Raw genomic sequence first — 144,179 nt, 5'->3', positions numbered from 1 at the left:
TAGAGAGCTCCTTTGACTGCATGTTGTCTGTACACAGCAAAATCTTCCACATGCAAGCACCACACCTCAAATCAACTCCAAGCCTTTTATCTGCTTAATTGATAATGACATAACGACGGACTTGCCCACACCTGCCCATGAAATAGCCTTTGAGTCAATTGTCCAATTACTTTTGAGCCCCTGAAATGAAGGGAATGTGTTAAAAAAATGCTTTAGTTGCCTCACATTTTTATGCAATCTTTTTGTTCAACCCACTGAATTAAAGCTGAAAGTCTGCACTTCAACTGCATCTGAGTTGTTTCATTTAAAATTCATTGTGGTAATGTACAGAACCAAAATGAGAAAAAAGTTTTCTCTGTCCAAATATTTATGGACATACAGTGCATCCGGAAAGTATTCACAGCGCATCACTTTTTCCACATTTTGTTATGTTACAGCCTTATTCCATAATGCATTAAATTCATTTTTTCCTCAGAATTCTACACACAACACCCCATAATGACAACATGAAAAAAGTTTACTTCAGGTTTTTGCAAATTTATTAAAAATAAAAAAAACTGAAAAATCACATGTACATAAGTACATGTATTGTACAAAGTACAAAGTATTTGCTCAATAATATAAAGTATTTGCTCAGTACTTTGTCGATGCACCTTTTTCAGCAATTACAGCCTCAAGTCTTTTTGCATATGATGTTACAAGCTTGGCACACCTATCCTTTGCCAGTTTCGTCCATTCCTCTTTCCAGCACCTCTCAAGCTCCATCAGGTTGGATGAGAAGCGTCAGTGCACAGCCATTTTAAGATCTCTCCAGAGATGTTCAATCGGATTCAAGTCTGTTCTCTGGCTGGGCTACTCAAGGACATTCACAGAGTTGTCCTGAAGCCACTCCTTTGATATCTTGGCTCTGTGCTTAAGGTCGTTGTCCTGCTGACAGATGAACTGTCAGCCCAGTCTGAGGTCAAGAGAGGTCTGGAGCAGGTTTTCATCCAGGATGTCTCTGTACATTGCTGCAGTATTCTTTCCCTTTATCCTGAATAGTCTCCCAGTTCCTGCCACTGAAAAACATCCCCACAGCATGATGCTGCCACCAACATGCTTCACTGTAGGGATAGTATTGGCCTGGTGATGAGCGGTGCCTGGTTTCCTCCAAACATGATGCCTGGCATTCACACAAGGAGTTCAATCTTTGTCTCATCAGACCAGAGAATTTTGTTTCTCATGGTCTGAGAGTCCTTCAGGTGCCTTTTGGCAAACTCCATACGGGCTGCCATGTGCCTTTTGCTAAGGACTGGCTTCCGTCTGGCCACTCTACCATATAGACCTGATTGGTGGATTGCTGCAGAGATGGTTGTCCTTCTGGAAGGTTCTCCTCTCTCCACAGAGGACCTTTGGAGCTCTGACGGAGTGACCATCGGGTTCTTGGTCACCTCCCTAACTAAGGCCCTTCTCCCCCAGTCGCTCAGTTTAGATGGCCAGCCAGCTCTAGGAAGAGTCCTGGTGGTTTCAAACTTCTTCCACTTACGGATGATGGAGGCCACTGTGCTCATTGGGACCTTCAAAGCAGCAGAAATTTTTCTGTAACCTTCGCCAGATTTGTGCCTCGAGACAATCCTGTCTCGGAGGTCTACAGACAATTCCTTTGACTTCATGCTTGGTTTGTGCTCTGACATGAACTGTCAACTGTGGGACCTTATATAGACAGGTGTGTGCCTTTCCAAATCCTGTCCAATCAGCTGAATTTACCACAGATGGACTCCAGTTAAGCTGCAGAAACATCTCAAGGATGATCAGGGGAAACAGGATGCACCTGAGCTCAATTTTGAACTTCATGCCAAAGGCTGTGAATACTTATGTACATGTGCTTTCTTAAATTTTAAATTTTTAATAAATTTCCAAAAACCTCAAGTAAACTTTTTTCACATTGTCATTATGACAATTCTCAGTTCAGAATTCCTGTAGAATTCTCAGGAAAAAAATGAATTTAATCCATTTTGGAATAAGGCTGTAACATAACAAAATGTGGAAAAAGTGATGCGCTGTGAATACTTTCCGGATGCACTGTAACTGTACTAATTAATGCTGGTTTATAGATGTTATTTTCATAATTTTTTAATTTATACAAGTATCATGGTTTATGTTTAAAAGAGCTACATTTGCTGCACAAATTTGTATCATTTACTTATGGAAGTTTAACTGATTCATTCCAACATACAAACTACTTTTAAGCATTTAGATTATTTTTTGTAAAGTATTTTGGCATTCAAAATTTCATCTATGCATGTGAATTTGGCTTTTCAAATAAATATTGGAAATATTTTGTATTTTGATTGACTTTCAGATGAAAATGTCATCATTTTTTACAGTCTAAACTTGATTCTTAATTAATTTCCATAAACAGTCAATTTTTTGTCACTTGTAAAAACTGAAATGTATTAAATGTTACCAATTTGTATATGTGAACATCATAGACACTAACTTGTTTTTTGTTTGTCATTCTTGTCTAGGGACACATTAAAGGGTACATTTCTCACCAGCATCAGAAACTGGTTGTCAGCAAGCAAAATCCTTTCCCTCCATTATCCTCTGTTTCCTAATGTAAGACATTGCTGCTGCAATTCAGTAGGATGTTGTATATTTAATTTCTCAATTTTTTGTAAATCTCATATAAATTGTATAATTTGTACAAAAATAAACGTCAGAATTTTTTGTAATATTAACAATTGTTTTGTTTTTTGTCTACTGTTTACACATACTCTAACATACTCTCACATACTCTTAAGTTAAAATGGGAAAAGTCCTTAGTTATATACTGTAAGCTATAATGCATTTTTGTTGTTCAAGATTTTTCTGTGTTAGATAACACAACCGAAATTCAATGAACAAAGCATTAGTGTATAAGCAGTTAAATGACTTTTTGAATATTATATAGTTTCTTAAGCTTCTCCACTTACCCACTTATCTCTGTCTTTTTTTCCATTTTTACTTGTTGTGAAAATGTGTCCAAAGGCATGCAAACATACCTTTATATGACAATGACATAAAAAAAATATTTATATGTGAATATTGATCAAAATGTGTGCTATAAGACAAGTTATGGGAGTCGAAGAAACAGGTACTGTCTTTGACTGTCTTCACACTTTTTCCGTCTTTCATCCCCCTTTCTAGTAGCAGCTTTTGCAGCATAATACGCATGAGTCAGTTAAAATGATTGTTATTGGGCATTGAGAATGGTACTTATTTGCTTATTGAGTTTCTGAGGTTTCATTTTGTTGTGAACATCTTTAAGTACAACTTACTAAGCATTTTAAATTTTCTTGGACAAAGGCCTACTGATGCAAGAATATCAAATATTCAATTTAACTCACGAACCAAAAAAAATGAATAAATCCAGAAATTGCTGACATTTTGTTTAATAATTATTCAATTATTACATGTCAGTTTTGAAATTAACAAATTTTATGTGCTAGAAACATGTCTTCAGGGAAAACATTCATCATCTATTAATATTTGAGGTAAAACATCATATTACAGTATGTTGGTGCATAGTATTTATGAAAAATGTAATTTCATAAAATGTTATCTATTAATTGGAATATTTTGTGTGTATTCCTTTTTCTAAACACAATTCTTTAAAATATGTTTGTCCTCATGTGGTGGTGCGGCAACGCACTATCGGCACATGCCAGCAACCTCTCTTTTCTGTCTCTTTCAAATCAGTATATGAGGTTATCATTTTAGACTATTTTAAGATCAATGATTATGAATAGATGTTGCTTTTGATTTTTGATCCTTTACTAGGGATCTAGCCTGCTGTGGACCTCTGTCAGAGGGTGTAAGGTGACAATTTTGTTACTATCAAGAATGTTTAGATTTTAAACATTTAAATTGAAGCATACATTTAAATTTTTTTTTTTATTAATTTTATTACAATCCACGCAAAGCAATCAAGTTTTTACAAAAAGAAGAATTGAGTTAAGAACAGATCGATCCCCACCCCTGAGAGAGAGAGCAAGCCAAACGGCGTAAAATTTAAGGCTTGTAAACATACCTAAATTAATAAATTCTCTGTGCTTTATAAACTTATTTTAAAATATTACTGATTAGATCCTGCCATGTTTTGAAAAAGTCTGTACAGATCCTCTAACTGAGTATTTGATTTTTCCAATTTCAAATAATATAACACATGGTTTCCCACTGACTTAAAGAGGAGAGTTTGGGTTCTTCCAGTTTATCAGAATAAGTCTGCGTGCCAACAGTGTAGTGAATGCAATCACAATTTGTTTGTCTTCTCCACTTTAAGCCCTCTGGAAGGACCCCAAACACAGCTGTTAATGGGTTAGGATGGATTGTGAGTCCAAGGCTGTCTGAAAGGTAATTAAAAATTTTTGTCCAGAATAATGTTAATTTGGTGCAGGCCCAGAACATGTGACCCAGTGAGGCTGGGGCTTGGTTGCAACGTTGCAGGTTGGATCATGCCCTGGAAACATTTTGGAGAGTTTTCGAGACAGATGTGCTCGATGTATAATTTTGAGTTGTATAATTGTATGCTTTGCACATATGGAGCTCGAGTGAATTCTCTGCATTGCTACTTTCCACTCCTTTTCTGATATATTAATTGAGAGATCTTTTCCCAGTGTCCTCTTGGATCTTTGAAAGGAAGGGATTGTAAAATGATTTTATATATTGTAGAGATGGAGTCTAATCCTTGAGATTGAGCAATATTTTTCCAGCGTGGATGAGGGTGCAAGATGAGGAAAATCTGGAAGGTTCTGTTTAACAAAGTTCCTGATTTGAAGATAGTGAAAGAAATGTGTAGCTGGAATGTTAAATTTGGAATGTAATTGTTCATAGGATGCAAAGACGTTGTCTATATAAAGATCTCTAAGCAAGTTAATTCCAAATTTTTCCAGATATTAAAACTGCATATGTTTGTGAAGGTTGAAAGAGGTGGTTCTCTTGCAGGGTGCCACAGATAGAAGCTTCTCTGTCTTAAAATGCTTTCTACATTGGTTCCAGATTTTAAGTGAGTGGAGCACAATTGGGTTATTAATGTATTGCCGATAACGTGTGTTTATTGGAGCGCAAACACAAAGAAGTACTGCAGGATTTTACTTCTATTGCGGTCCAAGCCTGTGTATGTTCTTCTATTTGTGTCCAGGTTCTTATCGCCTGTATATTTGCTGCCCAGTAATAAAACTGGAAGTTAGGTAGAGCCATGCCACCTTCTGCCTTTTGTCTTTGTAGGGTGCTCTTTTGATGCGTGGATGTTTTGAATTCCAAATAAATGAGGTTATTGTTGAATCTAATTGCTTAAAGAATGATTTATTAATGTATATTGGGATGTTTTGAAATAAAAAGGAGCTTAGGAAGAATATTCATCTTAACAGTGTTAATTCTTCCAGCTAGTGTGAGATGAAGGGTTGACCATCTATGCAAGTCTTGTTTAATTTTTTCCATGCAGACGCAAATTTTGTTGATATAGAGCTTTATGTTTACTTGTGATGTTTACCCCTAGGTATTTAAACTGTTCTGCAATGATAAAAGGTAGGGTGTCTAATCTAATATTATATGCTTGAGAATTCACTGGAAAGAGTACACTTTTATTCAGATTAATTCTGAGACCAGAGATCTTTTGAAATTCTGTGAGTGCATGCTAAGACTGCAGGCACACAATTTTCTGGGTCCCAAATATACAGTACCATATCATCTGCATATAATGAGATTTTCTGTTCCAGTCCTTCTCTGCTAATCCCCTTTATCTGATCCGTATTTCGACAATGTATTGCCAGTGGTTCAATGGCAATGCAAACAGCAGCAGTGACAAGGGCATCCTTGTCTAGTGCCACGCTCTAGTTTAAAGTAGTCTGAGCAAATGTTATTGATGCAAACTGAAGCTTCTGGGTTAGTATACAGTAATTTAATCCATGCACAAATGTTGGGCCAAACCCAAACTTCTCCAATATAGTAAAAGGTATTTCCATTCAATCATGTTGAATGCTTTTTCTGCATCCAATGATAATAATATTTCTGGGGTGTTTGATTTAGTTGGTGAGTATATTACATTAAACAGGCGTCGAAGATTTGAAGATAAGTGTCGGCCCCTAATAAATCCAGTTTGGTCTTGTGATATTACCAAGGGGAGCACTTTCTCCATCCTTCTGGCTATGATTTTAGAGAGTATTTTAACGTCGTTATTCAGAAGTGAAATTGGTCTGTATGATGCACATTGTAATAAGTCCTTATTTTGTTTTGGAAAGACAGTGATTAATGCTTGGCGAAAGGTTTGTGGAAGAAATTTGTTATCTCTGGCTTCTGTAAATGTTGCTAATAGGAGGGGAGCTAGCTGAGCAGAGAATTTCTTGTAAAACTCTGCAGGGTAGCCGTCAGGGCCTGCTGCTTTTCCACCTTGGAGTGGCTTTATAGCATCTAGTAATTCTGATAATGCCAGAGGTTTATCAAGTTCCTCCACACTAAAAGCGTCTATTTGTGGTATCTGTAATGTATCCAGAAATGCATTAGATCAGTGTTTCCCAACGTCAGTCCTGGGGACCCCCTGTGGCTGCAGGTTTTTGTTCCAACCAGACTCCTAATCAGTGACAACACCTGATAGCACTGAGCTCATTTAATTAGCTGGTATTTTTTTTTCTTTTATTCGACATTCAGAAAAGCATAGCAGCATGATTTTTACATGTATAAGATATTTAGTAATATTTGTACTTTTGCTATAGATTTAAATGCTTAACTCTCTTTTGTTGATTTCATTATATTTTGCCCTTTCTCTGTGCAGTTTTTCCCCTTCGTTGTATCTTATTAATGACAATTTAAAACGAGCAGATCAGACACCCAGGCAAACACTGAATAGTCAAAGGCTGCAGCTACTTTAGAGTCAGACCCACTAATTAGTAAATAATTGATTAAACAATTAGAACACCTTGAAAAGTAGAATGAAAATCAAGATGGAAATACTGTTAAAATGAAAACAAATTACATTATTCCTATATAACTGCTTGGTACAGTTTAATATTTTTTTTTTTTAGCAAACTTAGTTTTCTAATTTCTATATTGTTCCCTAAACACAGAACTTGGGAAATATCAGTTCACTTAATTAGCTCAGGAGTTCAATTAAAAACAGAAGCTGGTTGGAACAAAAACCTGCAGCCACAGGGGGTCCCCAGGACCGAGTTTGGGAAACACTGCATTAGATTGTATATTGTCTTCTTTAAACTCAGTAGTATATAGGGGTTGATAGTAGTCTCTGAAAGTGTGCATTATATTTTTGTGTTCGATGATTTTATCTCCGTTCGTGTTAGTGATTACCGAGATTGTGTTGCGTACTTCTTGCTTGTGAATTTGTTGAGCTAAAAGCTTATTAGCCTTCTCTCCATGTTCATAGTAATGATGTCTGGATTTGTAAATTAGTTGTTCAGTTTCTTTAGTTGTCAAGAGGTTTAATTCTGAATGTAGAGCCTGCCTCCTCCTATGTAGAGTCTCGCTTGGTAGTCTGGCGTGTTCTTCATCTATTTTAGTAATTTCGCTTTTTATCTCTGCTACTTTCTTCGCTCGGATTTATTTCTGTGGGAAAGATATGAGATAATCTGCCCTCTTAAGAAGGCCTTAAGAGTTTCCCAGAGTATTCCTGCAGAGATCTCGGGGGATGTATTTGTCTCTAGAAAGAATTTGATTTGTTTGGATATAAATTCAGTACAATTCTCGTCAGCTAATAGAAGCGGATTGAGGCGCCATCTGCGGGGTGAGTGTATGGGGCTTAGTAATTTCAGCTCCAAGATCATAGGTGCATAGTCCGAAATAACAATAGCATCATATTTACAAGATTTAATCTTGGGCAAGAAGTTATTGTCTATAAAGAAGTAATCAATCCTTGAGTAGCAATGATGTACTGGTGAGTAGAAAGAATATGTTCTTGAATTTGGGTTTAAAAACCTCCAGGGATCTGATAAGTTTTGATCAGTTATAAACTTTGTAATTATCTTTGCAGTGTTAGTTGCCATTCCCCCTGTGGAGGAAGTCCTATCTAGAAATGGATTTAAAACACAATTAAAGTCCCCAGCCATTATAACTTTATGAGTGTTCAGATTGGGAATGGATGCAAATAAATTTTGTGTAAATTCCTTATCACCAACATTAGGTGCATAAACATTTATCAAAATCATTTTACAGTTAAATAAGTCTCCCATGACCATTACATATCTCCCTTCAGGATCCAATACTACATCTGATGCTACAAATGGTACTGTTCTATGTATGAGAATTCCCACACCTCTAGTTTTCTTCATAAAACTAGAATGGAACATTTGACCAGTCCAGTCTTTTTGCAGCCGGAACTGATCCTTGCTTAGTAAGTGGGTTTCCTGTAAAAATACTATCTTAGCATTTAGACCTGTTAGGTGAGAAAGTACTTTTGTAATGGAAGGATTTTTCTCTGTAAAAAGCAAAGGTAAAATAAATAGAGAAAGGGATTCAGGAGAGCAGATGGGCGTTGGTCACTCCAGTGCAAAGCCAGCTGCAAAGACACTAATGTTTTGGGAAAAACAGCCGGGAATGTTCTAAAGATACAGCCAAGGCTATGTAAGGAGTTGTTTTTCACTTCGAGAGGCTTTTTTCACATGTAAGCATATTACTGTGTCTTCTAGTACTAGGCACTGCCTCAGTCAGGGCCAAGTAGAAAAAAAACAATACCGTGTCTCGTAGGAAAGGGTGTGTGCTGAAACTGATCACTTCTGCATACACTGCTTCCACGTAGGCCGCTTTTGAGCAAGGACACCTAATTAGTATATAAGGGAAGGTTCCGCCCTCAGTTTCTTTGGAAGCTCAACCGTGGGGAAAGTGCACACCGCCCGGTATTTGGGACTAGGCACACGAGTTGATCCTCTGACGAGACTGACATGCGGGCTCCCTCGGTCTACTGGTCTAGGATGATGGCTCTGGGTCTTTTGATAAGCATAAGTTTGTGTCTTTTGATATTACTGTAAGCATAAGTTTGTGTCTTTTGATATTACTGTAAGCATAAGTTTGTTTCTTTTAATATATTACTGTAAGCATATATTTGTTTCTATAATCTATTGTTACTGCATTATACTATTCATATGTATTTATATGTTATCATTGAATAAGTAAATTTTACTGAAGTATCGGACCTCTTCTCTCTGATTTTTGCCCACTTACTCTAAAGAACCCCTTGAACCATTTTCCCAAATTAAAACATTTTGGCATAGTCGCTGCAGGATTTTGGGGAATCTGGTAAAATATTGAACTATTAAGTGAGGCAAAGGAAATCAGAGATGTTTAAGAAAAAGGATAAAAACCCTGGCACAGCTCCTTTACCTCTCTCAGGCTGGGAGGAAACGGTATGGGAAGACTGCGCTAGAGAATTGAGATGGGGGAGGGGGGGATTAGCACAATATTGGCAAAGTTTGGGCCCCCCAACACCAGTGAATGTACTAGCCGCACTTAAGAAATGTCAGGTATCTGTAAAAGAACCCATAACGGGCTTGCAGACGCTAGGGTGGGTTTTGCTAACTGCGGCTAAGAGTCTGGTAGACGAAAAAGAAAGGGAGATTAAGAAAATGCAAATGGACGTGGCGGATGCGTTAGGTGCCGACCTCAATGGCTGAATCCCAGGTCACTGTATTATTGCCGCGGGTACAGAGAGCCGAGGGGATAGCGGAGAAGGCAGCCGTATGCATAGCCAAAGTGAATGAGAAAATGCAAACGGACTTGGCGGGTGCATTAGGGCGGGCCTCAATGGCCGAATCCCAGGTAGCTGTATTATTTCCGTGGGTACATAGAGCCGAGGGGATGGCGGAGAAGGCAGCCTTTTGCATAGCCAAGGTGAATATGAAAAAGAAGCGTAGACCGGATATTGCGAAGGTTAAAGCGTTTGTAGCTGCAGCGAACGTCCATGAGTGGGATCCCGAGACATGGGATGGTAACATTTGGGACGATGATTATGATGTAGATGATCAGCCAGACCTTAATCCCCCGAGTTTACAAGCTAAACCCGTGGTACGTCGTAGACTTTATGGTGATGCCTATGGTAATGTCAGGAGAGGAGATGTTTGTGAAGATTATACTGCACAAGAAAGGGAAGGATTTAGATCATGTTACGCCCAAGGGCGAAATGAGCCAGTAGATACATGGCTGGTACGCATGCATAATGCAGGAGCAGGACATATGAAACTGGATGGGAGGATGGTGTGGAATTTACGGATTACGCTATTGATCCTCGCTTTAAACAGGCAATGAGGCAAGAATTGACTAAGTTGGATGGTAGGGACAGTACACTGTTAGCGCTGGCAGCAAGTGCCGCATTTGAAATATACCCACACCCACAGAATTGGCCTGAAGTAAAGCCATGGACAACTTTGCAGCAGGCAGTTCGAGTAGTCAGAGAATTGGCAATGAGAGATGATGTGGTAGCAGGCCAGGCAGATCAGTTAGATGTTTCCATTTACATCTATGGCCAGAACCATTTTGATAAGAACAGCCCCTGCTAACTTGAAAGGAATAGTAATGACTCTCCTGCTAAATGAGGTAGGGACAGACACGGGGGATGTCGTGGCCAAATTACGGGATTTAGGTGATCTGGGAGATTGGGGAGGAGCCCCGCTAGGGATGGCAATAACACAGCCTACAGGGGCTCCACTAAGGGACAAGGTTAATAGAACAGGGGGAGTAAATAGAAAGGAATTATGGGGAGCACTAATTAACGCTAAAGTCCCTAAGGGAGAAATAGATGGACAACCCACAGGGGTACTCCTAGACATGGCCAAAAAGAAGGGACTTGTGGATAAGTCCGGAGGGATAAAGAAGCAAGTGGCAAAGGCAGAAGTTCATTCGCTTGGGAAAAATGGGAAAAATTGAATAAAAAAAACGGTATGAAGTTGGCTCAACTAGCTCATCTTCATCTTCGGAGAGCTCCGAGGAGGAGGAAGGAGAGGAGCAAACCAAAAAGAAAAGCCGGAGCAACAAGAAGCATAAGAAAGGAGAAAAGAAAGTGAAGGGCAAAGGGAAAGTATTACGGGGTAATAGATTTGGCAAATGCCTTTTTCACAATCCCCATCCCTGAGGATAAGCAGGATCAGTTTGCATTTACATGGCTGGGGAGACAATACACTTTCGCACGTCTGCCACAGGGGTATTTACGTTCCCCAACCATCTGTCACCGGCTGGTGGCAGAGCATTTAGATGAATAGAAAAGGTTGGCGGACCTTACAATTACCCATTATATCGATGACATCATGGTACAGGGGGAGACAGAAAGGCAGGTGGGAGAGGCGATAGCCTCACTAGTAAAACACATGCAGAGTAAGGGGTGGGCAATTAATCCACAAAAAAATACAAGGACCTTCCCACACGGTTAATGATTATAAAGAAGTTAGATGAGGAGGCAAGAGAGATAAATACCTGGCTAAAAACTCGCGAGCAGCTAGCAGTACACGTAGCAATGCATAAAGAGAATGCCATACAGATTAAGCAACGATCATTCAGTGTTAAAAGTGTGTGCTTTGATTTCGGGGTCTTTTGACCATGAGAAACAGGAGATAAATGCAGGAGAACTTAGTTTGTCGCAGATCGCTGCACTCTCATATCTGCTTGCTGAAAAGAGAGCCGCTTTTGTTTTGAAAGGCAAGGACACGCAGCTCTTACGCTGCACACCGGAGCGCAGTTTATAGCAGAGCAGATTGTAGCTGAGACAGGAGGCAGTCACTCAAGTATGCTGGTTGTTGTGCAGGAAAAACAGGCAGAGGTGTTTTATGATAGCGAGGCGAGCGGCTTGCAGCAACAGAGATCAGCGGGGGAGGAGCAGTTTTCAGGTCTCCGTGAGGGATGGAAAGAAAACCCCTGAGGCCAGCGTTTTAAAAATGGTCCCCTGCAACTGAGATAAGCGGAGTGATAGTGTAGACCTGCAGAAACTGACCGTTGTTTTAAGAAAAAAGCACGTTTTTTATTTTGATTTACATTTAACACTGAAGTAGCATTGATCCTGATAAATTTAAAGGAGAACAGCTGTTACAGGCTATAGGACAGTAATAATATTTGGGATACATGTATAGAAACCTTAAGCTTTTTATAAGGGGTTAGAGATGAAGTCCAAGATTATTTTTTGCTGCTAAATAGTGGGAAGGGATAAAATATTTTACTTCACTGACCTTGTTAATCTTAGATATGGTCCAAATATATTCAAATGTGAACACCTTGTGTAAAAAGAAAAATGTTTTTAGGACTTTATAAGTATTTTTAATTTGGTTTAAATTTTACATTTTGAAACCAGTTTAAATTTTGGAACAAATTTTTACTTATTATGGAATAAATGCAGATAATTTGAATATTATGTCAATGTTATTGGGACCAATTTTTGTAATGATCTATTATTGAGTACATTTCCCTTTGTAATACATTGATTGACTTTATTTTAATAATGACTTGGGACCTGTTTTTTAATTGAGTGGAAATTGCAACTGCAGCCAAACTGGAAACAGCTATAAAGGAGGACTTGAACATCGTGCTTATCAATTTAAAATTTTTACTCTGACTGTAGAAAAAAGTTATCTTGCCTGAAGAAGGGGCCTGAGTTGCCTCGAAAGCTTGCATATTGTAATCTTTGTAGTTAGCCAATAAAAGGTGTCATTTTGCTTGGCTTTTCTCTAAATTCGTAATGGCTAACACGGTACAACAACCTAGTACTACTCTGACTGTTTAAAGACAAATTGATTTAGACAAGCACAGACTGGATTAAAATGACTGTTTGTTTTACTGTTAGCAATATTTTTAATAGGGGTACCCCCAACGAAACAGATCTGACATCTTATGACATATATATATATTTTTTTTGATCCATTAGTAGCTACCAATGAAGAATTAATATGCTGACTATTTAATTGAGCGTTTTTAAGTCTTTACGTCTGCAGGTGAAAGCTGTTTTTTCCTAGTGCATCGTAGATGACAGCATTTGAATTTGAACTAGAGATTGGGCTGTGATAAAGGTCTGCAGATAAACTAATTATCTGACTCCAAGGAGAACCCAGCCATACCAAAGAGAGAATCAAGTCATGAATCAGGCTATCGATCAGCTGACTACTGGACAACACACCTTGATTCCAGTTCCAGGCATCATGGATACCTGCTGCCAAGAGCTCAACTATGCTGGTGATGTTTGAGCCCAAAAGATCATCGTGGATTCTGAATCATAGATGACATCTGCCTACTTGGGTCCTTTTTACCTGGGATATTGGACCCCAACACCTGCTTTAATCCTTATCAGAGAAGAAAATCTGTCACACTTTTACTTTGCAGGGCTCAATGTTCTTGCTGGAGCCTGCTTTGACTGTCCACTTGTTTGACAAATGGCAACATCTTTGAAATTAAAAGTATTTGAACTGTGAAGTATGAAAGGTATAGAAGGGAAAGCTAATTATTTGTAAACAAAGCAGAATATAGGGATTCCTAAATCATATGTATTTAATGAATGTTTGTATTAATGGGAATACTACATAATTATTATGAATTCATAGTGGTTAAGAATAGATATTTTTAGATAAATGTTTTGATATGCCTTCTGATATTTTGTATGAGATAATAAGTCACCTTTAAGGACCAATGATTTTGTTATTTGTAAAGTTAATCAGAATCAAATCTAATCTAACATAGGGGATCTATTAGAGATTGTTAAGTGATTGTCATTGCAGTGGCATTCCACTATTACTAGTTAGGGTCAGTCCAGTTTAGATATTCTAGGTTATTGATTGTAGTGTTATAGCAAATAATGTAGAGCTTTACATTTAGGTACATTTAATTAATTGAAAAGAATAATAGTTAGAATATGGGATGACACACATAACTAGTATTTTGGGGATAAGGGACACATACTATAGGTCAGGAAATCCATAACTTCTAGATTAGGATAAAACAGTTTAGGCTAGCATGTTGATGGTGATACAGGTCAAATGATTAACATCATGGCTTGATAAGTATATATGTTATGGAAATCAGTGAAATGAAGTAATAATTTGGCCCATAGGAGATGGAGTGTCTTATACATACAGAGTGTGAGATCCGTGAATTAAAAAGCCCAAATGAAGTCTGAAGATCTCTGAAGACATGAATTCTTAATAAGAAGCTTAGGTATAACCCTTGAAATTGAAATGAATGTGACCTCAAAAATGACCCAGTGATTTGCATTTTGGAAGGTAGTGCTGACATCTTCCGAAGGGAGGATTGACACCTACTGTCCACAAAATGGCTGCATTAATGTGATAAAGGTGGCTTAAGATTGAGACCACAGCTGGGTGTATATTTGGGCAATTTTATGAATGAGTCTGTTAAGATGTGAGCATGGTGAGGTGTGTAAGGACTTTATCTCTGATTATCATTGTGCACAGCGGTGGCAACCTAAAACTGAGAACTTTTGAGTTATTTAAGATAAATATTTATGCCATCTGTATCATCACCAACAATATTATTTATAGGTCTGATTGTAGATGAACACAAAGAACTAGGTGCATTAAATAGTTATTTCACCATATTTAGGAATTAGGACATACATTATGTGCTTAGTGTAAATCCATCTTAGAAAGGAAAGGTAAAGCCAATATAATTAGTATTAGCTTTATTTGAACCTGGGAATCATGGGGGTTCATGTTAGTGAAGCAGAAATTACTCTCTTAATGGTATTGTTATATATTTGAATGGTATTTTGTTGCTTATTACCAGTTTCCTAATTAGTTATTACTAGAGTTGCTGTCAAACAGGTGTGCATCCAATTTCTTGAACCTTGGACATCTTCAGTTAAAGATTTTTATTCTTTTCTTGATGACAATGTGGATGATGAAATACCAAATCAGAAGAAACTCCTTGGGTGAAGTGCTAGTAACCGCTCCCCAGGGAGGTGACCCTCTACGGTGCGCAAAGTACCTGGGTTGAAGAAAAAATGTAATTTCACTTTAAAAAATTTTTCTCCAAGCGAAGAAAAAGCACTTATTATGGACAATTGTTTTATTATTATTATTATTATTATTATTATTGCTTTAATGACTATATTCAACTGTTATGTATTTTGTGCTTTACGAAAAATTGCAGTCAGAACAAGAAGGGCAAGAGCACTGGTTTTGCGCTGAGCGAGGGACCGAATGTAATGGAAGGATTTTTCTCTGTAAAAAGCAAAGTAAAATAAAGAGAGGAAGGGAATCAGGAGAGCAGATGGGTGTTGGTCGCTCCAGCGCAAAGCCAGCTGCAAAGACTAATGTTTTGGGAAAAACAGCCGGGAATGTTCTAAAGATACAGCCAAGGCTATGTAAGGAGTTGTTTTTCACTTCGAGAGGCTTTTTTCACATGTAAGCATATTACTGTGTCTTCTAGTACTAGGCACTGCCTCAGTCAGGGCCAAGTAGAAGAAAAACAATGTCTCATAGTAAAGGGTGTGTGCTGAAACTGATCAATTCTGCATACACTGCTTCCACGTAGGCTGCTTTTGGGCAAGGACACTTAATTACTATATAAGGGAAGGTTCCGCCCTCAGTTTCTTTGGAAGCTCAACCGTGGGGAAAGTGCACACCACCTGGTATTTGGGACTAGGCACACGAGTTGATCCTCTGACGAGACTGACATGCGGGCTCCCTCAGTCTACTGGTCTAGGATGATGGCTCTGGGTCTTTTGATAAGCATAAGTTTGTGTCTTTTGATATTACTGTAAGCATAAGTTTGTTTCTTTTAATATATTACTGTAAGCATATATTTGTTTCTATAATCTATTGTTACTGCATTATACTATTCATATGTATTTATATGTTATAATTGAATAAGTAAATTTTACTGAAGTATCGGACCTCTTCTCTCTGATTTTTGCCCACTTACTCTAAAGAACACCTTGAACCATTTTCCAAAATTAAAACAACTTTCTTTCTCTTTAATTCGTGATTCAGGCCTTTAACATTCCAGCTTATGAAGTTAACTGTCCCATCATGGAGACACTGATTCTGAGTTTTTGATGTCATTTTATAGTCTTAACTGGAAGTGAGATAGTTTAGGTCTTAATTTCCTATTTCCCCAAGAGTTGTTGCCATGCAGCTTATTATTACGTTGATAGTTATAAAAATTGAGAGGATAGATTAGGTATAGATCAAGCTTGCTCTCTTTCTCTCCCCCCCTTAACCCCCCACCCTCCCTTTTTGCCTCCCCAAGTGAGGCTAGAACCCACTTCACGCAGTCCCAGTCCTCTGACATACCCAGAGACAGAGCACGTCCAAAGCACAACAAGCCCCCATGCAGTGGCGCTTTAGGGTTAAAAGATAGAGATATCTGTTACCAATATAGTCTTTAAAAGAAAAAAAAAAAAATTTTGCACTTAAAATATATATATATAGTCTTCAGCAATTTTAGTGCATTAAGATGATACACCCAGATAATAAACCCAGGTGATGGTGTTAAAGATGTGTCCAAAATAAGCATAACAAGTCTTAATGCAGTAATAGCAATAACAGTAAACCAAGGGTATGATATTGAACAGTCTCGTTTAGGGTAGAGATGAAATAATTAGAAAAGAAAAGAAAAAAAAAAGGAGGAAAAAGTAATTAAGCACAATAAAACATAAACAGATAGCGCCCTAGTAATACTAAGTAATAATAACAATATATGAGAATATATGCTGATAAAAAACCTGTATTTTAAAACGAATAGATCAGACAGTAGATTATTAATCCTAGTTTTATCATTTATCATTTACCGCCATGACTCACTATTATGTATCAGAATAGTCCCGGGATTCAGCTTTCTTAATTCATTTTCTGCTTCTTCCTTGCTAGCGAAGACATAGAAATGACCTTGCCATTCCACTTTCAGTTTTGCCAGATACAGGAGGCTGTATTTGACACTGGCTTGCCGTAGCTGCTGTTTAATATTATAGAAGGCTGAGCGTTTAATAGCTGTTGCTGGAGAGAAGTCAGGGAAGATACGAATGTGGTTATTTTCATATATAATATCTTCCTTGTTTCTGAGGAGTGCCATCACCTCTAGCTTAAATGATAATCGTTCAAAACGAACTATAAAAGATCTTGGTCGGGGTCTGAAGGTGTTTGATCCGCGTACGTGGTAAGCCGCTGCTATCTCAGATTCTGCTTTAAAGTCCTTCAATTCTGACATTATACCTTCTACTCCCATCTTCTAAAGCAGCCAGTCTGTCTCCAAGTTTTTCTCCGAGTGTTTTGCATTCGGAACTGACATTTACTGCTCTTTCCTCGGCACTGGCAGCTAAATGTTTGGCAATTCCAATCCGATTTGTGAATGTCTCCTTGAAATCCTCCAATTGATCAGTAAGCGAGCTCAGTTTAACCGAGTTTTCCTGAATGCGCTCTTCAATTTTACCCAGCACCTGTCGAAGCTCAAGTTGCACCTCTTGACGCAGCCTTTCATTTGCCTGTTGGAATTCCTGTCGCAGCCTTTCATTTGCTTGTTGGAATTCCTGTCGCAGCCATTCATTGGCCTGTTTCATCTCCTGTTTCAATTCCTGTTTCAGTCTCTCAAGTGCCTTTTATCGTTGCTTTCTCATTAGCCTTCTCGCTTTTCTTTATATCTTGCGTGAGTACCGTAGATGAAGCAGCAGACTTTGCTGAAGGCTCGCGTAATTGAAGCCGCGGACTTCCCGGCCTTTTCCAGTTTCAGGTAATCTTCTCCAGTCGGCGAGCTATCCACCTCTGCACTTACGATCGCACCTTCGCTACCCTTTTCGTTCTCAGCCGGCGATGATGTAGCGGACTGTGGTCCCGAGGAGTCTGTGCTTTCGCCCATCTGATCCAGGTCTGTCTCTGATAGGCCGTATCTTGAACTGGGGCTTGCTGATCGCAGCTTGGATGTAGCTTTAGTTTTCGATTCTTTCGAACCCCCTTCTTGTTGGCCATGTTTATATGTGCTTACATATACTGTAGCAGTACCTCTCAGGTTTAATAAATACAGGATATCTCAGAATAATAAGCAAATAATATGAAAAATAGCACCACTGCTAGCGGAGCTCCACTTCAGACGTCCATCTCTCCCATCGGACGAGTCCAAAAATGAAAACATACATTTTAATATTTCAAATAGTTGATGCAACTATTCTTATTATGTACTTTTACCTAATGAATAAATCATTACATTTCTTTTGAACACTCCGAATTAGTGAAGCTTTTGCAAATTCAGAATTTGGCAGTCTGAATTTCTGTCCCGTTTGGCAGAAACAACCTCAAGTAGGTGTTTCCTGTGACTGTCTACAAGTTTCCGACATTGACCGGGAAAAAGTTTTTCCCACTCCTCCATGCAGAATTCTTTCAGCTATGCAATATTTGATGCATGTCTTGCATGTTCAGCCTGTTTCAAACCCACCCTCATCATCTCAATGAGATTCAGATCCAGGCTTTGATTTGGCCATTCTTTCTTTCCAGCCATTCCTTGATGGATTTACTGGTGCATTTAGAGTCTTTGTCATGTTGCAAGGTACTTTTTCAGCTGAGCTTCAATTTTTCAGTGGATAGTCTTGGTTAGCTGGTATCAGCTTCTTCTGATCAAATGCTGTCTTTGGTTTTTGTGAAACACACTTTCTGATACTGTGGTCAAATAACTCTACTTTTGCATCTTCTCATCAGAGCACATTGTTCCAGGAGTCCTGTTCTTTGCCTAGATGTTCATGGACAACTTTAGTCTTGCTCTGATGCTCTTTTTGGAAAGTAAACTTTTTCTCCTGGAATACTTGCCATGCAGATCTAATTTGTGCAGCCTCTTTCTATGTGTAGACTCATGCACTATGACATCATCAATGGCAAGATAGCAGTGGTTATCTCTTGTATTTAATGTGATGAAATTCCAAGGTTCTTAAAGACTTCTTTCAGCATCTTGCGTTCAGCTCTCAGGCTGAACTCGCTATGGTGGACTGTTTGAAATAATCTTCAGCTCTTTTTATGACTTTCCAATCAAAGAAATTCTTTGGAGATATTTTAAATCCCTTCCCAGAATCATAGACATCTATAACCTTCTGTATGTAGGCCTCAGGGAGCTCTTTCAGTCTAGGCATAGTGATAACACACACTTCAAAATCAAAGAACAAACCGAACTAGATTTTAACAAGACAGTTTCCTCCATGATCATATTTAAAGATGTTTGCTCTGGCTGAGTGATTTCCTGGAGCTGGAGGGCTAGCGGTAGTAGTGAGTTGCTGCGAGGCAGCGGGAGTTGAAGGTTCAGATGGGGGCTCCAGGGAGGACCTGAACCTGAGTCTGACATCGGGTTCCCTACTGTGGAGCCATGGACCAGTAAGGACCTGGACTCGTAGTAGACACTTGGCTACACTTGTAAGAATGACATCTCTGTTTCGAGGTCCCATTCAGGATAAACAGTGGAGGCGTCAGTTTAAGAAGAGGCACCAGGCGAGTAACAGAAGACAGTTGCCTGCCAGTTGTTTCAACCTAGTTTTTATGGATTGTTTAATTATTTGATCATTTTTTCATATCTCACCACTTTTGTACACTATTGTTTTGATTTATTTTAATAAAAACACCAAGCACCTTTTCACTATACCCTTGCTTTGTGTGTTTTTTGTCCTCATCTGGTTACAGTGTGTCAATTTCAAGAGGCTCCCAGACAAGAGTGGGAGCATGGCGCCTACCCGCACCATTACAACTTCCTGTTACACTTTAGATTGTATTATTTGACTGTAAATGTTAGAGTTGCTTGCTTGTTTTTTCTTTGTGTCTTCAATTAACAAACAGGCAACAAGATCAAGGAGTTGGCTTTGACCCTGTTGCCCCTAGTTGCTCATGTCTTGTCCTCTGACTTTCATGCCAGTAACATCTCACTCACTTGAGAAACAGCAGCAATTTCAGCAGTAAGTCACTGGAGCTCCTACCCAGTATGCCCCAAAGTCACACTTCTTCTAGCCATGGTCACAAACATAAAAAGCATTACTATACAAGACAATGAGGAACATGGAATGCTACATGCTTAGTTTTCTCCATGACTATACCTGTGCAGAAGTACCCGATTTCAATATTGTCTGTATCCATCACTTCCTATTTTTGTTTCTTTTTTGATTTTTGTTACTCCTTCAAATAGAATCATTTTAACAAAAACAGGCCATTCAGCTCAACAACTCACCTGCGTTCCCCAAAACAACACTGAGTCAAGTATTGTATGTCCATGGGGGAAAAGACCAGCCTATCAAGAATCAAATTCTATACTTCAAAGAAGTTAAGAGTGAGAATGGTTATGCAGTTACTCATGGAGCCCGCTTTCTTGGTTTGAATTCTGGACCTGAGTGCTGTCTGAGCGTATTGTGCATGTTCTTCCTGTGTTTGGCAGGTGGGAGGAAATTTCAGCAGGTTTCACTCCCTCAGCCCAAAGAAATCTCACTTTGGTGCTTCATTCAACAATGGTGCAATCCCACAGTGAAGTATTCATGTTCATTTGACCTTGGTTTCAACTAGACTAATGGTAGAGATCTCTGCTGTGCGTGTTCGAACTACCATAAGCCATCCCATACATGTTGAATTGCGTCCACATCTATCCGTTACGCTTATTTTCAAATGGCATTTTCTTTTTGATTTACCCCCATATTTTTATTTTTGCTTTACTTTTTGTCCACCAAACTATTCCCTTGTCTTACAGTATATGTTGCCTATCTGTGTTTATCTCGGCTATTATACATCCATCCATCATCCAACCCTCAATATCCTAACTACAGGGTCACGGGGATCTGCTGGAGCCAATTCCAGCCAACACATGGCGCAAGACAGGAAACAAACCCCGGGCAGGGCGCCATTTCTTGTTTCATCTTATTTTTCCAGTTCAATGTAACATTTTCGTCTGTGATATTTAAAGGTAAGTTAAACGTTTTGTGAGCTGTTTTACCGTATGGAAGAAGAATTGCTGCTATACCTGTCCATGCTATCGATGTGATGTTTTTGAATAGCTATAGGGTGCAGCAGGAATAACTCCCACATTTCGAAAAATCACTGTGGGGTCCCCAAAGCAGGTAGAGGGGTGCGGTCCGTTCCGTTAGGTACGGTACATAATAAACTTTTCAGTTGTCACCATGCCGTGGTCAGGTGAGCATCGAGGTTTTGTAGTGGGGGCTTTTTTTCAAAAATGGCGAATCTGTAGCTGCAACGCAGAGGGTGTTTCGCACGCGGTTCGGCTCTACGTGCTAATGAAAGTGTTCCAGACCGGAAAATGATTTTGCTGTGGTTTCAAAGAGTAAGGGCAACAGGAGGTTTTCAAACATCGTCCTCGGTCCTTGGACCAACTAAAGGAGGCTATTCAAGAAGAAATTGAAGGAATTTCGCCCGACATGCTAGTGAGAGTGATGGAAAACTTCCAAGAACGGCTCCAAATGTGTATCAGCCGTCAAGGCCACCATTTTGACGATATAATTTTTAAAACTTAAAGTAAAAAAACTTTTTTATACATTTGGGAAAAATTAAAACTTTGGTGATACCTCGTAGCATTTTTTTTCAATCCCCCTTTGAAATCTGAGAGTTATTTCTGCCGCACCTTGTATTTGCAATAATGGAGTAAACATTTATACAGAAATGTTTTCCCTGTTCCGCCTGGTCCATCTGTGAAGAATAATCGCTGTTTAATTTCTCCGAGGACACTTTTTTGAATTGTGTCAAAAATGGATCTTTGATCATCGTTTAATTGTGAGTACATTTTCTGATATATTTTTCTATGGTCTTACACTGTTACATATTCGTCTGCTATTATCGCTTTCTTTACCTCTGATTCATTAATCTCTTGTGGAAGGCCAAATTGTTGCATTGTTAAATCTTCTGCTTCTAACAATTCTTTAATGATTGAAAGAGCCGTTTGCTCATTTGACTTTTCGGATAATGGTGCTTTGAACGCTTCCCATAAGCATCAACTTGTCGTCATAATTATGTATACGAAGAAGTGTCTTAATTTGTCAGGCATCATTACAGAAGTGGCACCAGACATCATTTCATACATATAGTCGTTCGATTTACATAATCCAGCTGCTCGAGCCGCTTCTTGAAAGGCACCGTACGTATTTCCATCTATAGTTAGAACATCTCTATACAACGTTGCTCCTTTCGATTCTCGTAACAACAATTTTAAATGTAAGCGTTCGCTATCTTATCTGGTACAATATTTAATCGTGCAACACTTTTTCAATTAATTTTTCTTGTTTGCCATTCCTTTTTGTTGCTGCCACGTGTAATGCTGAGGAATTTGCGCATATGTATATGCCTTTGCATTTACTTCTTTTTTATTTATTTCGAAATAAGCCAATTATTATTATTTTTTTGTTCTTGCTACTTGTAAAGCATCTGCTTCTTCGCCTTCTTTAAATTGAACCATATTCTATACTGGTAAATTAATCGGTAATAATTCTACAGAATGACTCCGACCGCGCATTGGTAATTCCATTAAATGCCACCCGCACTAACGTATCGAGTATCACAATATCCTTGAACCTCGTCCTGTGCTTGTTCTTTCGATAACGTTACGCGTACTGTATTGTGCCCTTTTATGAATGTACTTAATACTCATCACTAATGCACAATACTCAACATTAATATGACAATCAAATCTTTTGAGCAAATACGGGTTATATGGTACAATCATTAAATTATCGATCATCACAATTTTTCAATCTTTGTTTCTGTGAGAAGTTGTTCGTGACGATTATCTCTTCAACGATAATCTGGAAAACCAGCCTTAGTCTTATCTGTTGTTTGAACGAAAGCTTTTGGAAACTTTTTTAAACACTTTTTTTTCTTTCGAGTCCCAACATGCTAAATCTTTTAAATGAGGTCCGTGAGACATGTGTTTGATGACTTTGTACCATAATTCAGGATTGATTTCTCTGTGTGGAATTTCAGCACAGACAAAACGATCTACATCATCAGCATTTTTTTTGTAAAGTAACCAATAAATGCATGTGAGGTAAACCCCGTTTTTGAAATTCGATCGTGTAAATCTATGCACCGTTTTGAGTTCTTTTAATAAAATTAAGACTTTCTGATAAAACAATCTACTTACGAAAGTCGAAATATCTAGAGCCGATGTAGCTGGTGGCATTGTTTTCAAGAATCTCCGGATTTCTGGTCATTGTGGATTGCACGTCATTGTAATAAATAACCTTTGGCTGGCCGATAGTTGGATATTGCCATTGCACCATGATATAACTGTTACAATGCTCTTGGACTACTTTAATATGATGATGGTAATATTACTGCTTTACCTATTTTGAATTTGTCTGAACTATTTATTTGAATTTTGAACTTGATCAATGAGTCCTTGCATATGTTTTCTTCTAAGTTTTGCTTTGTTCGATTTAGTAAAGAAAAGACGATTAGCTTCGACTTTTAGATACACATTAATAATGTAATGTTGCGTTAGACGTTGAAATGAAAGAAGTGGGTTAAATTCATTGGAACGTGTCGCTAATTTTGCCCCGAAATATTGTGTTGGTGTTATTAGTTTTTCTGAATTCGTGTGTTTCACGACCATCCTGTTTCTCCATCTGGGAAAAGCAAAGAGTAATGGATCGGAATGAGGCGAATTATTAGACCGAAATGTCGATTCATGTTCTGCTTTCGGATAAACACGAATATCTACTCTGTTTTTGATACTTCCGTCTTTCGAAACTATTATCGCTGATAACTCTCGTCACATGCTAGTTTAATATATATGCGTGATCTTTCCGATTCATATAGAAATCCAAGAAAACTTCTTTGTCCGTGTTTTGCAGATAGATTTCGTGTAAAGTACGATACTTTTGGACGTATGGATTTGTATCCATTATTGGTTGTATAATTTCTAATACGTCCGATTATTTAACTCTTTTGACTCTATGTACCATCGCTTCTCCATGATCATACATATACACCTGCCCGAATTGTGGTTTCTTCGAAATTCAACTTGTTGTTGATTTAATTGTTGCTGGACCAAAGATTCTCCTAGCGTATGGTCCATTCTTGTGTAAATCTACGTTTTGCGCATTGAATGATGCAAATGCGAAAAGATTATTGTAGACTCGAATATTTTGCCTGTAGTGTTTGTGGATTCCACTTTCCCCAAACATAAAATCTTTTAATTCTCTTGTATACGCCTCCTCATAGTATATAAACACAACTTTTCCCTGATGGCAACACGAATTAGACGATCTACAAGTCTCAGACTTGAACTTCAAAGCCTTACAATATTTACAATACTGTAGCGTTCTGTTCTTTATTGTAGAGTTCTGTTTTGCAGTTTGTGTTCTGTGATTTGCATCCCTCAGTTATTTATTCTGTTGTCCCTGTTATTTCTCATGTAATAGAGTGGAAGGTAAAGGAGGTTCCGGAGGGATGGGGGGGTGGAGCCGAGGAGGAGGGCGGGAGCGCTGGGGTTGTAACGAGGAGGGTGGAGACAGGAGAGAAGTTCGGTCATGTCGCTCTCGCTGTGAGATTGTTTTTTTTAAGTTCTGTCTGTTCGGCGTGGTTGCGGCCAACAGCAACCGTTTTTTATTTATTAAAGAAAGGACTAACCAAGTGACCGTCTCGGATCGTCATTACGTCTGGGAAGACGCTACACTGGTGTCAGAAGTAAACACCGGCGGATTGTGCTCGGCTTTCGTGTGAGCTATCTAGCAGCTTCCAGCTAACCCTGCTATCACCGTGAGCAGCATGGCGCTGGCGGACAACGCAGGCGCTCGACCAAAAGTCAAGGAGGAGGTGGAGTACGGTGATAACGCTGATTATCCGGGACGTAGGATAGACGCTCTCTGGGATACGGAGCACGTAGCTCGCCTGAGGCAGACGGCCAGGAAGCTAGCTGCTGACGCCGGATTCAGCGCGGGGTTGGCGGGGGACGGCGCTGGCGCGCAAATACTCACCAGGAAGGAGGGGAAGCGAACGGAAACAGAAATGGCGGCCCCTATGTGTCCAGCCGCAGATGAAAACGCCGAAATATTCTGGTAAGACTGACTGGGAGGCCTTTTATGCCCAATTTGAACTGCTGGCGAAGGCTGCGGGATGGTCCGAAGACATCAAAGCACTTCAGCTGGCTCTGTGCCTCACGGATGATGCCTCGCGCTGTCTGCTGTTACTTAGCCCAGAAGAACGGGGTGACTATGAGGCCTTAGTTGGGGCCTTGCAGCGGCGGTTTGGACAATTTAATCAGCCCGCTGTCCTGCGCTCTGAACTAGCTAATAGACAGAGACTGACAGGGAGCGCTCAGCGCTTTAGCTGCAGAGATTGAAACACTGACGAGGAGGGCTTACTCGCACATGCCAGCCGTGGTGCAGAGCGAGCTTGCAAGGGACCAATTCATCCGGGCTCTGTCCCGAGGGATCTGCGGTACAGACGCAGCTGGCCCACCCTCGCGCTGCAGAACGCTTTAGAGATAGCGCTGGAGAGGGAGCTAGTGGGAGCTACGGTTGAGACTGATGCCTTCACCTGTAGCCCTGTTGCAAGGGCCGTGGGTAGCGAAATTCAAGGACCAGAGAGGCGGCGTGGGTCAGCGAGCTGACAGAGATGATTCGAGCTGTGTCACTCCAGCCCCGCAGAGCAGCCGACCTCGCCGGGAGATCTTGTCTGCTGGGTGTGCGGCCAGGGCGGCCACATCAGCGTACAGTGCCCAAAGCGTGCTGACCGACAGGGAAACGGCCCAGGGTCTGCGTAGAAGGGACGGCGCAGACCCCTACTCATCCGTCCCACTCCGTGGGTCCGTCGGGGGGTAGAGCCCACTTGCAAAGCCGGGAAAGTATGGCTCAGCTTTCCCCAGAAGCAGACGACGCGCTGAATGGATCAGGGTCGTCGGCTGGACTCATGTTGGGGACTTCTGCCATGTCCCTATCACCCTGAAGGGGGCGCTCTGTGTAGCTCTAATAGATACGGGCTCCACTGCCACGCTCCTCAGACCCGACATGGTTCCAGCAGGGACGCAGTTGGAAGCCACATCTGTCAAGCTTCGAACTGTGACGGGGGAGTTAACTCCCATGCTGGGGCGGGGGCTGGTGAACATCCGGGTAGGTGGCCTAGTAGTGGACTTTAAGGTGTGGGTTGCAGCTGTACAGGATGAGTGCATATTAGGCCTAGACTTTCTAAGGGCAGCTCGGTGTGTACTGGACTTGGGGAAAAACACACTACAGTTCCCGGGCGTTCCCATGGTGCAGATGGTCCGACCTGCGCAGTCCCAAAGCTCACCTCCAGCGGCATCGAAAGCAGCGGGGACCCATCAGATGGAGGACTTACCCCTGCAGGTGGACCCGCCTGTCCCGTGCACCCTGTCATCCACACCAGGGGAGATGTACAGCCACAGTCCTTGGTCCAACAGCCGGTGTCGGGGGAGGCTGACAGGTTGACGGCAGTGAAAGAGATCTGGAGGCGCAGCTGTGATGGCCTGCAACCCGAGCAACAAGAGCAGCTGTGGCAGGTGTTGTGGGAATTCAAGGACATCTTCGCTCTCAGAAGAGACCGGCCTGACACACCTGGTCCACCATGAGATCGACACAGGGGCGCGCCGATCAAGACACGCCCGCCGCCTCCCCCTGGCACATCAGGAGGCCGCTGACACGGCGATTGAGGAAATGCTCAACGCAGGGATCATTGAGCCGTCCAATAGCCCGTGGGCTTCGGGGGTTGTGATGGTCCACAAAAAGAAGAGTCAGAAAATGAGGTTCTGCGTAGACTACAGGCCTCTGAACAGTGTGACTAAAAAAGACTCGTACCCGCTACCCCGCATAGATGAGTCCTTGGATCTGGTGTCGGGTCATCGTGGTTCTCCTCATTAGACCTACGCAGCGGTTATTGGCAGGTCCCACTCAGCCCAGAGGCCCGTCCGAGACCGCTTTCTGCACCGGGCGGGGTTGTGGCAGTTCAAGGTCCTCAGCTTTGGCCTTTGTAACGCCCAGCCACATTTGAGCGGCTAATGGAAAGGGTCCTGGATGCCATTCCCGCCAAGAATGCTTGGTTTATTTGGACGATATTCTTGTGCATGGGGGCTCCTTCGAGGCGGCACTGAGTTCGCTGAGGAGAGTCCTACAGAGGATAGCAGCAGCAGGACTGAAGCTGCACCCAGAAAAGTGCTGCTTCATGAGGAAGGAACTGGAATTTTGGGACACAGGATCGGGGTGAGGGATCAGCACTTTGGAGGACAAGGTCCGATCGGTAAGGACTGGTCGACGCCTACCAGCATCAAGGACTTGAAGAGCTTCCTTGGGCTGGCCTCCTATTACAGGCGGTTCGTCCGGGGGTTCTCCTGTATAGCTGCACCCCTGTTCCGCTTGCAGGAAAGGGCTGTGACTTTGTGTGGACACCAGAGTGCGAGCAGGCCTTCAGCTCCTTGAAGATGGCACTGACAACGCTCCGATCCTCACCCCCGACCCCAGTCGGCCGTTCATCCTTGACACGGATGCCAGTGGTGTTGGGATGGGGGCGGTGCTGAGCCAAGTAGGGGAAGAAGGGGAAAAAGTAGTGGCCTATTTTAGCAGGACTTTCAACAAAGCTGAGCGGCGCTATTGCGTGACCGCAGGGAGCTCCTTGCAGTTGTTAAGGCCATAGGACATTTCAGGTACTACCTGTGCGGCCTCCCTTTCACCGTCCGTTCCGACCACTCTGCCCTACAGTGGCTGATGTCCTTTAAAGAACCAGAGGGCCAGATAGCCCGCTGGCTTGAGGAGCTGGCATCGTATTCCTTCACAGTGGAGCACAGGGCGGGAACCCGGCACACTAATGCTGACGCCATGTCCCGACGCCTTGTGTGCATGCGGGCTGCAAGTACTGTGAGAAGAGAGAGGCCAGGGAGGCCGAGATCAAGGGGAGGAGGAGCAAGATGCTACATGTGAGGGGTGGACCGGTTTGCAGATTGACTCAAATGTTGGACCAAACAGAGTGGAGAGCTCAACAAGGGCTAGACGCTGATCTACAGCCGGTGCTACGCTGGGTGGAGGCAGGCCGCAAACCACAGTGGGAGGAGGTGGCAGGGTGTTCTCCTGCCTCCAAAGGACTATTTGAGAAATTTGATGCCCTTAGGGTAGAGAACGGGTACTGCAGAGGGCCTGGAAGGAGCCGGCCACTGGAGAGGAGAGGTGGCAGGTGGTGGTTCCCGGTCCCTGAGGGACTATATCCTCCAGGCATGCCATGGTGCCACAGGGACTGGTCACTTTGGGGTGGCAAAGACTCTCCGTCGCATCAGGCAAGGGTTTTACTGGGGTCAGGTCAGGAGGGACGTGGAAGACTTCTGCCGTCGCTGTGACCTCTGCACAGCGCACAAGGGTCCCCTCATCAGTCCCATGCGAACTTCAGCAGATGGCAGTGGGAGCCTCGATGGAGAGAGTCGCGGTGGACATAGTGGGCCCGTTCCCTGTACAGATAAGGGGAACCGTTATATCCTTGTTGCAATGGACTACTTTACCAAGTGGCCAGAGGCGTATGCCATTCCAGACCAGGAGGCAGAGACCGTGGCTGATGCCCTGGTGGAGGGCATGTTTGCAAGGTTTGGAGCCGCAGAGACCATCCACAGTGACCAGGGAAGGAACTTTGAGTCGGCTGGGTTTCAGCCATGTCGCGCCTGGGCATGCGGAAGACCCGGACCACACCATTGCACCCCAGAGCGACGGCTTGGTTGAACGCTTCAATCGAACCCTGGTGAAACAGTTAGCCATCCTCACGGCAGAGCACCAGCGGGACTGGGACACTCACCTTCCCTCGTCTTATTGGCCTACAGGTCTGCGGTACAGGACTCCACCCTATGCACACCAGCCCTGCTCATGTTGGGACGAGAACTGCGCACACCACCGGAGATGACCTTTGGGAGACCCCTGGCGTGCCGCTGTTCCGCCAGGGCCGGAATATGCTAGCAAGCTCCAGCACAGAATGGATTCAGCTCATGCCTTTGCCCGTGACCAGCTACAAAAAGCAGGCATAAGACAGAAGAGGTGTTATGACATGCGGGCTAAAGGTCATGACTTCCAGGCCGGGGATCTGGTCTGGGTCTATAGCCCGAAAAAAGAAGGGTCTCTGTCCTAAGTTGGACTGCCACTGGGTGGGCCCTTGTAGAGTGCTTGAAAGACTGGGAGAGGTGGTTTATAGAGTTCAGCTCCCTCCTAGGGGAAGGCGGGTGGCCCTCCACAGGGACAGGTTGGCACCCTACAGGGGCACTGGTCAGCCTCAACAGAGCCCTAGGCGGCCCATGCCCTCTCAAAGGGACCGGGTGGCCACCACCCCCTTCCCAGCTGCTATTCCATCTGCTGACCCTTTGACTTCCCCCCCTGCGCTGCACCCTCCTGCTGCGGGACCACAGGCACAGCCACCTGCGTTCCCACCCGCAGGCCTCGGAGACTGAGAAGACCCCGGGCACCTCAGGGACTTTTTGTGGGACCCTCGGGACGAGGGTCTTAGTGGGGAGGGAGCAGTGTAGCGTTCTGTTCTTTATTGTAGAGTTCTGTTTTGCAGTTTGTGTTCTGTGATTTGCATCCCTCAGTTATTTATTCTGTTGTCCCTGTTATTTCTCATGTAATAGAGTGGAAGGTAAAGGAGGTTCCGGAGGGATGGGGGTGGAGCCGAGGAGGAGGGCGGGAGCGCTGGGGTTGTAACGAGGAGGGTGGAGACAGGAGAGAAGTTCGGTCATGTCGCTCTCGCTGTGAGATTGTTTTTTTTAAGTTCTGTCTGTTCGGCGTGGTTGCGGCCAACAGCAACCGTTTTTTATTTATTAAAGAAAGGACTAACCAAGTGACCGTCTCGGATCGTCATTACGTCTGGGAAGACGCTACAATACTTTTGACATATCGCCCATGTCCATATATTCAGTCTCTATTCGCCTTTCCGTTATTTCTCTGAGTAATAATTACTCTTTGTTTGCGCTAATGCGATCTTTACTTTCTTTGTTGTGACACTTTCGTTTTTTTGTTTTCATATTCTGTATCTTGCTCTGCATGTGTTCCGTGCCTACATTTTTTTGCGTCTTTTGAATTCCCCTGTTTTCATGACCTCTAACCTGTTCTGCATGTGTTTGGCCCCCTTGTTCTTTAGCCTCTCTGTGACGTTTTACTTTTTTTGTACTTTGTCTTTTATTTCTGACCTCACTTTGTCCTGCTTTTTTTCAATGACACCTTGTCGGTGGTGATTATTTTCCCATAATAATTTCCATTTGTTTGCGCAACTGCGCTCTTTACTTCCTTTTTTTTGATACTTTCTAATTTTCCTGCTTTCATATTCTTTTAACTTTCTCTGAATTTGTATTGCGACTTTTTTTTTTTTTGAGCCTTTCGAAATCCACTGCTTTCATAATCTCTAACCTGCTCTGCATGTGTATAGCGCCAACGTTTTTGAACGTCTTTATGAAGTTCTACTTTGTCTTTTACTCTTTGTCCTTAGTTTCTCTAGTCTTTGACTTTTAATTCTGAGCCCGATTGGACGTGCTTTTTTCAATTCCACTTGTTCCGGGCTGATCATTACTTTCCTTATTGTCTGCATTTGCACATAGATTATTCTTTTTCTTTTTTGCATTTTTTCTTCTCCAATGCTTTTGGGTCTATTTTCTCCGTGCTGCTCTTTCTTCTTGGTTTAGTCGTCGACATTTCATTTATAACGTATTGTCCTTCTACGCTTTATAAGTGCAGAGAGCCCTGGATCTGTGTTTGCTCAAAGCATTTAAATGACTGATGATTTTTCTCTTCGTGGTCTTATTTGATATTGATTGTAAGTAGGGCGTGTCTTGCAAGAATCTCATGTTCTACATCCCCGCAAGACGCTCCTGGGTCAATCTCTTGGCACAAAGTCTCATGTTTACGGTCCACGTGAGACACTCCCGTGGCCATTCCCTTTCATCTCATGGGTCTTTTAAGTGTCTTACGTATCGTCTCCTAGTCATTCCCTCCCACAGGAATTTTTTTTATAAGTAAAGAGATATATTGTAATGTGTGAATATGACAAATAAAATTTGTTTAATGGCAGATTCTCAAATCTTAAAGTTAACATAAAAAGTTTAATCCAAGATTAGGTAACCAGAAGCAAGCACTATTTTATTTCAACACCATTTTAAATTGTCCTCTTGTGGGCACAAAAGACTTAGATGTACTTTATTCAGTAATGTCCAGTCTTGATAATTCATCTTTTGGCCAATCCTTGCAGTTTTGGAGTGATAATGTCTTAAAAAGAGGGTATTTGGTGGGACATGACACCTTCACGATTATGATTCAAGCATGCTCTCATCTCAGAAAAATGACATTATTTTTGGCAGGCCATTTTTAAGACACATTTTCCCAGAGGTGCCAAAAAAGGTCAAAGAAGAATGAATTTTTGTGTCTTTGCTTATTGTACAACTATCATTGCAAACATAGTACTTAATTTCCTAGGATTCTTTATTGCAGATGTATGTGAAAATAAGATGTATTTCAGCAGAAATGATCTTAGTAATACTTGCAGAGTTTTGATTGTTTTATTTTCAAAAATTAATTTTTATAACAATGAAATGTGATGTAGACAAAGTGAATATAAAAATAAATGGAGGGATACATATATAATATTCAAACATACAAATGTTATGTTGGGGAAGCATTTGAAAACATTGTCTAGACATTTTTAATAGAGGTGCAGCAAGTAAAGGCATTCTTATATTAGTGTGGCAGCAACTTTCACTATTTGTAAATGTTCCTCTTTTTAATTTGATATGAATAACTAAGAGAGGTTACTTTCCGAAATATGGCGTGACGATTTTTTGGTTTAGTTAAACAAATTTTAAAGAGATGGCCACAATGTCATTGAGATATCCCTGTAAGTGAACAATTACTGGGCATGTGAGTCTCACTTTGTGTGTTTGTGCTTGTCTGCCATTATGTCTTAATCAGTATTTCCTTACTTAATTGGTATAATGCAACTTTTGGATCAGGTTACAAGTTTTAGGATTTTGCTGCCTTATGTTACTTCAGGTTTATATGAGTCTGAGCAACAACCACCTTTGACAAGACAAAAAAGAAATTAATATGTGATCTTCTTTCAATTTATTTCAAGGTGTTCTGCTGAAGTTGATCTGCTGGCGTCCTTTCTGACAAGTGTTCCTGTATATATCATTATACAGTTGCATTGACAGGTATAAATCCTGTAAAGTCTTCATGTTTTTATTGTAAATATCTTATTTTTTTATTTATAACAGTTTGAGCAATGAATTTAGCCATGTGACGTATCTTGATATCTTCATAAAAACATAGTGCCTGTTGCAGTCATAATCACCCGGGCCAGTAGTCAGAATGCCAGTTAGAAACCTTGTGCCTTGATAATCTGTGTAAATCGGACTTCCGTTAGAGGACATACAAGTGGTATCCAAGTTTTCCCCTGTGCAAAACATTTTATTGGTGATGGTGATGTTGTGAAACCCCTGACAGGTCTCTAAATCCAAGTATGGGACCCTTGTTGACATCAATGATTCTTTGTTCTCCTTACTGATGACCCAGCTGCTAAACACACCAACATTTCCCAGCATCAGAACATTTTCAGCAAAATCTTTTTCTGGAATGCATATGGGGATAGCATTCTTTGTGAAATGCACAGGGGTCTTGAGTCTGATCACGGCTAGATCGTTGTCTTCTCTGTTATTTGAATGTTTAGGGTGCACAAAAATGTTATCAGTGAGCAATGTTTGTCTCTTGGTTCCGTTGGTTTCATGTTTCCCTGTAAAAGATAAGGCAGACAAAGAGAAGAAAATCATTTTTTAGTGGACTATGCTAGATTTATACAGAAACAAACAGGCCCTATATACCTCATTCTAGGATCTTGAGAATTTGAATGGATGGGCAGTATTAGCTTCAATGCCATTCCTTTTCTTTTAAAGAAAACATTTCCACAGGGAAACCTTGTTCAATTAATCTTATTTCTCTACACAGTTAATGTTCTTAATTAATATTAATTCAATTACTTTTATTTCTGTAGCTGTATGGTTGTGGCAATCCTAAATTGTCCTTAGTGTGTGTGGCGTGTGTGTGTGTGTGTGTGTGTGTGAGTGTGTGTGTGTGTGTGTGTCCTGTGGTGGCCTGGCGCCCTGCCTGGGGTTTGTTTCCTGCCTTGCGCCCTGTGTTGGCTGAGATTGGCTCCAACAGACCCCCGTGACCCTGTAGATAGGATATAGCAGGTTGGATAATGGATGGACAGATGGATGTATGGTTGTGTTATAGCTTGTTTAAGTGTGTCATATGAAATGGGGTAAATTCTTACAGCATCTTTTTTTTTATTCTATTCATACTTAAGTTAGATTCCACGATAGAATTGTTATTCACTATGACATTGCAAATGGTTGTTTTTAATCAGTGGCAATTTCTAATTAAAGTGGGTGTCTACCCTTTTGGACTTAAAGGACTTTCCTGATACATCCATCCATCCATTATCCAACATGCTATATCCTAACTACAGGGTCATGGGGGTCTGCTGGAGCCAATCCCAGCCAACACAGGGCACAAAGCAGGAAACAAACCCCAGGCAGGGCACACACACCCACACACCAAGCACACACTAGGGACAATTTTGGATTGCCAATGCACCTAACCTGCATATCTTCGGACTGTGGGGGGAAACCGGAGTACCCGGGGGAAACCCACGCAGACATGAGGAGAACATGCAAACTCCACGCAGGGAGAACCCGGGAAGCGAACCTGGGTCTCCGAACTGCGAGGCAGCAGCGCCACCATGCCGCCTGTCCTGATACATTAAGCTTTAAATCTATTGCTTGTAAAAAAAACGTAACCCCATTTGAAAAACCCATTCAATGTCAAAATGCATTTGCAATATTGTATGCTATAATTTTTTCAACAGTCCTTGTAATTCACACGTTGGTATATATTATTCATAAATTATTTCATTTTTTAAAATTTCTGATGTTTACATTCTGAAATCAATATATATCTTCCAGCATGGGTGAGTCTCATGGAAATTGTTTTCCTCTTGGGTAGCAAACAGCTCAAGAGACTGCGCTCTTCTTCTTATTTCATGTTTTGAATTTTTCAATACTCATTCCAGAAAAGATTATAATCACATTACATGACTTTACCAGCAATTTTCATTTGTAGACCTCATTTACATAATCTTAACAAGTCATAGACAGTTGTAGCCAGTGACTTGTTGAATTTGTCTTAAGTCACAGGGGCGGGCTCTGTCTGAACCAATCAGTGCTCACCTGCCGGAAGTACAATGCATATAATGCAGTGACAAGGTTTGAAGAACGCAAACATTTTGGACATCATAGACAGAAGAGATGTGTTTCTGTTTGATGTTTCGTGTTTTATGTATGACAACGGAATGGAAAAAACAAACAAAAATAAATAAATAAACAGTAGAGTTTGTAGCAGAACTCGCTATACCAGTAAATCCTTCTCACAGGTACCAGCTCCATACTGGCTATCAGAATAAGAGGTGAGCTTGCAATTTTTTGGAAGAGTGAAATTATGCTGGAGAGGCTGTTAATTGACATACTCTTTTGACAACATCAGCAGCTGCAGTCATCATGTTTGACATCCCTTCCAACTACAAAGTTTGTAGAAGTTGTGTAATGTAACATCAGCTTAAGCTTAGAAAAAATAATAGCTAATACAAATTTGATCGACTGGTTGCTTAAATGATTTTTTTTATTTTCTCAAGCATTAACTATATTAAACAGAGATTTTGTTTTATCCTCCCTGTGTGTAGTTTGCATGTTCTTCCAATGTCTATGTGAGTTTCCTCTGTGTGCTCCGGTTTCCTCCCACAGTCAGGTTAGGGAAATTGGAAGTGCTAAATTGGATCTAATGTGTGTTTGTTGTGTTGGTGTGTGTTCGCCCAGCGATGGACTGGCACAGTGTCCAGGATTTCCTCCTGGCTTAGGCTCTGGCACCCCCTGTAATCCTGGCCTGGATTAAATGGGTTCGAAGTGACATGACAATATTTCATAGTCTGTTAAAAGCATAAAAAAATCAGTTACATTTTTCTGGCATTTTTAGATCACTTGAAAAAGTAGCTGTCACTGGTAAGAAATCATTCTGGCTGGCTGTTAATCTGGAGTCAGTAAACCAGAGCTTATCCAGATGATCAACAGGAGAACCCCTTTGGCAAAGCCATAAAGCAAGCTGTTGCGTTATGTAAAGAGACTGAGTCCACATCCCAGGATGGAAAGTTGAAAGGAGAAGGGGTAAGTGAAACGGAAGGGCAAGTGCTACAGGGGCTGACAATATAGAAGAATCTCCTTGTACTATTATTTACTTATTTGGCTGATGCCATTTGCGAAACAATTAGGCACGTTACTTTTATTTTTCCAAATAGGGGACAGGCAGGTGAAGTGACTTCCTTATTGTCACATAGTGTCATTTTCAGAATTTGAAACAACAATCTTAACTATTATGCCACACTGCTCCTTGCAGTAAGAATCCTGATTGACCTTTGGGTTGATGGAGTTCTATTACTTAACTGGATAAACTTTTACCTCTGACTCAGAGGCCCTGAGTTTGGGAGACCCTGAGTGATATGTCAATGGTGTCAATAGCAAAATTCAAAATAATAAAAATCCAAACAACAAGGCTTGGCATTTTGACAAAAGTGCTAGTAATTGTTGCACATTATGCTGAGCTCATATGCCAAAAACTTTAAACTCTGTAAGGTTTGATATTATAAAACACTGTGAGTAAAGTTGTTGATCAGCTGTGCCAATTGTTGTGAGATGTCATACACTCTCGGAATGCACCAGAAATTGTCCTTGGGAATGCTCTCATAAGCTTTCTCAATGTCATCCAACTTATGGCATGGCTGACTTTTACATTCCATGTATTGTTTCATGATGTTACATGAGGTGAACATTTCATTTGATCATTCCAGTCCTCCATGAAATTCTGCACACTCTTGTCTCATGTTTCCATCTACTGCCTTGGATATTCACTGCATGATGAGCTTTCCAGGAATAGATAGGAGCAGTTTGACCGCTCAACCAAAAGGTCCAGAGCGGGTGAATATTTACATTTGTTACATTAATTTTAATAGTGCTTTACCCACAACCCTGAACTGGAGTAAGTAAGCTCGATAATAGATTGTTAGATGGATTTAATGTTTTAGTTAATGTTTGCATCTACTATGCAATGAAACACTAAGATCTGTGTGTCTAGTCCCTCAGAGCAATCTGATCGATCAGTTTGGTTTTAGTGACACTTGAAAGTGTAATCTCTAAGATGCTTGAGGAGGAGTAAAGGTGCACACTGGGAGAGTCACCTTCAAAGACGGAAAGTATAATCTCAAACAAAAGGCGAGAAAAGACGCCTTAAAAACAATGAGAGAGTCAGAGAAGCAGGCATTACAGGAATGTGCTTAAGAGAGGGAGCGCCAGTTAAAAGATATTCAGATACACAAGACTACAGAGAAAGATAGCAAATTTTTAAAATGATTCTATTATATGTCTTCGGCAGGTCCTGTGGCTAGTATTTTATAATGTTCAAGTGATTAGTACTCAAGTAAGAACATTTTAATCAGTTTTATTTTCAAGGTTGGAAATTTCCACATACTTGGAATGAAAAAGAATAATAAACTTAAAAATAAACTTAGTTCTCTGGGGTCTAATGAATACAGGACAGCCTATTGTTGATATTATGAACAACACCAGAGTAACCTGAATCTTTCTTTTCAGAATTCTCTTATTGTCTCTATTCTGCCTCACAAGTTGCCTCTTGTCCTATTCTGCTCCCAGCTCCAAATTGAGCAATGCCATATGATTCCATAAATCTTGGGACACTTTATTGCAGTGGGTTTCAAACTCAGTCCTGGGGACTCTATATGGCTGCATGTTTTTGTTTAATTCAATGTCTTTTTTTAATTTTGAATTGTACTCTTAGCCTAATTAAGCAAGCTGTTATGGTCCAGCATATTTGTTTTGGGGTCAATTAAGAAGTTACAATGGTAAGTTTGTCAAGTCTTTAATGGAATGTACCAAGCATTTATGTATGCTACATGAATGTATCATTGCATTTTTTAATTGTTTTTTAAGTTTTTCCATTTTGCTTTTCCGATTGTTCTGGTTATTTATGCCTTTGTTTAGTAATAAGCATGTTAGTGTGTCTGACGGGGAGGAAGTTGTAACCTTTCAGCATTCATTGTTGTTTGTCAGAGCATCTGCTTTACTTTTGTAAAATTGCTATTATTAGGATACAATTAAGGGTGAAAACTACACAGGAAAACAGAGCATCAGGAAAACAACAAAAGAGAATTAAAGTCATTTAAAGTTATAGCAAAAACACAAACATTTCTAAATGTCTTGCAAATGTCAAAATCATACTACTGAGTTTCTCTGAATGCAGGATAATCTGCACATCAAGTTGAGCTCTTGAGGATTTGAAATTTAGTGACTTTTAATAATTAACTATACTTGAAGCTTTCTAGCATAAGTTTAAATTAGATGCCAAGCAAAGTGACACTTTTATTGGATGTATTATCATGATATTTCCCTCTACTTTCTCTTTACCTAGGGGTAAGTGTACTCATCAGATTCGTTACCAGGTTGGTCTACTGTTGCACCTTAAGATTAACACACGCATACATAGCTGTAGGCATAAACACAGAAACTCAACAGTGCCCTGTGAATGACAAACACACAGCTGGTTAATCACTAGCACTTTAAACCACACAAGTGCCTTATGAATAACACAACTTGTCACTCTCTCAACACTTCAAGAGACTTACTTATTGTTGGCATGAACGACATACAATTTTTTAAAGATATCTCAGACCTAAATATTACTTTTGGTCTACAAGAATACATTTAAACATAAAAAGGCTCAGCATCCTCGACTAGAGGTCATTTATCTGCCAAGAATACCTTACTTTACGTAGTGTTCCCTACTTTTGGGTGGAGCTCTCACTCGCAGCCTTAATAAACCTTGCAGCACAGAAGTAATGGCAAACCTCCGGATGCACCAGGTGCTCAAAGAAATCTAACTTATTACTTCAGTTACTCTATAGACATTAAGACAAAGCATAGAAAGTTAAAAGCAGCATGGTATTTATTACAGGATTAGTAATACCAGTGGAACAAAGAATAATAGAAAATAGGACTGATAGAAAAGTCAGGATATATATAGTCTTTAGAAAAAACTTAGGAAAAAGTAGAGATGACAAAGATGAATGTCACAGGCGGCTTGTGATCTAGCACTCATAACTGTTCATGAGAGGCTTTTCTGACAATCAGATGGAAACAGCCACACATTGCTGGCACCCTCTTCTGATGTCGTTCTATTCCCTTCTCCTAACGTCTTCGTCCCTTCTTCTTCCTCCCTCCTTCCGATGTCACTCTTCAGGCGAGGCATATTTATTATAAACTTCTACTGGGGGGTTTTACAAGATGTGATTGTTAGATATTCTGATTGGCTGGCTGTCAATATGATGAATAAATTCACTGTCCATTTTCCCAAACAATAAAACTTTTTTTGATGTTGCCTGAGGTATTAGCATTTCTTCCTTTTCCAGGCTGTAAAATAATTTTGCTACTTTTGTCCCAGATGCCCAGGTTATAAACTAATTGATAGGCGTAGGCACTAGCATGTCTTCCTTTCTTTGTTGTAACAGCTGTTTTAAAAAGTGAGGTACAACTAGGAAGAGGATATGCTTTGATGTGTCCTGAATTTTGTTCATTTTTTGTTTTTGTCTTGAACAAAATATAATGAAAATACAGGACAAAATATACAGATTTTGTACCCCACAACATTGGCTAACTGAACAAATTGCAATATGAGGGCTTTCGAGGCAGCTAAGCCCCTTCTTCAGGCAGTAATTATATCTTGCCTGCAGAAGGGGCTTTAGCTGACTCAGAAGCTTGCAAATTGTTATCTGTTCAGTTAGTCAATAAAAGGTGTCACTTTGCTTGACTTCTCAATGCATCCATAATGGCTGGCAAGGTACAACAGACTACTACTACTACTACCATAAGTTCAGAATGCAAACTGGCAAATATTTATTTGAAGGATTTGCGAAAAAGTTGTAAAAACAAGCAAGGGGTTAGCAACTTTTTACAATGGAACATGAAAGGAAATACCACAAAATTATATCACTTGAAACAAAGTTCATATCAAAGCAGTGTCCAGGGTCCATGTGTTTACTTTCATACTATGCTTGAGAAAGACAGAGGGTTGTTACCAAGTTATCGAACTCTGAACAAGGCCAGAGTATGAAAATGGTACGGCCACCTAAATTCACAATTCATTTTGTCAGAAATGTGCTCTTATTGTTGTTTTTGGTAGGCTGTTAATCTGTACTTCAGATTTATACTTTTATTTCGTTGATGTCCTTATTTGTTATGGGCACAGGTATTTTGAAACCTACAGACATAGTACATCAAGTGGTGTGTGAAGAACGTGCTGTGCGATGCCTGATGTTGATGTGGCTATGTTATAAGATTTTGCCTCACAGACTGTGTGAACTCAGAGATTAAAAGCAATTCAGAAAAAGTACTGAAACACACAAATTATTTAGGAAAATATTCTGTTTACGACTTTTGTTACTGTTCGACTTCAACCGTTGCCTTGTCCTTGAACCTGTAATAGACCAAACATCTTTTCAGTTTAGAGCATTGTTAACATCCCTGACTTTCTTTTTTGAAGCGAAACCCAAAAGGAAAGACTTTTACTGCCCTGAGCTATTCATGTCTAGCAGTCTGTCCGTTGTGATACAACATGTTACCTATATGCAATATTGTTAAATTCAAAGAAAAGCTTTGAATTTGAGCCTGGAACATGAACGATTATGATGACTGCTATGTTAAACAATTTACAGTTCTTACTTCGGGAGTTTGGCACACTGCACCTTTTTTATTTTTTGCTGCTAACAGACTCTCAAAAGTTCTTAGTATTTAATTAATTCATATTTCTTAAACAATGCCTAATCAATTGTGTTTAATAGCAAAAGCTTATTTTATTATTAAACTACTTGTGTAAACACCAGTTATTTCTTTTTGCAGTAAGAGATTAATGTAACGTCACAGACCATGAAAAAGCATGTGAAGAAAATATAAACTTGTGTGCATTCTGCTTTGGTCAATGTACAAAAAAATATTACCTTGCGTATTTTCATAAAGATGTTCAGTTTTCAAACTTACCAACAATAATGTGAAATGTGTCATACATGAGAACACACTTGGCAGTAGTCAGTATATAATACTGTCCGATGATGACACCATTACAGAAGGTTTCATTCGTTTCATTAACTAACAAGGCCTGTCAAAGACAGAAAGCATTGGTGAAATGTGACTGACTTGTACAACAGATAATGCAACGCATACAAATAATTCACTTTATTTGCCCTATATATTTTCTTGCATTAGGTACAGGTCTCTCATCACATTTGTTTTGAGCTGTATTGTGTGTTAACATGGCTATGCCCCAGAGTGAACTTAAATGGTTGTCTATGGCATATGCCAGCAAGCTAAACCTTCACACCTCCTGCTTCTTCTGAAATCGCAGTCTCTGTCGACTACTCTTAATGCAGGCCTTTTCTTATGATGCCACATTGGGCTAATGCTATGTACTTGTTACACATACATAAATGTAAATTATTCTCCTTCGCAGAAGATATTCTTGCATCTAGAAACTGAAAACAAATCAAATAATAATAAATTCAAAATTAACATTAACAAATTTTGAAAAAGCAGGAATGTTTTAAGCCAAGCGTGCACTGCAGTGCTGTGCTTAACTTACACAAGTGCTCATCACAATCTTTCCTCTCTGTATTATTATTTTCAATGGGATCATATAAAATAAACATTATGTTTATGTAAAATGAAAGAAATTAAATCATTTTGCAGACATAAAATAAAGCAGTGCTTTAAAGAATGAAGCATGTCCGACCAAGTAGAAACTTAATGTTTCTCAGTTGCTTGCAATGCATGATCCCTGTGATCCCAAGGCCCATGCTAACACTGAGTATTTTTCGCCTGCAAGATCTCCTGCAAAACCCGTTAACTCTTTTCCTAAACATAAAGTTATGTGGCATGATTGTGACATTTGCAATAACCTACTGTTTCGTGATTAATTCTAGAAGTGACCACCAGCATCCATAGACCAATCACACTGTCACTGTAGGGAAGAATATCTAAGTGTCAGCTGCCATCCCTTTTTCCTAGAAGAAAATGGTTGCACACAATCCAGCCGCTTCACAATTTTAAATTGGGTTTGAAAAATTAATGAATGAATTAAATTAATCAGTCGATCAATTATAATTATTGTTTAGACTGATTTTTAAAGCTACTGCCTGAACCAATAACTTTCAAATGGAATAATAGATTTGGATAATGCGTGAATTACTTCTATTATAAATTAAATAAAATGATTGCTTAGACAAATAATTTTATTACACTGATAATAGTGAGTGAATTCCATCTTGAATTATTGTGGCCATTTAATCAATATACATTACAATAGAGACAAATAATTAGTAAAGTCATACCTGCCAGGGGCATTCACCTTCCTCACATTCCTTGCTTTTTGGTTTGGTGCCCGAATATCCAGGGGACTTCAGTTTTCCACATGGGTACTCAACTGCAATTAATGGGCACAGGACCAAATTAGGTAAGTGGCTATTCTTTCATGGAGTATAAAATACTAACAGAATCGGTTTACCTTGTGGAACACAGGACTTTTCATTGGAATTTAATACATAGCCATTTGCACAGGAACAGACATAAATATTGTACATGTTGAGACTGCAAAAGTGCTCACAGCCTGAGTAGGAGGCATGGCATTCCGCTATATCTGAAAAAGACACACATATAAATAAAATATGAGTTAGTATGCATGGCAGCTATTGCTAATTCATGTTAGCATGAAGTTACCACAGGACTGAAAAATATATAACAAGATAAGATATTAAAGGGAGGGAAAGAAATGGATAAAGTGCAGAAGCATGGAAGAAATGATAATCACTTCCCTGTTTCATTCTTGCCTGTCCTTCGGCATATCTTTCATCACTTTTTGTTATTCTCTGTTCTTTTGCTGTCATCTGAGGATAAGGTTAGATCCAAACAAATCAATGATTCAGGGAGTATTACCTCCTAGTGGGTTGTGCATGTACTGCATGCATGATCAGCAGCAGTTTGGTTTGATATGGAGATATGAAGGACAGCTGTCCTCCTCCCTACTTTATAAAGTTCAACTCCTTTTACCTGAAACTGTGTAAGTAGGGAATGGAGGCATTTTCGTGAAGAAGGCAGATGTTCTCTCCAGACTTAAACGCACCAGGGGATGTATTTGCATAAACCTCTCTGTTTTGTGGGCAAACATGAGGGATCCCTGCCCAATGTTTACTCTTACTCTTGTTTATGGTACAGGATGCTGGTTGACAAAACTTTTGTACAAGAAGATTCAGCTATTGCCCATCCAGCCATTCTATGAATGTATTTTTATCTTTACATAGTCATGGGGAGTTAAAGACCATACTAATAGCACTCGGTGCAGGGCTGGTGCAATCCCTAGATGACCTGGGGTGGTTCTGCAGGACCAAGTCCCACAAATGTTTAGACGTAATTGTTTACTTTACTCATAGGGCTTTCAAATGTGAGGCAATATTGGAGCATCAGGACAAAGCCTTTGTAGCAAAAAGAGGATGTACAGTATACAGTTCCAATAAAAAGTATTTACACCTTTTGGAGGTTTTCACATTTTATTGTTATACAACATTGAATTACAGTGGATTTAATTTGGATTTTTGTCAGTGGTCAACAAAAAATGACTTTTTTTTGTGATCAAATTTTTATTGACAACAAGAAAAGGAAATACACCCAAAACTACCAAAAATAACTGATTTTAAATCATATAAGAACAAACAACATAACACCCCCACTACAGGCGTACACTGAACCCACCCCATGTGAGAGTGTTATTTAAACAAAAACACAAAAAAGGATGAAAAGAGTCGGCGAGTAAACCAGCATACATACCACGCAGAAATGCAGAACAATGTTAACAAAAAGAAAAACACAACGAAAGCTGTACACAGTAAAACCTACAGGGCGATTCACTCGAAAGAGACCCCAAATATTCTGTAGTAACTCTCGCTAGGACGAAGCAATCTGAATGAAACAACATGCAATGTGCTCCTCAGTATATGGATTTTCGAACATGCTGGGATGCCCCTGCGTCGGAGCAATGAGGTAGTTGACAGATAGCAGTCGCAACATTTAACCTCCTTTTCCAATTTCTGGCTGCATATCACCTGTACCCCTTCACTCAGTCACTCGACTTCTCATCAGCATGGTGGTGTACAGTATTGAGCAATGTGTTTTCATGGTGTGAATCTATTGGGTCACCAACTCGTTTCAGCAATGTCAGAATCAATTGGATGATTGTGGGATAACGGAAGGTTACTTCCAGCAAGATGGAGCAATGTGTCACACATTGGTAAGGAACATGGCAGAAATTGAGTCCTTCTTCAGCAACATGGTCATTTCAAAGGGGCTTTGGCCACCACGGTCGCTGGATCTGACACCACCAGACTTCTTCCTTTGGGGTATGCTCAAAGGAAACGTCTATTGGAACAAGCCATGCACTGTGGAAGATTTAAAGGAAAACATCCAATGTGAAATTGCTACAATTCCTCCTGAAATGCTTGCCGATACATTCGCTGTGTCGAAATGTGACTGGCAGAAAACGGAAACCACTTCCAGCATCGCATGTAATGCAATCGATTACACATACATCAAGGTATATAGCCTTTTTTTTTTTTGGTTCAGATTGCTTCATCCTAACGGGAGTTACAACAAAATATTTGGGGTCTTTTGAGTGAACCTCCCTATAGATCACAGAGTAACCCCCCCCTAACCAGCTCTTTACTAAATGAATAGCGTGAAGCCAGTTTTGGATAGTAGACCCAGAAGAGTTGTTGTTCCAAGATGGAGAAGGTTCAAGGAGGGCAATGTTGTAAAAGAAAGACTTCCAGATAGTAGGAGAGACAGGAGAGGAATTTAGCTGCAATGGTCGCAGTCATTATCAGTTTCTACTGATGGGGTGAGGGGAGAGAAAAAAGGTCTAGGAGGAGAAGAACTTAAGGGGGCAAAGGAATGGGGAAAGAAAAAATTGTTGAGAGGGATTCTACTGTGGATAAACATGCCAGGGACTTTTAAGAGGACAAAAGTGACATAGGGAATCTAATTCTAGTACTATTAAATGGTGTCTCCGGGGAGTAGGGTATAGTTTGTGAACAATTTTAAATTGCATGTGGTGGCGATTAGGATTTTTAGAACAATATTTCATAGTTTTCCAGAACAACGAGGATGGGGAAAGGTCTGTTAGCCAATTAGACATGATTGTGAGAGTTTTGAGGGAAGGTTTTTGTAGAAGGGAATAGAAATCAGATACTGGTTTGGAATTATGAGAAAGAGATGAAACAAATGAGTACAGGTGATGCTTGGAAAAGAGGAAGAAAGGGGTACTCCACATGACAGAACTCAGCTGCAAATAGAAAAAATAGGAGGTGGAAGAGATGGGATATCTGGATTGAAGAGAAAGGAATATATCCAGCCCCGACTCATTAAATATATCTCCTAGCACAGATATACCAGACTGGGACTAAGGGGAAAAGGAAATTGGACGTCCTCCCAATATTTAGGGTATAATTATGAAATAAAGGAGTGTGGAGGTGTCATCTTGGCAGCGGACCCATCAATTTTTCAACTTTTCTCCATGTATAAAGTGCATAAAAGACAATGGGGCCAACAGTAGGAAAAAGGGACTTTATTTTATTAGAAACAACTGGAAATGAAGTTGCACAATATGGAGGAATACAAGGTGAGTCAAAATTATGTAAACACTAATGAATTATTTTTATCTCAACCACACCTTTCCAGGTCGATGGATAGGTTGTGGTGGACCATTGCCATGGCCTCCACACTCCCCTGATTTGACACCCTGTGATTTCTAGTTGTGGGGTATGGTGAAGGAGCACATGTATATCAGGAAAGTTTGTGTTATCAATGACCTAAAGGACAGAATACGGACTGTGCTATCATCAATTCCCCACGAAATGTGTGTCCGGGCTTAAAATGGTACTGTTGCTCGTTGGTTTTTGCATGTTGAATATGATGGTGAACAGGTTGAGACATTCCTGTAAATCATCACGGCACATTCAAGTTGCAAGGTTTCATATTTATGAGGGGTTTTTTGCAGCCTCAAATTCCAGGTGTATTCCTCACAATTACAAGATCTGATCTGGCAAATTTTGTGTATTGGATGCAACATGGCATCATTCTTGTCTGAACTTATATGTGCAGTACAGAATACAACTCTCATTTGGACACTGATACAGCACAACGTTATTCTTATTTGGAAACTACACATGACCTCTGTCATCCCCCCCATTGCGACAGATGCAGAAGACACAGATAACCCAGAGATGACCTTCAAAGCATCTGCAATTCTTCATTTTCTTCATCTTTTGTTTTTTTTGTCGCCCTGTCACTCACCACTGCTATTACTAACCACCCCAAAGCAATGATGCCACCGGCACCACCACTCTGTCTCTTCATACACAATTTGTTTGATAAGTGTAGCTCGAAATCAAGCAAAATGACACCTTTTATTGGCTAACTAGAAAGATTACAATATGCAAGCTTTCGAGGCTGCTCAGGCCCCTTCTGCAGACAAGAGTTAATCTTTCTAGTTAACCAATAAAAGGTGTCATTTTACTTGACTTCTCACTACATTCATAATGGCTAACACGGTACAACACCCTAGTATTTTGATAAGTGTGATATTGATGTCATTTTTCTGTTATCTATACTGTCTTTACGTGCCTAGGTTCTGCTGATTTTTTTTATTTAAAGGACAAATACTATGAACATAATAGATGAGCATCATATTGTAATGGTGTTGTCAGTAATAATAGCAGTGACAGTAGCTTTAACACAGCGCAGATATCAGGTGGGCATACTGGTTTGAAATGGGCAGACCATTCTGTAAATTAGCCGTCTGCCCCTAGTGCCTACCACCAAAGTGTCTGCATAGACTATACTCACACTCCACAGCTATGGTTAATCACCAGTGGTGATTGAGCCAGTGGGCCTTTATGGGATAGTGAGTAAAAATCCACAGGAGAGGAGCTAATGTCCAATCTGGTCACCCTATCATGGTTTTGTGCTTCACCACATTTTGTGTTTACATGGTAGCTCTGAATGAGCTTAGTGTTGGTATAACGGAGGGAAATATGCAGTGTCGGTTTTGATAACTGCTATTAACTGAAGTGACTATTTTCATTTTAATGGAATTTGGTGTTTTTTAGGAAAACACAGGTGACCATTTATTTAGTAATCCATTCATTCCATTCTTATTAAAATGCTTGGTGATAATGTTTTTGAATTGCAAGAATTCATTGTACGAGGCATTTTACAGGAACACATTATGCCCATAGAGGGGGGAAGAATATATCCTTACCAACTTCGCAGACTCGTCCCTGAAAGCCTTCTTTGCATTTACACACAAATTCCCCAGTTTTGTCAATACATGTGCCTCCATTCTGACAAGGATTAGATTTGCACTGGTCAATATCTGGGGAAATAAAACATTAACAGGGTACCAACATGTAATGATAGTTCAAAAGAAATGATCACCTGCACTTATTCAAACTTTAAACAATGTATGACCTCTGTAAATGAATTTACATGGCCAGCCTCTTCATCACTTTCATGACAGTAGTTTTATAAACAGTGCTTGGGTGGCTTAGTGAATGGAATTCTAATGGCTTTTCTGGAGTATCCCTTCCATTGGACAAAATATTTAAGCACTCATTTTACATTCAAGCCATCACTAACTAGTAAGTGGACTGTGTGTGGCAATATGTGTTAGTTACTAATGTTTTCATTTCATTTGTAGAAAGCAGAAGATTAGAACATTGGACCTAAGTGTTTATATAAAACATAGGATTTTTTATTAGGGAATTGAGAACTAACAGGAAAACATTTTAATTTCTTAAAAGACATCTCAGTCTTTATAAACTAACACTTTCTGCACCATAAAAAAATATGAAAGTTGACTTTAGGAATCAGAAGGAACGTGACCAGATTCATTTTCAAACTGGGATACTGTTGTAAATTTTAGCAGTTGTTTACTTTACTTACTTATATAAAGTTTTAACAGTTCTGTTTCCATTAGTGCTAGAGAAATAATCATAAATGCTTACCTTTATATGCTAACCAAAATTTTTTCTAAAAGACAAAATAGTAAAACAGAAAGGTAAGCTGCCACATAGTAAGTAAAGTGCATTTTAAGACATTGAAAATAGAAATTAGAAATGAGCATACAAGTACTGTCAGTCCATTGCTTATCTCTCAGATTCACACGAATATATCGCTCCTGTAAGTGAACTATGATACTTAGCATAAGGAGAGAATTCACGAAATCAACCAGAATGTTCAAGCAAATTAAAGAAAAAAACAATCTAAATCTGTTAAGTATTTCTCTCGTGAAAAGCAGATAGATGGTAGATTTTATATGTATAGAGATGTATCATCATCATTGTAAGATGACTATACTTCTTAAAATAATCTCTGCCATTAAAATCAAAAATCTATTGGAAAAAACATGCTTGACCATAATATTTGCAATTGTTATAACAGTTACCAAAGTAATAAGCAAAAATGTTTTTTACATCTTAATTGAAACTAGCAAAATATCCGCGCTTCGCAGCGGAGAAGTAGTGTGTTAAAGAAGCAATGAAAAAGAAAAGGAAACATTTTGAAAATAACGTAACATGATTGTCAATGTAATTGTTTTGTCACTGTTGTGAGTGATGAGTGTTGCTGTCATATATGTATATATATATATTTACACACACACACATAAACATATATATATATACTGTATCTACATATATACACATACATATACATACACACATACATACATACACACACATATATACACACAAATACATATATATATACATACACACACACATATATAAACATATATATACATATACATACATATCTACATATATACACACACAGCTATTTTGTATCAGTGCAATACGCTGCTTGTTAAAATGGATAACTCCCGCTCTTACGTGCAAGTCTTCGTGGATAATATGAACTATCGTATTTGTTCAAGTTCTATTTAAATTTTAAATAGAAGGAATTTTTATTTAGTCGACAGAAATATCTTTGGTAGGAATGGTAAAAACAGACAGGAATATTATTCCTGAATAAATCAACTCAAACCTTAAACAACTTATAATATTTTGCTCTCCATAAAAATATATCCTGTCTAAATTATACAAGTTAGAAATAAAGTAAACGTTAAAAGAACAAACATTCAAATTTCTTTACTCTTATGTAATTTTATATAAAAATAAACTTAGATTTTAAATATCCCAAAAGATTTTGCTCTCCATAAAAATATATCCTGTCAAAATTATACAAATTCAAATATGAACATGCTGCATAACAAAACCTGGAAATATAAATAAAATGTGTTCCTTTCAGCAATAACAAATCAAATCATTCAGTTGTCTTTGCTCATATGTCATTTTATCAGAGCTGGACGCCTGGCATCTTTTTTTGGCCACAGGTTCGTTTCTGTTTGGTGTGAGGTTCTGTGTTGTGGAGATTCTCAGGATGGATTGCAGGTGCTCATCAGTGAGGCGACTCCTGTGTGCTGTTTTGTTAGTCTTTATCACTGAGAAGAGCTTCTCACACAGATATGTGCTACCAAACATGCACAAGGTTCGAGCCGCATGTAGACGGACTTTTTTTGTTCTTCAAAGTCACCAAAGCGCCGTGCAAACTCAGTGCGCTCAGTTTATCAGCAAAGTGCGTATTTTGGGAACACCGTAGTGACGACTTGGTTTAACATTACTTGGCAACAGGGAAAGTGGGGCAAGTCGCACTGGTGCATTTGTCTCCCATAAAAGCAGCTTCACTTGAAATCACTTTGTGATTGTGCACGGGTAAAAACGTCCGCTGAAGTGTCAGATTCTTATTTAATTCTTCTGCTTTCTGTATCTTCTGCATTGCATTCAGGTCTTTCAGGTTACCCTGATGTTTTGTCTCATAGTGCCGTCTTAGATTAAATTCTGTAATTACAGCCACATTAGCTCCACAAATGAGACACACGGGTTCAGTAAACATATACTCAGCCTCCCATCGGTTTTTAAAGGCTCTATTTTCAGAATCAACTTTTCTCTTCAGCATCGTGTGAGCTAGCTTCGCAATAACTTGCAGCATCATAAGCTAGACTTGATTAACGCGGTAAGTGTTCAGCAAGGCAGCTGAAGCGCTGCATTATGGGATCTGTAGTTTATTGTGTTACCAGCGCTTCATATACCCGGGCAATTAATAACAATAATACAGTATATAAAATGATCTCGGGGCGGATATAATTACACACCGGGCCGGATGTGGCCTGCGGGCCTTGAGTTTGACACATATGGACTAAATAGAACTTGAAAAGATATATTGTTTCAAATGTGATCGCGCAATTCAGATAGAGTTGACGCGCACTACAGCCTGCATGCCTCAATAAGTCATCCTGCCCTCGCTCTTACTTTTTTACCGTTCATCTAATGAATACACTGAGTATGGCTTTACCAAAACAATCATTGATTGGCGAATAAAGTATCCATTATTCGAGTATGTAGATCAGAATATATATATACATATATATATACCCGCGTATCGCAGCGGAGACGTAGTGTGTTAAAGAAGCTATGAAAAAGAAAAGGGAACATTTTAAAAATAACGTAACATGACTGTCAATATACAGTATTTGTTTTGTGAGTGTTACTGAGTGTTGCTGTCAGCAAGGATTTGATTATCATTATTTCTTTCAATCAGGTTCGTATTTGTAGGATGTGTTGTGTTCAAGTTACATTCCGTGTTTGTCACTTTTTTACACTGTCTTCCTTTAGCGGGACATTGACTTTTTCCACCGTGTGCTTTGTTTCCGCAGTAGTTGAATTTATGAATATGCTTGTATGTATCAGACGCTTCATATTTTTTGCTGCCTTTTCAATTGTGTAATTCAGTTTTTGTTCAGCGCTCTTTGGAACTGTTGCTTTTTGGCTGTGCACTGCGTCAGTTCACGTGAGCTGCTCGGTGTACATGCATCGAAGGTTCCCAGCTGTGCTGGTGCCATCTCGTGCTATGTCCATGGCTGTATTTAATGTTACCTTAGTCCTGGAACTTAAAACTTTATCTCGCAGTTTTGCTGAGTTTGTGCCAAACACCACCCTGACCATCTCATCTTCCTCTGCATAAGCACAGTCCTTCACCCGTGAATATTTAGTGGGAGTTTGCTATTGGATTGCCGCTGACGGACGGCCTTATATGGGCAGGCACTAAATTACAAACGCCAGCGGCAGCCTGTCTATGAACTTAATTTAAAGTGTAGGTTTACATCGTGCTTTGTTTCCGAAGTAGCAGAACTCATGAATATGGTTGTATATGTCACTTGCTCGCTTCTTATTGTTTCGCTGCCTTCTCAATTATATAATGCATGTTTTCTTCAGCGCTTTTTGGAGGTCTTCCTGGTTTTCTATGTACTGCGTGATTACGTGGGAGGCGTGATGATGTCACACGAAACTCCGCCCCCACGGCGTTCAAGCTCATCTCCATTACAGTAAATAGAGAAAAACAGCTTCCAGTTATGACCATTACGCGTAGAATTTTGAAGTGAAACCTGCCCAACTTTTGTAAGGAAGCTGTAAAGAAATGAACCTGCCAAATTTCAGCCTTCCACCCACACGGGAAGTTGGAGAATTAGTGATGAGTCAGTGAGTGAGTGAGTGAGTGAGGGCTTTGCCTTTTATTAGTATAGATTTAAAAGAATGCTCACCGTCTTCGTGTCATCTTCAAAGTATTCTCGAGCCTCCTCATAAGAGCACACCTCCTCGAAGCACTCCCTTTCGATGTTACCTTGTAAAATTTCTTCTAGTAAATATCTGTTGGCCCGCCTGTGCCTGTGAAGAATTTTGCTTGCACTTTCCCTTGGTAGAAAAACTGAAACAGAGAGGTAGAGTGTCATTCTTAGAACTGACGGATACAGTTTCAGTTTCCTAAAACTGAGTCAACTTTGAAAAACTGTCCATCCTGCTCTTTTGTAAATTAGTATGTGGGCAAATGTAATGAAATCACAGGGATGTAACAGTTTCTTTCTTTCCTGAAAAGACTGCGTTTAGAATATTCAATCCACTAGGAAGGTGGTTCCCATGTTCTGTTTTGGGGGACCCCAGGTCAGGTCAAGTCAGGTTGAGGAGCATACACTGGTACAGCGTGTTACTGCACCCACCACACAACAAACAGCTCAGGATACCTCTTGGCAACCCTCCAGTCCGACCCTCCAGAAATAATCATCTGTCTGTCGCAGCCAGGTGTTACTTGGGCATCCTCTTGGCCTAGTCCCACTGCTCAGGTCCTCAGCAATGAGGATCCTGTGAGCCAGATAACCCTCAGGGAATCATGGCACATGGCCGTAGTGCCGTAACTGACGCTCCCTCACAATGCAGGTAATGTGCCTTATTCGGAACTCCGTGAGCAACCGCTCATTCAACACAAAGTCAAACCAGTGGTACCCAAGGATTCTCCAAGGAGACACAGTACCAAAGGAGTCCAGTCTTCATCTCAGGTCACTGAATAGCGTCCATGTTTCACAACCATATAGCAAAACAGGAACCACCTGGACTCTTAAGACTTGGACCTTCATCCTTTTGCATACATATCGGGAGTGCCACACACCCCTTTCCAGGGACCTCATGACCCCCACTGCTCTCCCAAACTATCTACTGACTGCACAGGAAGAGTCACCAGAGACATGAATGTCACTGCCAAGGTAAGTAAACGTCTCAACAAAGTTGACACTCTCTCTGCAAACAGACACACTGCTGATGGCTGTGCCCAAGAGGTCATTAAAGGCCTGGATCTTACATTTTATACAGGGTACTTGCAAGCCCAAACACTCAAGACTCTCATAGTAATGAATTTGAAAACAGTAGTCAAGAAGCAAGAACTCAAAAGAGCAATACTAATAAACTCACAATTTATTTATTTTTTAATACCTGCAAACTCTGATAGAGAGGAATTTGATGCAGCAGATTACATACTGGCACACTGATGACAGAACTTCCAGGACCACATTCCAAAGTAACCATTGTCACATCATGACAACATTACATGGTGACACCACAGAAAAAACAAAATGTGGAGGAAAATGATGCCAAAATTTTGTAATTAGATAGTCGACACCCGCCGTAGCATACACCGGTGTAAGAATAGGAATGGAAAACGGTGCATTGCCTTCATGAACCGTTTGTGTCAGGAAATAACCCACTGATAGGAACAGGCAGTTGCTGGATCCTGGAATAGAGATGACGTTGTACAAAAACCATTAAACAGAGAAGATACTGTTGTTCATTTTAAAACAAAGGCTTAGGAAACAACCGTCACAGTATAACAAAAATAGCAAGGTGTATGTGAGGCCGCAGGCAGCGTGGGCAAGGGTTTGGAAGAGGACGAATAAGAATCAAGAAATGTTGTGTCGGCTGCGTGTGGGCGGGAACGGTTTTGAAGTGGAAGCAGGACGAACCATAAGAGAAATATATATAAGAGGTAACTGAAAACAATTTCTATTATGAAAATGTAAAATTACAAACTCAACACCTCAAAAAAAAACATAACGGGAAATAAACAATTATATATTTTCTTTGACATTACTTGTGAGTACTACATAATGTTATTTAGTATAACTAAAGACTTGTATATCATATTTATGGATGAATTTATTGAGTATGATGTTTATTATAACTATTAAAGCACATACAGTTCATTCATTCATTCATAAAGGTGAACAAATGTGATGTATGTTACTCAAGTTTAAAAAATTGCACGGGCAACTTTCGACAAGGTATTGCATGCAACTAGATTATTAAAAATCATTCCAAGGTGATTTAGAGTTGCAACAAAGCCCATCGGGGCGGCACGGTGGCGCAGTGGGTAATGCTGCTGCCTTGCATTTAGGAGACCGGGGTTCACTTCTCGGGTCCTCCCTGCATGAAGTTTGCATGTTCTCCTGTGTCTTCATGGGTTTCCTCCCCCAGTCCAAAGACATGAATTGGGTGTGTGTGAGCCCTGCAGTGGGCTGGCGCCCTGCCCAGGGTTTGTTTCCTGCCTTGCGCACTGGGATTGGCTCCAGCAGACCCCCATGTCCCTGTTGTAAGGATATAGTGGGTTGGATAATGGATGAACGAAGCCCATCCCTATATTGGAACGAGAGCCTAAATGAAGAGCGTCTTCTCTCTTAATGTTTTACAATAGTAAAAATGACCACCATCCACTTTTTTTTAATAAACAATGCTTCCTTCCATGCATTCATTTGTGACTGAACCTGTCTTATCCACCAGAGCCCGAATTCGACATCACCAGGTGCAAGACAGAAATCAAATTCAGACACAAAAATAGTTCTCAAGAAAGACCACAATAATGCAAAATAAAAATGAGAAAGAAAGAAAGAAAGAAAGAAACTTCATCACTGATAAAAAGTGTTCAGCCAACTTCAGAAAAGATACCGATGGAGAGCAAGGATGAAAAAAAATCTTAGGGCTTACTGGAAACCATTTATTGTCATGAGTAAAATGGACATGTTGAAGATTTTTAAAAGTAAGATCTCTGCTGCGTTTTGCGCTACATCTTTTATGCATCCATCACAAAAAGGAAAAGCCATATCTCTCAGTCATTAAGGACAATGTAGCATAACTTTAATATTATTATTTTTTAACATTTTTTCTTGTTATCATAAGAGAATTTAATTAACAGAAAAAAAATTATTTAAGAATGAGTTCAAACAAAATCACCAAACAATCAGTTTTATAATGTAAAGGAAATGCAAAGTGCAGATTAAGTAAAAATTAAGGGAAATACTGGGAACAAAATAATTAACATAAACTTAAGCGTAAAGATGTTATCAATGAAACCTTAGCACTTGCAATACCCAGGTGATCTAATTTAGGAGGTGGTCCCATCTTAGCAGAACAAAGGCACAATTGAGAGTAGCGGAACGGGTGGCTACAGATATGGCTAAAGGCACAGTAGCATGTGTGACGTGACTCCAGTTTGATATATTCAATGGTCAACCTTTCAGTGATACTGTATATGTCATACCCGGAGGCAGCCTTAGGGGTGTGCAGGGCCTAGGGCTGACCAACCCCACGTGGGGCCAGTTACGTCAAACACTGTTACCAGTATGTGTGGACTGTATAAACTTGTGCATGAATTTAATAAAAATAATGTTAACATATACAGGATTTTCTCATTTAAATATTTAGCTAAATTTCTGCAAGATAACATGCAGACTTGATCAAGATATAACTGGAGAATATAACTTGACTCAAACGAGACACGTGGACCTCAAAAGCGGGGCCCCTTTAGGCACAGGGCCTGGGGCGGTCACCCCACTTGCCACCCCCAAACACCACTCTTGGACATACCAGAGACAGTCAGTTATCTTCTAACCTGCTTAATTCTGAACAGGGTCACGGGACCTGGTAGAGCTAATCCCAGCTAGCACAGGGCAGGAACGAACCCTGGAAAGGGCACCAGTCCATCCATCGCAGGACAAACGCACACCCCAGCCACACACTTGGTTCAGTTTAGGATTGTTAGTTCACCTAACCTGCAGGTCTTTGGAAGGAAACTGGAGCTCCCAGAGGAAACCCATGGGGAGGACCTGGGACTTGAACCCTGCTCTCCTTACTGTGAGGCTTCAGCGCTACCACTGAGCCGCCATACTGGTGACCAATGAACTCTTTTCTTTTTGGGGTGGAAAACATTGATAAACAGTTGTGAATTTGAGCTAATTAAACATAAATGAACAATGCACCTTAAGATTTTATTTTTTATTTATAAATTACAAGTAGTATAATACAGTACTACTGTAATTTAATATAATAGTGGAAATCAATCTATATTCTGCATGCAGTGTTCATAGGAAACTGTCTGCATTTTTCTATCAGTGAAAATTTCTAACTATAAACTTTAATATTGTCATCAGCAAATTTACTTGAGATTTTAAGACTTTTCACTCCAAGTAAAACGTGTCATAAACTGGTGTCAGGTGTTGTGTACAAAATGGGAAGATATTAAATCATCAAAATAAATTGCTGATTTAATTTTTAGGCTTGTCGCTGGACATCTGCTTTTTTGTTGTTAGCATAAACTATTGATTTAATAAACCTTATTAATTTATTAGGATCGTGGGTAGCCGGAGTGAATCACTTGATGGAAGACATTGGCATGTTTACTAATATTTATTTACAGTTTGTTAGGCTTGAAATTAGATATGGGTGATATTTAAAAGCTACATTTATCTAGCGTAGTCTGTAGTTACTAAATAGGTTGCATTGGTTATTTAAAAATTTTACATTTTTAGTGTATACATTTAAAAGCATATTTTCCGAATTTCATGTTACTAATCTAATAATGGCGATGAAATTAATAAAGAAGAAACTGTTCATTTAAATACATTGTAACGCAAATGCCTCTTGCCTCAGACAGGTATTGAGTCAGCAAAAGCAGCTTGAACTTTTATTCTGTTATTCAAATTGATAGCTTCAGCGCCAGCCACAGGGGAGCCAATAACAAAGGAAAGGCCTGCAACAGACACACAACCACAATATGAGTGTGGCTAAGCGAGCAGACCTTCTAAGGATAGTGAGCCGCCTAAAAGAGCAATGAAATGAGCAAAACTCCATTGGGTCAGCGCTGGTAAGTACCATTCAGCTCTAACAATATGCCAGAAACATTTGAACAGTATGAACCATTAGAAGTAAAGATTCCATGTCATAGAATGAATTATTCACAATAAACTTGGTGTTACAGTCACATGGTTGTGCTGTGTTTATCACTATTTTTTGTTCCTTTGTGTATAAAGTAGAACACATTACAGAACTGTTGTTTTGAAGAGATATGGTATATTGACATACATGTGACATTAATATTCTAAAGTAGTATTAGTATTGTCACATGCACAAAATGCATTCCACATTTGTCACGCACCTAAACCTTCAGTGTGTTTATTCACACACATATAATCAAGTTAAGGCAGAAACCTTCATCTTTAATAATTCGCATTTACATGCTCAAGTCATTTTATAGAGTTCTCATTTGTCAAAACACTCTGACATCATTAAACTGCGCAAAAAAGAGTTAAACTTCATCATCATGGCGCCTGTGATCATTTTTTAGTGTTTTACAAATATGTTTAGTCACATTGATGCTTTATTTTTATGTTTCTGTTACCGGATGGCACATAATGAGCACTCTTTTCTCTGATTGAGGCCTGCAAAGATCTCAGTACGTCTGCTTCTTGCCTTACACATAGTGCTGCTGGAATATTAATAATGCAGATATTTTTATTTCAATAAGTATTGAGTTAGGTTACTTGTTACTTTAAGAAGGAATCGTATTACATAATGCATGTTATTTCTAATGTGTTACCTTACTCCTCTCAACATTGTGTTGCTCAGTTTAACAAAGTGTATTCGGTTCAGTTCATCAACACAAATTTAGCGATTTCTGAAATATTGAGACAGATTATTTCAAAGAGCAAAAGGAACAATGCGATCGCCTGAACAGTCACGTAAAGTGTATGCCAAGCAAATGCATTTTCAGTGTGACAGAGTGCAACAGACATGTGCAGACCACAAAATTCTTAACAAAAATAACCTGGTTAAGGGTTTACATGGCCACATAATAGGATTATTTGTGGAGAAATCTACCCCCATTATTCAGGTTCCTCAGAGGCTAATAACCCAATTTCTCTAATCGTAGTAAGGGTTTGCTTTGCATTTTGTAAATAAGGTTACTGTGAATAATCGGGTTATTGAAGCACCAGTAAACGCCCTAATTGAGGGATAATTAAATGAGCCAGCAGATCTCAGGGAGAGGGCAGCAGAGAGGGAGAATCCCAGAAAGTCCGGTGAAGAGTAGCAGTTTAAATAGAGGCGATGTACCAATTAAGGAGCACATAATAGTCTTGTTACACGAAATGGAAGTCAAATCTGGCAAGGGCACTAGCACAGCTTCAGATTTGTGTTTACTACAGATTGTTTATATTCATATATGTTATATGTTACAAAACATGCAGGTAGGAATATATTACAGTTCTGACATTTGGAAAGTGTTGTTTTTTTATAATTTGTTGAAGTGCTGTATCCAGTACAAGATGTCCCAACCATATTATTAGCTGTCTTTGCAGAGAAGATAACTATGGCTAATAAACTGCACAGATCAAAAATGATAGGATGACCCAAATGGGTAAATGAAACACACTTTGGTTATTTATTAAGTATTGACCAAAATGTATTGTTACATGCACCTACATGTATGACTGTTTTAGAGTTAAGAAATATCTGCAGTTTATCTTGTTAAATACCCCATAACCAAATATGACAATATTTGTTATCAGAATTTATGCTTATTCTCATTGAGGTGTTTTTTTTATGTTGCAGTTTATTATTTCTTGTTCTAACTCAGTACTTTCTGGTTCATGTAATTATCTTTTATTTGGTATTTCAATACATTAATACTGGATTCTATCCACTGTTATTTACTGAGGTCTCTTGTTGTGACTTTTTGGAATATTTCTGAAATGCTTTGAGCACAGGAAAAGTGCTATAAAATATTATATTTATATATTATATATATATATATATATTATATTTATTATTATTCATTGAAACAGAAAGTTCTTGGAATGATGAAATAGTCCAGCAAAACTAAACTTTAAACATGTTTATGATTATATTCAAAACACATTAGTATTTGAATTCTCAGTATCTTTATGAGGAAAACACAACTGTTATTTGCCAATGTTTTTTTCCATTTTAAATTCTTTATACAAAAAAATTTCTTCCTATGTCATAAAGCAAAACTGAATAAACAAAACCATACTCTTACCGTTTTCATTTGCTTCAATAAAGGCAAGCAGGGCCAGAGAAAATATGCTTAAAATCCAAATCAAGGAGATCATGGTGATGTCTTTCTATGGAGTGAATGGTGCAGCTGGAAACAAAACAGAACTCCCTGTGGGTTCAAAGTTTAAAATGAATATATGCTAGGACATTGTCTTGCCACTAGAGAGAGAAATATTCCACTATTTAACTCCCTCAGCACTATACAGCCCTCCATGTCAAGAGCTTTTTATACTAGCAGGTGGGCCTGGCATTTCCTAGCATTTCACTTGCGAGACTTTTGAAACATTAGACTTATATGTATCTTCTAATTGGGTGAAGATAACAAAGAAAAATACTCTTTCTTTAATATATTTTTGTAATATGAAGTTGTCAGGGATACTGTCATTTCTAGTTTTGAAGATTACAGTTGTAAATAATACAATAGGTAAATTATTATCAGGTCGAAATATGGTCACTCTTTTGGGTAATCTTGGAATGTTTATTTAAAGTATGTCACATTTCGCTGTATGGTTAAGAGTTTACTGCCTAATAATGAAATAAAAGGGGCTGCATCCCTACAATCAGGGAGCTGGAGCCAGGAGTGGGAGCAGGACTAAGCTCCCATAAAGTGAGGAAAGGCGGCCAAGGACATTGAAAGAAGCCAGAAACAGGAGTGATTGGTGCTGGGAGCACTGTGTGCTGTCTACAGGACCGTGTATTAATGCTTAATAAACGTGTGCTTTGAAAAAGATGTGGTTTCTGACTGGTGGTGTCCGGGAATGTCTCACAATATATAAAGCACCATTATGGATATCACAAATTAATGTTATCTAATACAGTCTAATTCATTGTTGCACTGTCTATTTATTGTATTGTTTCTGTCACAACTTGCACTTTGTTGTTTGTTGCTATATGTTGTACCATGGCTCATAGAGATTCACTGTCTCATCTCACTATGTAGATGTTGCTGATGACAATAAAAGTAACCTTGGCCTAATAGCCCTTCATGAGCATAATAATGGAGAGTACAATACACCGTAATGCACACTTTGAAATGATTATCATCACAGCACTACATTACTAGCTTCTCAACTTATTTTGCTCATTTGGAGTAATCATAGTCAAGGCTTAGGCCCAGGGCTGTCTTAACATATGGGAACAATGAGCACTAGCCGGGGACCCCAGGAGCAGAGGGGCCTACGATGTTTCTGATGTCTGTGTAAGTTTCTGTTTTGCTATCGAAACATGGGCCCCAGCACACTACTTTGCCCTGGGGCCTATGATGCTGTTAAGATGGCCCTGGGGCAGTAGTATGAGCTGCCATTCCATCATTCAGGTCAGCAACTTCAGTTCCAGCTGCAGGGGAGCCTAACAAATGGGCAAATCTGCCAAAGTCACATGATGACCATTATAGTGTGGCTAAGCAAGCCATTCCTCAAAGGATAGCAAGCTACCTAAAAGAGCAGTAAAAAGAGCAATAATCCATTGGGTCAGCACTGCACAGCACCAGTAGAACTACAATACGAGTATATTACATTGGAAAGGGATATTTTGCATTCCTTAATATTGTAATAGACTTCATTTACATAACAAGGAACGACTCAGATTTTATCAGTCTAAAGTAGTAAAAAAAAATTCATATAAATCTTAGCGATGTCAGACTGTATTCTTGGTATTGAACAGTGTCTGCTGTGGAGTTAAGTGACCTCTTTCCTATATAAAGCCTTCCTTTTTACACTTAGTGTTTAGATCCAAAACATGGTTGTTATAGTGCCGTATGGTACATTTTTTATTTATTACTTTAAATGCCTAAATACTTACATCTAAATAAGCAGGTGACGATAATTTATTTGGTCACTGGAGAACATTGCTGTTAATGTTGAATTATGTCACCAACATAATAAATATGAGGGTGGTCCCAAAAACGCCTGAAATTGTTAAAAGAAAAGAATTGATCATACCAATTACATCAACCTTTAGTCGCTGTCAAAATACTCCCCTTGAGATGCAATACACTTGTCCCAGCGCTCTTTCCATTGCTGGAAGCATTACTCGTACTCATCTTTTGTTACATCTTTTGTCAAGAGTCTCCTGCGATTGTTTTTTTCCCAGATTTCTAACACAGTAGCAAATGGTCTTCCCTTCAGTCTCATTTTTAATTTCAGGACAAAGACGAAGGCACAAGGAGCAACATCTGTGAATAAAAACAACCTTTGACTGACAACATAGTGTGTGTAGGTGAGCTGCCAGGTGTTGTCGCTGTTCAAAATACAAATTTGTTTTTTTCCAGATGCTTTCTGGCAAACTCTTCAGCAGTTCAGTGTAATGTTGCTTAATAAAAGACCAGTCTGTTCATAGGGAAATTCTTTATTAACAGGTCGGTTAATGTCACAAAATGTGATCATCATTGTCTCGATGTTCAATATAATCTGACATGTTTTTCTTTAGCATGAAGAAAAAAATCGCCAAAGTTACAAGCATGACTGTAGGATAAATATCAGAAATAGTCACTTGATAAGCTCGGCACAATTCCACTTGGTAGACTGATTAAAAAGACTATAGGCATACAATTCCTACAAGCATAGCCAATAACTACATCCTACTCCTGTGCTAATTCTGGGGTTTAGGGTATCCACTTGTAAATTAAATCAGTGCTTTTTACACATATACTGTATTCACATGCATAAATTGGTATTTCACTTGGATATCTTCCAATCTTAAATTGTTCTGCTGTCCTCACTTCATTAAGATTGGACTCTTTGCTCTTCTCAACCTCATCTGATTCTACATTCACTTCAGCATTCACACTCACTGAATCAGAACCAGCTTTATTTTTTTGTTTTAACTTCATTGACCTTACAATTTATTTTGATTTGTGCAGGTTCCAGTGTTTTTGGTGTACTCTTTACTTTTTCACATCAGTCATACAAAAACATGTAATGTTCACTAAGCCACTTTTATAATGACAAATCAGTGTAATAAATTTTATTTATTTAAATGTTACATTACAAAATTTAGCACAAATATTTTAGGTAGATGTTGAGGTCCTAGGGTGTATTTGGAGGTCCTGGAGTACAAATGGCTAAAATATCAGAGATACCGGAACTGAGCTCTAGCCAGCTCCTGGACAAATGAAGCTCTGATAATATATTGTACTTCTACAATAATAAATCCATCCTTTCATCTCTAAATACGCTTTACCTAGTTGAGGGGTGTAGGGTTCAAAATAAATATAAGGTGTAAAATAATTAATGAAAATATGTAGTACATCCTTCTGAGTCAGGATACAAGTAAGTCAAACGACTAGGAAGGAGGGGAGCAAAGTGCAACTGAGTGCCTTGAATTAATGAATTAGTTGAAAACACACTTGAGGATCTATCTATCTATCTATCTATCTATCTATCTATCTATCTATCTATCTATCTATCTATCTATCTATCTATCTATCTATCTATCTATCAGTTTTATATACTACCTTTCATGTCTATCTATCTATCTATCTATATTTAGAATAATTTATAATATTTTATTTATAAAGTACATTTAAACACAACAAATGTTGACCAAAGTGCTGTACATAAACACAGAATAATAACAACTTAAGAATAAAATCAATAAATATTTTCAACTTATATCAATAGTGTTTAAACCATAGAAAAAAGTGTTTCCATAGAAAAGGGGCTGTCACAATAAAAGCACAATCTCTCTTAAGCGTCAGTCAAGACTGCAGGAAGGACAGAAGTTTTTAATCAGATGATCTCAAAGGTCTGGTGGTGGAGTCAGTGCGAAGGAGATCTGAGATATAACATGGTGCCAAACCACTGAAAGTAAAACTTTAACCTGTATTCTGTATTTTACTGGCAGCCAATGAAGAGAGGCCACCACTGGAGAAATTTGTTCTGCCTTGTTTGTACCAGTCAGAAGCCGAGCTACTGCATTTTAGACCCGATGCAGATGGGATAGGGAAGATTGACTAACCAAACCAAGAGAATTACAATAGTCAAGACGAGAAAAATCAATACATGAATAGCTATCTCTAAGTCTTAAAACGAAAGCACAGATTTCAGTTTGGCAGTCCTCTTATTAGTCCTCTTAAAATATGGTGACAGAAATCAGATTACAGCACAGCTGCAATATTTATTTACTTGGATAACAACTTACAAGTCTTACGTAAATATTATGTACCTCTGAGCTTCAAAATAGTTTACGTATGAGCACCTTAAAAATGATTTTTAATATAACGCTGATCACCCTCACACAAGCCGGCAGGCTAACAGGATCCATTCTGCTATCATCAGAATCATTTTCTAGTTATGGATGCCATTCCAAAGTGAGGCACACAGATACTAGTTTAAAGCCGCCAATCTTCCTTTCATGTCTAAATACGCTTTACCTAGTTGAGGGGTGTGGGATTCAAAATGAATATAAGGTGTAAAATAATTAATGAAATATGCTATATAGTACATCCTGCTGAGTCGTGGTAAAAGTAAGTCCTAAGACTGGGAAGGAGGGGAACAATGTGCAATTGAGTGCCTTGGATTAATTAATTAGTTGACAACAGACTTCAGTATCTATCTATCTATCTATCTATCTATCTATCTATCTATCTATCTATCTATCTATCTATCTATCTATCTATCTATCTATCTATCTATCTCTATTCAGCAGGTAGCATGTCTTGTGGAGGAAACTGCAGGAGAACTAAATAACATGTTCAACAATTTTCTGAGGAATATGGTCTATTGATCTTCCAAACTTGTCTTTTTGCATTATGAAGTCACAGAGTGCTGCTGGCTACCATGGCAGCACCAAGAGGACCCATCTATTACAGGACATAATCGAGTACACCTGGCCAACCTAACACATTAGATCTTTAGACTGTCGGTGGTAACTGATGCACTCAGAGAACAATCAAGAGAATGAAATGCACTTGAGAGACTGTGTAAGTGGGTTGTTACTGTCACTCTTTGAAAAAATCACATAAGATATATTCAGAGTCAAATTATTAAAACTTCTAAACATAGCATCTCTTTACTGTTAAAAGTCTGCGTTTCTAAAATAAATGGGAAGAACTATTCCAAGTAGTTCTACTGGGTATAAAGGGCTATAAAACTCAGCCTTTTTGGCAATACTTAGAATTGGGTACAGAGTGCAAAACTGAATATTTACTTCAGTAAATTATAAACACACAGCTTAACTATGACTGTACCAAGGTGCACTTTTGTACTGTTTGCTTTCCCGTATTTGCAAGAGTGAGTGTTTGCAAGAGGAGTAAAACCAAACTGGTAAACATTTGATTAAAAACATAAAACTAGTCACCCACTTCTGCAAGGTAAAGGTGGTTAGAAAAATAAATTTATCAGCCTTTCTTGTCATTTAGTATTATACAGTGCTGCTTTAAACCCCTCGCTCAATTATAGATTCCATTAGTTTGACCACAAAATTCTTATTTAATCAGAGCCAGTCTTTCTTATCGGAAATAATAATTTTGTGTATACAAATAAACATGTAATTACCAATCTTGTGTGTAGTACAAAAAAGGCAGTTATTACAGATGCAAAATAAATTAAGCTCAAATTGCATTGGTTTAACCCATTGGATAAGTAGAATAAGGTGAGGAAATCATTGGAAACCAATTTAACCAATCAAAGGAGATACCTTAATGGAATGGGTTTCAGCGGAACTCTGATAAATAGAGATAAGGAACCTGGTCAGTTTGGTGTCACCCACACAGATGAATGCAAACACACCATGCCAAGAGGAAAAGAGACAAAACAGGACATCAGGGAGTGGGTATGAGAGCACATCATTCAGAGGAAGGCTATAAAATCATCTCAAAAAGACTCCATCATTTCACAGTGAGACAAATCATTTACAAACAGGGAACATTTAACATAAGAGCAGCTTACACTAAAAATAATCATCAAGATTCACAAAAATAATAATAATATCCATCTATTTTCCAACCCGCTATATCCTAACACAGGGTCACGGGGGTTTGCTGTAGCCAATCTCAGCAGGGCGCAAGGCAGGAATAAACCCCAGGCACACACACACACCCCAAGCACACATTAGGGACAATTTAGAATTGCCAATGCACCTAACCTGCATGTCTTTGGACTGTGGGAGGAAACCCACGCAGACACGGCGAGAACATGCAAACTCCACGCAGGGAGGACCCGGGAAGCGAACCGGGGTCTCCTTACTGCGAGGCAGCAGCACTACCACTGCACCACCATGCCGCCCTAATAATAAGATGTTGCTTTGAAATATTGTTGAACATGTCATCTAGTTCTCTTGGTTTTCTCCACAATAAATGCTGCTACCTGGGTATTTTGTCGTCAATCCAAACATAAGGTCTGCGGAATTGCAGACCTCCCTTGCTTTATCTCAGGTAACATAACAGCATAAGAAATTTGACAAATGAAAACAGGCCATTCAGTCCACCAAGCCCATTTGTTAAAGTGTGCATGCTTCAAGAATAAGGAGAATTCTGAATTGAAATGGCATTCCTGGAAAGATTTTCAGCAAGATGTTTCTGCTGTCAAAAATGTAATTTATCCACCTTAAATGTACCAGAGACCATCTGATAAAAAATGAGACCAAAAAAATGGTGGCTGTGCAATGAACGTGTAAGGACTTCAACCACATGAGTCAATGTGCTTCAGCACGACACTATAAATCTAATATCTCTACCACTGCTACTTATGGGGTTTAACCCTTCTCAACCAACTTTAAGATAACCTGCTCTACTTTATTAGATTCCCTTTTGGTTTGCTTCCCTCACAAAACACGCTACAATATTAAACAGTTATCAATCTGAGGTTGAGACACATATTAGATGATTATATATGAATAATAGCAACAACAAAATAAAACATATGAATATTAACAAGAGCTAATCAAGAAGTAACACCCTGTCCCACCACCTTTATTTTTCAGTCTCAGTACCAACAGGTATTTAAAATCTTTTATAAAATCTTGAGATTAACTCAAATATGGATCCCAAAGACCATACATGTTATAGCTCACTGGCTTGTTCCTACACTGGGGTATATATACTTCGAATTGATCCTCGTTTTGTCTTCAAATGAAATCAATCCTCCATAGGAAAGGTCAGATAAAATGTAATTTTTCCTTGTTGGCTTTGATTTTCAAGTTTTCAGCTCTGTTAATCTTTCTTTGTTCATTTCAAAAAACCTCCATTATGCATACTTGCTGTTCTTACTGTTTTTTTTTTTTCTGTAAATATAGCTACAGAGGCCTCTTAGAGACATTTTTTTTAAGTGGACTGCCCTTTTCTTTACTGTTTCACATTCTGTTCTTTTAACCGTATATTAAAGGAAAGCAAAAATCAACACACAGATAAAAAATGTAGCTCTGTTACAAATGTGAGCACCTGTTCACCCATAACTAGCTACTAAATACAACCAGCAACACCCCAGTGAAGGAATGAAAGGGACTAAAACAGGGTCTTAAACAACAGGCTGTAACAGTGCCAATTTTATAACATGTAAAACCATGAATTTTCAAAATAATAATAAAAGAGAAAAGAGCTAGACTGGGTTTTTCAAAAGTTCGAAAAATGAGCCAACAATCTTACCATATTTCACACCAACTGTTATGATGACAAGAATGGCCACTGTAACATTCCTAAATGACAACCTTCATGAACAATGAAAGATTGACAACCAAGAAGAAAAAAAACAACATGAAAGAGATCAAAGCAAACCCTAAAATCTACAAAAGAGCACAAAAATAGTCTAAAAAATATGTAAAGATGTAAATAGCCGTTACCTGTCAGGATCAAACATTTAAAAAACTTAAAAAATAATGCTTTACATGCAAATGCCATAATACTAGGGATTTTTTTTTGTAAAGGACAAGGAGAACACTGTGAACCAGAAACATCTTTAAAAATTGAAAGCCAGAAATCAAATTGACCTTTTTTCAGAATAAGAGTGAAACAAGAATCATAGCAGAGAGTTCAGAAAAATATGTTTTAGAGTAGAAATGCACTAAAGAACAATCATGAGTTTTTCACCAAGGTTTATCCAATCTGGAGTACAATGCAAAAGATGTGTCAAATTATCATGTCGATGAAGTCACATATAGGGCAACCCCAGAGAATTCTGGGACCCATCACCTTGGCAACCATCCATGCCGTTGCCAAAATATGGTGAGATCACAAGAAAAACAGAACAATGTTGCAGCATAACAATAAAAATAAGTAATTTTCTCAGAAAGACTTGGATATGAAATAAATGCTAAAAATGAATTATTCAGGTATTAAACAACCCATAATAATTGGCAAAAATCATTTCAAAGTAACAATAGAAAATTAAATATACTGTAGATACGATAGATAGATACTTTATCATATTTTTATTTATATTTTGTTATTATTTTGACATTTTTCTATATAATTGTGTGATGACATAATTTTTCTATGAGCAACGGGGTGAAGAAATATGACTGGTATTTGTCTTATTAATATTGTGAAGTACAATACTGTATATAGTGTGTCATAAAGTCTGCCTCTCTGCTTGCTTAGCCTTATATACTGCAAGTATTATGTGAAAGGAGGCACCAGTTGAGTGGAGGAGATTCTGGGTGGTTCACGATTCTCTGGAATATTTTTTATATTTCTAACATATTGAAATTATTATTTATCTTAATATTTTGATTTACAGTAAAGCCATTTAGATTTTGCAGACACTACTGTTAGGTTGCTAAGATTATGTTAAGCTTGAGAGAGGTTGCTGTTGCTAACAGTATTGCCTCTTTTCTCCCCTTCAGTGCCAACAACACACCCAGCAAGGGCAGCTAGTCCCCACTTGCTGCACTCTAAGAAGCCCCACCTCTTCTGGTTATGAGGGTATAAATCCGTCAGTAAAGAAAAGTATATTCTTAAAGTAGATGATTTGCACATATTCAAAGAGAATCATGAGCATATACTGTATGAAAATAAGCATTATATCCTGGTGCACATTAAAATAGTAAGGGTTACAGTTAGTCTTATACCATGAAGGAGTTAATTAAGAATGGTCACAATTGATTTTAGCATAAGAGCGGCCTGACTGCCCTTTTAATTACTTTGTTTTAAATTTTTGTTAATCAAGTACGTTGTGTTCTTTGAAGGAGGTGAGCTAATAAGCAGCTAGATTTTGTTTTAGGAACACAGGTGCTGGGTCTTCTGCCTGAAAAAATTAGACGAGTTTCTCTAAGCATTCAAGGCTTAATTACGGGAACACTATATGCAAGCTTTCATATTAGTGCATGTATATACAGTATTTATATATATCTATACTAATAAAAGGCAAAGCCCTCACTGACTGACTGACTCATTGACTCACTCACTCACTCTCTGACGAAATTCTACGCGTAATGGTCAAAACTAGAAGGTATTTTTCTCCATTTACTGTAATGGAGTTGAGCTCGAAAGCCGTGGGGGGCGGAATTTCATGTGACATCATCACGCCTCCCACGTAATCATGTGAACTAACTGTCAACGCAGTGCGTAGAAAACCATGAAGACCTCCAAAACTATGCCCCTCTTTGGCCCTCTGGGAGCAGGTGGCTGCGTGGCTAAGGCCATTTGAATTAACCACCTGCCTGTTTCCTCTTTTTAAAAGGCCTACCTAAAAACTTTGCCCAGCCGGACTGGGGTGAATTCCATTCAATGGAAGAGCTTGTAAAGCTCTTGAAAACACCCAAGCCAGTCTTAAACTCTGGGAGAGCAGAATGGCCCTCTAGTGGATTTCCTAGAGAACATGTCCTACTGAAGAAGTCTCTTACACATACATAGGAGCCTGTTTCTGAGTTCCCGGGCCACCGGGCATACAACCTACCCAGGAGTGAGGCGGGATGTAGGTGGAAGGGGGGAGATGGTTTGTGTGCTCTTGCCAACCCCCTGATGTGTTCAAATACAGGATTTGTAGTCATTAATGGTTCTGAACTCCTTGCCCTGTTTGATTCCGGCAGCAACATTTCCATTGTTGATTGCCGATATGTTTTACGGCGACAGAGAATTAAAAAAAAGACCAGTATTAAATGTATTCACGGAGACCTCCGGATGTACGACACCTCCCTGTGTTTCATGAGTCAGGGAGGAACGCTAAAAAAACATCCCATGGCGATCCACCCTAATCCTCCCTTCTCAGCGATTCTAGGACGGGACTGGTCAGAAAATAAATGCGGTAAACTATTGACTACTCCTGATAAAAACTTAGGCCTCGTTGTAGATGGGGATAGCTCATCTCAAGCTGTCTCCACGCCGTGTACACAGCCGGCGGAGAGAGATACGGAAGCCCACGAGGAGGACGGGGAGATTCCTGGTCCATCGCAGGCGAATACGTCATCCACCCGCACCTCGACGAGTCGGGAGGAATCCCCTCCCCTTGATGTCAGACCGGACCCTCTCTCCGACATTTACTTTCAGTTTAAACAAACACCGGCTTCTTTTAAAAGGGAGCAGTGGAACGATGACTCCCTAAAATTTGCAAAAAATGCAGTAGTCCTTGTCAACGGCCAGCACACACATCAGCCCATGCCACAAGGACCTTACTTTGTAATAGAAAATGATCTATTATATCGGGTCACGGAACATGGGGCGGAGGTTCGGAAACTGTTGTTAATTCCACGAACTTACCGGCGGCAGTTTTGTGAATTAGCTCACGCCCACCTCCTTAGAGGCCATTTAGGCTCCGAAAAAACTTTAGAGCAGATTAAGCTCAGATTTTATTGGCTGGGAATTAACAAGGAGGTTCGCCGTTTTTGTATTTCTTGTCCAGAATGTCAATTGCAGCAAATTCCTAACAAGGACCGTGCTCCTCTTGTTCCCCTTCCCTTAATTGATGTCCCCTTTGAACGAATCTGGGTCGATATTGTAGGACCCTTGGAGCCCTCAGCCCGAGGACATAAATATATATTAGTCCTCGTGGATTATGCAACCCGATATCCAGAAGCTGTTCCCTTGCGCTCAGCTACATCTAAAGCAATCGCACGGGAACTAGTAGGAGTATTTGCGCGTGTTGGTATTCCTAAAGAAGTCCTAACGGACCAAGGAACACCTTTTACCTCGAGACGTTCAGGGAAGCGGCCAAGTTACTGAAAATAAAGCACTTAAAGACCGCGGTGTATCATCCTCAAAGCGACGGTCTAGTGTAGAGGTTTAATCAGACTCTCAAACAGATGCTTCGCAAGGTGGTCAGCGGGGATGGGAGGAATTGGGATCAACTCCTCCCCCTCGTTCTCTTTGCCTATCGGGAAGTCCCACAAGACTCTACGGGGTTCTCTCCTTTTGAATTGTTATACGGACGACAACCCGAGGTATATTGGATATTTTGAAAGAAGGTTGGGAAGGAGAGGCTCTTCCCTGTACAAATATTTTGGAATATATCGCTCAGTTACGCGATAGATTTGAAAAAATCTATCTATTTTAAAAAAATCATATGGAAGAGGCACAAGCAGAACCGGCCCGTTATTACGATCGTGGCACGACACTCCGAGAATTCCAGCCGGGGGATCGTGTCACGGTATTAATTCCCACCTCTCATTCTAAATTACTCGCCCATTGGCAAGGCCCTTATGAAATTAAAGAGAGAAAAAGGTTGGTCGACATCTTTGGTGAAACAACCCAATCATAGACCAACTGAGCGGGTTTATCATGTGAACTTGCTGAAGCCGTGGAAGGAGAGGGAGCCAGATCCCTCCTCCGCTCAGCCCTGCTCATTCTTTGCTCACATAGACACCCTTAATTTCGGAGGAATTAACCTATAGACAAAGACGGGAGCTGGAATCAACCATCCTGTCCGTCTCAGAGGTGGTGAGTGAAAAACCTGGACGGACCTCTCTGATTGCGCACGACATAGTGACTGAACCAGGGGTTATAGTCCGAGAGCGCCCCTATAGACTTCCTGAGGCAAAGAAAGCAGAAGTGGAGCTGGAAATCAAGCGATGCTGGAACTAGGAGTGATTGAGGAAAGTTTTAGTCCCTGGTCCAGCCCAATTGTCTTGGTTAGTAAGCCTGACGGCAGTTGGAGGTTTTACAATGACTTCTGTCGACTTAACCAGGTCTCCCTTTTTGATGCTTATCCCATGCCTCGCGTGGATGACCTCCTCGAGAGACTTGGACAAGCTGAATTTTGACCACGCTTGACATGACAAAGGGTACTGGCAGATTCCTTTAACGGACTCCGCAAGGTCAAGACCGCGTTCAGCACTCCTAGCGGACACTGGCAGTATCGTGTTCTTCCATTCGGGTTACACGGGGCTCCTGCAACTTTCCAGCGTCTGGTGGACAAAGTGCTCCAACCCCATAATGCGTATAGTGCTGCCTATCTGGATGACGTAGTCATCTATTCCAGCACATGGAAAGAACACGTACAGCAGGTCACTGCGGTATTGCGGACACTAGGAGAAGCCGGCTTCATATTAATCCCAAGAAATGTTTCTTTGGATTGAAAAAGGCTAAATATTTGGGCTACCTGGTGGGTCGGGGTACTGTGAAACCACAGTGTTCAAAAATAGATGCCATTGTTAAATGGTCACGTCCGAAAACCAAGAGGCAGGTCCAAGCCTTTCTCGGGTAGGCCGGGTACTACCGCCGGTTTGTACCTCGGTTTTCAGAGAGCGGCGCCCTTGATTGATCTTACAAAGAAGAGGGCTCCTAATCATGTGGTATGAACTGACAAGGCGGACGCTGCATTTAGTGACTTAAAACAGGCTCTTACGTCAGCACCAATATTAAAAGCTCCTAATTTTTCTCTCCCTTTTATTCTCCAGACGGACGCTTCGGACACAGGCCTGGGTGCAGTGCTGAGCCAAAGCGTCGATGGTGTTGAACACCCCATCATGTACCTGAGCTGGAAACTGTTGGATCGAGAGACCAGGTATGCAGTGGTGGAGAGAGAAGCCCTTGCAACCAAATGGGCGATTACGCAGTTGAGGTACTACCTCTTGGGCCAGGAGTTGTGACGGATCATGCTCCTTTACAGTGGATGGCCCTTCACAAGGAGTCAAATCCACGGGTCACTAGGTGGTTTCTTGACCTTCAACCTTACAAGTTTTCGCTTATTCATCGTAAGGGTTCTCTCCATCCCAACGCTGATGCTCTCTCGTGCCCACGACCTCTCGGTGCAGGACGCCCGACCCAATGGGTCTGGGCTGAGGGGGGGGCCTTGTCACACATGTGCGAGTAGGAGGCAGCTAAAGGGCTCAAGTAATTGTAATAAAACTTCCGACCAGGGGGTGGCGGAGTGCACTGACTGTCTTTCTCAGTTCCCTACAGACCTTTCTCGGGAAATCCTGCAAGGTTCCGGCGCCTCTGAAGACGTCACTTCTGAAGCCGGCCCCTTTGATAACGTCACTTCCAAAGCCGGCCCCTTTGATGATGTCACTTCCGAAGCCGGCCCCTTTGATGACGTCACTTCTGGTTCCGGTCCCTTTGACGTCAAGACCTTTAAAGCCTCCATCTTGGGCTACTATAGTCAGTTCTGTTTTGGACTCTGTGAGATGCACATCGTTTCTTTGATAAGAAAACCCATTTGCAGCTGGGAAAAAACAATATACGGGTGGCTGTCCCAAACCTTTATAATGTCTTGGACTCGTTTTTATGACAATATATACATATATATATATATATAGTCACACATGTGCGCATGGGAGGCAGCCAAAGGGTTTGAGTAAGGGCAATTCCGAATCAGATCAGGATGTGGCAGAGTGCACTGATTCTTTTTCTCACTTTCCTGCAGACCACCCATGAGAGATTCCACCTGCACCTGTTGACGTCACTTCCGGGTCCGAGCCTATGGAGGAATACCTTTCCGATCCTGACCCCTTTGACGTCACTTCCTGCCTTCCCCTTTAAAAGCCTCCACCTTTCCCCTATTCCCTCAGTTCTGTTTTGGACTCCTGTTTGTGCACATCAGTTATATCATTTATTTGCAAGTTTCAGCCAGGAAACCAATTATATGGGTGGCTGCCACAAACCTTGCTACGGCTCTGTGTGGAGCTTGTGAGATATATATATATATATATATATATATATATATATGTATATATATATATATATATATATATATATATATATATACTGTATATATAGGTTAAAGGAGCATACTAACCCTAAACCAGTCTTAAACTATATAAGATTTACTTGTTAAGGACCTGTACTTTTATTTCAAGTAGTCAAGAGGCACCATGCCAAGCTTTCTGCAGCCTAGCCCTTATCAGTAAAGCTGCACATTACCACCTAGCTGGCACAGCTGTCTAGTATGTCAGCCTTAAGAGATGCTAATGCCACAAGTAAACATTAATTGAATTATTAATTAAACAGTCCAGTTTTCACGGGTGGGTTCTACTGAGTCCAAAGTAGTGGTGAGAACTAATTAACCAAAGGCCCTCAATCTTTAACAGCTCAGGATTAGGGAGGAGTGATTAGGTGATGCTCACTTCCAGGTGGCAAATACGTCCTTCGAAGATATATCAATCTTCTTAATGAAGAAACAAATAGTGAATTTGTTATGAGAAAGCCAACGATGGCAGGATATTGTTATGAGAAAGTCTGCAGCACCTGGTGATTGTTATGAGAAAAGGTGCTGAATGAGGTCATTATTATTATTCAGAACTCTGTAAAGTAGACGATGGGAAATGTGAACTGGAACCGTGTGTGCATCATGTAATAAAACATGATTCCACTGCCTGTCCTGAGACTCCGAGTGCCTTCTTTGGGGCTGAGGGTGCCAATGCTGGCTAATCTTCTTCAACATTAGCTCCCAGAAGATGGCTCAGATTTGGTAAAGCACATCTGGATGACAGAGCCCTCCAACAGTAAGCTGCTTGAGAGAGACTGTTCTTCAGACAAGCCTGGTAAGCTACATCAGCAGTTCTTCTGCCTGTTTTTTGTTACACCCCTTTGGACTTTGGTAGTTGGAGGGCACCCTATGTTTTCTTTGGGTCTCCTTTGGTTCCTTCATTCCTGAGAGCATGTAACACACAGGTTATGTAACTTATGATTTTATGGCAGCATTGATGTAAAAGATGTTAGCACACAGCTCACAGTGTCCACGTTTTTGGATTTTTTCAGTTTATTTGCTTTTGAAATTCTGGTTTAGAGCCTTTTGCTAAGTTTATCAGTAGATAACTGAATGAAAAAATAGTGTTGCAGGATATTTCCAGTGCTGCTATGTGGCAATATCTAAATAAAGCATCAAACAAGATTAAGAAATACAAAGCAAATATTGTGGATTTCTCAACTAACAAATGAGAACATAGAAAGTGTATGAGTAAGTAATAGAACATTTTAAGTTGTTTTATTTATACAAAATACACTCAAATGTAACCTTAAAGTGTAATATTTAGCCACTGAACGAACAAGTAGGTAATCATTTACAAAGATTTGCCAAGGTCCAGAGCATACTGGTCCTCTTCGTTGACCTTATGAGCTCTATACGATATGACTAATTTTGCAATTGTGCAATTAGGTGATTGGAAATAATGGAATGGTTAAAGAAGGGGAAATCACTTGAGCTGGTCCTTTTAAGAGGCACTTAAACTAATATCTGTAAAATGATTATCCATTTAGCTCTAGCACGACCAAATTCTGCAAAAACATATTTCCTAAAAATATGAGCTATGCATCTCCAATGTAATGAGGAGCTGAAAAAGTTAATTATCTTCTCGTCACTGACCCTTAATGTGTTACCTATCATTTATTGTGCCTTGGGGTGTGTTGTGGTAGTATGGTAGTATCACAGAAAAGTTAGTGGAGGATCTCAAAGTTTGAATTAGTTTTGTACTTTTTTTGCATTTTTCTAGTTTGTTTTGCTATTTATTTTAGCCTTGTTTATTGCTGTACTTTTCTTAAAGTGCCACACATTGATGATGCAATGATTGCCGTATATACAATGGGAAAAAAGTAGGCTTACAGTTGTTTGTATAGAAAAAGACATTCAAGTTATGATTATTACAATAGCTTTATTAACTCAAAAGAATGTCGCAATGGCACAGTACAATACGATCTTTGGAGTACTATCAGTGCAACAGGATTGCCACCTGGAAGAACATCCAGGTCAGGCAGAACCTCTCTGTAACAGGAGAGCCTTCTCCCAGCAGCTCCCCCTAGCAGTACCCAAGAACTCCAACACAGGTGTCCACCAAAACTTGACCTCCTGTGCAGCCCTGTGGGTGTCCAAACAGGAACCATACAAGAGGGATACTGGAATTCAACGTAATAGGGGAACACATAGTTCTGGGAAGCAGTCTCCCTCCGTCCTTCAATTATAATGGCAAACTCACAGAGGAAGGTGCCAGTAACCAACCTCATCAGGATGCCCATCTATCCATATTGTTCCTTTATCACAGCTTCCTGGCTAGGTAAGGAACTATCTACCTCAGGTAGGGTGCCAGCCAACCTATTTTTTCTATGACAATATACATGACCCCAATATAACCCCAAACCAAAGGACAGGGCTGCATGTCTGGAGTCCATATGCCAAGCATCCATATGCATGTCCCAACTGAGTTGTGGCATGTGAGGACCACTGCCACCTAGGGTATAGGGGATGGAATTGCTTCTGACTCCCAGCTATCACTGGTCCTTCTATTATTTGATACCAGCTGGACATAAAGTTCTTTGTTTGTTTCACAGACCAACAATGCATTTGTTGTTCCTCTCTGGTGTCTCAACCAGGTACAAAATCTCTTCCTTTCCTGCCTGGGATGCTAATCCTGTACAGAGCATATATATATATATATATATATATTGTGAACGCTGGCCCCGGCACAGACAGACGGACAACATATTTTGCACCCACACACTGTTTATTTACACTATTTACAGTTTTATGCTCACGTGCACCCCAGTGCCTTCTCGCACCGATTTCCCCAATGTCCAGGCCCACAGTCTCTTGTGCCTTCCTGGCCGCCTCCTGTCCTTTCTCAAGCTTCGCCAACACTGCCTCCCGGCGTCCACCACCGACTGGAGGGAGGTGGCCTATGGGAACCCCGACGGGTTCCAGCTGCTTCCCGGCACTTAGTGGTGGCCACACCCCTGTGTGGCGGAAGTGCCGGCTGCGTGCTCGAAGCCATCCGTGTCTCCCGGTCGTCTGTCCTAGCAAGAGATTACTGTATATATATATATATATAATATATATACTGTATATATTATTATTATTATATATCTATTATATAAAAAATTTGGGTGAGGCGTTATCATCTTGGAGAGACACTTTGAAGTACCACGAGACTTCTTGCACGTCATGCCCTACTTACAAACAATTTCTCAGAGACACTTTAATGTTCCATGAGACAAGGAAGTGAGACAAAAGACAGCTGCTGTACAGGTTTTAAATTGATTGGCAGGCGACATGCAGATCACGCAGCTCGGTAGCAGCTAGCAGCAAGCCAAGATATAGACACACACTAGCCACAGGAAGACAGGTAGTAGAATAATTAAAAAGATTTGCTCTGTCTTGCTCTACGTGTATCTTCAGTGCATTTCGTCAGTATCTTTGTGTGTCTGAACCTCTCTTGACCAGTGTCCCGCTCTTGGGTGCCTTCCTGTAAAGCCTGCTTGTCTGACTCTGTCATTAGGTTTGAGATGCCTTTCTCATTTCCTGTACTGTTTTATACTTCCCACCTATGAAGGTAGCTCTTTCATAGTGCCTTCTTTGCTGTTTCTCCTCAATGTGTGTTTCAAACTTGCCATTCCTTTTTAGGTCACATCAACAAAGCCAAACTGACCAATTCTTATAACTCAGAGGAATGGACACACAGCCCCTGTTTGGGCTGAATTTCCACCCGAGTTCACGCCTGCTCTGTCTGCGGCACGCTCTCGCAGGCAGCTCGCCCAGCCGCCCAGGGGATCTCCTCTGCCCGCACAGAGGGGCGGCCCTTCTCGGGCCAGCGCGCCAGCGCCGCGTCCTCTCCTATCGGAGGAACGGCACTCACCCTTCGGTTCCTCCTTCTTCTCTTGGACGCCCGACTATCTGGGTCTGAGCACAGCAAAAGCTCAAATCCAGCCCCGTCTGCATCCAGGCAGAGCGACGGGAGACAGCTGCGGGCTTGAAGCGCAGGGCACTAGGACCAAGGGCACTCAGCAGCCCGATCCTACCAGCTCCTGCGTGTTGATCTCCCAGCCTCGCTAGCCGTCTGCACCGCCCGGCGTCCGCTGTTGGGAAGTTGCCTACTTGGAGCCGGTCGTCCATAGCGGTCACGCCATGTTCAGCGAACCCCCACTTGCTTTACGGAGCGGCAACACTCACCACTCCGCTGTGTTCTGCCGGCCTCCGGTTCCAGCGCCGCGCCGTCTCTCCTGACGCGACCGCCTTCCCCATCAGCTGCTCACACTGAGTGGCGAGAACACACAGCAAATCTGCAAGCGGCGACCCGGCGGGCGAGGGATTCCCCGACTCACGCCGAGCGCTGGTGGAAGCAGAGAGGCAGGCGTCAGTGGGCTTACCTGTCTATCAGCTCCACTCGCGCCTGCCTCCTGTGGGCCACTCCCTCTGGCCCAGTCGGGTCTCGTTTCGGCACGAGATTGGCGTTCCTAGGTCCCACCTCCATCCAATCCTCGGCGGGCACACCAGACACACCAGCCAACCCCGTGCCTGTCAGCGGGCGGGACATCCGGCCTGCGGCCATCTTGCCTTCCCTGCTCCGGGTGCAGAGACGTGCCTCCTCACCGCGTTGAGGCTGCAGCGATTCCTTGAGCCGCAGCGGCTCCGTTTCCGCAGCCTTCTTTGCTGCCGCCGTGCGCGGGCCGGGATCCAGTTCGTCCCTCCTGTAGGAATGAAGGTAAGACCGACCCGAGGGGCCGATGATTGCAGGGCAGGGCACTTACCTCCGGATCCGTCATGCGAGGCCCCGCCTCGGTGTGGCCTTCTGTGCTGCCACGCCCGGCCTGGCTGTCCGTCTCGACAGCGAGACTGGAGCCAGCTGCGCTCGGCGATGTCGGGTTCTCCTCGCACCGGGAAAAGCCATTCCGCTGTCCGGCGGCGGTTTCTGAAGCCAGCGCTCGCTGCGGTTGTGCACGGCGCTCCCGGCCAGTGTGTAAGTCGCTGCTGCGCCGGGCCGTTCACAGAAAATTTTGTTTTTGATGCAGGTCCCCGCCTTGCACCAGGCGGAGCATCCTGCCGGCTACGCCACTGTGAACGCTGGCCCCGGCACAGACAGACGGACAACATATTTTCACCCAACACACCGTTTATTAACACTATGTACAATATTTACAGTTCCAATGTCAAAGTCACGTGCACTCACAACCCCAGTGCCTCTTGCACCGATTCCCCAAAGTCCAGGGCCCACAGTCTTTGTGCCTTCCTGGCTGCCTCCCGTCCTCTCTCTCCAGTTCAGTCCTGCTACCTCCCGACATCCACCTGGGCGTCCCGGCCGGGTTCCAGCCCCGGCCGGGGACCACAATATATATATATATATAGTAATCCCTCCTCAATCGCGGGGGTTGCGTTCCAGACCCCCCCGCGATAGGTGAAAATCCGCGAAGTAGAAACCATATGTTTGTATAGGTATTTTTATATATTTTAAGCCCTTATAAACTCTCCCACACTGTTAACATTATTAGAGCCCTCTAGACATGAAATAACACCCTTTAGTCAAAGTTTAAACTGTGCTCCATGACAAGACAGAGATGACAGTTCTTTCTCACAATTAAAAGAATGCAAACATATCTTATCTTCAAAGGAGCGCCATCAGGAGCAGAGAATGTCAGAGAGAGCGCTCGCTAAGAAAAGCAAACAATCAAAAAATCAATATGTGCTTTTAAGTATACAGGAGCACCGATAAAGCGGCATTTTGTAGAGGAGCCTCCGTGTCCTCTGTGCAAACAGCCCCTCTGCTCACACCCCCTCCGTCAGGCAGAGAGTGAGAAAGATAGAGAAGCAAACAATCTCAATCACATCGTATATCATTGAGGAGTTTTAGTTAATATGTAATACATGCTCTGATTGGGTAGCTTCTAATCCATCCGCCAATAGCTTCCCTTGTATGAAATCAACTGGGCAAACAAACTGAGGAAGCATGTAACCTAAATTAAAAGACCCATTGTCTGCAGAAAGCGGCGAACCAGCGAAAAATCCGTGATATATATTTAGATATGCTTACATTTAAAATCCATGATAGAGTGAAGTCGAAAAGTCGAGCCGATATAGCGAGAGATTACTGTATATATATATATATATAATATATATACTGTATATATTATTATTATTATATATCTATTATATAAAAAAAATTTGGGTCGAGACGTTATCATCTCGGAGAGACACTTTGAAGTCCCACGAGACTTCTTGCACGTCATGCCCTAATTACAAACAACTTCTCAGAGACACTTTAATGTTCCATGAGACAAGGAAGTGAGACAAAAAGACAGCTGCTGTACAGGTTTTTAAATTGATTGACGCGCAGCGCGACATGCAGATCACACAGCTCGGTAGCAGCTAGCAGCAAGCCAGGATATAGACACACACTAGCCACAGGAAGACAGGTAGTAGAATAATTAAAAAAGATTTGCTCTGTCTTGCTCTACATGTATCTTCAGTGCATTTCGTCAGTATCTTTGTGTGTCTGAACCTCTCTTGACCAGTGTCCCGCTCTTGGGTGCCTTCCTGTAAAGCCTGCTTGTCTGACTCTGTCATTAGGTTTGAGATGCCTTTCTCATTTCCTGTACTGTTTTATACTTCCCACCTATGAAGGTAGCTCTTTCATAGTGCCTTCTTTGCTGTTTCTCCTGAATGTGTGTTTCAAACTTGCCATTCCTTTTTAGGTCACATCAACAAAGCCAAACTGACCAATTCTTATAACTCAGAGGGAATGGACACACAGTATAGCTTAGTGTATATTATAATGCAGATAGATATATATATACTGTATATATACGCCAGAAATAAATATATATTTGGTTGCTTCTGTGATCTCTAATCTATGCTGTAATCTAATTTTCATTGCAGTGTCTATACTCTACTCTACTCTACTAGATGATACTATATTATACTGTTTATGTGCTTATTCTGTGGCCACTTACCTCTATCTAGTATTCTGCAATGTCCCCTTTTGTCTACAAGGAGCTGAAAACTTTCCTCGGAGAGTATACATAAATATATGCCAGAAATAAATATACAGTATATTTCGTAGTTTCTGTGAAAATGTATTTTCCCCTTGGGGAAAAATAAAGTATACTCTAATCTAATTTTCATTGCAGTGTCTATACTCTCCTCTACTCTACTACATGATACTATACTATATGGTTTATGTGCATATTCTGTGGCCACTTACATCTATCTAGTATTCTGCAATGCCCCCTTTTGTCTACAAGGAGCTGAAATCTTTCCTCAGAGATTTTGGTCCAGGTTGGCTCATCACACATTTCCTGTACACATTCATTTTCCAAGCCTTCTGTTCCACCTCATCTCACTGGTCCTCTTTTGAACTGAGATCTGAGAATAGTGACTGCCATTTTTAGTGAACCAAAGTCAGTGTAATGTCCATGAAAAGTATCCATTTGAAAAAGAGTACACTGGGACTATAAAAGGAGGGCACAAGGATCTGTAATAATGCTTAGATGTGCTGTGGTATTCAAATGACACTCCACTGACACTAAGAGGTGGAATGAGTGCCTAGAAAAGTGCATCAATACACTATAACTACTAGCCTGTACTGTTCATTTATTTATTTTTGATGTCATTATTAGTACTAAATTAACGCTGTTTGTAAGTACAGTATAAGGACAAAACATTTATTTCCCTAACCCTTCTATAGCCTCATTACTTAATGTCAGAGATACACCGATATATTTATTTGTTGATTTTTTTGACATACAGTGAAAGTCATTAATATTGGGTGCATGGAGTACTTAGGCCACATTCTTACTTTAAAATCCACACATCACGGCAGAAATTAATAAACCAGACAACATTCCTCCAGTCATCAGTCATCAAGTTTTGGTGCTAACGTACATTCTGTAGCCTCTTCTATTTTTCATAGCTAACAAGAATGGAACCCAATATGGTCATCTACTGTTGTACCATTTCCAGGCCAATGCATGATGTTTTGTGTGGTCAGAGATACCTTTCCGCTACAATTGCTGTGAAGAATTGTTATTTTGTAGCTTTTTCTTTGTCACAAATGCACCTGGCAGTTCTCCTGCTATCAAAATTTTCAGTTTCTTATGCGTCATGATTTAGACAAAAGCCCAGTAGTTTTATGTTTATTATTTTTTCCCCATTCTTGTATCGCATGATTATGATTGCTCTGCCTGTTTGGATTCTGGTTGCTATAACACCTCCTTCACTGGGCGCACATCTTACCTTTGTGTGCGTATGTGACATCACGTCACTGAGCCTGGTTATATGGTGATGGCAGCCATCTATTGAACGGTCTTCTTAAGTGTCTGTACTGCTTTAAAGGAGTCATGTTCTGCTTGCGAAACTAACTTCTGTGACACAGATGCATAGATTAATAGGATTTACCGATTACAGATCTCATGTTTTTTAAGAAAAGAATGAATTGCTTAGGATTATATGATTGAAATGAATATATATTTATTTATGTGTATATTTAATTTTTCAAGATACCAGAGATTAAAACATGTTAAACAGAAAATAAACCAGTCATTAAGCGAGAGCTTGAAAAAATGATAGTGGACATCTTGGGAAAAAAACCCAATTCTGAATATAAAAATATTTTTAACTTTTTATGCATTATAACACAGTCAGACAATTGACAATGTTGTTGCAGTTTGGGTACAACCAGCAAATTTACATTCTATTATATTATACTTTTGTGATTCGTTTTGGATGAGTATTTTCTAATGCATATCTACACTAATAAAAGGCAAAGCCCTCACTGGCTCACTGACTGACTGACTGACTGACTGACTCACTCATCACTAATTCTTCAACTTCCCATGTAGGTAGAAGGCTGAAATTTGGCAGGCTCATTCCTTACAGGTTACATACAAAAGTTAAGCTGGTTTCATTTTGAAATTCTACACATAACGGTCATAATTGAATCCTACTTACGTACATATATACGTCTATAGCCTGCAGTTCGGTCGCTGTGTGAGGCGGTGTTGCGTCCCCCATCCTAACGCCTCCCACGTAATTGAGTGCCTGCCCATATAAGGCCATCCGTCGCTCTGGTCTCTTCATTCCCTTCTTTGCTTCGCCACTGTATTCACGTTTCCCTGCTGATAACTGCAGCCTTTTTATTTAATCCATGGCTTCTCCGCTGTTTTATTGTTCATTTATTACGATTATAATTATTGTGTAGGTATTTTAGACTTAGTTTACTGTTCAGGTACCCATTTCCTTGTGGCGTTGTGTTGTGTCCCTCATCACCACGCCTCCCACGTAGTTGGCTATCTGCCTATATTTCATCCCCCATCCCCACACCTCCCACGTAATTGACTGCCTGTCCATATAAGGCCGTCCATCGCTCCGGTCTCTTCATTCCCTTCCTTGGTTCGCCATGGTATTCACGTCTCCCTGCTGATAACTGCAGCCTTTTTATTTAATCCACGGCTTCTCTGCTGTTTTATTGTTTGTTTATTACAATTATAGTTATTGTGTAGGTATTTTAGACTTAGTTTACTGTTCACGTACCCATTTCCTTTATCGTTCCAACCGTATCCCCATTAACATGTCTATAGAGGTGATCACCATCGATCAAAGAACTGTCACTTACCGAGTGGTTTCCATGCCTGGAGATGGCACCTACCTTTTACATTCTCTGTGTTACATATTGCACGGCCATATCAGGCTCACTCTTGATATCAGGAGGAACATTGTGTCTTATGTATTGAATGACTGTGACAGGTTCAAAGTGTGGACTGATGACGGTACAGGAGATAATTATACTACACAGGAGCACTACAAGAGTGAAATCTTTAAGCCCTTCACCTATGGATCTGCATGTGAGTTGATGGCTGCTGCTGAATTGTTCGGTTGTTGCTTTCAAGTGTACCGAAATGGCCAAATATTTTACACCTTTCGACAACCGCCAGTGCCTCTTAAACATCTTAGATTGACAGGTGACAATTTCAGTAGTGGACACTTTGATGTTTATAAATGTTTCAACTCTCAAAAACTGGATGCAAAGTTATCGATGAAGTCGGTTGTATGCTTACAACGCTTGACAGATGCCAAATGTCACTTCAACACAAGTCCTGCAAATACTAACGTAATTGAAACAAACCATGAAACTCAAACCGATTATGACAGCAGCAATCCAAGCTGTGAGAAAACAGTAAAAAGGAGGCGTGTCAGACGTTGTGGTACATTTTCTGATGCAGCTGGAAACAACTTCGTGCAGCTGCTGCCAAATACTCGCAGGCAAATCCACAAGTTCATAGAGACGCTGTCGCTAAATACTCGCAGGCAAATCCACAAGTTCATAAAGACGCTGTCGCTAAATACTCGCAGAACAATCCACAAGTTAATAGACATGTTGTTGCTAAATACTCGCAGGCAAATCCACAAGTTCATAGAGACGCTGTCGCTAAATACTCGCAGGCAATTCCACAACTTAATACTGGGAATGCCTGTTAAACATCTTAGATTCACGAGTAGCGATTTGGGTAGTGAACACTTCGATGAATGAAACCTGTTATCTTTACAACGGTTGACAAACACGGAATGTAACTTGAACACAACACGTCCTCCAAATACGAACCTGATTGAAAGAAATAATGATAATCAAATCCTTGATGACAGCAACACTCCTAACAATGACAAAACAATTACATTGACAATCATGTTACATTATTTTTTAAATGTTTCCTTTTCTTTTACATAACTTCTTTAACACACTACTTCTCCGCTGCGAAGCGCGGGTATTTTGCTAGTATAAAATATATGTAAAAAGAAAGAGCTTGAAAATAAGGATTAAAATTATACCATATATAAAGACACTGAATTTTTCTCTTTGTAAAGAAAATAGGTAACGTGCCTACATTTTCATGGACACTTCTTGTGCAACCTGTTGTTGTTGCACATGTCTTTTTCCATAAATTGTTTTCTAAAGTGGAATAGACTTGCAAGTTGCAACTAAATTAAAAGACAAAATGACCACAATTTAGTAGATTTTATTGCAGGCAATCTCAAAACAATGTGAGGTAAATGTGTAACATAAGATGCTCATTTCTTAAAACATCTACATGTATATGGTCTTTATCAGAACCTTCTTCACTTTTAGGGTAATTTATTTTTAATATCTGTATTTCTTAATATAAGTACATATATGTTTTAAGGAAATAAAAACAAAATTAAAACTCTGTCTGATTTTGTTCAATTCCTAACTGATTAACTTGTCAACTCATGCACAAAGCCCCTATTTGTGATAAAACATACACTTTCTTTTCATCTGATTCTTCATGAGCTGAGTGATATCGACTGGTATTTATGAATTTAGAACTTTCATAGCTTTTTTGATCCAGCCGATATACCTGGAAATCTGAGTGTAAACACCATATTTCCCTTGCCTAGCACAGCCTTCTCCCCAGCTAATGACTCCTGTCACAAACCATGTATTCTTATATCTTGTGACATGGGGACCTCCACTATCCCCTTGACAGGCATCTTTGCCCTCTTCCTCGTAACCAGAGCAGAACATGTTAACGGTGATTTTGAACTGACTTGACTCCATGCAGACCTGCCTGTCCACATATGGAACAGAAAGTTGCTGAAGGACAGTGGATTGTCTTCCTCTCTCGTGGATACGCCCAAATCCACTGATCTGACCATATCCTTCCTTCATTAGTACTTTCTCACTGAACTCTTTATCAGGAAGGCATGCTGGTATGACATACTTATTAAATGTGATCTTGTCTTTCAGTTTTAGCAATGCTATGTCATTATCATAGGTTTGTGGAACGTACTTATTGTGTGCAATGACTCTTTCCACACGGTGTTTTGATTCTCTGCCTTCATCCTTTGAGGTGTCATGTTCCCCTGGAAAAAAATCAGTAAATTGCATATGTTAACAATGGCATTATCAAAACATTATTTTATTTTACTCTTTGCATTAATGATTTTACTGTTTGATTTTTAATTTATACCTTCACTATAGATGTTATAATCTAGTATATTTGGCACAAATTTTTAAGTTAATCCATGCCAAGCAGTCCAGTGTGTATTTGATCTCATCAAACAGTGTACAATATTGAACATCTCCTGCTTATTTTTGATGTAGTTTCTACTTTATCTCAACTGGCAGTGATTCTGTCATTCAACGCACTGAAGGTTTTCGATCAAAAGAAATGAAATTTCCTCTGGCAGGTTATAACCACGATGGGTTTTGTTGACCTCTACGTTAATATGGTTAAAACTTTATACTCTTCAAACACAGCTGTAAGACTCAAAAATTTTGATATATTTTGTCCCTTTCAGATATTCAAAGTTGCTATGCAGGGTTTTCCAATTTCTCTGTTAATTTTTAAACTTTCTGTTGAACCTTTAGCTATCATCCTTCATTGTTAAGATTTAATTATCCCATTTACAACCGATGACACACAACATAAAATTTGTCTTTATGCTGATGATATTTTGCTGTTTTATTGGAAATTCACCCTCTGATCTTTCACATGTGCTTAGCTTATTTGGTTCATTTAAAAATATATCAGTATCTTCTCTCCTTAAACCCAGTGCTGACCAAGGTGTTCTCCCTTCTCTTGTACTACTAGATATTTCCTTTCAATATCTCGATATTGATATTTATTCCCCACTACAGAACACCATTGCATCAAATTATCATAGAATCTTTAAAATGTTTAAGGAATCTCTTGAATCCTAGTGTGGTGTTATGGGTCCACAGCTCGTTGAGAAAAGGCCATTCATTTTAATTAAATAATCACCGCACCGAGGCGTTGTTATGCGAGCAGCGGGGCGTCGTCGATGTGGGCGTTTCTCACCGTGTGCACAGGTGAGGAACTGCCCACTTTCGTGATTGCTCCCGTGGCTAATGCTACAGCTATAATGGCCCCTCACGTTTTAAAAAGAAGCGCGAGTCGGTTGTGGGGTGAGAAAGAAACGTTCGCGGTAAAAAAATGGAGATGAGGAAAGAGGACGGAGGTTACAGGGAGCGAGGAAGCATACGGTGCAAGAGAGACGGACAGGCGGTGTGTGCGTCTGGTGGTAGCGATCGGCGCTCGTGGGCAGCTGTATGGAAGCTGGGTGTTAGGCCAACACCTAGACGTTTGAGTTGATGTTGCTCCCGCTGCGTGAGCAGGTAGCGGGAGTGCCTAGAGGAAAGCGACGAGCCGCAGAAGGCCGTGGAAAGGCAGCGGAAGTCGGGAGGCTTGGTGGTGGAGTCCCCAATGTGAGCGTCCTGGCTATTGGGGTAATCAAGTCTCGGGGACTGGGATGAGTGCCAGACCGAAGCCAGGGATCGGGAGGTCTCCAGTCTCGGGTGTGTTGTAGGAGGGCAGCTGCAGAGAGCGTCTTGCCTGCTGCTAAGCCCATACGGGATAAGCAGGTGAGGCATACAGAAAATAGGCACGGATTTGTTATTGTTTTAAAGACTGCTTCCATAAGAAGATTTAACCTCACGTTTTAAAGGATTGTTTTTTTTTATTGATTTTTAACCTCTACGTGTTCTTTTTATGGATTATTTATTTAATGAACTGTGAAGACCTGCACTATTTATGGAACACTGGTTTTGTTGGTTTTTAATAAAAGCACTGTTTTGCACTTTTTACCTTCCCCTTGCTGGAATTATTTGCCTCCATTGACTAGCTCACTCGGTTACATTATCGACGGTGTTGGGTTCAAGGGTTCCCAAACATCAAAGGGAGCGTGGAGCCAGAACCCACATCGTCACACCTAGTCCTCCTGATTCAATTCCAGACTAGTAATCATAAGGATGAACGTGGTTGCTCCCTTTAATTTTAATAGTGCAATAGACCCCTCCCCTCTTACTAGATACGGAACTGATGTCTTTGATATCCAGTTTCTTGTAGAATAACGAAAGACTTTTCATTCAACACCAATCTTTAATTTGTGTTAGATCTGAGGGAGACGTATCTTTACAAGACTTGGAGTTAAATTCATTGGGTATTTACACTTGATCTCACTCCTATTTTGAAAGATCTGAGGAGTTGAGTAGAACGCCAACATTAATTTCTTTTTAAAATACCTAAAAAAGGGGTCACCATTAATTACAATTTACTTAAGATCTTTCAGTCAGGTGTTTGCATGAGTCACAGTACAGACAAAACATTAAATGACATTTTAACATCTTCTAATGAAGGAAATGCTACTGAAATAGATAAGAGTGCAAAAATATGTAGTTCTTTGTTCTAGATTTGTAATCATTTTGCAGCGCTAAGAGCCTGTTTTTGCCCTGCCTCAGCAACGGACAAACAATCTTCCACAGACACTGCAATCGCGCTTCGGAACGCACTTCAGCGTGTCGTTCCCATTGGGTGGGGAGTGGGGTGGGGGAGGAGTGTCTCAAAAGAGTTCAGAAACCTCACAATATGATGAAGAAAAGGATGATTTGGCTCCTGATTGATAACTGTGCTGCCCACAACATGCTTCCACATTTAGATAATGTTTACGTTGAATTCCTCCCACCCAATTGCAGAGGAGTGCTTCAGTCATTGGATTTGGGCATCATTTGCACCCTGAAAGCATATTATCACAAGGAAATACTGAGAACAATTCTCGTCAGCATAACTTGTAGGCAGGAAGAGATTAAAATTAATGCAAAAGAAGCTATTGAAATGATTGCAAACGCCTGGGCGCAAGTTAAAGAATGTACTATAGTAAGGAATAGAGAATCTCATTACAACAAAATTTTCATTACAATTAAATATTTTTTAGGTCCCTGGGAGTTCGTTGTAATGGAATTTTCCCTGTATTTACGTAATGTACATATTTTGTAAAAAATATAAAAGCTTTTGTATAGGCAGTAACCATGATGGGGACTGAACCCATGTCACCGCCAACATCATAACATTCAATTTGTTCTGCTGAGATTCATGATAGAGGATGATGAATTATGTCATCTAATCTTTTGCAAAAATCTTTAAGTGTATCTGGGAAATTCTGATGCGATACAGGGCCAGCTAATCCATTCATCACTGTCTAGGTCTACGCCTGCCACTGAGTCTTCTGCCAGGGCAGTTTGTAAGTAAACCTATTAAAGTTGCCCAGGAAGCATCTTCAGCATACTCAAACCACCTCAGCTAGCTCCTGTCGATTCAGAGAAGCAATTCTACTCAGAGCACCTCCTTATCCTACCATATAACAACAACTGCAAAGCTACTATTACAGTAACTCTGTAATGTTGCTTAATTAATATTACTTAATTAGTGACCTAGAAATGAAGTATGAAAGAGGAATTTGGCAAATCAAAGTCATCAATAAGGTCTGAGTCAAAGGAAATCAGAACAATGGTGTTCATTTTCAGCTTCAGTTCCTCCCCTAGCTGGGGTGCAAATCCTTGTTTCATGTGCTTTTTGTTCATTGTTCAGTTATTTAATTATGTTAATGTTATTTTTGTTTATTATTTACATTATACCTTGATAGTGATTTTGTCTCCAAGCCTTTGTTATGTGTCTTATGTTTTGTGGGTGGTTCCCCAAGAAGATGGACCACCTGCCCTATCAACACCAGGGACTACCCTCGGCCCTATAAAGGCAACAGTTTCCCACAGTTCCTGGCGATTCATTTGAATGGCGAGTCCTTGTGATTTTTGTGATTTTCTTGTACTTCTGTGATTTCCTGGATTGTTTGAACCTGTGCTCTGTTTTTTGACTTCACTTTGGATCTGTGATTTGGACTTGTTCGTTTTTGATTGCCTTGCCTTTTCAGCCAATCTTTTTTGCCTTTTGTGCTGTACAGAGCTTTTTGTGTTACGGAGCAGTGTTTTAAAGAATAAATCTTTTTATTTTATATAGATTCTGTGTTTTCCCCATTACAAGAGGAGAGTTTTAATGGTTATATCCTCCTCTGGGGCCTCATGCATAACACCGTGCGTGGAATTTGCACTATAACATGACATAAGCACAAAAGCCGAAATGTGCTTACACACAGAAAAATCCGGATGCAGGAATCTGTGCGTACTCCAACTTCCACGTTCTTCCACTACATAAATCCCGGTCAGCGTGAAAAGTAACGCATGTGCACGCACCTGCTGTCCTGCCCCAATTCCTCCCAGAATTACGCCTCTTTGAATATGGAAATCAATATAAATAGCCCATAAGCTCAGCCTTCTGTGAAACCACAATGGGAAAAGCATGGGAAAATATAAGAATTTCAGCGAATACCAAGTGGAGGCAAAGGAAAAACATACTATTTGTTGATTTAAGCAGTGGCATAATCAACAAAAGGAAGTTGATCGAGTGACATAGCTTATTAGGGTACAGAGAAAAAAAAATAGGCACACAGTGGGAAAAAAACACGAAATGTCAACTTTAATCTCAAAATTTCCACTTTAATCACGTAGTTTATTTTGTCATTAAGTCGAACATCATAAACTTCATCTTAAAATCGTTTAATGTACTAGTTTCTCAAATCCCATCGTAAATAAAGTAGCATGTTAAATGCTTTGTTTTGTATTTGATCTTCTACAGTATGTGCTCTATGTGTATGAATCACTATGTGCTTCTGTTCTTTCTCTTTCTCCGACAGGACACAGAATCCATTACATTAGTGATATTATAGCTCTCTGAATAATTAAAATACTGAGATGTATGCGTGATATAATTTTCATGATGATTGAAATAAAAGCGTGCTATTAAACATGGGAACATGATGGCACAGTGATTGTTTATGTCTCACACAAGATGCTACTGCGCCGTGCGCGACCTTCGATGAAATAATTTATTGTAGCAGTACTGTCTCTTTCAAACGTACTAACCTCCAATTCCTGTCCTTACTTTTCTTTCCCCAAATACCCAATCACCTCACAATCAGCTCTGTAATAGACGTTAAGCCATCTGTAAGCTTAGAACGCCGATTCTTCAAAACTTTTATGGAACATTGAAATATCTTCATATTATGTGTTTAATTATTCTATCCATCTATCCTTCCAGTGTTGCGCCAGCCTCAGCAAATATACAGCAATACGTGAACCTGCTAGCGATGCGGCACTGTGTCCTCACATGTTTAATTATTAACAATACAGATTATTTAAATTAAGTTAAAGTTTAATCTGTATAATATAATCAACATATTTTGCTGCATTTCATCTTAAAAATTATATCGTCATCATATGTAAATACACGCTTTATAAAGTGGCGCAGGTTGTGCAATATTATAACTGTAGTGCAGTTTACAGTGGGGTGATTGTACTTATAAGTACAAACAGTTCTACAAGGAGCAATTGATTAAGTGCGTTTAGAGTTCTTCGGATGAAACTGTTTCTGAACCGCGAGGTCCGTACAGGTAAGGCTTTGAAATGTTTTGCCGTGGCTGAGGCAGCGTGTGTTGTTGCTGTATACCGATAATTCTCTTTCCGATCAGCTGCTGCTGTGATTCCCCACTCAGATACAGTGATATAAATACTCTGAGTGGTGCAGTGAGAGGAATATGGAAAAAGATGATCCGCTGTGGCAACCCTTAAAGGGAGCAGCTGAAAGAAGAAAAAGAAGAAGGTGCAGTGAGAGTAACAACGCCAAATCAGTTATGGTATTTGGAATACTATGGCTATTCCCTGGACCATTATATTGTTACAGGTTAATTACAATCAGATGCATTACACTAAAGCCTCGTTAGGAATGTGGATCTAAGAAAGAAAGGGTAACCACACAGGAACAGTAGCACTACTTTGACGCTGGGTGCCGCCAGTCTGCAAAACCAAGAGCAGAACTTTCCTAGGACAGGGTATGAGGTATCGTGGAAATGTGTGTGGCTTTACGCCAAGTTTAGGTTTTATACATTGCGATTTGAACATGGAAATGTTCTTACGCAACATTTCTGTACATACGAACCGTTTATACATGAGGCCCCTGGTGAGCAGTTTTGAAAGATTTTGGGACTAAGGTGCTTTAGTTCCTAACAAGCTGTTTGTCAGTTTGTAAGCAAAACGCGATGTCAACCTGTTTAGCATTAGACACAACATTGTACTGCTAAACAGCTAAACGTGTCTGAGGTTTTCTTTGCAACAAAACAAGGAGAAGAAGCAAAGACATGGTCAGAAAAGTGTCAAAGCTGTACAATCTACAGAAAAAGTGTCAAAGCCAAAATGAAAGGGAAAAATCAAAGTAAAAAAATCACAAGCAAGAGTCAAAACCAAATAAAAAAATACAAAGCACACAGAACAACTAATCACAAAATTGTGCATCAAGAAGGGCTTTTGGAATCAGTCAACTGGTTTTGGTAAATATCTCAACTTTAAACCCATCGCATCGATAGTGCGGGTCAACAGATTCTGAGGGCACACCCCTAACAACACTGGAGCTACCCTAACGACGGGAAGACAAAAAAGCAATGATTGTAAATAACCAAGATGGCAATGAAAATGGTACAAAATAATTTACAACAACAAAGGTAAATTTTAAATTAAAAAAATAATGAAAGATTTATAATCTGGGGCTTGAAAAGCACCTAAATCTAGTACTCAGCTTTGCTAAAGAAAAATGTATAAAAACTTAAAAATTAACCCTTTCGTAACAAACATGGTCATAGTCATACAAACAATAAAAAACATGATGTAATGGTAAAAAAAATAATGTTACATTTTAATAGACAGATATATGATAAGGCCTCTATATAAGATACAAACAGACTGATCAAATAAGATATACTTACCAACAACAACTATAAATGATCTTGATTGATTCATGCAGTGAGCAGCGGTCAACACAATAGTTTCACTTAAGATTGTTCCACCACAGAATCCTAAATTTTCTTCATTAACTAAGAGAGCCTAGTACAAAAGAGAAAAAATTGTTTTCCACTTCTTTAAAAGAACACAACTGGTTTCACTAGCTCTTCTTCCATTTTTGCTTTTAGAAGTAAAGACGGCATTGACACAAGGCAGGCACTAACCCTAGAGGAATGACATCAAAGGTTACACTATTGCTTACAATGATTTTTAAATCTAGTCAGTTGGTTTTATTTCATCCAGCAGAGTATATTTAATCAATTTTCAAGGAAGTAGGGATGATATTTAAACTCTACACAACAAAAACGAACCCAGATCTCCTAATAAGTGTGTTCAGCAATTCTTGAATTTCTGTATCACTTAAAAATAAACAGATTAAATGTATGAAGGTATAACATACCAAAACATTAAGCTAGACTTACATAACGCAAATACCTTACTTTCAAATGGCATCTCTGGACGTGGCACAGAAAGCAATAATGTGTGTCAGGTATCATTGTTTTTGGTGAACAAAACTTTCAGGTCTATTCCTTTTGAAGATGTTACTAAAGCCAAACCCTGAGAGACGCTTTCTGAACTGCACTTTTAGAATTTTGGAGTTTTTAAGCAGGTGTTTGCTCCATTTCCAATATTTTTGGTATTTGGTTTCTTTCTCTTGCATTGTGGTTTGATTTGGTATGTATTTTGGTGCTATTCACATTTTAGCTTCTGTGTAGTCGCCTGTCCAGTGATGGGCTGCTGTCTTGTTTTTGTTTAGACAGCCAAACCCACAGATCATCATAGACCTGACTTGTATGTACAGCTGCCAAATTTCAAATTTAACAGAAACTGACAGCCTCCATGTTTGCCAGTCAGACCACAATGTGGTTACCAGCTGATCCAGCAGCTAAAAAAGCTATATTGTTTTTATTCAGCCATCTAGATCATGACATGTGCCAGCTTTGCCTCATTAAAGATTTTATCTTTTTTCCACCATTAAGTATTCATAATTTGTTGTCAAATTTAAAAGCTATGTATTTTTATAGTTTGCTCATATTGTTATTTTAAGTTGAAAACTAACTCTTCTGTATTTGACTTTGGTATTATCGACTTATATCAACTTACTTAAAGCTTTAGAGTATCCATTAATCATAGTTAATTATTAGTTGTACTGAAGCTTTACAACTCAAAAACACAGCACTGTGATGCGCAGCTGTCATGTTTCAACTGGGGTGTCTTCCCATTTTGTACCTTCTTTGTTTATTTTAAATTATTATTTTCATATGTTTCTTGTAATTATGTGTTTTTGTTAATATTTTTCGGTTTGTTCACCCTTTAGTTCCTACGCATTTTGTGTTTTTCTCTTATGCTTTTTATGTCTTTAGGGTGACACCCCAAGGGGCGGGGTTACCATGATGTCACTTCTAAAGGACCTCCCTCACCCTGCATATTCTGTAACTCTGTGTGGATCCTTCAGTGGTTCACTGAAGTTTGGAGAGTTTTGCTCTTTTGTAAGTATTGATTTTTCAGATTCTGGAGTCTTTCTTCCTTCTGTTTTGCAGTTTCAACTTAAAATTTCTTATTGGTACTTTGATTGGATTGCCTTTTTAGGCAAGTACTTTTCCATTATTTTTACTTTTTGCCATTTTTTATTCTTCTTTTACTTATATAAATGTATTTTTATTTTAGAAAGATTCTTTGTAGACTTGCTCCACAAGCTAAAGGTTTTTTTACTGTTGAGAGGCATTTTGGTATATTTTGAGATATTTAAGCAAATTAAAATTTAAAAGTCAGTTTCCCATATTTAGATCCTGATCAAACCCAAAGCCAGTGTGTAGAGTTGCAGGTCAGGCTGCCTAGGGTGAGGCCTATCCTAGGCAGGCTCTGCCCTGTTTTTTTGGTAAGTGTTTTAGAGGTCTCATTCCATTTTTTTTATTTTTCTGTGCTGTTTCATTACAAAAGGAACAAAAATTGCTGCAGGTTTCCAACCACATACATTATGTGAATGACTTAACTGCCAGTGCTCTAGTCACAGAAACGCTATGTTTTGAGTGCCTTGCAGAGAGTTATTATGATTATCTAATTAAATCTCCTTTCTTGTATTTTTTAGTCCAAGAACTCTAATTTTCTTGTCAAAATTATGTGTCAATGTTTCATTTTGATTTTATATTTTGAACCAATTCCACTTCTATTTTTTCTTGTGCAGGAGTTGCTATTTTGTATATTTACATTTTACTGTTTGGCAGCAGATGATGCCATTGTCATTTTTTCATGATTCTTTTTACAGGGGGTCCTCGAGTTACAATGTCTCGACATACAACGTTTCGAGTTTACAATGCTCACTCCCATAAAAAACTTTAAAAAATTGAGACATGAGAAGGAATAAAGGTAAGGATTTTTTTTCACTCATTTTTTCTGTTCCTACAGTACAGTGTACAGTACAGTATATTTATGTCCTTTTCCTTTTTCTGTGGCTTAGTTGTGTTTTTATGCTCTAGATTATGATTTTGCAAATGTGTTAGGATAGGTAAGTGACTTAGGATAGGGTGTGTTTCGACTTCCACCAAAATTCGGGTTACATCACTGTTGTAGGAACAGAACTGTGTCGTAACCCGAGGACCCCCTGTATATTACATATTCTTGATGGACCAAACATTTGATTGACAACAGCCTACCTGCCATGGGCATTGTCCCGGTTTACAATCTGTACCACCAACAATCCTGTTACCATCATCTTCTACTGCTTCAATAAAGGCTTCATTTACGGTGCCATTACGTGTATTGCTTGTGCTGACATTGCTCATTGTTACATTGTAGCTTGAGTCACTCATCATCATCTCTGTAACTGGAACAATTTGTTCATCTATCGTGGATCGTGTAATGGGAGCTCTTATTCTTCCACATGAAAATGCCTCTGTTTTTGAAAGCAAAATGGGTATTAATTGATATAAAAGTAACATGGAAAAACAAAGTGAAGAAAAAAAGAACCCCATGAGATTTGCAGTAACTCAGGTTTCTCTCTTCCCCCAGTTCAAACTATTCCCTGTATCTCACTCAATGGACATTTCACAACCTTTTCAGCTGTTCCTTGTTCAAAGTCATGTTAACCAACACAGATTTGTGTTGAGGTCAGGATGCTCGACCTCCCAAAATGGAGTTCACACAAATCTTTCCAAGCAAAAATGTTCATAATTGTACACTTTTCCTAGTCCTCACTGTGTTTTCACATTGTAGTTTACAACCAAGTGAATGCTCCAGTTTGATAAGAACTGCTACCTTTCTTATAAAATTGTGCTAATTCAAAGATACCCTGAGATGACTAGTAAATACCAGCGATTGAAAATCTTTCACCTGGCAGCATACTGTATACTGTCATTATTTATAATTTCATTACTTAACCTTATAACTAAATATTGTTCAAGTTGATGTGTGTTTTAATGCATAAAATGAAATTAGATTTAGCTTTGAAACTTTAAATATTATATATATATATATATATATATATATATATATATATATATTTTTCAATTTTTCACTTCACAATGCCTGGTTCATTGATGTCCCTTAACAGTCCTGCTATGAGTGAATATAGATTTGTGGATGAATGCGTTAGTTTAACACCACTGGCTCCTGCTTTACACCAGGAGTGGCATCTGGTTAGTCTGGCCCTTGGAATGGAGAAGTGGTATAGTAATTATCTAGAATTTTCTATACTAAACACCATTCTAAGGAGCTTTACGTTTACAGAGCACGTTTAAAATTATTTGTATTTATTTCTGTAACTGGAATACAAGTAGATATATACCAGGGTTATGGGACAGATAGATAGATAGATAGAACTTTATTTGTCCTCAGGTGGAAATTTAGCTTTTACAGATGCTCTTTAAATAAATACATACATACATATGTACTTAAAAAAAAATATAAAAAATATATATATATATATATATACACACAAACTACAGTATGAACCACCAAAATAACAAAAAATTCATAAAAAAAGAAAATTTCTCACTTGGCAGTCACAGTCACAGTGAGGCATTATGTAGACATATTGCTGTTGGTATAAAGGAGCCCCTGTAGTGTTTCTTAACACACTTCTGCTGAATAATTGCCTAAAAGTACTCAGTGCTAGCATGTCAGAGAGAAGATGTGCAGCATTGTTCATAATGGCATTCAGTTTTATTTTAATTCTCTCCTTTGCTATGACCACTGCCTTGCCCTTTTAATTAGCTTGCTGATTCAATGGGCCTCTCCTGAAGTGTTACCATCCCAGCACACAACAATGTCGAAAATCACACTGGTCATCACAGTGTTACAGAAGATGTGAAGGATGCCACTTCCCACATTCCCACATTTCCCAAGGAAAAAGAGCCTGCTCTGCTCTTTCTTATATAGTTCCTCTGTGTTCCAAGACCAGTCCAACATGCCATTAATGTGGACCCCCCAAGTACTTATAGGAGTGCACTACATCTACATCCACTCCCTGAACAGTGACCAGACACAGAAACTCTTTGGATGGTGAAAGTCAAGCCAAGTTCTTTGGTTTTGCTGATGTTAAGTTGCAGACATTTTTTTCTGCACCAAGAAACAAAGTTCTCTATCTGACTCTTATACTCTGTTTCGTCCCCTTTACTAATCCACCTCATTCATGCAGAATCACCTGAAAATTTCTGCAAATTACATGATCTGGTGTTGTATTTATAGTCTAAGGTGTACAGCGCAAAGTAAAAAGGAGACAGGACTTTCATTGTGGTGCTCTAGTGTTGCTCACATCCTCATTAGTCCTTGAGTCTCACAAACTGTGGTCTGCCTGACAGTCTATTATCTAGGGCACCACAGGCACATCCACCTGCATATCTCTGAGCTTACCCCTTAACAGGGATGGCTGGATGGTATCAAAGGCACTGGAGAAATCAAAAAACATAAACTTCACAGGACTGCCACCTTTGTCCAAGTGAGACTAATCTTTGTGGAGGAGATATATAATTGCATCATTTATTTCAATCCTTATCTGACAGGGAAAGTGCAGTGGGTTCAGGTGGTCTACCGCAAGAGGTCTCATATAGTCTAGGACCTTTCAAAGGTCTTCATGGTGTGAGGCATAGGTGCTACTGGACTATAGTCATTAGGTCCAGAGGCGCCTGCCTTCTTTGGAATAACAGCACTGCAGGATGTTTTCCACAGCAGCAGGACTTTCTAGAACCTTGGGAAAAAGACTGAAAAGATGACAGAGAATACCACAAAGTTGGTCCGCACAGGCCTTTAGAACTTGAGGACTGACTTCATCTGGTCCGGCAGCTTTTGCTGTGTGTAGCTTCCTTAGATGTCTCCGTACTTTGTCATAAGATATAGGAATTAAGGTATGAACACTGTGGTTTAAAATCCAAATACTTTTTTTCATTTATTAGTTCTTAAGAGTCACATACGTAAACATCTGTCAACACTTAATGATTCTATTGGTTGAATTAATAAGTATGTCATAGAGACTTGAGGAATGATAACAATAATCATGAAGATTAGGATCTAGACATTCACAGAGGTATTCTACCCTTTACAGATACCAATTTTAAATGTTAGGATATTTCAGTATTTCTGAAGTCCCAAAGTTATTTCTTCACAATCATGGTATAAAATTTATGCATGAAATTGTGTTGAAATGTTTTCTATAAATTAAAGAAAATACCTAGCCTGTTCTTGCATTTTATTATTAGGTGCAAACGTGAAAAGAAAAGCCTCAAATCTTATTGAATATACAGCATGTCCATGTAATTTTGGCATGGAAATAAGAGCAAAACATTTTTGAAAGATTCCTCTGTGTGCTTCACCTCACTGCTTGTCTTCCTCCATGACAAGCTTTCGGACCCAGGGGCATTGTTTCATTTTATAAAGTCGTCTCCAAGCGCTGTTACAATTGCCATTATTTAATGTTAATTACCAGATGTGAATTGCTGTCTCTGCTGTGTAGACAATTTGACAATAATCAAAAAGTTACACATGATCATACAGCAATCAACGATTGGTTTGGGGTGTGTCAAAGTGTTTTATCGTTGTTTGATTCTATTGTTTCATTTTCTCTTTTTTTTAATCATACGTGCACATGACATGTTACAGAAAATGCGTGTTCATTGGCACTGTGATTGTTAATGTTATGTGAACAACAATGAAACTTTTATGTGCATGCTTCACAAATACACCCCACTTCCGCTCACTGGGAATCTCACTGTGTAGGTTATGGAAAATAAGAACACTGAATTATATAGGCAAAAAGTAGGCACAGGTAAAGAAAAACATCATATCATTTGAGTGCAATAATATAATTAGATCTGAATACACATGAAATGAAAAGTAATGTGATTTAAGTATGCATGTCCCACCAGTGCTTACAGACATTGTGAATCACAGGATATGCATACTCAAATCTGATGATTTCACTGGCATACATGCCTGTTCTGCTGCTCTATCAAACTTTCTGCAGAGTTTTATCCAGAGCATTGTTTGGTACAAGCCACGGTACAGTAGAATGTAACTTTTTGTCCAAATTGGGGGTGCATCCTGAGAAAATGTCAAAAGTCCACCCATAAGGCCAGTTGTAACCAGACAAAACAAACAGGAAATATCCTTACCTCTTAAGAAAATACTGTAGTATCAAGAATCTGTTATCACATTTATTGTAGTAAGTGTAGAGGAGGAGAAAAGACAGGGGAACTGAGGAGAATTGTGCTTAGTGTGTTATTAGAACCACGGTGGAAGGTAACTGTGTCTAGGGTTTGGGGTTCTATACCGTCTCTTGGTGGTGAACAGATTTCCTAAAGGGAAAGAGCCTGTATCAGGTAAAGGGGCAGGCACAACTGTGTTAGCAGGTGGGCACTCAGTCACTAAATGTGACATGGACACTGATTTTCAGTCATTTAAATATGTCTGGCAATGACATCAGCAACTATGGTTGGTTAATCTAGCATACCCCATGACTAGGAAAAACGTAATGTGACATTGTCTCCATTTCAGGTGTAACATCTGAGAGGCATAGACCAATTGCAGGGTCTTTCTCATTTAGTTCTGGACTATATTCAAAATAGTGAAAACAACTGACAAAAATCGGCAAAGAGAACAGGGATGAGACAAGACGGGAAAAAAAGAATGGATCTGGGGACAAGACCACTAACGAGAACAGGACATTTAGTACTTTATATCATAGCTGGTGTTTGTCCTTGCTCATTTCTAAAATTGTGAGGTAGAAATCTTACATGACTAGCTATCACACTCACCTTTAGCAATGCAGGATTTTCCATCATCGTCAAGGTAATAGCCATCTGCACACATACATCTGACAGTCTCCTGAACCACCTTGCAGAAATGATCACAGTTGCCGTTGTCATTTTGGCACAGCTTTGGTATTTCTAAAGGAAGAAAATTTATCTTTTATTATATCGTGGTCTTAAGGAACACTTTGAACAACTACCTTTACATTACGATATCTGAAAACCGCTGTGGTGCTGTATCAATGTGACCTGTGACAATTTCTGACGTTAATACACCCTAGATCAAATGAACATCTTTTTTGTTTTCACTACACAATATTGTGTTAATGACAGTAACTTTATAATATAAGAATAATACCAAAAAATGTAAGTATTTTGTTAAAGAATAATGGACTCGGTATCATTGAAAAAAGCTAAATCTACTCTGAGGCTAGAGATCTGCACTGGCAATCTGAAGGTTGCCATTTCAAATCCCGTAAATGCCAATTAGGGACTCTGCTCTGTTGGGCCCTTGAGCAAGGCCCTTAACCTGCAATTGCTGAATGATTTGAGTAGTGAGAAAAGCACTATATAAATGCAATGAATTATTAATTATTATTATTATTATTATTATTTATTAATGATGAGGAACTTTATAGCAGAAAAGCCTTTAGTGAAACCATCTACTTGTAGTTTTCTGTGAACTGTGGCACATTACTGATCTGGTAAATAGGTGCCTTGGACAGATGGGCAGAGGGTGGAGACAAAAGAAGACATGGGCACTATAAGTTGTGTTTGGTAAAAGAGTAACTCACTCTTGTGGCTGGAGAGCCCCTTAAGCTTATACAGAGGAGTTGGCACAAGACCAGAACTGTTCTCTCAGATGAATAGAGGCATTTATGTGGAATGGGTGGCATACTGCTTCATGCTATGGAGGGCAAGTACACATAGATTCAGGAATGCGGATGCTTGGTAATTGGCCCCTGGACTTTCAAAACGCACTGCTGAGCCTAGAAGTGATTTTGAGGATGCACCACGAAACTATCCAAGTGTATGGTTAAGAATTGCCCCTCTGCTAGTGTACCACTGGTCCTTTAGTCAAGGAGTGTATGGGGAAAGATTCATCTGGCATAAATGTAGTAGTCTGGCCAGAAGGTAAAAAGAGAGCTGAAGATGACCAGAAAAGTGTTGTATGCCTCTGGTACTGTGGTTTTGGTCTCTGTGTAAGCAGATCTTCCACTCTACATCAAAAACAACAGACTCTGATCTATATAGGGAGGTCAAATAGGGAACTAGGATTTGTAATATGTTTTATTTGTTTGACACATTTATGTTTTTTTTTAAATTATCCTTCCTGTGTATTTGTTTTATAAAAGCATAATTTTTGATAAGGTTTTGAATTTTAGTTAGGAAAGCACACAGAAGTGCTCCCACCCCAAAATGCTGAGACTATAAGAACATAAGAAATTTGACAAATGAGAGAAGACCATTCAGTCTATCAAGCCTATTTATTTAGCTAATAGCTAAGCTCTCCCAATATCTCATTCAGATTTTTCTTAACTATTTCTGAATACAGACATGTATTTCATGAGAATTACTATCATCCAGCTTTGTTTTTATTAATAAAACAAGATAAAAATGTGTTCACATGTATTATTTGTTCATTGTGTGTTAGCACCCACTTATTCAAATACAAGGTTATAGATGTATTACTTCTAAGACGAAAAAGAAATGAAAAACATTTCTTCTGATTGTGTTCATTGAAGTATATAAAATTGTGAGTTCCTTGGTCCCAAGGTAAATTGTTTGCAGGTTTCTGGTATTTCTAGCATTGTCTTCAACATGATTTCATTTTTCTAAAATCTTCTCTTTTTACAATGTACAAAAGTCTACAGGAATGGCTTTCAAATTCAGAGTACCATAACCCTAACCCTAACCTCAATCTCACACGTCCCTAAATTTCCAAGGCTAGACATACCTAACCCTAATTTTCCAGTCAGTGCATCATTCTTACTTTTTCTAGACCCGATTCTTTAGTTATCCAGCTGCAAATATTTGTTACAAACTTTATTGATATTTGGATACTTTGCTATACGCTTGAAGAGCTTACATTTCTTTGGCCAACTGTGTTTTACTTTACCCTTTTCTGTAGTTTTCTCCCTTAATTGTATCCAAATGATTATGTTTAGCAAGGAGCAGTGCAGACATGGGTGCAAACAACATTGAATGCTAAGGGGGATCAATTACTTCACTGCCATTTTCACTTGTCCATTCAATGAGAAATGTTTCTTACAAATGCACAGGTGAGTGAATATGGCACTGGAGTAATTGCTCTCCTTTAGCATTTGGATAAAAATTAAGAAAGCAGACTCTTCGAAAGGGGTGAATTAAAAAAGTGACAAAGGATATGTAAATGTTGTTTTACTTTTAGGATGTTTAAAGTAAAAGCAGTACACTAATTGTGAAACTGATTTGAATACACAGAGATACCCCAGGACTGAACTTGGAAACCACTGACTGGTCTTCCATATGTTGCAAACATCAATGTAGTAAACCCAAAAATAAGAAAAAGAACTTGAACAATGCTTTGGCATTTGAATGTCAGTCCGATCGAGATACCTACCCACTTCACAGTTTTTCCCCTGAAAACCTTCACTGCAGAGACAGGTGTACTCCCCTATACCGTCCTTACAAGGAGCATTGTTTTGGCAAGGCTTCTTTTCACATTGGTCTCCATCTATAGACACATAAAATAAATAATTATTTGGCAGTCATAGATAGTCGTTAGTGAGTGACGAAACAAGCAAGTTTCCATTTTGCATACAGTTTTGCGAAACTGACACTAACAATACTTTTTGCAGGTAATTTTGCAATTGCGGAATGTGAAACTCACTAAAGAGTTTTTTAAGTTTTTGAAGGTTTTTTGGGAGGATATACTGCAAAAAAAGCAATATCACCTCACCTTGTTCACACTTTTATGTTCATCCATGTTCCTTTCTGCAGCTGTGTAAGGCAGATAATCCGTACCACATTGGTAAAATCAACCTTATTTATGCCTCTTGTTCATGTCACCACAAATGTGACATTTTGCCAATTTTCAACCAATGAAGCCACAATCATGTACTTGACTGTGTTTTCTTCACATGAAAATTCAGTATATGGAAAGTCACAATTACCAGACTCCTACTGTTCCACTACCTTAACTACCTTATCCTAGTGGAGGATAGGCACACTTCTGGTGAGTAGAATTCTTTAATGAAACACTAAATGATAGGCAAACACATGTTTAATGAATGCATGACAACACTTCCAGGCGATAACTAAACACCTTTCTTCTTGTGAGTGGCACACAATTTTGCTGAAAGCAAAACACACTTTATTTTGCCATTTTTTTGTGAGGCAAAACACTGAGTCTCACTGCTATTCTTTTTCGCTGATCTCTATTACTCATGTATAATGGGCTTTCTTATCCAGCAGCTTGAAACTATTATGAAACAAACTGAGTTTAACTATCTTTTTTTTTTAGAATAAAGGGAATTGTGATACAAAATTCATTTCTTGTTTTGCAAGCAAAATTGTGCAATCGCAATATGTAAAGAATCCAAACAATTCTGTGAAATAAGACTGGGTTATGGAAGCATGATATTTTTGCTGGAATTATATTTTTTAAAGGGATGGTTAGTCAAACCCTAGAATATGCACCTTTAGTAATAATATTTTACCTTTGTATGTCTTGTAATGCATGCTGTGGATCACTCTCCGGGCTCATCTGAGGTATGTTTACCACCCTGGGTCAAGAAGGGGCACTGGCGCTAACTTGGTCCTCTTCCATTTCTTCCACAGTACAGAGAAGACACCCAGTAAGGGCAACGGATTACGCCCCTTCTGGATCCCTACCTATAAATCACCAGAAGGAGGCAGTCCATTCTGAAAAGAACACACTGCAGGACAAAACTCCTAACTGGTGACTGACATTCTGGGAATTACAAAGCCTGGAGACTTCTCTCTTAGTTTTGGATCTTTTTTATTCCATTTTGTGCCCATAGTGTCCATTTTTGTTCATTTTGTTTAGTTTGATTAAATGTGGAAGGCCAGGATCACACACCAACATTTCCTCGTAGAACTTGCAGTCCTTTACTCGACCATAGTCTGTATGAATTTACATACTTGGTGGTAATAAGACTGATTGAAGATTATATACTGCAACCTGAGGAAAAATTGTACTTCTGCTGGACTTGTATTCATAGAATTAGTTTAACCTGGCAGAGGCTGAAATCTCACTTTTCAGGGCAGTTCTAATATAATCAGCCAAATACAATGGATGGGTGGGTTTTTCATATCTGCTAGTAGTAACACCAGACTGACTGGGCTGTAGTGTAAACTACAGGCAAAAAAACAAGAATACAAAAAAAAATAACATGACTTTAGAATAGGTGACTATAGCTGTTGCAAATTTCTAAGTTTGTTTTTTTCAAGCCATTTGTTGACTGGAGCATAATCAACTGCATTATTCTCAGATGAGTTAACTATTGTGTACATATCGCCCTTCCAAAGAAGACAACAGTAAAACCTGTAAATAGCCAATTGGTTAAATATAAAATAGCCAAAACAACACATAGTAGAGTGTAGTCACAGCATCAGGGCTTATGAAGAGCATACTTCTGTAACAAGTAAAACTCTTAGTAGTAAGTCGTATTGCTGTTCAACTGTGAGAAAAAATATTCCAAGAAAATTAATGACATGTTCAGATATGAGAATTCACTTTCATTCTCATACAAGTTATTTTTTAGTTAAAAGAAATTCAATGATTATTATAGTGCTGCATTTGGAAATAAAATCAACAAGGAGAATGTGACTTGACAATATTAAATACATTGCCATCAGTTATGATTTGTTCATCATTTCCTTTAAGAGCTGTTTTCTGTCTAATCTTCACATTTTTGTATTCTAAGTTACACGGTTCTGGATCAGACACGTGACATATTCTCACCCTCCCTAGAACAAGATGCATACTAAAAAATATGCATTTAACAGTTACATTATGACATAAAAAATTCACAGATTCCATTACTTACCCACATATTTATTCCAGAACTCATTCTATGTGGGGAAAGAAAAGAAATCAGGTTAATCAGGGTTGCAAGGGTCTGCAGGAGTCTATCTCAGCTAGCACAGTGTGAAAGGCAGGAACAAACCCTGGATTGGACACCAGTCCATCACAGGGCCCATACAAAGGTGGGATTTTATTATATAACACACTGGCAATAATAAATAGATTACTACTTATAATGATTCATGTTATGCAAAATGGTAGCAATCTGCTGCTAAGAGATAACCATCCATCCATCCATCTATCAGTTTCTTTATCCTGTACAATGTGGCTGGACACCTGAGTCCTGACATTAGCATCAGGCACTAGGCAGGAACAATTTTTCCAGTGGAAGGAAACTAATTCAAATCTACTTTTGAATAGTACAAATATTAACGCATTTAAACCCAGACAGTTAACCAAGCATGTAAGGGTGTACTTATAGGTGTACCGCAAAGATGAAGCTACTCTCATTTAGTTTAATTTTTCTGCCCAATCCATTGTGTCCCATGCAGAAGGATCTCAGCCATTTGTTTAAACCATGTTGTATCTTCTCATCATCAGCAGTGGTCCAGATATGAAGATTTTAGCAAGAGACAAGTGACCCAAAATCCAAACTTGGATGTCATTCATGTCTGTGTGCAGATCCACAGTCCTAATGTCTCTGATGTGATGTGTCTCAAAAAGTGATGAGGCCTTCCTTGCGATGTCCTTACCACTGGTACCAGTGAAAGAAAATACTAATGTCTTGCCATTAAAAGTCAAAACGTTCAGGTTATGGAAAATAAAGTCACTAATAATGCATATATCTTGATGGTCAGCAGAGCTGTTTGGAGAGCTGAGCTGATCAGGCTTGGAAACGTGCAGATGAACTGCAACTGGTTTTCCACTCCTAGCACTACTGCGGTTGACCTGCTTTGCTATTCAGAACAGTTTAAAATAATAACTTCCTGGCTTACAACGCAGTGTCTCCAGCACAGAAAAAGTAAAAGAAGCTGAGGTGGCAGAAGTGTCTTGAACCATCTGCAAATATGCTTTCTTTTCTTTAAATTTCTTTTGGTATGCGAGGAGCTGCTGAATCTTCTTTCCTATAGCTTGATGTTCTTTGAAGAATGGAACAACTGTTGTTCTGTTGCACAATCCCCGGCATCTTGGCAGCCTACTCTACTATCCTAGACTAGATGGGATCACAAAATCAAGGAGCTTGCGCCATCTCAGGTGAGTAATAACAAAATTGACCAAAACTTTGGCTAATTTAGCAGGTGTGAAGTACTTTGATTTGGTATATACTCTATAAACATTTGTGTGTATTATTACATTCCAACACAATATAGTATTATGTCACCATAGGTTATAAACACATTGCTGCCATCAAAGAAATCTAAGACATTCCAATTAGATTTCGATCACATAGATCACATAGATCATGGAGTTTTTTTTACTTCCTACTCTGTGATTTGCAAATTGTTAGATACATTTATTAAGACTTACTCATGTAGGAAGCAGGATAGTGGTTAGTGATGCCAGTTCTTATCTCAGTCACAAACACAAATAACGTAGACATTTGCCTATACTGAGCTTGCACATATTGGTGGAAAAACCCTTGAAGGGTTAGTAATTTAATTAGCCACAGGATTTGTCACAAAACTGTATCAACCGGTAAATTATTTTAAACATTTTGCAGCATTCATACTGTACAAAATAAGATGCATTCAAAAAACAGGGCCTGTTAAAGCCCATTGTGGCATTCCTTGTGTGATTTTTGGCTATACAAAAATAAATTGTATTATATTGTATACAGATAAGCAGCACAACAAGCACCATGAATACAATGCCTCTACGTCGGCTATGCTGGAATATGGTTTTCTTTCATGAGAGGTGACTAGTGATGGAATGAGACATTTTAAGAAAAAGGATTGAATAAGGGAAGGCCATTGTAATAAGCACAAACAAATCAGAACGCGATTGGAGTCTGTCCACACCACAGAGAGACTTTTTCAGGAATTGAAAACGCTAGGATAGTGTGGATGAAAGGCAAAAATGGTGAATAATGTCTGCATTTTTAAACAAAATGGATGGGGGCCTCAGTTGGATTGACATTAAAATTTCACACTCTGTGCCAATGAATGTGAGTCTGAGGTTGCAGGTTCAAATCCTAGAACAGAAAGGACCTGTCAGGCTCTGAAGCGCAGACCTTAGAGTGTCAGCAGATGTTAGGTGGCCCATCACCAAAGTAATCAGTTGTCCCCATTGTAATAAGCACAAGTAGCTTCTCAGGCTAAAGCAAAAGACTACGAGGAACAGGATTTACAATTTGAGTCCTTCAGGGGCTGGTTTAGAAACATTACCATTGCAGTTTCTAATGCGACTAGTTCTTTAGAGTTAGTAAATTAAGATACGTTTTTGTGGAATTTAGAAAACCGCATGTATGGAAAGCATAACTAGATGGGTCAGATGTTACAGCTTACTTACTCTTACAGTATATGCTAATGTGCACCCCTCTCATGCCAGATGTAAGTAGGATATATTAATAAGATGTTTAGAATGAACATGTTATAAAGCAAGAAGTAAGGAATAATTCTGTTGCATTGACTTGTTCAGTAGTGTCACCACCCTATTCTAAAAAAGAAGAAGAAAAACAAGAGCGGCTACAGGTTCTTAGGAGATCTTGTTTCAGCTTAGCAGGTAGACATCTTGGTGGGCTGTTCAGGATTTAAGTGTACTTTTGAGGCCGGGTGAGCATATTGATATTAGGATTAGCCCAGTGGGTTAGCCCTTCACAGTAGGAGCCAAAGTAAAGCTCTGTCGGTGTATAATGAAGTTACAACACTTGTCTGCCTCTATGGATATCATTATTTAGCCTTAGACATGTCTGGTTTTATTAACATTTGTTGTTATGTTGTAATGGGTTGCCAGTTTCTCTATCCACATTGCTAGCACTTACATGGTATTGAGGTGTCAGTTTCTATCAGTTCAAATGATAGATGCCCCATTTTGGGTTCAAACAAAATCAAAAGGCAGCTTGCAAAATTAGTGCCTTGGCAGGCTGAAAGAATTTGTTGGCATGCAGGATGTCACTGTTTGCAGTAGCCCTGGGGGTCGTTCTCCTTTATGATTCAGGGGTCTAAGACAGTGTTTTCTGATCCAGAGGCCTGGGATCGATTCCCACTGCTGATGCCTCAGGGAGGACGTGAGGCTGGGAAAGGAGAGAGAATGTGGAGCAAATTCCTTGCTGGTGACAAGTGGCTATTTACGTAGGGTTAGGAACTCTTGCACTTGTTTATTTGACTTTTTTATTTGCCATTTTGGTTTTTCATGCTTCACTGATCGTACTGATGAACTTTGGTCTGTGTAGCAATAACCCCTTTGACTAGTCCTACTAAAACGTTCTTTATTCAATCCTTTGCCATTATTAAACTTTAGACCCCTAACTTCCTGGGTGTTCCTCGTTTCGTCTGGCCACAATAAATCAAAATAGATCTTTAAAAAGAATGAGACCAGTACTCTAGTTCTATGCATTTTACTATTTCAAGCAAAACCTGTAAAGAAGGTATCACCTATACTGTGATAAAATCAAACATTCTCCCAATGGGTATTTGTAGGTTTACCAAAATAGCAAATTTGCTTTCATTAATGTCATGACTGGTTATTTCCTTCCGTCCTTCCTTTATCCAACCCACTATATCCTAACTACAGGGTCACGGGGGTCTGCTGGAGCCAATCCCAGCCAACACAGGGCGCAAGTCAGAAAACAAACCCCAGGCAGGGCACCAGCCCACACACCAAGCACACACTAGAGACAATTTAGAATCACCAATGCGTCTAACCTGCATGTCTTTGGACTGTGGAAGGAAACCAAAGTGCCCAGTGGAAACCCGTGCAGACACAGGGAGAACATGCAAACTCTACGCAGGGAGGATCCAGGAAGCGAGCCCAGGTCTCCTAACTGCAAGGCAGCAGCACTACCCAAGCCGCCACCGTGCCACTCTGACTGGTCATTTCTCATTGTTATTCTTTTATTTTTTTCCTTGGAATTGTATAGCATATAGTTTTGAGGTCACTTTTGCCATTCCCAATTATAGTGTTTCAAATTATTGTTGCTTTAGCATGTTTATAGGTTTAATTGCTCCATATTGTTTTGCTTGTGACTTGCCACTATGCATCGTTTTGTTTACTAATTCCTATGCGTTTGCTTTATCAGAAGTCACAAATGAAGTTATATTGTGGTCACAGGATATAAAGTTAATTTCCTAAGGTCATTTAATTGTCTTTGTTTCTGGACATTTTTGGTTCTGGTTCATTTTTCTCTTCGTGGTTTGTCTCATTTTTCCCTTGGTTTTTTTAACTACAAATTACACTGATATCGCATTATAAGATTTTTAGTCATCTGTTATGTCAGACTTGCCGACTGCAGTAGTTGATCTTCTCTCCAGACTATGTCTGTTTAAATGACTTAATATTGCTGAGAACATCTGTTTTACTGACTGCATGCTGACCTTCTAGTACAGTCGTACTCGCTCCTTTTTCTCACAGCCAATAACGTGCTGCCCAACAGAGTCGTCACTGTACAAAGGGTTAACAGCTATAGCGAGTTCAGTGGCAATTTCTTCCCTTTTTATCTTTTTACCATTCTAATGTAAAACACAACACATTATGCAGATGAGCTTCTCATCTTGTAAGGTCCAAAACACCAGCATTCTTTATTCCTTGTTGCTGCATTCTATAAATTGTACTTCTGGATGAGCATTCATTGGTTGTCTGCTCTCATGCACACAGAGACTGCCTGTACGACATAAATCAATCCTGATTGGTTTAATCAGAGCAAATCACAGACTAGTTGAAGTGAGTGGCTGGGTATGACACATTGCACGACTACCTTAATGGACGGCAACTGCCACTGACTTGCAAAAATTATGCTTTAATGAATTTAATGAATTAATGAAGGCTATGAATGAAAATCACTGGAAAAGCCATGCTAAGAAAAGCTTAGGTTTATGTTTCAGAGTTTGTTGCTTTGATCTCTTGACTTCCACTAACAAATTATACTCTTGGTCACGCCCTTGCCCTAAACTGAAGTATCATTGAGTACTGTCACTATGGGCTTGCACTTCACCTGTTCTGCCAGAAGGTGAGATAAGACATGCTACAAGGCAGTGCAAAGGGAAGGTGAAAGTGAGTTAAACGTAAGTCAGGGTTAAAACTGTGAGATCAATAACCCTAGTGTCTTAGCCAAAAATCATAAAGCAAAATGTGTAGTCAAAAACTAAACTTCAAAACCAGAACTCTTGTACCGAGAGCACTTGCAAAAGGTTTAGGGAAGGTATCAACAATCTTACATGTCATCTAACATGCAGCCTTGGCTTATAAAGTGTAAAGTTTGTAACGTCATGTTGCATGAATTCTAGGGCTGCACCCCCAGTAACAAAAGAGCTGCTTTGCAGCAACAAAGCCGCAAAATGCCGGCGCCCACAAAAAAACAGAAACTCCATTATTATACCCTTAATAAAAATCCACATTACTCTAACACAAATTAAATGAAAATAACTAGAAAATGTAATTCTGTGTTCAAAACTTGCCCAAAAAATATAACATGTTTAGAAAAAAATCCTGAGAGTCAAAAGCAATCTCCCATACTGTAATATAGTCGATACTTGATTTTGCAAAGAAACTGAGTGTTGTACAAAAATCCAAACAAATAAAGCAAGGGTTTAAGAAAGTAGCACAGAGCAATAAGCCTTCACAAACAAATGTCTTTCCTGCATGTCGACACAGGCTGGACCACAAAAATGTCACCAGTTTGAGGTAGAAATTGTTGGTTTCAACAACAAATGGAAATGGAACCCATTAGGGATTGAATTGACTGCATTGAGCAGTGCTGTGATGTCTCCACCCCACAGTGAATTAGAGTGACATTTTTTGCTCTGTGTCTGGACTGGCGAGCGTCTGGTTGAAGATTTAGAGTGACACTATGTGTGAGGGGCATGGTGCCAACCCGTTGCAGTATGTTAGCATAACAACACTACGCATTTTAAGCAATAAGAAATGTTTGCATCATCAGAGCTAATTTGTTATACATCTAAAGAGCAAAAATTGGACTTTCTTTGTTAAAGAAATACTGTAAGTTGCACTTCAATTTAAGAAGGGAGGAATTCTGTCCTCTAAACTGTCCTTAGTGTATGCTTGGTGTGTGCTTGGTGTGTGCGCCCTGTGGTGGGCTGGCGCCCTGCCCGGGGTTTGTTTCCTGCCTTGTTCCCTGTGTTGGCTGGGATTGGCTCCAGTAGATCCCCGTGACCCTGTAGTTAGCATATAGCAGGTTGGATAATGGATGGATGAATGGATGAATTCTTTCCAAAAATATAAGCCTTGATTAACACAGGGAGCAGAATTTAAACGCGATATACATTGGGGTCTGATTTTTAATTAAAGGTTTCGTTAAAAGGAAAGCCCAGCTTTATCACACTTCCTGAGCCCCAGGTTTATCTATGTGGGTTTTCATTCATTCTTCTCGTGGCCTAACATGGGTGTACGTGTTTGTGTAATGGGACTGTCATGACATTGTCCAGCTTGTTCCTGCTTTGCCTTGTAACCTGATGACAAATAAAGCAGACATGGAAAATGGACGGCAAGAGGATATCCTTACAAATCCGACAAAAAAGTGTTGCATTTTTTACATAGGAATGCACACATTTAGGTATTTCTGTGTATTGTTTCTTATTTTATTGCTTACACCAAAAATTATTTGTTAACTGGGCACATCAAGGATTAAATGCATTGCTGCACTGAACTACTATAATAGCTTTTGTAGAAGATAATCACTTTGACTTTTGATGAGACTAGTACACAAAATGATAAGTGCAAACAAAGCAGCTTACCGTCTTGTCAATGTCTTCAAACACCTCCCTGGCTTCTTCCTTTGAGCACTTCTCTTCATAGCATTCCCTTTCCAAGTTTCCTTTCCGCAGCTCTTCAAAGGGACTGTTGGCCCGCTTCAGCCGCTGAAGGATCTGGTTTGCACTGCTCTGTGTCAGGAAGACTAAGCCAAACAAAATCAAGTTGAACACATCTACCAACATGAACATTCAAAGAAACAGAAAAACGGATGCAAAAGTCGAGAAATTGACACCCAACACATAGCCATAATTTGCAGGCTAAAAAAATCCTCCAAAGGGTATCAAAGAGAGCACTTGTTGTTTGTTAGCACAGAGAGAAGCTACTGCTAAAAACAAATCCTTGACTGTATGTTTTAGATTTCATTCCCTTAAAATCAAACCAATACAGTGTTATCATAAATTCCCCCACTAAAGAGATTTCCAAAAAGAGTCTCCCCACATACCATTTGCATCTGTGAAAAGAATGAAATTGAAGAGAAAACAGATCTGCCACACAGGAGTCATGTTGGATTTTTTGGGGAAAAAAAAAAAAAACAACCTTTACAGCCTGAAGGTAAATAACGTGTGCAGAGCAGACAAAAGTTCAACGACCAGCTTGGAACACAAAACAGAGGCCTCTCGGGCCTCTATGGATTGCAGGAGATCGAATACAAGCCCTAACAGGTTAACAATGTCGTCTGCACAAGGGTTAAAGCAAGTCTTATCCATACTGTCGGATGTTTACTGTGGCACAGTGGCTAGCAGTGCTGCCTCACAGATGCAGGGACTCAGGATCAATTTCTGCGGTCTGTTTGAAAATACAATGCTTTTCTTCGGGTGTGCGGGGGTTTTCTCTTGCTATTCTAGAATCCTGTCACATCCCAATAATGAGGGGATTAGGTTAACTGGTAGCCCTAAACTGGCTTGAGGGGAGTTGGATTGTGTTTGTGAATATGCCATGTATTAGAACGGCGTCCCCTGCAGGGCTAATCCACACCTCGATGTAGGGATAAGCATGGTCTCCTGCACACCTAAACCTGATAAAGAGGCCAACAATAATAGTAAAAACATAACATAATAGGGCCACAGCTTATACTAGCAGCTTTACTGTAGGTGCAATATAAGGACCGATGCTGGATGAGGTGTCAGCACACCACAATTGACCAGTTCACCTGATACGCATGGCTGTGACGTAGAATTAAAACTGAAATATTTTATAACACAGGCATGTTCAAGAGATGGGGTGTGTACAGCCACCCCAACCCGACACAGACAGGCAGGACACAGATTCACCACACAACACACACATTTTCTTCCTCTTCCCCATATACAATCAAGGGCAACAATGCTTGCACAGTTCTTACAGGCTTTGTCCTTCTTCCTCCCGACTCTGGCCATTGAATACTGATGGCTGGCTCCCTTTTATAGGACACCCAGAAGTACTCCAGGTGTCCAATAACCTTCTTCCGGCAGCACTTTCATGTGTGGCAAAAGTGCTGCCAAGCAGGGCCCAGCAAATGTTCAGGCGCCCCCTGGCGGTGGACATGGGCTCCAGCCGGGTGGAGCTTCCTTGCCTCAAACCCATGGCCCCACTGGGAGCCAAGGGGGCTGCCCTCTGTCATTCAAGGGGAAGAGAGTTTCCTGATAAAGCTCTTTCCCTCGGTCCTTCCATTCTCAGGGCATCCTGACTCGGTAAGGTCCCCAGCCGTCTGCCACAATATTTATTATTTAATATATTGCAAGTAATACACAGTCCAAAAATGCTGAAATCGTGAAAGGATGTGTGCTCAGATTTAATGTTTTTATTTGAGAAGCGGTGGAGCTCAAATTTATTGCTAACTGAAATAATGGTAGGTTTTATTATAGTTATGTCTCTTTTTGTGTTTGCCCTAATAAGTTCAGGAAATACGAAAACTGGAATACTTGGAGGGAATCTCAAGCAGACTGGGAAGAGCATGCAAACAACACTCAGGTAAAAATTGGGTATAGAATTCAAAGTCAAGACAATGGCTACAGCACTAAACACTGCTCTATCTCATATTATTATTAATAATAATAATAATAATATACTGTATGGTAATATAATACAGTGAAGGGTTGCATTGGTCTAATATCATTATTATTGTAATCTTTGTAAGTTAATGTTAATAGTAAATTTACCTTAGTTTTTGCTTAATTTGAATAGAATGTAGCTTCCACATAGATAATAGAAGATTCTGTTTTACCCGTATCAGCTAACAAGTTAATTGAGTATTCTTAATGTTCAGTTATGTCCCTCTGTGACAACTGAATACTCTCAGATTGGAGGCAGACAGCCAGAAAGGCATTATGGGCATATAGTTGTCTGACTGTACTAACTGTGTTGTCCGTCTGAGATAGGTTGAAATGTAAGTAATTAACGTAGACCTCAGCATTAATGTTGCATATGTCTGTGTTATATGCCATTTGGTAGGGAATTTGGAAAAGAAGTGTTAATCTTTATGATGAGCCATCTGTTAAAAAGCAGAGAAATAGCAACTGGACAGATAAACAGACATACACACAAACAATTGTGTTTTCATTAATGTGGACTAAGTGTGTTACCTGTCTAAGACAGACTAAAATCTAAGTAATCAGGTAGATGTTTGTAGTGCACCATGTAATGTGTATATCTCTGTTATATGCCATTTCATATTAGATTAGTAAAAGCAGTACTAATGTTTGTGATTTGCCATTTGTTGGAATGAGAGAGACATAGCAACTGGATGGACACAGACAGACAGACGCACACTTGTCCTTTTATTAATGTGGAGTAGTTGTGCTACCCGTTTAAATTAGGTTGAAGTTGAAATAATCAACTCGGCATTAAAGTTTACAATGCAAATTGCAATGCATATGCCTATGTTATATTCCATTTGGTATGGGATTTGTAAAAGCAGTGTTACATATTGTTTGTGGTGTGCCTTCTTTTGGAATAACAAATGAAATGCATGTTATTACTAAGAATGCTTATAATGTGCCATCTTTTGGAATGACCGACTGCAATCAGAAGGACATGCAGACACTTGTCCTTTTATTAATGTGGACTATCATAAGATGGGTTTAAATGTAAATAATCAAAGTTGACCTCAGCATTAACATTTGCAGTGTACCATGTAATGCATATGCCACTGTTATATGCCATTTGGTATAGGATTCATAAAAGCAGCGTTAATGTTTGGATGTGCCCTCTGTTGGAATGAAAGATGCAATGCATTTTATTACTAAAAATGTTTGTGATGTGCCATCTTTTGGAATGACAATGACAGACTCATAGGCATTTATCCTTTTATTAAGCTGTATGTATGTCAAATGTAGATCCTAGCGTATGTGATAACATATAGAAAATGTAAGTGTAATCTAGACACTTAAGCCTTAACAGAACATCACATACAAGAAGTTTTCCTTGTTTTGTGTGTATTATCAACTTTCTCCTTTATTTTTTGTGTGACAATACTAACTATTGGAATGCCTTTCTGGTAGCTGCATTTTGAACCACTTTAAACTATTTGGAAATCCTTGAAAAGCACAGCTACAACAATAATATGGGTTCATAGGTTTATGTTTTGTGATTAAATTTTTATTAGTTAAATAAAGATCACAGATAATAAAAATTGATGACAGTAAAGTTTTTAAAATAATAAAACACTCTCCACCCTGGGTCTGTTTGGACAATTAAAGTCCTGAGGGGAAAGCACAAGAAAAAGAACCTGGGGATTTTAGAGGGGGAAAACAAAACTGTAAATCCAGCATCTGACATGATTTCTAGTCACAAGGTATGTCAAACTTGAAGACTGCCGTTTGCTTATCTCATCAGCTGAGGATGTCAGATTACACGACCGCATTTTGCTAGGGAGGCCAAATTAGACTCTCCAACACTACATTTCCAAAATATCGTGAGTTTGTCCCTTCTTCTGACAGGACTGCTGTTGTACAAATGCTTCCCAGGTACGGTAAATTCAGCCGCAATCTTTTTCTTTCGGTTTTCCATTCTGTCACGGTATGTAAAATATGAAATATCAAATCTTCTCTTCTGTTTACAAGGTCAGAAACACCTGCCTTATTCCTCATAGCTGCATTTCTGAATGAGCATTCATTGGTTCTTAACTCTTACATACAGAATATACCCCTATTTCGCCTTATACAATTTCTTGTATTAGGAATTTGTTAGTTTTCACATACCCCTTGGGGTCAGACATTGTACAGCACTCCTGGAGCAATTGAAGGTTAAGGGCCTTGCTCAAGGGCCCAGCAGAGTAGGATCTCTTTTGGTAGTGACGGGGATTTGAACCGGCAACCTTTATGATACCCGCGCATACCCGAGCCACCACTCCGCCCAGCTTCATGCTCTTATGCAGCAGATCATTTAGACACTTTTGGTTCACAAAAATTGCAAATTCAACCATTATGCCACTCTTTTATAAATCTTGTATTGAGTCTGTCTTCACTTTTGTTTTGTTGGCCTGGTTTGGAAATTTTAATGTCTGCAACACAAACAAAATAAATCAAGTTGTAAAATGGAACAGTAAAATAACAAGATCTCAACAGTTAAATCTCACAGACCTCTTTAATAAGCAAGTATTACAGAAAGCATGGTGTATTCTGTCAGACAGGACTCACCCACCACATTCTCAATTTCAAATTCAGTCTCGGGTTCCAAGGATAAAAAGCAACCGGTTCAAATATTCTTTCATTCCAACTGTTATTAATCTTCTAACAATTTTCAGTTTAAATAAACATCCACAGGGTTAAATCGTAGGAAGAACAGTTAACATTTCCATCAATCATTTGGAAAGCCTAAATGCAGTTTTAATTTTTATATACATTATATTTGATCTAATGTGTCATTGTCATATTGTATTTATTTATACAGTTTATGTCTGATTTTTGTGTTCTTTGTGATTTTTTTTTAATTTTATGTCATGATCCCTTTATAAAATCTGCTGGCAAACCAAACGTCCGTCTTGGTACAATAAAATTGAATTGAATAAATGCCAATACTCTGGGTTGGGCAATATCGGTCATGGTGAGCCGTAGTGTCAGCCATTGTGAATTAGTTTTCATTCCAACCCAACTGCTTAATTAGAAACCAATCCTTGCCAGTCTCAGACCTTATTTAATTTTATGGCTTGTTAGTCTACAAAGGAAGGTTCTTATATCATAGATTTTTTCCTTTCCAAGGATACCATCCAAATGAGTTGAAGCCTAAAATATATTATTTTCAGTGTCACTTTTTTCTATTAAGTTTTTTTTATTAAATCAAAACAGTGCATGATGAACACACACAGATGTAAATGAAAACAAACTGGATGGAGAACTGCTGGCTGCTTTGTCATTTACATTTTATTGCTAATAAGGAGCCATTCAAACACTGAATACAGCTGTGTAAGATTGAAATAAGGTTTAAGGGTGGGGTACATTAACAAGCAAGATCACTAAAATGAAGCATCAAAATGTCACTTAAGCAATAAGTACTTCATCAGCAATAATTGACTTCTCATTAAGAAACCGGGTTGGAACAAAAACCTGCAGCTCTCCAGGAACAACATTGCCCACCCCTGCCAATACCATATGAGTGTTGTCACTGAAACTACCATCAAGTGGTTGCTCCTGCCCCAGAATAAACGAGTTGAGACTTTGCACCATTAAAAAGGTTTAATGGATAACCCACACACATAGAGAAATGAGCAAAAGAGAACCCCAAATATCATAAACAAGAAACAGAATGAAGCCATTTGATCCCTTTGGGCCTACCTACAAGGATTAATATACCCTGGTTCATCAGTCAAGTAGGATAGCTGTTCTGTTTCCTCACCTTCCAATACCTCAAAAATATTCTTCCCTGGCACTTCTTGATTGTCTCTCTCTCTCAATAGCTGACATCCATTCTTCTTGTCTGTTAAGAAGCCCCTTTCCAACTCAACCCATAGCTTGAGATCCTATTGAAGTTCTGTAGGATATTTAATTCCCCCTACTGCTTGTGGTCACTTCCATGGATGGGGTTGTGCCATAACACTCATATTTGCTCTTGAGTTACTACTCTTGTTTAGGGGTTGCACAGAAACCTCTTGGCACTCCCTACCTAGTCTTTATTTTAGCCAACAGGGTTTCCACTGTCCAACATAGGATACTCCTGCTGCCACCTGCCAGTCACCCATAGCTTTTCACTCACACTGAAAATCTCAGGTGTGTTTAAGATTTGTTGGTCTGCCTGCCTTCCATCATTGACAACTATCTCCTAGAGGCCATTTTCTCCTTTTCTGTTGGCCTGGACAATGCCTGGTGCTTTTCTGGCCATGTTCCATCACCCTTCTCTCATGACTGTGCCCTGACTACCCACACTTTCAAAAACAGATGTTCTACACTTGCCAGTGTGAGCTTCTAGAATTGTTTCTATGGCTCCTAATAGACCCTTGTTCCTTGCATATCTGGTGCTATTTTTCTTGCAACCAACAATTTTAACATTGTCAGTTTAGTGAGAAGTCAAGCAAAATGACACCTTTTGTTGGCTAACTAAAAAGATTACAATATGCAAGCTTTCAAGGCAACTCAGGCCCCTTCTTCAGGCAAGATATAATACATTGTCAATTGTAAGTTTGATTCTAGAATGGTGGGGTTGAAGCTATAGTGTTAGTTAAAAGTTGAATCTTTTTGTTTGAAATGAAACATCAGTCCAACTCTCCTCCGATCATGGACTGGTGCATAATGACTATCTGCTTCCTTCATTTTGTTTCTAATGCCTTTTTCCAGGGTCCAACCATCATCCTTGTCACAAAACCTGCTCAATTCTTTACCTGAAAAAGCCCCTCTTTGGAACTAAAACAGTTAAAGGGTATTAGAACACACTATTTTTAACAATGCATTAAATAACCTATATCAGCCTCCCAGAACTCAGTCCACATGTTTTAGACAGTTTATTCCTATTTTCCTCATATTCATGAGATTTTATATACAAAATGAAAGAAGAGCAAGGCTTTAATGCACAAACCAGAGGGAAAAGAAAGACCTTTATCATCTCCTCATTCTTTTAGACCAATGTATCCTAAGTTATGGGTTGAAGACATGTTTGTGATGGGTCACTATATGATTAGGTAGTAAAATTAGCCAAGTAAATCCAAACCTGAATTTTGTGATGACTGATAAGCCACCCTCTGTTTGCCATACTGCAGTAGTATGTAAAACAATGCCAGACGTATCACAGGGAGCTTTCATTTCTACGGTACAAAAACTTTACAAAATATCCCCCACAGCAAGATCTACACCTCTAACAACCAGTGAAAACAAACTGTGATAATTGACAAGCAAAGATAGGTATAAGAAAGGGGAAGACAGAACAGAGAGAAAGACAAACAAGTTTGTGAGGTAATTGGCCCACTGCACATGTATTGAAAAATGGAAATAAGATGAACAGATGTGGAGCATTTTACAAGGTGTTATGAAGGGCGAGTGAATAGGGTTGGGTGTGTATGTTGTATGGTTTCAGTGGCCATGGTCAACTGGCCAGTGCCGCATTGCGTGTTCGCAGTTACACCATACATTGAATCTAACTTTGTAACAGGGGTGCATTGAGGATTTTGAATGAAGCTTAACTGTCCAACATGGGATACTCCTGTGCCACATCGCATGTTCACTGTTTATGCCATACATTGAATTTAAATTTGTAACAGGAGTGCATTGAGGATTCTGAATGAAGCCAACTCCAACACAACATACATACAGTATATCACAACAGTGCTTGTTACAAATTAAAAATGAGGAGGTGATATAGAAGTGTTTAAAACTGTGAAGAAAATTAGAAGAGTGGATAACAGCTGGTATTTTAAAATGCGTTCTTCATTTCACAGGGTAAATTTCACATAAACACTAGAAAATATTCACAAGAGAGGTACATGAATTTAGATTCAGCAAATGTTTAACCAGAAGTTTTGTTTTCTTGGGTTCATGGAAGTGCAATCTTATTTGCGTTGCAGGATCAATATCTCATGCTAGTAAAAAGGCTAGCTTCTGCAGAATGCTGATAACAGGCTCTAAACCAAATATGACATTTTAAAAGAAGAGGAAAAACTGAATCCAGCAGATGAAAAAAGACAGCTTCAACCTGTTATTGAAAATCTTCTAATTTAAAGTACACTCCCCATCCCCCATAATGTTCAATTTTTTTTAAATCCTAATGGGCCTGGTTTCAATCCAAGAATGAAGTTCTGAGTCAAGTAGGGAAAAACAAAGTTGCTTTTGAAGAATGACAAATGCCCCATGCATGTACTCTAGGGTACAAACAGCTGCTGGGGGTTATAAGAGTATTGTCTTTTTGGGGTCTCAAAAGTAGGATCTCAGTGCTCTTCGAGTTATTTAGAGAATTTGTGCTGCATGGAATCAATAATACGAATATGACATCCATCTTGGATTCTGTTGCACAATCCACCAACAGAAGTATAAAAATCACATCTCTCCACAGGTGTTCTATGAGATTTCAGTCTGAGCTTTGCCTGGGCCTCTCAAGAACAGTCAGAGACTTGTCCAGAAGCCACTCCAGCTTTGTCATGGGAGTACAGTATGCATTCTGCTTAATGAAAAGCGAACCATTGTACCAGTCTGAGGTTGTATGCACTCTGGAACAGATTTTCTTCAAGGACATTTCTTTATTTGGCTCCATCTATCCTTCACTCAGTTCTCACAAGTCTCCCTGTCCCTGCCACTGAGGAGCAACCCAGAAGTAGTATGCTGCCACCACCATGCTTCACCGTACAGATAGTATTAGGTAGGCGAGGAGCAGTGTCTGGTCTTCTCCAGATACAATGCTTTTAGTTCTGCCCAAATAGTTCCATTTTTGTCTCATCAGAACAGAGATTTTTTCCCTCATGTTCGCAGAGCCATTTAAATGCTGTTGGTGAACTTCAAGCAGAAGTTAGCCACTTTACCGTCAACACCTGCTTGATGGAGTGCTGCAGAGATGGTCGTCATTCCAGCGTCTTCTCCCATCTCAACAGAGGACCATCAGGTTCTTAGTCACCTCCCTGACCAAGGTAATTTTTGCCTGGTTACTTAGTTTGGCCAGCCAGCCAAATCTAGAAAGAGCCTTGGTGGTTCTAAACTTCTTCCATTTCACAATTATTGTCATCACTGTGGCCCTGGAATCATGCAAAGCTTTAAAAATATTTTTCTACCCTTCCGCTTATCTACGTCTAACCACAATTTAATACCAGAGGTCTACAAAGAGTTCCTTGGACTTCATGGTTTGGTTTTTGTCCTGACCTGCATTGTGAATTGTAGGATTTTCTATACACAGGTGTGCGCCTTTTCAAAACAATGTCCAGTTTATTCAATTTGCCACAGGTGGACTCCAGTCAAGTTCTAGAAACATCTCAAGGATAATTAAAGCAAACAGGATGAACCAGACCACAATTTGGAGTGCCACAACAAAAGGTCTGAATACTTATATAAATGAAAGATTTCAGTTTTTGATTTTTAATAAATTTGAAAATCTTTCTGACAACGTTTTCACTGTGTAGGTTGATGGGCAACAAATTCTAATTTATCCATATAAAACTAAATCTACAATACAAAAAAGTGTGCAGAAAGTGAAGGGGTCTTAAGACTTTATAAATGTACTGTATTTGGCGATTCTCTTTTAGCTAACCCTACGGACATGTTTACATTTCCGATATCTTTTTTGACCAGACGCCCTTCAGGAGGCTGGACAGTGATGCATTATTACATGGAATTATTTTTATCAGTTGCTAAGCAGTTCCCTAAAAACCCGACACAAAATCTTGGATATAAGTATAAGATAAATAAGAGGTTTTTATTGAGTAAACTCTTACAGAGAAGAGTTTCCCACACCAGAGTTATAGCTTGAAGAACAATCAGCACACAACAGTCCTTGGCCTTCTTCTTTGTCCTTCTCTCTCTCTCTCTCTGTGCCTCCTCCACTCCTCCTGGCAAGCTTTGTCCTCATTCTTCCTGATTCTGGCTCCTGGAATTGAGGCAGTGCACTTCTGTGATGCAGCATTCGGGAAATCAGCAAACTCCAAGTCCCATGACGCCCTGTGGGAATCCGGGGAACTGCTGTAATGCAGGGGCTGCCACCTAGCGATTAAGGGGAGACAATCCCCCGTGTATGCTGTCTCCCCCTGTCCTTCCATGGTAAGGTCATCCCGGCTGGGTAAGTATGTTGGCCGTCCTTCACACCGACTGCTGCTCAAATTGTGATAGGGAGCCCCCTGGGAGCAATGACACATATCCACAAGTGTGGCAAGACAGAGAATAAAGTCCATGCCTGTTTTTATTTAACTTTCTGTCACTCTGACTCATGTGTAGGGGGCAAGAAACAGAACATGTGAAACAAAGTCAGATTGGCTCAGCTAATGCACAAATGGTGGCTGCTCTCTTCAAGTAACCACCATTTTTCTAATTATCTTAGTAGCTGTGGTAAAATTATGATAACCGTTCATATGATACAAAATGTTGACAGTGTGCTGGCATGCATCCTTTTACTCTTAACTTGATAACTGATGCTATAAAGTCAATATTATGTTAGATCAAATGTGACACTGACCCTGATTGTAAAACACTAGGCTAGCAAAATACAGGACAAAAAAGAGCTCTTATTAATTAAAATCAAAGAGAGAAGGAAGGTCACATAGAGTAGACCCCAAAACAATTTTTTTTTTACTGCCGGGTTATCAATCATCTCCAGCACAATCCCTGCTTACTAGTGCCCTCCTACACCTTCCCCACTGAAATTACTTATTCTTCTTCACTGATCAAAAGCTTGTATTCTTTCCATCAGCCCACTCTAAGCTCATTCAGCTGTGTCGGGAGGCAGGGGTTCAAACCCTCAGAAGGGGTTGATGGGCCCGAACAAGCACATTTTTCCAGGATTCTGCTCTTGCCATGTCCAGACAGGACCAAAGGCATATTTCTAATAACCAAAATGCTAAATAATGCGTCCTGTCATCCAGGAAAGTACAGTACAGTATATGAATTCTCCACACTTCTGATGGTGCATTCAAATGGCTAGAGCAACTCCAGAGGTCCAATACACACTTGAATATAATGTCTATTCCATCTTTTATGGCCACCTTGTCCAGTCTACGGTTCTCTTATTTCTTTGACAACTGAGCTACACACATAGTCATTAGAGGAGCCCCAGTCAGGGAAACTCCATTCACTGAATGTTAAAAAAATAATCAGAGTGTATGTTGTTTTTCTCCTGTACATTTGATTGAATTTAATCTAAATTAAAAGCAAACATTTTAGTATTGCATCTGGAGACAGATAATGGCATCATTTTTGACTTTTAGTATGCATAAGATCCTGGCTGGCTTTACCATTTAGGTAAACTAGGTGGTCACCTAAGTTGGCAGAAATTAGACTGTGGCATTTTTTGAACAGTACAGACTTTGAGCTTCGAGCACTCAGAATCAATACAATTGCACAGTTTTTAAAATCATAAAATAATATAGATAGATAATGATAATCCTGAAAGTGAGCGTTGGACACACAGGCACTGCAAAATAAAATTAAATGGCCTAATCAGCAACAGAACTGCACCTCTAAAATCCATTGCTAAAGTATAATTTAATTCATATCTTTAATTATCTGGATTTACACAGTGGTTCCCAAACTGGCCTACAGGGGCACAGTGAACTGTTCCAATATTAGAACATATTTTGCTAACATAAAACCAACAACAATTCAAAATATATAGAAATAATAATACCACTGTTATAATAATAATATCCAACCTTTTTACTAAGCTAAGTGTTTAAGCTATGATTGGTTTATTCACAATAAATGATGTGTCACTGATGAGACCTAAGAGTATCATTTTGAGAACAGACCTGAATGAACTTATGCAGACATCAGAAAACAATCATAAATGTGTAAAGATCTGAATTTACTTCTGCAGAAGAAAAAAATCTTATTGAACTGTCTTGCGACAATACACTCAAGGTAAAATTTGGCAGCGTGGATCTTAATGACTTTTGGCCATCAGTAAACGATGAAGATCAGCTGCTAAGCAGTGAAGCTCAGCGATTCTAAATTCCTTTTGCAACCACATAATTTCACCAGTCACTGTGATAAAAAGCAAATGCCAATGAGAAAATCAATGTAGAACAGGAAATGAGGGTGGCTGTATCCAGTATGATTCCATCCATCCATCCATTATCCAACCCGCTATATCCTAACTACAGGGTCACGGGGGTCTGCTGGAGCCAATCCCAGCCAACACAGGACGCAAGGCAGGAAACAAACCCCAGGCAGGGCGCCAGCCCACTGCAGCAGTATGATTCCAAAATTTGAAAAGATGTGTATTGTGATTTTTGTGAAGTTTGTTGTTGAATCTTTTCAAAATAAAGATTATTGCTGGTTCTTAGCAATTATATCAAGTGTAAAAAGAATATAAATTACTTTGAATTGAATAAATTACAACGTATGAAAACATCAACAAATATTTAATTTGAAATGGTCAATCATCATAGTCAACTAATTTGTAAATGTGGCCTTTTTCAACCATATGGTGCAGCTCAGAGAAGAAACAATTAAAAACTATTCTAAACCTTTATATATATATACCTTCTAACCCTAACCCTAACCCTAATAATTCACATTTACTTTTTTTTATAACTAAGCCACCAACTGCACACTGCAACTGTTAGGTATGTATTATAGAACTATAATTTAATTTTGTGGTTTAGCTTGGGGTGCCGTGGAAAAATCTTGAAACATTAAGTACGCCGTGAACAGAGAAAGTTTGGGAGCCGCTGGGTTTTCATTATAACTTGCATTTAAGTGAGGCAGATATTGTTCTCCAATGTCCACCACTAAAAAAATTCTTCAACGATTGCCCATTAATTGGATAATTATTTGCAAACATTAGTGAGGGTACAATAAATATGAATTGTGGGTAAATGTTTAAAGATAATCATTACACTACAATTTGATTGAATGTTTGTAATTATATCACATTTTTCAATTTATTTCAGTCATCTAAATTAAAAGTATATGTTAATGGAGCGGAACAAATCCAAATCACATTATGTGATATCATCGACTGTTGAATTCTACTCTGTACTGTACTCTATTGCAGTAATATTGAGGATTACTTGTGTTCTGTTCTGTGTATTATGATTGTATTGACCCCCTTTTCTTTTTGACACCCACTGCACGCCCAACCTACCTGGAAAGGGGTCTCTCTTTGAACTGCCTTACCCAAGGTTCCTCCCATTTTTTCCCTACTAGGGTTTTTTTGGGAGTTTTTCCTTGTCGTCTTAGAGAGTCAAGGCTGGGGGGCTGTCAAGAGGCAGGACCTGTTAAAGCCCATTGCGGCACTTCTTGTGTGATTTTGGACTATACAAAAATAAATTGTATTGTATTGTATTTTTATAACTAGAATGACACCATTGTCCTCCTCAACGTTTTCAAATTGTAAATTCACTGTTTTGTATCCAAACCCTCCATATTTCGCTCTTCTCTAGTGTTGGCTCCTCTCTCGTGTCTCCAGGTTTCTATGTACAGGCCTGGCACTGATACTTCTATTCAAAATAGGAGGAGTGAAGGGGAGCCATTTCCAACTTCGCCCAGGGTTGCAAAAATGTTAGGACTGGCTCTGCATAAGATTGCAATAGTGTGTGACAAAGTATATGCAAGTCAAAAAATGAATTGAAAATGAAAAGTACCAGAGTATTTCACATATTTCGTGGCTTAGTGGGTGAGAAGCCACAACAATTAGGGAATGCCTCAGCAAAACTATAGAGAAGTTGTGGTTCCTGACTGGCTTCTGTCTGTATCTTAATATAGTTGTACTGAAATTAAAATTTATTTTTATGCATAATTGTGGTAGCAACTGTTACATAACTTTACAAGCAGTACTAGGGTGTGGTACCATGTTAGCCATTATGAATGTAGAGAAAAGCCAAGCAAAATGACACCATTTATTAGCCAATAAAAGATGTAATTTTGCTTGGCTTTTCTCTACATAACTTTAAATGGCAATATGGCACTTGAAGAAGCCTGGCCTTCTCCACCAAGTTTTTTCAACCGTCCTGATCTTGGGCTTGATGTCTCCAGCTGGGTTTCTGAATGGCTGTGTACAGGCCACAGTGGGACCTACTATATTGATATGCAGGTATCGTAAAAAAACATAAAATGTCTCCTGCAAGCAATGCATGCACAACCGGGTCCCTGTCTCTTGACCTTATCATGGTGGAACAGTGGAGTAGCAAACAAGAGCAGGGCAGAAGGTGAGTCTTTGGTGCCTTAAAACAGGAGCAGTCAACTAAGTGACTAGAAGAAATAGCTATTTGGAGAGCTATGAGGGGGTAAGAGGGTTGTGCGTAGGGCTAACAAGCTCACCACAAAAAGTATATCAGTCATGTAAGCTACATCAAGAGAAAGCAACCTGTAACAACTGTACTGGATCAATATACTGTAAAGTGTAAGCAGTTACTGACAGTGTTAAAGCATTGTGCTAGGTGAATATCAAAGAAAGTAGATGAAAAAGGGGTCCTGTGTAGTGTAAAGTGGTACAGGAAAAACATCAAGGAGTATTAAAGAATCTACAAAAATATAAATTTGCCATTTTTCCACATCTATGTGTGTAAGCATGCCGATAAAATGTGTTAGAGCTCTCTTGTTTGTAATGGAAAAACAACTTTTTTGGGGTTTCTTATGGTTCATGGCGTTCTTGGTGTTCTTCGAAATGTGACATTGATCCACCCATACAGTAAGTAATCTGAGTAGCCTAAAGCTTCATGGTTGTCTAGCTTAAATCAGTAAATCGATAAGCATTTTCAACAATTTCTGGTAAACATGAGACCCATAATTTGTTCTTGCACAAATTTTCAATGGCACATACTCAGTACAGTCCTCAATTTTCAGCACCTTCAAATAAAAAAGAAACGTCTGGACCCCAGGATTCTGGATCCTGAATGTGTTAGGCCCACTACCATTGCTGTCCACTGTTTTCTTTCTTTCTTCCCCCCTAGACAATGTCATTTCTTCTTCCTACATCTTCTGATTATTTTGAAATCAGTTGTCATATTCACTTTAAGGCGACATGGTGGCGCAGTGGTAGCGCTGCTGCCTCACAGTTAGAAGATCCAAGTTCACTTCCTGGGTCCTCTCTGCGTGGCGTTTGCATGTTCTCTCCGTGTCCAACAATGATGGATGGATTAAAAGACAGAAGTCTACGTGACCATCATCTTCATCAAGCCCTTCCGTGAGAACCCTAAATCCAAGGAGGACTGTTTCATTTATGTTAGGTAGTTTGCCCAGAGGGGACTGGGCGGTCTCAGGTCTGGAATCCCTACAGATTTTATTTTTTCTCCAGCCGTTTTTTTGTTTTTTCTGTCCCCCCTGGCCATTGAACCTTACTCTTGTTCGATGTTAATTAATGTTGATTTATTTTGTTTTCTTATTGTGTCTTTTATTTTTCTATTCTTTATTATGTAAAGCACTTTGAGCTACTGTTTGTATGAAAATGTGCTATATAAATAAATGTTGTTGTTGTTGTTGTTGCATGGGTTTCCTCCCACAGTCTAAAGACATGCATGTTCGGTACATTGGTGATTCTAAATTGTACCGTGTGTGTGTGCACCCTGCGGTGGGCTGGCACCCTGCCTGGGGTTTGTTTCCTACCTTGCACCCTGTGCTGGCTGGGATCGACTCCAGCAGACCCCTGTGACCCTGTAGTTAGGATATAGTGGGTTGGATGATGGATGGATATTCACTTTAAACAACTACAGAGAAGAAAGTGTTCTTTGTTTTTTTTTTTTTTTTTTAATTTTTATTTATTAATTTTATTACAATCAATACATAGCAATCAAGTTTTTACAAAAAAAAGAATTATGTTAAGAACAGATCGATCCCCACCTGAAAGTGTTCTTTTTTAAAGTATCCTTGTAGAAAAATGCAACACAACCTCAAATCAACTCATTTTATTTTGCGCTTCATTTTCTTTCCATACTTCAGATGCTATATTAAGATTATTGGTGCAAATGTAAGAATGAAAAAAAAAAATAATAATAACTAAAAAACTCAAGAAGGTTCAGTAGTGTATGCCAGTTTAATTATTAAGGGTGTCACACCGGAAAGTCAAAATATATTTTGGAATGAAAAAATAAACTATAATACAAATATTGTATATATTATCATGGAAACGACCACTGCAGGAGTTTCCAGCTTCTATTTTTGATCTTGTCTACAAAGTCTTAAACAGTAGGCCATCCTTGATTACATATTTTTCTATACCATATTGTAAAAGGAATATAAATGCAACGTTTACACTGAGGTAACATTGGCAGACGCGTTAGGATACAGAAGCGGAGGAACGTCCTCTGAATGCACATGGTTATTAATCCAGTTCAGGTAACGAGACACCCTAGTATAAATCCCATAGAAGCCTGGCCGGGCACATCCTTTGCCCCAGCTCACGATTCCAGTGAGAAACCAGGTCTTAATATAAAGCGTGGCATGAGGTCCGCCACTATCTCCCTTGCAGGAGTCCTGCTTTCCTTCAAAGTAGCCAGCGCAGAACATGTTCTTGGTAATATTCAACTTGCTGTTCTCGACGCACTCCTGTGTCTTTAGCCGAGGCACCATCAGCTTACGCAGAATGGAAGCAGTTGGACCGCCTTCACTGAGTTTGCCCCACCCACTTACTGTTGAGTATCTCACAGCTGCCAGTTCATTCTGGGCCAAGTGCTTCTCTGGTAGGCAGATGGGAACAGCATAGTTGGAGTAAATAATAGGCTTGTCCAGTATCAGCAGCGCAATATCATTATCGGTGTTATCTTTTACATATCTTTCATGAATTATTATTTTTTTAACTTTAATCGTCTGTTCAGTACCTTCATTGACACCAATTTTATGTTCACCTGTTAAAAAGAGAAAAAAATGTGTAATTAGTATGAAACAATACTACTTAGAAAACTGCAAAGAACTTTGAGGCCATGCATCCTGTGAAAATATGTTATATTGTCATTACAATTCATTTCCCAGAATTACAGCAAGTCAAATCTAAATTAACATTTACTTTGCCAAGTTGAATGTTTCAGTAGTTCATGCTGCTGTCTCATAACTCCAGGCTCTGCCCTCGTCTATGTGTTCTTCTAGTGTCTATTTTGTGAATGTTATTTCACTAAGCTTTATTCACCCAGGGTAGGTGTATGCAAGAGTATGCCAATGAACAGGCCTTCTGTCAAGGGTGTGTACCTGCCTTGTGACCAATGCTGCTATAAAACATTCAGTCTCCCTACAATTCTATTAAGTGAATGAATGGATGGTTTTAAACTAAATGACTAAGATCCACCTTAAAAAAGACAAGTGTCTCTGTGTCTGCTGTCCAGCAAATGGAGCATCAAAAACATTACCACTGTTGTCATAAATCCTGCAGCAAACAGGATTAAACAGAGATATAGCAATCCAACAGATGGCGCATCACAAACCTTAGCACTGCTTTCGTGAATCCTGTACCAAATGGTATGCAAAAGAGACATGACGACACTGCTATCATGGGGTGCATCAGGAGTGGGCAGGAGCAGGAGTATAGGAACCTAAGATGGTGTGACTCAAACCACTTACACCTGAACACCAACAAGACCAAGGAGGTGGTGTTGGATTTTAGGAGGCTAAGGCCCCTCCCGGACCCCGTGATCATCAGAGGTGACTATGTGCAGAGGGTACAGACCTATAAGTACCTGGGAGTGCAGCTGGATGGTAAATTGGACTGGACTGCCAATACTGATGCTCTGTGTAAGAAAGGTCAGGGCCGACTATACTTCCTTAGAAGACTGGAGTCCTTCAGCATCTGCAATAAGATGCTGCATGCTATACGGTGGTGTGCTGGGGAGCCAGTATAAAGAAGAGGGACGCCTCACGCCTGCACAAACTGGTGAGGAAGGCAGGCTCTATTGTAGGCACAGAGCTGGATAGTTTGACATCCGTGGCAGAGCGACGGGCGCTGAGCAGGCTACTGTCAATCATGGAGAATCCACTGCATTCACTAAACAGTATCATCTCCAGACAGAGGAGCAGCTTCAGCGACAGACTGCTGTCACCATCCTGCTCCACTGACAGACTGAGGAGATCGTTCCTCTCCACACTATGCGACTCTTCAATTCCACCTGGTGGGGTAAATGTTAACATTATTCAAAGTTATTGTCTGTTTTACCTGCATTTGTATTACTCTTTAATTTAATATTGTTTATTTTTATCAGTATGCTGCTGCTGGAGTATGTGAATTTCCCCTTGGGATTAATAAAGTATCTATCTATCTATCTATCTATCTATCTATCTATCTATCTATCTATCTATCTATCTATCTACATGGTGTGAAAAACTATTTGCCCCCTTCCTGATTTTTTATTCTTTTGCATGTTTGTCACACAAAATGTTTCTGATCATCAAACACATTTAACCATTAGTCAAATATAACACAAGTAAACACAAAATGCAGTTTTTAAATGATGGTTTTTATTATTTAGGGAGAAAAAAAAATCCAAACCTACATGGCCCTGTGTAAAAAGTAATTGCCCCCTTGTTCAAAAATAACCTAACTGTGGTGTATCACACCTGAGTTCAATTTCCGTAGCCACCCCCAGGCCTGATTACTGCCACACCTGTTTCAATCAAGAAATCACTTAAATAGGAGCTGCCTGACACAGAGAAGTAGACCAAAAGCACCTCAAAAGCTAGACATCATGCCAAGATCCAAAGAAATTCAGGAACAAATGAGAACAGAAGTAATTGAGATCTATCAGTCTGGTAAAGGTTATAAAGCCATTTCTAAAGCTTTGGGACTCCAGCGAACCACAGTGAGAGCCATTATCCACAAATGGCAAAAACATGGAACAGTGGTGAACCTTCACTGGAGTGGCCGGCCGACCAAAATTACCCCAAGAGCGCAGAGACGACTCATCCGAGAGGTCACAAAAGACCCCAGGACAACGTCCAAAGAACTGCAGGCCTCACTTGTCTCAATTAAGGTCAGTGTTCACGACTCCACCATAAGAAAGAGACTGGGCAAAAATGGCCTGCATGGCAGATTTCCAAGACGCAAACCACTGTTAAGCAAAAGAACATTAGGGCTCGTCTCAATTTTGCTAAGAAACATCTCAATGATTGCCAAGACTTTTGGGAAAATACCTTGTGGACTGATGAGACAAAAGTTGAACTTTTTGGAAGGCAAATGTCCCGTTACATCTGGCGTAAAAGGAACACAGCTTTTCAGAAAAAGAACATCATACCAACAGTAAAATATGGTGGTGGTAGTGTGATGGTCTGGGGTTGTTTTGCTGCTTCAGGACCTGGAAGGCTTGCTGTGATAGATGGAACCATGAATTCTACTGTCTACCAAAAAATCCTGAAGGAGAATGTCCGGCCATCTGTTCGTCAACTCAAACTGAAGCGATCTTGGGTGCTGCAACAGGACAATGACCCAAAACACACCAGCAAATCCACCTCTGAATGGCTGAAGAAAAACTAAATGAAGACTTTGGAGTGGCCTAGTCAAAGTCCTGACCTGAATACAATTAAGATGCTATGGCATGACCTTAAAAAGGCGGTTCATGCTAGAAAACCCTCAAATAAAGCTGAATTACAACAATTCTGCAATGGTGAGTGGGCCAAAATTCCTCCAGAGCGCTGTAAAAGACTCATTGCAAGTTATCGCTGCTAAGGGTGGCCCAACCAGTTATTAGGTTCAGGGGGCAATTACTTTTTCACACAGGGACATGTAGGTTTGAATTTTTTCTCCCTAAATAATAAAAACCATCATTTAAAAACTGCATTTTGTGTTTACTTGTGTTATATTTGACTAATGGTTAAATGTGTTTGATGATCAGAAACATTTTGTGTGACAAACATGCAAAAGAATAAGAAATCAGGAAGGGGGCAAATAGTTTTTCACACCACTGTATCTATCTGTAGCAATCGGATGAACACACTGCACCACAATGTTAATACTGAGGTCAACATTGATTATTTAGATTTCTACCCATCTTAGACAGGTAACACAGCTAGTTCACCTTAATGAAAGGACAAGTGTCTGTGCATCTCTTTAAGTGTCCATCCAGTCTCGAAAAGATGGCGCATCGCAAACATTAGCACTACTTCTATGAATCCTGTACCAAATGGTATGTAATAGAGACAGAGCAATCAGATGGACCCACTGCACTGCAACGTTAATGCTGAGGTCTTTGTTTATTACTTAGATTTCAACCCATCTTAGCTAGTGGTTTTCGTATTTCTACAGTTGAAATCCAAGCAGTTTGTTGGACCTTTTTAAGTTCACATAGAGGTGGGAAATGAACAGTGCAGATTCAGAAAGCTGATGTGTTTAAGAATTAAATCAAACTATAGAAAGTCTGTTGTGTGGAGGATAAACTGGAAGGGGACAGGACAGTTCCCCGAGGTGCACCAGTATCACACACCCCCACCATTTCTGACACACAGTTTCTCAGCTTCATAAACTGCTGTCTGATGACAGATGGGTTTTCCCACCATGTAACCCAATGTTCTTACCACATCCCAAAAATGTTAATTTTGGGTTATTTTACAGAGTGTAATTTAACACTGCCAGAGCCAGTGTAGAAATATGCATGAGTGTGCCCTGAAATCGACTGGCATTCGCCTTACACCTTACACCCAATACTCCTGGTATATCGGCACCACCATTCACTCTTAAAAATGAAGGTGCCAGAGTGTTTCTTCATAGGGGAAACATTTATAGTTTCCAAAGGAACCATCTACTTAAAGGATCCAGAAAGAATCTTCTATAAAAGGTTTGATAAATAGATGATGACAGATTTGTGAAATACCATTGGGTTCCTGATTTTAAATGGACTCTTGCTGTGTAGAATACCACAGGCTAAGTTCAGGTTTTCTTGACATGTTGTATCCTGTTAGGAAGCATACAATACATTAAAGGGTTCTGTTTCTTCCGCATCTTAGAAATCTTTTCAAAGGACCACTTTCATATGTGAAGAACTGTTCCCAGAACAGTGGCATAGCTAGAGTTCATGCCGCTCAAGGCATGGCAGTGCTTCAATTTGCTACCCTCCAACATATCTTAATATGTTAACCTATTTAAATAGAAAATTTAAATGATGTACAGAGAAAAATGAAGATAAATGTTGCATAGATGTATTCATATATAGAGAAACAGGAATAATTGTTCACATATAATTATTTATAAGCATCAACTAGACAAGAATATAGTACAGACGCACTGATAAGACAAGTTCTAATTATCAGTTTAATATAATTATGCTGCGAAAACCAGAATCAGTGTAGTGTACAAGTGATAGGTGAGGATGTTTCCTGCACAGAGAAAGAACGAAATTGTAATTTCCTAGAAATTATTATCGGTGCAATGTTTATGTTTATTTTTGTTATTGCCTCATAAATTTCAACTGCTGTGTCTAATACTGTCACAGAAGGACAGTATGAAAATAATTTTCGAAGCATTTGTGGATAAAAATCTGAGAATTTTAGTTATTTCATATTGTTCCGAACCCTGCTGCTTACACATGAATTGTACTGAGCCTTTTGGCCAATAATGCCACCCCCAAAATGTGCCGCCTGGGGCGGACCACCCCCTCCACCTGCCCCTAGCTACGCCTCTGTCCCAGAATGAAATGGTGCTAAACAATCCAGTAAGGTGCCATTAATGAATCAGAGAGTCTTTGTGACCCTGATGTTATGTATATTTGATAATAAGTGGAAGGATGAATATACCAAGGCCTCTTATAACTCTCTACAAATTCCTGGAAAACAATTTGTCTTAGAAAGTTTATTAATTCATATTTATTAAAACAAATATTGTACATACCAACGACTGCTTTCAAGTTAACTGTAGTTACTTTAGGAAAGCAATGAGCTGCAGTAACAACCCACAATGGATGAATTATGACACCTCCACAAAAGTGTGTGTCTCCATAAGCTAAAAGAACCTGTAAAAGAAAAAAACAAATTGTAATCCTGCAGTCTAGTCTCGTCTTTTGTGATGAATATTTTTCTTAAGTAAAATCAATTGGTTCAACATCAGAAAACATTTTGTTTGCTTGTTTCTTGGGTAATGCTATTGTTGTCGCTATTAGATATTAAAGGTTTTCAGTTTATTAAGATATCTGGTTTAATTATGTCTTGATTTGACCATTCTTTCTGCTTTATTTACACTTTTGGGATTTTGTTTATGAGAGTTCTTTTGAAGCTCCAAGTTTGTTCTTTTTTGCTTTAAGATATTCTTGTTTCTTTCCTTCTCCTCTTTGTTCTTTGTTCATTTTGTGTGAAAATATTCAGAGGTGTTTGTTTAATCATTGTCTAACAAATGCATTATTTAATTTTTTTTCTTTTTTTTTTATTTTTTGGAATTTTTTTTTTTGATTGTGTAGTTTTGGCCTTACCCTTTACCAAAAATCCTAACCTAATTACAGTAAAACCTTGGATTGCAAGTACTTGGTCTACAAGTGTTTTGCAAGACGAGCAAAAATTTTTAATAAATTTTAACTTGATAAACGAGCGAGGTCTCGAGTGTCACGTGATTACAACTGAGCTGATGGCTCTTCTCTCTTTTGCTGCGGGATTGTGGGTAATCATCTCCCATGCTCGGTCTCAGTTGGCATGCCTCACTCATATAGTCAACATCCATAAGAGCATAAATTGTTTACTATAGCATTATGACCACGTGTATGCACGCAAAGCATTTTTTTATTTTGTGTCCATGTGTATAGTGACTGTTCTTTAGTAACTGTACTGCAACAAAAACAATATTGTAGAAAAGCACCACCCGATCAAGGCTATTGCAGTGCGAGCGATGAGTCTGTTTAACGACAATGCAATGTCACATTTCTGCGAAATCCTCAAAAGAAGGCAAATGCAATTGTCATTGGATAGGTTCCTTATTAAATTCGCAAAAAAAGAAAAAGATTCCAGTGAGCCAACAGATATCAGGGATTCTGTTAGTTATAGTGAAAGTCATTCTACACAATAACCCTCCTCCTCTTCTCCTCTCTCTCATCTCCCTCACACCAGCCACAATACTTTTTTAAAGGTAAAGTGCAGGTTAACTTGTTTTATGTATTTTTACTTTATATTTTGTATTAATCATTTTTATATGAATGTTTTTGTATTTCCATTATTTCTTTTGGGGAAATTTGTTTTGTTTTGGATTACAAGCATGTTTCCGGCTGACCGGAGCTGTGGCCGTAAGGTGGTCGGTGCCTGTTGTGGCGGCAATCCCCGAACCCGTTGGTGGACACCGGCGGTGAGGGATGCTGTCAAGCTGAAGAAGGAGTCCTACAGGACCCTTTTGTCCTCTGGAGACAGCTGATAGGTACCGGCAGGCCAAGCGGAATGCGGCTTCGGTGGTTGCTGAGGCAAAAACTTGGGCGTGGGAAGACTTTGGGGAGGCCATGGAGTATGACTTTTGTATGGCTTCGAGGAGATTCTTGTCCACCATCCGGCGTCTCAGGAGGGGGAAGCAGTGCAGTGTCAACACTTTATATGGTGGGGATGGTGCGCTGCTGACTTCGACTCGGGACGTTGTGGGTCGGTGGGGAAAGTACTTCAAAGACCTCCTCAATCCCACTAACATGCCTTCCAGTGAGGAAGCAGAGCCTGGGGACTCGAAGGAGGGCTCCCCCATCACTGGGTCTGAGGTCACAGAGGTGGTCAAAACACTCCTTGGTGGCAGGGCCTCGGGGGTGGATGAGATATGCCCAGAGTTCCTCAAGGCTCTGGATGTTGTAGAACTGTCTTGGCTGACAGGATCTCTGCAACATTGCATTGACATCAGGGGCAGTGCCTCTGGATTTGCAGGCCGGGGTGGTGGTTCCCCTCTTTAGGAAGGGGGACCAGAGGGTGTGTTCCAACTACAGAGGGATCACACTCCTCAGCCTCCCGGGAGAAGTCTATTCGGAGGTCCTGGAGAGGAGGTTCCATTAGATAGTCAAACCTCGGATTCAGGAGGAACAGTGTGGTTTTCGTCCTGGTTGCAGAACAGTGGACCAGCTCTACACCATTAGCAGGGTCCTGGAGGGTGCATGGGAGTTTGCCCACCCAGTCTACATGTGTTTTGTGGACTTAGAAAAGGCATTTGACCGTGTCCCTCAGGGAATCCTGTGGGGGGTACTCCGAGAGTATGGAGTACTGGACCCCCTGATAATTGCTGTTCGGTCCCTTTAAGATCGGTGTCAGAGCTTGGTCCGCATTGCCAGCAGTAAGTCAAATCCGTTTCTGATGAGAGTTGGACTTCACCAGGGCTGCCCTTTGTTACTGACTCTGTTCATAACTTTTATGGACAGAATTTCTAGGCGCAGCCAGAGTGTTGAGGGGGTCCGGTTTGGTGGACTCAGGATTGGGTCACTGCTTTTTGCGTATGATGTTGTCCTGTTTGCTTTATCAGGCCGTGATCTTCAGCTCTCTCTGGATCAGTTCGCAGCTAGGTGTACAGCGGCTGGGATGAGAATCAGCACCTCCAAATCCAAGACCATGGTCCTCAGCCGGAAAAGGGTGGAGTGCCCTCTCAGGGTTGGGGACTAGATCCTGCCCCAAGTGGGGTCTTGTTCACAAGTGAGGGAAGAATGGAGCGTGAGATCGACAGGCGGATCGGGGCTCTGCATCGGTCTTTTGTGGTGAAAAAGGAGCTGAGCCACAAGGCAAAGCTCTCAATTTACCAGTCAATCTACGTTCCTACCCTCACCTATGGTCATGAGCTGTGGGTAGTGACCGAAAGAACGAGATCGCGAATACAAGCGGCTGAAATGAGTTTCCTCCGCAGTGTGTTCTGGCTTTCCCTTAAAAATAGGGTGAGAAGCTCATTCATCTTGGAGGAACTCAGAGTAGAGCCGCTGCTCCTCCGCATCAAGAGGAGTCAGATGAGGTGGATCAGGCATCTGATCGGGATGCCTCCAACCAGGAGGAGGCACCAGGGAAGACCCAGGACACGCTGGAGGGACTGTGTCTCCTAGCTGGCCTGGGAACGCCGGGGAGAGCGAAGTCTGGGCCTCTCTGCTCAAGCTGCTGCCCCCGCGACCCGATCTCGGATAAGTGGAAGAGGATGGATGGATGGATGGATAGATTGTGCTTGCAAACCAAGGCACCACTGTAAGTGTAAAATGTGAAGTGTAAGTTTTCAAAGAATTCACATAACACATATTTTTTTGTTTCAGCATAATTTGAACCATTGTGATCACAGAGTTTAAGACCTGCAATTTTGAACTTTAAAAGTTGTATTCATAACAAACCATTGGAAAGATGACAGTACAATCCAAAATTGCAGTGAAGATATAGAAAGCAAAAGAGTAACAACATAGCTGTTATGCGTCAGATTAGATTTTTGGGTACAGTAATCCCTCCTCAATCGCAGGGGTTGCGTTCCAGAACCCCCCGCGATAGGTGAAAATCCGCAAAGTAGAAACCATATGTTTGTATGGTGATTTTTATATATTTTAAGCTCTTAGAAACTCTCCCACACTGTTTATAAATATTCTCCGCACAGTTATACAGTAAACCCTCGTTTATAGCGGTTGATCCGCTCCAGACAGATAAACGGATTTCCAAGAAGTAGGATTCTTTATTTATAAATCTAATATTTTTGCAGTTAGAGCATTGAAAACCTGTTTACGACCTTCTAAATACGTTTTTTAACATTATTAGAGCCCTCTAGACATGAAATAACACCCTTTAGTCAAAAGTTTAAACTGTGGTCCATGACAAGACAGAGATGACAGTTCTTTCTCACAATTAAAAGAATGCAAACAGATCTTCCTCTTCAAGGTGCGCCATCAGAAGCAGAGATTGTCAGATAGTGAGAGTAAAGTAAACAATCAAAAATCAATAGGGCTGTTGCGCTTTTAAGTATGCAAGCACTGCGATAAAGCGGCGCAATGAAGGGATCAATGTGAAGGTAGCCATTCAGCATTTTTTTACAGGCGCATCCGTATCTTCTAAGCAAACAGCCTCTGTGCAAACAGCCCCTCTGCTCACACCCCCTCCGTCAGGAGCAGATAATGGGGCCAATCATACGTCTCCCTGATGGTATTGCATGATGGATAAGTATCTGCCTGTATTTCTCAGAGAGAGTGAGACACAGAGAAAAGCAAACAATGAAAAGTCAATACGGGCTGTTAGAGCTTTTAAGTGTGCGAAGCAGCGCGCGGGAATCATATCGTATATCATTGAGGAGTTTTATTTAATATGTAATACGTGCTTTGATTGGGTAGCTTCTCAGCCATCCGCCAATAGCATCCCTTGTATGAAATCAACTGGACAAACAAACTGAGGAAGCATGTAGCCTAAATTAAAAGACCCATTGTCCACAGAAATCCGTGAACCAGCGAAAAATCCGTGATATATATTTAGATATGCTTACATTTAAAATCTGCAATGGAGTGAAGCCACGAAAGTCGAAGCGCGATATAGTGAGGGATCACTGTATTCTGTGTTTTTATTGTATTTGAGGTCATTTATGTACTGTTTTTCTAAATGTTTTTATGTTCCATGTTCTTTATGGGAGGAGCCCCCGAGAGGTGGGCTCACCCTGAGTCATTTCTTCTGGACCCTCCCTCTACTTATAAAAGGCTTGGAGCTGGACCCATCCAGTAGTGGTTTGTTGAAGATGTCAGTACTTTTTTTTTTTTTTCTGATTGCTAGTTTATAGATTTTTGTGCAATTGTATTGTGATGAACTTGGAGACAACCTTTGTAATAAGTCATGAAATTAGTAACCAAAAGCCCCTTTAAGGACAATCATCCATCAACCTACAGCTTGAAAGCAAAAAAGGGCAGATAAAGATTCTTTATAAACAAAAATATTTATTGCCCAAAAATGTTCTTCTTAACAAAAGCTCCAAGGAGCACAAAAGGCACAGCAGGAGTTGCCTGAAATAGGCAATCCTAAAGCAAACAAGTCCCCAAAAAAAAAATCCAGAAGAAGGGTTCAAAAAAGACACAGTAACAATAATCACTAGAACTTGTATGTTCAAATGAACCAAAAGGAACTGCTTTATACGGCTGAGGGCAGCCCTTTGATGTCAACCTTTTGGGGAACCACCCACAAAACACAAGGAACATACGAGAACAAGCATAGACCCTTGAGGTCAGTTGCAGTGTGCCATGAGCTCAGGTTTTTGTCTTAGTATGCATTGACAGTAACAAGGTTAACTTTCGAGTTTAGCACAGTTGCACTGTGCCCCAGAGCTGCGGACTTGCAGTGGACCAAGACTAAGGCTAAGTGCAGTTGCAGTGGACTTCTTGCAGTCATAGAAGAAACGTTGAATCAGCAGGTTTAACAGACTTAGTATGGTGGGTAATGCTACAAAATGAATTCTGCATGCATCAGACAGACTGTTATGGGCATGAAAAAAGACAAATATGCCATTAAAAATCTAGAAACCATAATTTATATTTATATTTAGACTGAAGTATAGCATAATACTGTATCAAATATATTTAATGCAATGCCACAGAATATGACAGGCAATGTACTAAAATATATATATTGCATTATATAAGAAATAGAAAATATGCATCAACCTACCATTAACATTTAGTAAAAAAATCCAAAGAGTCAGTGTGCACAGGGCCAACTCACGGGTACATAGCGCCACTATGCACTGGTGTTTGGATGCTGCTCCTCTCCTTATATGAGATCAGAGTGGCGTTATATTTCTATATGAAATCAAAGAGCAGGTAGGGTGGGGTTGGGGAGGCTTGGGTGATGCCCTTTCATATTTGTGTGTTACATGTAAAGTTCTAATGTAATAGAAGGGGGGGGTGAGGCACTTGAATTAGCAGTGGCTCCCCAGTTCGGTGCCTAATTGGCCTTAGCCAACAGCTGGGCATGGATGTTCCTAATGAAGAAATCACTCGGTCGCCAATTCAGAAAGTGTGATTTGAAAGATGCTGCCAGTTTCTTCTAATTCTGTATTCCTTCGGAATGTCATTGTGAAGTTTTTGTGAGTATTTTCCAGATCTGATATGCAATCTCTCACGATATGTAATATACAGGGCCTGTGCTCTACTGTGAAGTTTGCACTGCAATGAGGAATTGTTTATGAATATTGCCCTGCCTCTTACTTGATATCTTATATGCTTTGGGGACTGTTAGATTAATTTGATTATTAGGAAAAGCTTGGTGCGTAATGAATGACAAGTATCAACTCTTCTGTATTATCTACTGTATTATCAAGGCTACCACAAACTCACATAAAGGTCTGCTAAAGCTGAAAAATGGCAAGAACAGAATGATTAACTACTGTACATTAAATATTGACATGTTTATGGGGTGAATGGCGCACTCTGGCATACTGTTCTCATGCAGTCTTTATCACTTTGTAAGTATTTGCTCTTGGAAATATACAGTACTTGAACCCTGTTTTGCAGCCTTTTATGTGCAATATTGTTTCCACATATAGCAAAAGCATTCAACTACAGTAAGCTACTCTAATATCCTTCAAAAGATGAAATGACTTTCACCTTCTGAAAGCGCCTCCGCAATTAAATGACAGTTAGTCAGTCAGTCATTTTCCAAACCACTACATCCTAACACAGGGTCACGGGGGTCTGCTGGAGCCAATCCCAGCCAACACAGTAAATGTTTCTCTCTAATTTATCACAGTACAAAATGACTAGCAGTGTATTTTCATGACATTTTCATTGACATCTTCAGTGATCAGCTCTTTATTTGCTTTTCCTAGCTCTCACACAAAATGAGGCAGTGGACTTGCACATACATTTTACAAGGCATGGCATTAGAGGCCAGCCTATATGAGCCATCAGTTCCAAACTGTATAGGAAATAAATACACAAACCTCCAGTATACCGATAGCTCCTTCTCTCTCCTGCCAATACAGATAATCTTATACTCTAACAAATTCAGTAGTGAAGTCATTTATACAGCAACATCTCGTGACATGCAGTGGAATTCCAAACGGTCTATGGTCATGTAATGTTATGTTTCAGCTAGTGTTCGGTGATATTTTTTTTGCCTAAGTTTGATTCATCTGTTTATGTTAATTACTTTCATTATTCTGTGTTTTTCATTAGTTTTGTGTATTATTTTATTTCTGTACATCCATTTGTTTACTATGTTCCACATGTTTTGTGGATGGTTCCCCAAGTGGCAGGAACACTGAGGCATTGGTGAGTGGATGCTGCTCCTTTCCTGATATGACATCAGAGCAGGATCATATTTGTATATGAAATCAGAGCGGGGAGGTTGGAGCTGGTGGGGTCAATCTCTGTCAATGGACTTCAACGCTGTAAAAGGCTGAGAATATACAGTCCCTGTTGGTACATTGTATGCGCTGGGCATTAGTGAGTTCCTTGAGATTATTGCTTTGGTTTGTTGTTGATTCTCTGGATATTTTGATCTGTTTCTCATCCTTATTTGTGTTTTTGGGACTTGTTCACCAGTGGATTGCCTATTGTGCTAATGCAATTTCTGGGCCTTTTGAGCCCCTTATAACATCTGTGCTACACAGCATTTTTTGAAAATAAACCTTCCATCCATCCATTATCCAACCTGTTATATCCTAACTACAGGGTCACAGGGGTCTGCTGGAGCCAATCCCAGCCAACACAGGGCACAAGGCAGGAAACAAACCCCAGGCAGGGTGCTAGCCCACCGCAGGAAACTAAACCTTTGATTTTATAAAGATTCTCCATTTTCCCCTTTGTCATACAAGCCAAACATTGAGAGACAATTCTGTTGGGTTGGTTTTTTGCAACAGCTTTTTGGGACTATGTGTGAAGGAACTCCCAAGTTCATTACACATAAGTTTGAATATGCAAGTGGAAAAAGAAGCAAACAATATAAATGAGAAAGATGAATAGTAGGCATTAAAGAGCCTACCATTCACTTGAAATACAACAAACCAGCAAATAAATGAATAAAATTTACACACTACAATATGTAAATACAATATATGAAAACTATATAACCTGCATTCCAGAACAGATCGTAGCAGGTGCCACATGTGCTAATGTCCCTTTGTTAGTTTGTGTCTCCTTAAGGAGTACTTCAGGAAATTGGTTGCTGAGGGTTCTCCGAAAATGGGGAACTACACCTTTAAGGCAGGATGGTTGGGCTAAAGACAATTTAACCCGGAAGGAAGGGAAAGAGAAAGAGACATCAAGCAGTGAAGCAAGGAGCAGAGCAGTAGCATGTTAACGCCAAGAATCCACTTGCAAGCCACCTGCTGGAAGAAGGTTTTGTTTTACTCAGGGTTGCAAGGGAGCCACGTCCTGAAGATGAACTTTTTTTTGTAGTTTCACTTGAGCGATTGACCATTGGACCGGATGGACAGAACATTTATATTATTGGCATCAGCTGCTGGCGTACTCCATTGGGCTTCCGGCATTTCACCATCCTCTTGAACCGTAAGGACAATAACCCAATGTGTGATGACTTGGGGGAATCTGGTTATTTCTAGTGAAAGCATCTCAAACCCTAATTTCTGAATGTATGTCTTTAATTCATGTTATGTACTTGTTGTCTGGGGAAATACATTGAAATTGTTATGTCTGTTAATATGTAAATATACTTTTTTTTCCTTTCATTGATTTAATTCTTTTTATCATATGCTGATTTGGGGTGTGTGGTGAATGAGTCAAATAGAACAAGCATTAGTCACGTAACCGTGAAAGATTTCTATAAAGTACTGGTATTACTCTAGTAGTATTCTGATCGTGCTGCAGCCCTGGGCTTAGTTGATCTCCTGAGTTGGCGGTAAAGATTAGTGGTGGCCCGTACAAGGACTGACTAGTATACATCCGCTATCTCCTTTGATGCACTTTCTCCACTATAGTTCAGATGTCTTCTGAGGATTTGGTGCAGGAGGCTTCCAGCTCAAGAGAGGGGCCAGAGAGAGTTGTTGTGCTGGTGGAGCATGTCACGGTCAGGGCGCACGAAGTGCTGGTGGAGCATGTCACGGTCAGGGCGCACGAAGTGCTGGTGGAGCATGTCACGGTCAGGGTGCACGAAGTGCTGGTGGAGCATGTCACGGTCAGGGCGCACGAAGAGGCAGGCAAAGCAGCTAGCCTGCTGGATTCTTTATACATATTTACACTCCAAGGTGCTAAAAGGTGAAGATTGCCTGTTGCCCTGATGATGTCATGAAAATCCAAATAAAATAACAATACAATTTTATCACATCCTGCAAATGTGTTCAAAACATTAAAGAAAATGTAAAAAGAAAATCATGTTCCAAAACCAATAATGTAATAAATTTATTCATAAATATTCCTAATGTAGCTGCCGAAGTGTAAGGCAAGATCAAGCATGGGTAAAACGCGTGCTGAAAGAAATCTCTCAGTCCAGATGTTCATTTTAAAAATATTTAGTGAAAGTTAAAAGCAAATAATCCACACAAGAATAAAAGAAAAAAAATAGTTACACATGTAGAATAAAAAGCAAAAAAAAAGAAAAATGCATCTTGTCTAAACTTAGCTTTTCTTGAGGACTTTAGTTATTTCTATACTTAAAGGTACTTAATTTCTTCTTCTGTATACCTTAAGCATACGGTACAGCATTCAAATAAGCATTGTTTTCTTATTTTATTGTTATTTCACACATTCAAAGAGCTCGTAGGTCCTCAGGCACGGTCACGGTTTAAAACCATATGCCTCTACACCTTACACCTGGCAAGGCTGTCACTAACTGAAAAATAATGTTTACTTAAAGCTGTTAGAAATGGCAAGAATATACCAATTCAATTCTACTTATGGAGGTTATAGGAACCTCCCATAGATTATGCATTGTCATCTAGTAAAATATTTATGAATCTTATATAACCAGAAAAATGGCTCTTACACTTAATGAAAGGCTTGGCCTTAAAATGCAATTAAAGAAATATTTTATCCACTTTTTTAGACCGTCTCTTAACTGCAGCTTGGTTTTTTTTTGTTCTTTATTTCACCTTACACAATTGCTTGTATTAGGAATTTGTTAGTTTTCGGAAACCCCTTGGAGTCAGAGCACAGGGTGAGCCATTGTACAGCACCCCTGAAGCAATTGAAGGTTAAGGGCCTTGCTCAAGGGCCCAGCAGAGTAGGATCTCTTTTAGCAATGACGAGGATTTGAACTGGCAACCTTCGAGATACCAGCGCAGATCCTTAGCCTCAGAGCCACCACTACGCCCTTATACTTACTTGTGCTTTGATACTGCACTGTAAAGGTCTTTTATGAAAACTGACAACAACGAGTGGTGTGAACAGAAAAGCCACTGTTTGTAGCCGTGACAGTGGAAAAAATTATCTATTCTAATTGTTTATAATAGTTACTGGGATTTGTTCATTTTACATTTATTTTACATAATTTTATGTACCAAAGCCTACCAGATAGATAAGAAAAAATATATTTCACAGATCATGTTTCTGTCATGATTGTATTTACTTTACCTGCCATGGACAATGTCCTTTTGGACAAACAGTTCCGCCAACTATTCGTCCTCGTGTGTCGTCTTTTACTTCATCTGGATTTGATGTCTCAAATGGGATCTTCCCACAGGGATACTTTACTGTTGAAATAAAAAAAATTCTTTCAGGCTTAATTTTGAACTGAATCATTTAATACGTTGATGCTGGTTCATTTAAGATTTGCACACAAAAAGGAATGAAACAAATGCTGTAAAACAGATGGAGGTTGGTCTTGTGTATTAGGAATGGATTCCAATCGTCATTATGTATAATATGCTACCGTGGCTGTTTGTTTGTCTATCTAGAATTTTAAATCACCTGTAGCTTGCAAACTGTTTGACCTATTGACCTGAAATTTGGTACACATGTACTACATGACATCTACTATCCATTTTTGGTGATGATTGACCTCCAAGGTTATTCCTCTTTTTATTTTTATTTTATTGTAGTATCAACTCTCGGCAGCGGCCAGTAGGGAGTACATTTTCATCCCTACCACCTTCGCCGTCATTTCCCCTACCCCTTTATTTCTTAAATCATTACTGAGGCAGATTGAAGGCTTAACAACAACAACAACATTTATTTATATAGCACATTTTCATACAAACAGTAGCTCAAAGTGCTTTACATATTAGAGAATAGAAAAATGAAAGACACAATTATAAAACAAAATAAATCAACATTAACATCGAATAAGAGTAAGGTTCAATGGCCAGGGGGGACAGAAAAAACAAAAAAAAAACTCCAGACGGCTGGAGAAAAAAAAAAAATAATAAAATAAAAATAAAAAATATTTAGGCTTAAGTGCCACAATATCTGGCAACAATATGAAATCAAGGCTAAAGTTATTGTATGAAACAACATACTACCTTTACTTAATTTTACAAATGTCCTCAAAAATTCCAGAAGCAGTGTCTCTCAAATTATAAATATGAAAGTTGAAAAATAAGCTTCACATTCTGCATGGAGAGTTGATTTGCATTGTTGTGCCAATTTAGACTGCTCACTGTGGAAAAAATAAAGGCCATTCATCCAGCCATTTTCCTAACCCACTTATCCAGGGCAGGGGTGCATGGCAGCTGGAGCCTATCCCATCAAGCATTGGGTGTAAGGCAGGTAACAATGAAGGTGAGTGACATTATTCTTATCATTTCAAAAAAGCATTTTTGATAAGGCTGCAAACGATAAATTATGTTATTTGTGACTGGACAACAATATTACACACAGTTGTTAATCCCTTTTTGTAAATTCAGACATGCATTTAATGAGTGTTGGCTAAAGCTAACATTTAAACTGTCATACTCTCTTTCATTTAAATTGTGGTACAATGAGTTTCAACATGTTTCATAGGTGAAACAACTCAATGCAATAAATCGTTGTATTTCAATAATAAGTGCTTATTGCTGTACTTGATAATTAGTATTAGAGTATACATGCACATGTCTGGATCCTAAGAGTAGCAACAACAAGTCTGTGGTCAGAATTCATAAACTGGGCACTTCTGTAGACCCTGCAGTTTTGCAAGAGCCTCTAGCGTCTGCCCACGAGGATGTGATTGATCTCCTTCACCGCACCACCAGTATTGGAGTATCAAGTCCAACGACGTGGGGGCACTGGAACCAGGATCCAGTGATTCACAGTCCCTGACCTTTTGCAAAGTCAAAGAACATGAAGCCACTTTCACCATGGTCACCAGACCCATGGGGACCAAGACAATCCTCATAGCCAGCCCTGTCGGAGCCAGTGGCTGCATTGAAGTCACCCATGACCAGAGGAGTGTCACCTTGTGGGCACCCATCAACCACCGAGCGAAA

At 39.7% G+C, this 144,179-nt stretch overlaps 4 protein-coding genes and 1 long non-coding RNA gene across 7 annotated transcripts in view; 2 read left to right on the top strand and 3 right to left on the bottom strand.

Moving 5' to 3' along the window:
* Positions 1-2,717, top strand: part of pcid2 (PCI domain containing 2) — a 46,075-nt gene extending 43,358 nt beyond the window's left edge. For both annotated transcript variants that reach the window (XM_039744644.1, XM_039744643.1), the window contains exon 15: positions 2,508-2,717. In XM_039744644.1, the coding sequence (XP_039600578.1) occupies positions 2,508-2,597 (90 nt within the window). In that variant the 3' untranslated portion in view covers positions 2,598-2,717. The remainder of the gene's footprint in view (positions 1-2,507) is intronic.
* A 28,697-nt stretch (positions 2,718-31,414) lies between these two features.
* Positions 31,415-59,741, bottom strand: prozb (protein Z, vitamin K-dependent plasma glycoprotein b). 2 transcript variants are annotated; one of them, XM_039744640.1, is made up of 9 exons: positions 59,724-59,741; positions 57,907-58,032; positions 50,795-50,958; positions 47,142-47,166; positions 46,397-46,510; positions 41,594-41,725; positions 41,421-41,512; positions 40,075-40,192; positions 31,415-32,657 (listed from the first exon to the last, which is right to left on the bottom strand). In XM_039744640.1, the coding sequence occupies exons 2-9, from the start codon at positions 57,977-57,979 to the stop codon at positions 32,134-32,136; spliced, it is 1,242 nt and encodes a 413-aa protein (XP_039600574.1). In that variant the 5' UTR covers positions 57,980-58,032; positions 59,724-59,741; the 3' UTR covers positions 31,415-32,133. The 2 variants fall into 2 exon arrangements, with proteins under 2 accessions (XP_039600574.1, XP_039600573.1); XM_039744639.1 differs by lacking the exon at positions 59,724-59,741 and having other exon boundaries at positions 57,907-58,124.
* Positions 55,588-103,035, top strand: LOC120523375. The gene is made up of 4 exons (XR_005632603.1): positions 55,588-55,713; positions 92,111-92,236; positions 93,013-93,113; positions 101,810-103,035. It is a non-coding gene; the product is annotated as an uncharacterized LOC120523375 (long non-coding RNA).
* Positions 82,986-110,523, bottom strand: f10 (coagulation factor X). The gene is made up of 8 exons (XM_039744638.1): positions 110,389-110,523; positions 109,928-110,088; positions 103,042-103,066; positions 100,590-100,703; positions 97,994-98,125; positions 93,401-93,639; positions 90,671-90,788; positions 82,986-83,866 (listed from the first exon to the last, which is right to left on the bottom strand). Exons 1-8 carry the CDS (start codon positions 110,447-110,449, stop codon positions 83,316-83,318), a joined length of 1,401 nt encoding a protein of 466 aa, XP_039600572.1. The 5' UTR covers positions 110,450-110,523; the 3' UTR covers positions 82,986-83,315.
* A 15,469-nt stretch (positions 110,524-125,992) lies between these two features.
* The window catches only part of LOC120523371 (coagulation factor VII-like), a 49,647-nt gene continuing 31,460 nt past the window's right edge, over positions 125,993-144,179 (bottom strand). Inside the window, exons 6-8 of the mRNA XM_039744637.1 lie at positions 142,348-142,466; positions 131,778-131,898; positions 125,993-126,822 (exon numbers count right to left, since the gene is read on the bottom strand). Of these exons, the coding sequence (XP_039600571.1) occupies positions 126,227-126,822; positions 131,778-131,898; positions 142,348-142,466 (836 nt within the window). The 3' untranslated portion in view covers positions 125,993-126,226. The remainder of the gene's footprint in view (positions 126,823-131,777; positions 131,899-142,347; positions 142,467-144,179) is intronic.

This window comes from Polypterus senegalus, chromosome 2, assembly GCF_016835505.1.
Source record: "Polypterus senegalus isolate Bchr_013 chromosome 2, ASM1683550v1, whole genome shotgun sequence".
Lineage (NCBI taxonomy): Eukaryota > Metazoa > Chordata > Cladistia > Polypteriformes > Polypteridae > Polypterus > Polypterus senegalus.
Note: the sequence above shows the minus strand (reverse complement) of the source record. Positions and strands in the feature narration are given on the sequence as shown.

Bases quoted from the DNA above. Each gene is read 5' to 3' on its own strand.
- prozb (XM_039744640.1), bottom strand. From the start codon at position 57,979: ATGATCTCCTTGATTTGGATTTTAAGCATATTTTCTCTGGCCCTGCTT. The intron at 50,959-57,906 runs GTAAGAGTATGG...TCTCTGTTTCAG, and splicing joins TATTGAAGCAAATGAAAACG to TTTTTCTACCAAGGGAAAGT. The intron at 41,513-41,593 runs GTAAACCGATTC...CATTAATTGCAG, and splicing joins AAAGTCCTGTGTTCCACAAG to TTGAGTACCCATGTGGAAAA.
- f10 (XM_039744638.1), bottom strand. From the start codon at position 110,449: ATGACTCCTGTGTGGCAGATCTGTTTTCTCTTCAATTTCATTCTTTTC. The intron at 93,640-97,993 runs GTGAGTGTGATA...TTTCAAAAACAG, and splicing joins AAAATCCTGCATTGCTAAAG to AGGCATTTTCATGTGGAAGA. The intron at 83,867-90,670 runs GTAAGTATATCT...ATTTTTTTCCAG, and splicing joins ATCATTTATAGTTGTTGTTG to GGGAACATGACACCTCAAAG.